The 144,179-nt window shown below is 38.0% G+C and overlaps 1 protein-coding gene across 9 annotated transcripts; it reads right to left on the reverse strand.

Moving 5' to 3' along the window:
- Positions 1–19,958: 19,958 nt before the first annotated feature.
- On the reverse strand, positions 19,959–97,494 carry MTX2 (metaxin 2). Of its 9 annotated transcripts, none has more exons than XM_042243689.2 (13): positions 97,256–97,494; positions 73,561–73,721; positions 71,563–71,714; positions 64,575–64,622; positions 63,319–63,365; positions 38,223–38,300; positions 35,429–35,501; positions 32,613–32,689; positions 30,886–30,978; positions 30,362–30,400; positions 29,866–29,991; positions 28,768–28,844; positions 19,959–20,420 (listed from the first exon to the last, which is right to left on the reverse strand). In XM_042243689.2, exons 7-13 carry the CDS (start codon positions 35,487–35,489, stop codon positions 20,246–20,248), a joined length of 648 nt encoding a protein of 215 aa, XP_042099623.1. In that variant the 5' UTR covers positions 35,490–35,501; positions 38,223–38,300; positions 63,319–63,365; positions 64,575–64,622; positions 71,563–71,714; positions 73,561–73,721; positions 97,256–97,494; the 3' UTR covers positions 19,959–20,245. The 9 variants fall into 9 exon arrangements, with proteins under 9 accessions (XP_042099623.1, XP_042099621.1, XP_060265721.1 ...); XM_042243687.2 differs by lacking the exon at positions 38,223–38,300 and adding an exon at positions 72,278–72,339; XM_060409738.1 differs by lacking the exon at positions 71,563–71,714.
- Between the last annotated feature and the right edge of the window lie 46,685 nt (positions 97,495–144,179).

A 144,179-nucleotide genomic window follows, 5' to 3' on the forward strand; every position in this document is an offset into this window, starting at 1 on the left:
ACTGGACAGTTTCATCGGATGTTCAGAGTAGCAGACCTAAACTGACCTCCAAACTGTCAACAACTCATGAGACTGCTTTTCTAGAAACTATAACTTTTCTGCTATTGAGATGAAAAACCTTTGATGCTTTTTTTTTTTCTCCACATCTGATTAGCTATCAGCCCTGTTAGCTTTTCCTTCTACATTTTTCTCAGATCTGCCCTCTATTTCCTTTTACTTGGCGACCTTCCTAATCCAGGTCTCATTACCTCACTTTAAATTAATGAAACAGCCTTTCATTTTTGTCTCCTAGCTGCAGGAAGCATCTGACACCTCACTTCCTGATCAAACTTGCTCAACAGCCAATTTAATCATATTTTATTCTTCTCTCCAATAAAAATAACACTTTAGATTTGTGGAGTGCTTCATAATCCACAAAGCATTTTCACATTAATTAATTTGTTTGATCTTCATACCAAGGCTGGAGGTTGGCAGAAAAGGTATTCACATTTCCATTTTGTAAACCAGGAAACTAAAACTTGAAGAGGGAGTGACTTGCCTGAAACCATGTGCATAGCTACTACCCAGGGCCAAGAATCTAGAAGTGTACTCAAGACCTTTTATAATCTAATCTAAATTTACATTTATTACTTCATTTTTCCTGACTATCCCATAGAAATCTTCTGATCCAACCACATTTATTTACCTATTGTCCAAGAACTTGCTGGGTACTTTTGACTAATACTGTGACCTTCTAATGAAAGTTTCCACTCATTCAAAGTTTAGCATAATTTAGTTGACTTTATCCATGAATATTTCTACAACCAATCCATTAAATGCCTATAACTTTTCACATTTAAACTATGTCATTTTAAAAATACTTAACTATATATAACCATGTCCCTTCTTAAATTGCTGCTTTTTTGTACTCTTATTTAACTTTTCACACATCTTTGAGTGATCTACCCATATAGATTACAATCTTCTTGACAGCAGAAGCTATGTCTACCTTTGCATCTCCTTAAGAACCTAATAAATGCAGTATTAAAATGTTCAACAAGTATGTCTAACTGAATTCATTTTGATTGAGTTTTGTTAGTAGATGGTTTTTAAATTTGGAATTTCCATTCTGGTATTAAAATAGGTCTCCATACTCAGATATCCTAACAACCCTCTCTTAAATGCTTTCTATTTGACATATTATTTTACATTTTATTTTAAATACTATATATATTATTAATCACCATTAAATGAGGAGTTTAAAATAAAGTAACTTATTTCTTGGTCTCTTTTAGAAACCAAATTTTCTTTTGATGTTATGTTCTAATTAGGTTTTACAGAGATGGTGTTCACTGACTCCTGTTAGAAAACCACTTGAAACAACTTCTATAGGGGAAATGTGTCACTAATCAATAGTAATTATTAAATATACTATAAAGTTTTGATGGTACACCAAATGTAGAGGACATAAGCCTACATTTTTATCTCTTTGTATATTTTTAATCATTTAACACTAGCATAAAGTTCAGCATTTCAATTTACTATTCAGGATAATATTCCTCTCCTATTGTTTGAAAATACAAATAACAAATTTTTCAAGGCTTTCTCTACTTATTAAAATGCATCTTCTGAAAAGTTAATCATATTTATCCTGCTTATTTGCACCGATTCAGTCCTTCGCACCTTTTCAAAGCTCTGCTATCAATTGTCAACCTAAAATAACATTTATTTTACATAACATTCTCTCATCTACCTTCTTGTATATAGGGAGTATAGGGATTATGTTTATAATAACTATAACATCCTTGTGCACTAATACTGACATCTGTGTCATTTCTGGGTCTATTTCTACTAATATTTCTCACGTTTCTTTGCATGCCTGCTAATTTTTTTTTCTTGCATGCCAGACATTGTGAATTTTACATTATTGGGTGGTGGAGATATTTATGTTCCTTTAATATTTTAAGGTTTTGTTCTGGGATGCAGTTATTTGAAATTCAGTTCTTTTGAGGCTTGAAGTTTTATTAGGCAGGTCCACACAGCTTGGTCTGACTTTTCCACCCTCATCTGGTGGGAACACAAACTCTTCCTAATCCTCCATGTGCTCCAAAGATTGCTCTGCTTGTTCTTTTCCATGTTTTTGTATTTTTTTTCCCCCTGAGTCTTGGTAGTTTCTTCATATACATGTGGTGATCAACACTCAATTGAACACGAGAAGTGGAACCATCTACAGCTCTCTAGAGTTCTCTTTCTGTGTGCAGTTGGTTTATCTCCAGCACTCTATTTTTGAATTCTAGCCACCTTGGCCTTCCTGAACTCTCAGCTCTTATCTTAGTTCTGCTTGGCTCTGTTTAGATTCCTCTTTCCTTCATTGCAGCATGGAGATGTTTTCTAGGCAGACACTGAGGCAACTGAGGGTCTCACCTGTGTTTCCCTTCATTCAAGGATCACCGTCCTAAACTATTGTTTCATGTCTGAAAGCCATTGTTTCATCTGTTTTGTCTGCTTTCTTTAGTTGTTTAAGGTGGGAGAATAAACCCAATCTCTCTTACTCCCATTATGACTAGAAGCAATAGCTCGTTGGTGGCATTAATGAAAGTTAAAGATTGCTCTAGAAGTCAGAGTCCAAGTGAGTTTTTCTTCGTTGGAATATATATTTTTTAAAAGAAACCTAACCAATAGAGATGAAAATTTACTGTTTCTAAAATAAGCCCTTCAGAAATGGTATTTAGTTCAAAGTAGAAAAACTAAAATATGTCTCGTCTTCTACATATAAATTAAAAACCTTTAATTTATACATGTATGAGGAGATAATTCAACATTTTAAATGGAATTTACCTAACCTCTTTCAAAGTCACTTTAATTTCTTAAAGGTCACAAAAAATACTGCTGCAATAGCCAGAAATATTTTCTGATGTGCTATTCAAATATAAAGTATTTGTCCATTTGTGTTATTTGGTAGCAAAAATAAACAAAAGATAATGTGATTGGCTACACAAGTCTGTTCATAGAAAAAAAAGAGAGAGAGAGAGAGAGAGAATGGGGAAAGAACAAGAAAGGAATGAAATAAACAGACAAACTGGCCTGAGCAAGCTGGTATATTTTTTTCTTACATGCCCCACTTTGTATTGGTAAGACCAGATAATGAGTAGTGCTTTTTCTTTGTAACAATTCATTAATCAGAGAAATGATCCTTGCTAGTGTTTAGATGTTTTACTTAATTTGGTACCTCTGGCCTGCTGCCCCACTAGTGCCAAAATTATTATTTCTCACCCAGCAGGTGATAAATAACAACTTCAGTCGTGATTAATACCATGAATCCTTCAACCTGACTAATGCAAAAAACTTGAGACCTACAGAACAAGTGGGTGATAATTGTTGTGAGAACTGTTGAAGCTCTGCTCAGCTTGTGAGGAAAGAAATCCATAGGAAATGATGCGTTTGCTAGCAGTCCAGCTGATCCTAAGAGGCTTCATTAAACCCATCTCAGCAACATTCGCCATTTGAATACCAGTGCTAGATTTTCTCCCACCCGACACTAAGTTTTAAGTATCTTCAGAGAAAAGAAGCGACTAACTCATTTTTGCATACATTTAAATATTTATTGAATAAATGGATAAATGAATAATAAATGAGAAAATAGAATTCTTGCCCGAGTACTCAACATAGTAATACAAGTCATTTGAGAGCTGCATATTGTTATCTCTTGTCATTTCTCTAATAATGCAATTGTGCCCAATGTAGTTTTGCTAAAACCCATAGCAAAATTAACATTCTCTGCTGGCAAAAGGAAAACTGTTAGTAATGGCCAGTAACTAAAGCCACATGGTGCCATCAACTTGATTATTATCATTTAGCACTGAATACCAAGGTAGTCTACTAGTCACCCTCAATTAAGCAGATAGTAAGGGGAATACGTATTGTTTGAAAAGCTTTCCAGGATATTCCTTGTCTCCAAATTGAGAAACTTCTTTAAATGAAACCATATATTTGGGCTTCCCTGGTGGCTCAGATGGTAAAGTGTCTGCCTGCAATGCAGGAGACATGGGTTCGATCCCCAGGTCGGGAAGATCCCCTGGAGAAGGAAATGGCAACCCACTCCAGTACTTTTGCCTGGAAAACTCCATGGATGGAGGAGCCTGGTAGGCTATAGTCCATGGGATCGCAAAGAGTCAGACACTACTGAGCAGCTTCACTGGTTCACTGATATATCTTAAGTCACAAGTCAATGGATTCATAATGGTTGAATGTGGTCTAAAAATATATTTGTTTGGCGGGCATGTTGTTTTAATTTTTTATGTTATTTAAAGGCCTTGTGTAGAAGGATGCATTCTCCAGTTTGGCACAGCCCCCACCATTCCCTATTGTCTTAATATCCTGTCTCTCTTCATTCTAACTTCTGAATTGAGTTTGTGATCCCTAGCTAAATGGAGAGATATAAATAATAAAAAGGAAAAAAAACTAAGAAAATGACTTGGATGAAAATATGTGGCTAAATATATCCATAGAGTTTTCAAGAATCACAAATTATCTAAGCATCAATTTCTTCAATTAAGAAATATTTTATCTCTGTCATATCTAAATAAGCAATGCCTGGCATGGTATCAAGATCTCTTGAAAACTGCACAGTATTACAAGTGATATGGAAACACAGAAGAAGGGAATGTAACCCACTCTAGATCTCAGGATAACTCTTAAGAACAGTTTTAGCCAAGATTTGAAATAAATGGAGAAAAACAGAATGAAACAAGAACCCTCGTCACTCAGTAACCAAATATCTCACAATTTTTAATAAAAAGTGAAGAAAAGTACCTGAAATTGAAATTCTAGACTATTGATTTACCACTGATTTGCTCTTTGAGAGAAAAATCTAAATAAATTAATGACAAAAAATATAAATTGAATTGGTAGTCAAAAATCTACTCCACTCCCAAGTCTAATAAACTTAAAGAATAACAATCACTATATCATGTAAGTTTCGGAGAACAGAGTGTTATCTAATCCACCGTTGTTGTTGTGTAGTCACTAAGTTGTGTCCAACTCTTGTGACCCCATGGACTGTAGCCCACCAGACTCTTCTGTCCATGGGACTTTCCCAGCAAGAATACTGGAGTAGGTTGTCATTTTCTTCTCCAGAGTATCCTCCTGACCCAGGGATCGAATCTGTGTCTCTTACATTGGCAGGCTGATTCTTTACCACTGAGCCACCAGGGAAGCCCCCATCTAATTCATTATTTTATATCAACTTTATCCAGGTATAATTTGCATAGGAAAAAAATACAGTTTGGTGAGGTTTGACAAATGCATACAATTTGTAAACAACATCACAATAAAGAATTTTTTCATCCTTCCCAGAAGTTCCCTTGTGCCCCTCTGTATTCAATAAAAAAGAAAAACAAATACCCCTCAAAACCAAATTATTTCACCCCAGGTAACCATTGATCTGTTGTCACTATAGGTTAACTTTTCGTGTTCTAGAATTTCATACATCCATACATAGAGTATGTATTTTCACTTCTGGCCTCTTACCTTCAGCATAGGTAACGATACTGAGATTCATCAAGAGTGCTGCAAGTCATAGTAGTTTGTCTGTTTTATTCTGAGTTGTATTCCATTGTTTGAATAAACCATAATTTTTATCTATTCATCTGTAGATGGAATTTTGAGATTTTTTTTTCAAATTCCATGCTATTATGAATTAAACTGCTGTGAACATTCACATACAAATCTTCAAATGGACATGGTTTCATTCCTCTAGGGCATACACTTAGAAGTGGATTTGCTTAGTCATGTAGTAAATGTATATTTAAGAAACTTAGTTTTCCAAAATGCTTGCACCAATTTATATTCCCATGGCAATGCACTCCAGTATTCTTGCCTGGAGAATCCCTATGGATATAGGAGCCTGGAGGGCTACAGCCCATGGGTTGCAAAGAGTTGGACACGACTGAGCAACTGAGCACAGCACATCAGTGTATGAGAATTCCAATTGTTCCACATCTATTTATTTCTTTATTTTTAGCCACACTGTGGAGCAAGTGGGACCCTAGTTCCTTGGCCAGGAATCAAACCCATGCCCTCCACACTGGGAGGGCAGAGTCCCAACCACTGGACCACCAGCAAAGTGCCCTATTCCACATCTTTGTCAACACTTGATAATATAAAACTTTCCAATTTTAGCCATTTTAATAGGTGTATAGTGGTATCTCATGGATTAATTTACTTTTACCTGATAACTAATGACATTAAGCTTGTTTATGTATTTATTAGCCATTTATATCCTCTCTTTTGTATAATGTCTGTATATGTATTTTGTTCACTTTTTAATCTGGGTTGTCTTTCTATTAAATTCTAAGAGTTCTTTATCTGTTTTGGATATAAGACTTTTAATAGATACATTATTACAAAATGTTTTCTCCATCTGTTGCAAGCCTTTTCATATTACAAAGTCTCTTTAGAAGAGCAGAATTTTAAATGAAGTTCAATTTTTCAATATTTTCTTTTTTCATAAGTGCTTTCTCTGTCTTATCTATAAAACTGTTGCCTACCCAAGGACACAAAGATCCCTTCCTTCTAGAAGTGTTTTCTTCCAGTTTTAAACTTTTACATTTAGATCTATAATACATTTTGGGTTAATTTTTATGAATGATCAAAGTAATACTGAGTTTTTTTTTCCATATGATATTGAGTTATTCCAGAATCATCTGTCTAAAACATTATCCATTCTCCCCTTTGGAAATGTCTAGGGTTTTACTGATTTTCTCCATTTCATCTGTTTTCTGGACTTACCTGGTAGCTCAGCTGGTAAAGAATCCACATGCAATATAGGAGATCCTGGTTTGATTCCTGGGTCAGGAAGATCCCCTGCAGAAGGCATAGGCTTAGATGGTAAAGAAACTGCCTTATATGTGGGAAAATTGGGTTTGACCCCTGTGTTGGGAAGATCTCCTGGAGGAGGGCATGAAAACCCATTCCAGTATTCGAACTGTCTATAGAGTTTTATGATTTTCTCCATTTTGCCTCTGCTTTCTATGTCATTTTGGGTTTATTTTCTCTATTGTTTGCCCACTTCCTATTTTATTGATTTTCATTGTTATTTCCTTCATTGTATTTATTGGGTGGGGGTTAAATGTTCTTCTTTTTTTCTAGATTCTAAAGGTGGAAGCTTAGATAACTGACTGAAAACTTTTTTCCTTTTCTAATATGAGAATGTAAGACTATAGTTTCCCTCTAGGCATTGCTTAAATTAAATGCCACAAGCTTGGGTATATTTGCATAATTCCTAAATTCAAAATATTTTCTAATATTCTTTGGATTTCTTCTTTGGCATTGATTACTTCTAAGTGCTCTGGTTAATTTCCAAGCATCAGGAGATCATCCATTACCTTAATTTACTCAGTTACCTATTTGCTGAGCACCTGCCATATATGCTCCACAAGTGAGTAAGTGTCTGGAGGCAACAGGACAGGAAAACAGCAGATCTCTATCTAGACTACTTAACCTTGCACAGTATCTGGCAAATTAAAGGTATTTACTGAATGAATGAATATAGCACTTTGGGGGATATGAAAATGAAATTTAATTAGACCTTAACTCTCAAGAGTTTTCAGTTCAGTTCAGCTCAGTTGCTCAGTCGTGTCCAACTCTTTGCAACCCCACGAATCACAGTACGCCAGGCCTCCCTGTCCATCAACAACTCCCGGAGTTCACCCAAACTCATGTCCATCGAGTCGGTGATGCCATCCAGCCATCTCATCCTCTGTCATCCCCTTCTCCTCCTGCCCTCAATCCCTCCCAGCATCAAGGTCTTTTCCAATGAGTCAGCTCTTCACATGAGGTGGCCAAAGTATTGGAGTTTCAGCTTCAGCATCAGTCCTTCCAATGAACCCCCAGGACTGATCTCCTTTAGGATGGACTGGCTGGATCTCCTTGCAGTCCAAGGGACTCTCAAGAGTCTTCTCCAACACTATAGTTCAAAAGCATCAATTCTTCGGCGCTCAGCTTTCTTCACAGTCCAACTCTCACATCCATACATGACCACCAGAAAAACCATAGCCTTGACTAGACGGACCTTTGCTGGCAAAGTATTATCTCTGCTTTTGAATATGCTAACTAGGTTGGTCATAATTTTCCTTCCACGGAGTAAGCGTCTTTTAATTACATGGCTGCAATCACCATCTGCAGTGATTTTGGAGCCCAAAAAGATAAAGTCTGACACTGTTTCCACTGTTTCCCCATCTATTTGCCATGAAGTGATGGGACCAGATGCCATGATCTTCGTTTTCTGAATGTTGAGCTTTAGGCCAACTTTTTCACTCTCCTCTTTCACTTTCATCAAGAGGCTTTTGAGTTCCTCTTCACTTTCTGCCTTAAGAGTGGTGTCATCTGCATATCTGAGGTTATTGATATTTCTCCCAGCAATCTTGATTCCAGCTTGTGCTTCTTTCAGCCCAGCATTTCTCATGATGTATTCTGCATATATGTTAAATAAGCAGGGTGACAATATACAGCCTTGACGTACTCCTTTTCCAATTTGGAACCAGTCTGTTGTTCCATGTCCAGTTCTAACTGTTGCTTCCTGACCTGCATATAGGCTTCTCAAGAGGCAGGTCAGGTGGTCTGGTATTCCCATCTCATGAAGAATTTTCCACAGTTTACTGTGATCCACACAGTCAAAGGCTTTGGCATAGTCAATAAAGCAGAAATAGATGTTTTTCTGGAACTCTCTTGCTTTTTTGATGATCCAGTGGATGTTGGCAATTTGATCTCTGGTTCCTCTGCCTTTTCTAAAACCAGCTTGAACATCTGGAAGTTCATGGTTCGTGTACTGCTGAAGCCTGGCTTGGAGAATTTTGAGCATTACTTTACTAGCATGTGAGATGAGTACAGTTGTGTGGTAGTTTGAGGATTCTTTAGTCTAGTGATAAACAATATGATTGATACCAAGGGATAAAGACTACTTGGGTATTTAAGAACTTGCCAAAATAATGCTTCCTGTGCTGAGAAATTCAGCACTTCTAAATTCTCCAAAAGAACAGATAAAAGACACCTAATCTGTTATTGTCACCCTGCTTATTTAACTTATATGCAGAGTACGTCATGAGAAATGCTGGGCTGGAAGAAGCACAAGCTGGAATCAAGATTGCCGGGAGAAATATCAATAACCTCAGATATGCAGATGACACCACCCTTATGGCAGAAAGTGAAGAACTAAAGAGCCTCTTGATGAAAGTGAAAGAGGAGAGTGAAAAAGTTGGTTTAAAGCTCAACATTCAGAAAACTAAGATCATGGCATCCAGCCGCATCACTTCATGACAAATAGGTGAGGAAACAGGGGAAACAGTGGCTGACTTTATTTGGGGGGGCTCCAAAATCACTGCAGATGGTGACTGCAACCATGAAATTAAAAGATGCTTACTCCTTGGAAGGAAAGTTATGACTAACCTAGACAGCATATTAGAAAGCAGAGACATTACTTTGCCAACAAAGGTCCATCTAGTCAAGGCTATGGTTTTCCAGTAGTCATGTATGGATGTTTAAGAGTTGGACTATAATGAAAGCTGAGCACAGGAGAATTGATGCTTCTGAACTGTGGTGTTGGAGAAGACTCTTGAGAGTCGGACTGCAAGGAGATCCAACCAGTCCACCCTAAAGGAGATCATTCCTGGGGGTTCATTGGAAGCACTGATGTTGAAGCTGAAACTCCAATACTTTGGCCACCTCATGTGAAGAGCTGACTCATTTGAAAAGACCCTGATGCTGGGAAAGATTGAGGGCAAGAGAAGGGGATGACAGAGGATGAGATGGTTGGATGGTATCACCGACTCAATGGATATGAGTTTGGGTAAACTCCAGGAGTTGGTGATGGACAGGGAGGCCTGGCATGCTGTGGTTCATGGGGTTGCAAAGAGTTGGACACGACTAACCAACTGAACTGAACTGAATCTGTTATTGTTTTTAGTTAGAAAAAGCTTGTAACATTACATAGTCAAATGACTGTCAATAAATAATACCGTGAATCTACCCAATATCACTAGTGGGTTAAATTACTGTTTACATAATTTTAGGTTTATATGCAAGAACATATCATAGATTGTTAACTAATTTTCCAGTCTATTTAAAAAATCAACTATCATAATATACAACTAGCTAAAGAATTATCTTTCCTACTTTTTAAATAGATCTTTTAAAAATTCATTAATTTACTTAACTTCATTCATTAGCTTTGTCTTTTCAAAAAGACAAAAGAGTGTCTTTTGAAACTCCATATATGGTCAGTAATGAGACTGTCATATGTTTTTCCTCATGGCACATTCTACTTCTCAGTTTCCCTGTTTGTGATAAAAATTCTCAATAATATCCTTAAGTACATATCTTATTTAGTCCAACAGAAAAAAGTAAATACAACTGGGAATTCAAACTAAATATGTACAACAAAAAGCTAAAAATAGCAATATCTTTATTGTTTTTTCATTTCTCTCTGATTTTATAGGAATGAAACATTACATTGATGAAGTATATTGTATTAAACTCAGTGACCCAATGTTTCTGATTTAAAGGAAAAAAAATCACCATAAAATTAGTCATTTTTCTGATCTAAGCTATACTATAGTCTTTCATATATTAGCTTTAAAATAACTTTAGTTTTAAAACCTAGGCAATGAAAAACAAGGAGCTAAACCTGAGAAACAACTTTGTACCTATGAATGGTATCTCTTTTAAATGTATGATTAAACCAAAATGAAATAATTACATGTTCAAAATGAACAAAATGCACATGTTATGTGGAGGCAGAGAGATTTAAGTATGCTCTCCCCTCCAGAGTACAATTTCAACCCAGTAGTTATTGAAAGTGCATACATTACATATTTGCATGTGAAACCCACATACTGAATAATATCTAACGCATCAAACTTAAGACATTGATCAGATAATCAGCATAGATTAACATCACCTAATATATTAGGTAATATGTTAATTTGACATACTTTGTAAAAATTTTCAAAAAACCTAGTAAATAAAAGGGTTTGTTTTTTAACGTAAAGCCTTTTCTATCACTTATTAATGGGGGAAATTAGGAATCAGGAAGGAGAAACACTGTTTTTCAAATGAGAATCAATGTTTTATCCTTATACAATCTCATCAAGTAGGCAGGTGAGGATAAAATGAATACTATATACCTTTTGAGTTTAAATAGAATGTGAGCAAATCAAATAAGCTGTGTTTCAGAACTTCATAAAGATTAGTAATTATGATATAAACAAATATATCTATCATTCAAGCAATAAATGTACCAATTGGCACTAAAATTCTTCATCCTAACTAATCTTAACAAAAACCACCTGAAGCATTACAATACCCTAAAATACTTTCTAATTCATTCTGAGTAATTAAAGTTATGCCTGATGCTATTTCACTATTAATTACAATCTACTGCATTTTAATTATTTGAAAGCTGAAAACATATCAGAATAATTTTAACTTTCTTCTGGAAAAAATGAAAGTGAAAGTCGCTCAGCCATGTCCAACTCTTTTCGAACCCATGGACTGTAACCTGTCAGGCTCCTCTGTCCATGGGAATTTCCAGGCAAGAATACTGGAGTGGGTAGCTTATCCCTCCTCCAGGGGGTCTTCCCAACTCAGGGATCGAACCTAGGTCTCTCACATTGCAGGAAAAATAAAGTCAAAAGTGAATGGCACGCTGAGGACAAAGATTCACAGTCCCTATGAATACAGTGGGTTAATTTATGCATGATACAAAGATCACATGTAAATCAATAAGGGAAAGAAACAATCCAATTGGCTACAAATAAAATCCAAGATTACAAATAACTAATAAAGATATGAAAATGTTTAATCTCACTTATATAAAGACACAAAGTCAAAAAGTAATGAAATGTTACTTTTCACTTAGATTGGCAAATATTTAAATGTTTCATGGTGAAACACAGTTTTGTGGGATGTAAACTGACTTAATTTAGCTATATAACCTTGAACAAATTTCTTAATTTCTCTGTAAGCCCTTAGTTTTCTCATCTCTAATATGGGGATAATATTACATCATAGAGTTATTGTGAAGAACATATTTTTAATATCTGTAAAGAGCTTAGAATAATGTCTCAGAACTGCAAGTACTGTAAGTCTTTACTCAATAAATACACTATTTAAAAATTAAAATAATTTTTTAGAGCAGTTTTAGGTTCACAGCAAAACTGAAGAGAAAGTACAAAGACTTCTCATATACTCCCTGCCCCCACATGTGCATAGCTTCTCCCCCATTATCAACATCCCTCAACACAGTGTGGTACAATTGTTACAACTAATGAACCCGCAATGACACCTCATAGTCACTCAAAGTCCACTGTTTGCACTTCATTCTTGGTATTATATATTCTATGGGTTTGGACAAGTATACATTTTTTAGGGGGATAATTTGACAATGTAAACTCTTAAAAGTTACCAAAAGCAAGAACAACAAATTTCCACCATTAAAAATTAACACTTAAGAAATATTTACATATTTAAAGATATATGTTCAAGAGTGTTTATTACACTATAACATATACACTGTAAACCATCTAAATCCCTTATTAATGAGGGTGATAAACATTTACTATACACCTTGATATAATGAACATGTAACTAATAACCATATGTCCATAATATTCTACCCAAAAGACCATAAACTATCAGAATATATATGTATTTTAAAAGAATATATCTATAGCAACAGTGGAAAACACACACACACAAAAGGGCTACTAAGGGGCACAAATTCTGAAGAACTTCTGATTTAAAAAATGATGCAGATGGCACAAAATTTATACAGAAATAAGTTTGGAGGAAACCAAAGCTCCAAGTAGAAGCAGAAAGTTATCTCAGAAAAATGGCAGGAGTCTAAGGAAACTCCACTGGTAGATGGCACCTTATACAAAGTGCAGGGAGGATTTTAGGTATTCAAGCGGTTAATTAGGAAAATGAATTCAGAGCAGTTGGGCTAGTGGGGCTCTCCTTCAACTCTGGCTAAGAAGCAAGTGCTCAACAGCAGTAGAGTATTTGCTCTCAGAATGATGTAGCGAGCACAGATCTGAGGTTAGAGAGACAGTGAGGCACACAGACAGCTAATCCCAAGGAGGAGAAACAACACACTCACAAACTGCCACCACACTCTATTGAGAAGCATATCGTGGAAATGAAAAGAACCAGATAAAGTAACGTTAACGAGCATCCACAAAGAAATGTATAGCAATACTCAAAGGCAGATGAGCAGACGACCAAGAGCTGGCAAACACACAGAGAAAACCAATTCCATGGGAGAAAGACTCCAAGATTTCAACAGAAAACTGCATCCCAGAACAGTGCTGACAACTATTCACAGAAATAAATAACCCAGACCCTCAAAAGACAAAATTAACATTATCCAACGTCAAAAAGTTACCAGATATGCAAAGAAGCAGGAAAATACAACCTGTAGTAAGGGGGAAAATCAGTTTATATGCAGCAAGATATAAAACTTTCAAGAAGTACTTAAAAGAAAATTATCAATGAATGGAGATATTTACCATGTTTTAAGAGCAGAAATAATATGTTTAAGCTTGTCAACTCCCATCTAATTAATTTACAAAAAAAGGATATTCCATTTTTATTTAACATTAATGTAAGGTGCAGGTTACCACAATCTGACAAATAAAAAACAAAAGTTTGAAAGAAGCACAACTCCCATTATCTAGGAATTATATTATCTACAGAAAACCAAAAAGGATCCTTAGAAAGACCATTAGAATAAAAACATTCAACAAGATGACTGGATAGATTACATGCAAAAATCATGAAGATTTTTTATATCAACAATTTGCATTTGTAATTATTTATAATGGCTAAAAATAGAAAGAGGGAGAACATAGAAACAAAATCAACAAAAGATTTTCAAAACCTCTATGAAGAAAAACCTTATTGAAGGACATTAAAGAGATATGTGGCAACATGACACATTCATGAATATAAAAATTGAATTTCGTGATTCTTCCCAAAATAATTCAGAGATTCAATGTAAATGCAATCAAAATTCCACTTTTTTTTACAGAATTTTAAAAATTGATTCTAAAACCTACACTGAAGTGCAAAGCTCCAATTTCAGTTTATGAAGGTGAAGAAGAAAATGGGGGATTTGCCTTATCACATATCAAAATTTGACATAAAATACAGTAACTGAGAGAATTTGATTTTGTTGCCAAATAGGATAGCCATCCATGGACTAGACCAATGTAACAGAACAACCAAGAAACAATCCTATGTGCAAACTGATAATACAATTGGGATTGTGGACCAGTAGGAAAAAGTCAAACCAGATAATAAAATCAGTAAGTGATGCTGAGAAAATTAGTTACCCATTTGAGACAAGAAAGAAATTAAACAGCCACCTCAAACAATTAAAAAAGAATATTCCAGATACATTAAGAAATTTAGTATGAGAGGCAAAACTTGTATAGGAATATGCTGGGGAGTAGTTTTATAAACTCAAGGGTAATGAATACAGTGTGGATTGGTGTTCAACATTCATGGTATCACCCTTTATACAGAAGCTAGAAAGTTAAAACCTACATCTTCCAGAAGCTTTACAAATAGGGTTTTGGATATTATTTAGAGTAAGGCAATCAGATGTATTTGTGAAAGATTTGAAAAGCAAAAGTGAGGTGAGAGGTACAGTTCTACTCTTTCTCTGGCAGCATTATCATCTAGGCTCTGTTTCTTTGGTAGTAGCATCAGCAGAGACTTCCCTTGTGGCTCAGCTGGTAAAGAATCCACCTGAAGTTCAGGAGACCTGGGTTCGATCCCTGGGTTGGGAAGATCCCCTGGAGATGGGAATGGCTACCTACTCGAGGATTCCGGCCTGGAGAATTCCATGGACTGTATAGCCCATGGGGTCGCAAAGAGTCAGACATGACCGAACATCAGTAGAGGCCCTGGTATCTAGCCACTAGCTTTGTGAAGTTAAGAGGAAGTGTGTTAAGAGGCATCTGTTTTTGCTAACGCTTTCTACAGCAAGCGTTATCTGATTCTTGCTCAGAATGCTGCAACAGTGACCAAAGCATTCTAATCATGGTAGCTTCTTGTTCACAACAGTGAGAAATGGCTGTGGAGCCCGTGGCTTCCTGATCATAGAAGAGGCAAGAGCTTCACTGATGACCCAGTTCTGTGGAGTCATTACTGCAAGTACAGCCTAGTGTACAGTAAATGCTCTCCTCCTTGAACACTCTAAAGTGAATTCTGTTGGGATTTTTGTTTTTTAATGTTTTAGATTTATTAACGGAGTCATCATAAATTATGCCAAAAAACTCTACAGAACACAGAAGCCAGGTAGGCAGAGTTTAGCTGGGCTTTTGTAGAACACTTCTTCAAGCTAACCAATCCTTGAGGAACTTAACTCTTTTTTTTCAAGTTGTATATAGGAGTGCTATGCAGTTGAGATATACTTTTCTCAACATGTCTGCTGTCAGTTTCACATTGTCTTTCTCTACAAATTTTTACAAAAACTAAACTGAATGTGCTTAGGAATTTCACAAAGTGTTCTTTTGGTGTTACTTTGACACATTGTTTTCTAAGGTCTCCCCCTCGGTTGATATAAGTAGGCAAGAACTTACAAGGGGAACACTAAAGTAAGTTCACAGAAATATTTTGCTTAACATCAGACAATGGGTGGGTATAGTTTTCAGTTACCTGCTCCATGACACTGAGATATACCATAACCACACTGGTTCCCAAGACTGCATCCACTGGATTGATTAAAATACAGAAAAAAAACCCAGCACAGGGACTTAGGAGTCACTCCCATGGAAAGGAAATAAGGCCGTATTTTGGAGTCCCATGAATGACAGGACTGTAACACTGAAGCCTGACTCATATATAATGATTGGGAAGGATGTTCTGCATAAACACAGGACAAAAATCTCAAATCATGAAGGTAAAGATTGATCATCACTGACTATATAAAAATTAAGAACTTCTGTACATTAAAATACATCATAAAGGGAGTGAAAAGACAACAAGCTAGGAGATATCTGTAACATTTATAGTCAAGTAGACATTAATATCAATGATACAAATAGAATTCTGATAAGTTGTAAGAGTAGCAAACAACCCAACAGAAAAAGTCTCCAAAACTTTGGCTCCCTGATGCAAAGAGCCAACTCACTGGAAAAGACCCTGATGCCGGGAAGGATGGAGAGCAGAAGAAGGGGATGACAGAGGATGAGCTGGTTGCATGGCACCACCGACTTGATGGGCATGAATTTGAGCAACCCTCAGAGAGATGGTGAAGGACAGGGAAGCCTGGCATGCTGCAGTCCATGGGGTCACAAAGAGTCAGACACGACTGGGTGACTGAACAGCAAGTAGTCACTTCAAAAAAAAAAAGAAGAAGAAGAAAATGGCCAATAAACATAAATGTAGGGGCTTCACTGCTGGCTCAGGGGCAAAGAATCCACCTGCCAATGCAGGAGACACGGGTTCGTTCCCTGTTCCAGGAAGATTCCACATGCCTCGTAACAACTAAGCCTGTGCACAACTACTGAGCCTGTGCTCTAAAGCCTGGGAGCGGCAACTACTGAGCCCATGTGCCAAAATGACCACCGTCCATGAGCCCTAGAGCCTGTGCTCCACGAAAGAGAAGCCACAGCAACAAGAAGCCCACACGCTGCAACTAGAGAGGAGCCCTCACGGCCAGGAAGACCCAGAACAGCTAAGAACAGATCAACAAACATAAACGTTTCAACTCATTGGCGTCACCTGGAAAATACTAATTAAAAACCAATGAGCAAAAAAAACTAATCATTCCAAATGTTTGCAAAGTAGCTAAGTGTAAGAGTGTAAACTGGCACAAATATTTAGGAAGACCATCTGGAATTACCTAGAGAAGTTAAACAGACACATACCTGACAACCCAGTGATTATACGCCGAAGTATATACCCTGGAAAACTTCATACATATTTATATCAGGACATACGTACAGAATTGTTTATAAGCAGCATTTTTTATATCAGCAAATTTCTGTAACAACCAAAATGTCTGACAAGAGTACAGAGAAAAGAAGTGCTATGTTTGCATATAAAAGAATACTATGTAAAAAAGTTGGCTTAAAGCTCAACATTCAGAAAACTAGGATCATGGCATCCAGCCCCATCAGTTCATGGCAAATAGGTGGGGAAACAGTGGAAACAGTGCCTGACTTTATTTTTGGAGGCTCCAAAATCACTGCAGATCGTGATTGCAGCCATGAAATTAAAAGACGCTTACTCCTTGGAAGGAAAGTTACGACTAACCTAGAAAGCATATTAGAAAGCAGAGACATTACTTTGCCAACAAAGGTTCGCCTAGTCAAGGCTATGGTTTTTCCAGTGGTCATGTATGGATGTGAGAGTAGGACTATAAAGAAAGCTGAGCGCAGAAGAATTGATGCTTTTGAACTGTGGTGTTGGAGAAGACTCTTGAGAGTCCTTTGGACAGCAAGGAGATCCAACCAGTCCACCCTAAAGGAGACCAGCCCCAGGTGTTCTTTGGAAGGAATGATGCTAAAGCTGAAACTCCAGTACTTTGGCCACCTCATGAGAAGAGCTGACTCATCTGAAAAGACCCTGATGCTGGGAAAGATTGAGGGCAGTAGGAGAAGGGGACAACAGAGGTTGAGATGGTTGGATGGCATCATCAACTCAATGGACATGGGTTTGGGTAGACTCTGGCAGTTGGTGATGGACAGGGAGGGCTGGCGTGCTGTGCTTCATGGGGTCGCAGAGTCAGACATGACTGAGCAACTGAACTGAACTGAACTGAACTGAACCATTGCTAGGTACAACAAAATGAATGAAATTCTTAAATGTAATATTGTGTGAAAGAAACAAAACAGAAGATGCATAGATTGTGATTCCATTTATATAAACATCAAAAGCAAAAAGGTAAATCATGGGAATGGTTAACACAAAATTCACTCTAATGGCAACTCCCAGTGGTAGAAAGGGACTGGGATTAGATGAAAATAGTGTGAAATAACAAGAAAACATTTTTAAGAATATGTTTCTATATTACATCTTCAAAAGCAGACTTATATGAACTTTTATGCAACATATATTATAAAGCATATTGAAAAAAGGGGGGGAGGGACAGACCTCCCTGAGTTGCTAACTGTTGAAATGAGGTAGGTTCATAGGTACATGGGAATTCTTTTTCTCTTCTTGTTTGAAATTTTTCATAAAGCCACTTTAAAAATTCAGCACTTTTAATTCTTAGTGAGCATTTCTTTACCTCAAGAATAAAAAGCAACCCAGATTCCCAGATTCCCCATTTCAGAATGTAAAGAAAAGCATTGCTCCCTATCTTGTAATAATGATAAACACCATACAAAATTCATTCTGGTTCTTGAACCCAGCTGAAAGCTGAGGTTGCAGGCCAAATCTAAGGAGAGAAGGGACATGAGCACCAGTTTACCTGAAAAAGATACTATTGGACAATAGTAAGAACTTAGCTAATACTTTAATGACTAAAGGTGGAGTGGGAGCTAACAAAAGACCATCAAAACCTTGGAGGCCACAAACCAAGAGGAATTCACATTTACTCACAGGATCTTCTCGAAGGACCTCACAGGAAGTTCACCAAAAAAAAGGAAAAAGAAAACAAAAAACAGGGGACATGGGAGGAAACTTAGAAACTGTCCCTTATGGTTTCTTGAAGAGAACAGCAGAATTTACAAGAATGTATTAATTTCCTTTAATAATGGTATTATTAAAAGAAAAGAATCTTATCCAGTATTAAAAAAAATACAAAAATACAGAGCCAAAAAAACCTGTCATAAAAATTATACAAAAGCATACATAAATTGGAATTTTAAAAAATAATACAAATTACAAAATTAGTTCAGGAAAGCTATAACAAATAATACTAAAGTCAAAAGGAAGAACCCAATGTTTATGTGGGACTTGGGTTAAGGAGAACCTAAAAAGTATAAATTCCTTAAAAAGTATAAATCTATCATCTTAAAAAAACTATAGTGTTCTTTAAAAAAGCCAAACAGATGCCAAGACCGCCTGGGTTTGAATTCCAATTCTACCACTTACTAACTCCATGACTTTATTATTCTTTTTGTGTCTCTATTTCCTCTTGTGTGAACTGGGAATAATAACCTTCATGGTTTTTGTAAGGATTAAATGAGTTAATATGTCTGGTACATAAATAAACATAAAAGTACTACTATTCTAGACTATTTTAAGAAATTATTTTTACATCTGATTCTTATAGCATCCCTGGTTTTCCATAAAATATTCAAAAAACTGAAAGACAGCATATAATCCTAGTGTCTAGGTATAAATAAATACTTCTGTGAAAACTATCCTCAGAAAATAAAAGTGTAAACAGTGTTAGTCTCTCAGTGTGTCCAATTCTTTCCAACCAGATGGACTGTAGCCACCAGGCCCCTCTGTTCATGGAATTCTCCAGACAAGAATACTTCAGTGGGTTGCCACTTCCCACTGCAGGGGATCTTCCCGACCCAGAGATCAAATCTGGGTCTCCTGCATTGCAGGCAGACTCTTTACCATCTAAGCCTACAGGGAAGCCTCAACTTCCCCACAAAAGGAATAAAACAGCAATATTCTATTCCAAAAGAAATTTTAAAAAAGTTAAGTTCTTAAAACTATCTTTTTATCAAATGTAAATTATAGCTGCTCTGATGAAATGTTTTTAAGTTCAATAAAGTTGAGATAAGAAAAATGCTCTTAAATCTGTTCCAGGTTTTAAATGCTTTGTAATTATTTGCATTTTCTAAGTACACTGTTAAGAACGTATTTCCCATGACCAGGTTCATTATGTATCTAGTAATCTTGGGAGTATGGAACACAAATTACTGCCTTAGAGAAAACACTGCCGATTACACGTATAAAGCTCAAAGAGCAGCTTTCAGAAAGATGGAAAGTATTAATAAATACACCAGCCATTTAGTTGTTTGAACTTTATTTTTATATGCATACATGTGCCAAAAAAAAAAAATTTTCAAAGATATGGGGTACAACATACCAAATGAAATCATTTAAAATTATTTTAACGTATACACAAGTAACAGTATAAAGTACATGTATATGATACATTATATAATTTGTTCTGAGGTTTTGAAAAGCAGTATTTTGAGCTTTGAATTCTGATACTATTATCTATTACATCATTCAAGTAACACATATTTCAAAAGTTTAAATTTTTTAATAATAACGAAATTAACACATAATTCTAAGACAATCTGATAGATGAGCTGCCTTTGCCAAAATAGTGTTGTTCAATTCTTCTGCAGAAAGCAAGGAGGTTGCTGTAGTTTTTCACCTTCTCAGAAAGTTCATCATTGGTCATTTGCGTAGTAAGAATGGTATACAGATGGCCAAATACCAGTGCATCTAGTTCAGTAGGCCTAAGACAAAAGCAGAAACGAGAGCAACATGAACAGCATTTAACTTACAAGGTAGACTATACACAATTAAAAAAAGAAAAACACTTTATTATTCTATTTAAAAGGAAAAACTAACTTAAGACATAAATCCTACCCCAATCTGATAGAATTTATTCTATTTTACTGGAGTTTCTGTTAAAAAATATGAAAACTTTTGAGCCATGATTTGCTAGTTATGTGACTTGCTTTCTTAAATAGTGTGTGTGTGTGTGTGTGTTAGTCGCTCAGTTGTGTCCAACTCTGCGATCCCATGGACTGTAGCCCACCAGACTCCTCTGTCCATGAAATTCTCCAGGCAAGAACACTGCAGTGGGTTGCCATTCCCTTCTCCAGGAGATCTTCCCAACCCAGTGATTGAACCCAGGTCTCCCATATTGTGGGAAGATTCTTTACCGTCTGAGCCACCAGGGAAGCCCAAAGTCACTCAGTCGTGTTCAACTCTTTACAACTTCATAGATTACACAATCCATGGAAATCTCTAGGCCAGAATACTGCAGTGGGTAGCCTTTTCCTTCTCCAGGGGATCTTCCCAACCGAGGGATCAAATCCAGGTCTCCCACACTGCAGGGGGTTCTTTACCAGCTGAGCCACAAGGGAAACCCAAGAATAATGGAGTGGGTAGCCTATCCCTTCTCCAGTGGATCTTCCTGACCCAGGAATCAAACTGGGGTCTCCCGTATTACAGGCAGATTCTTTACCAACTGAGCTATCAGGGAAGCCCTTCTTAAATAGTAGTATCATTTAAATGTGTTAAAATAATATTAGTGTAAATAATCACGTTCATTTTATTAAGTTATTCACTAAATATACAACAGGTCTCCAATGAGCCAGTAACTGTGCCAGATGCTAAAGATATAAAAGCAAGAAAGCAAGTTTACTTACCCTTTTTAAAGTAAACTTAGCTTTCTGAAGGATATACAAGAATGGCTTCAAGAAAAATTTTTCTAGAGTTTTTATTTTCCCCTTTAATTAAATATCACTAACAAAAAGATGAAATTTATCTACCTTGCTACCAATGGTCTATATATGGGATATCATGAATTTACATTATATTAAAATAATTACAATAGACCTGTGAACAACACTGGCTGGAACTGTTAAGGTCCACTTATATGCCAAGTTTTTTTTCAATAAACAGATACTACATTACTACACAATCCATGGTTGATTGAATCTGTTTGTGGATGTGGAGCCACAGACACAAAGGTCTGACTCTAAAGTTATACATGTATTTTCAACTGTAGCTGAGGGTCAGCACCCTGAACCCTCTCATTATACTGCATTAGCACAATACTTGGCTTCCCTGGTGGCTCAGATGGTAAAGAATCCGCCTGCAATGGGGAAGACATGGGTACAATCCCTGGATCAGGAAGATTTCCTGGAGGAGGGCATGGCAACCCACTCCAGTATTCTTGCCTGGAGAATCCCCATGGACAGAGGAGCCTGGAGGGCTACAGTCCATGGGGTTGCACAGAGTCGAACACAACTGAGTGACTAAGCACAGCACAATATTACTAAAAGGAGAAAATACATCATTATATGCCATCAGTAATTATTGCTGTCAATCCTACAGTGGTAGTCCTAAATTACAGAGAAAACATCTTAATCCACCTGAAATGTAAAAATATGTTGCAGTAACCTGGTTTGGCAAAATAGACCTTTTCAGTTCAGTTCAGTCGCTCAGTCATGTCCGACTCTTTGAGACCCAATGGACTGCAGCACACTGGCCCTCCCTGTCCATCACCAACTCCTAGAGTTTACTCAAATTCATGTCCATTGAGTTGGTGATCCCAACTCTGCCGTCACCTTCTATCTTTTCGATCTTTCCCAGCATTAGGGTCGTTTCAAATGAGTCAATTCTTCACATCAGGTGGCCAACGTATTGGAGTTTCAACTTCAGCATCAGTCTTCCCAGTCAATATTCAGGACTGATCTCCTTTAGGATGGATTAGTTGGATCTCCTTGCTGTCCAAGGGACTCTCAAGAGTCTTCTCCAACACCACAGCTCAAAAGCATCAATTCTTCAGTGCTCAGCTTTCTTTCTAGTCCAACTCTCACATCCATACATGACCACAGGAAAAACCATAGCCTTGACTAGACGGACCTTTGCTGGCAAAGTAACATCTCTGCTTTTTAATATGCTGTCTAGGTTGGTCATAACTTTTCTTCCAAGGAGCAAGCATCTTTTAATTTCATGGCTGCAGTCACCATCTGTAGTGATTTTGGAGTCCAAAAAAATAAAGTCTGTCACTGTCTCCACTGTTTCCCCATCTATTTCCCATGAAGTGATGGGACCGGATGCCATGATCTTCGTTTTCTGAATGTTGAGTTTTAAGCCAACTTCCTCACTCTCCTCTTTCACTTTCATCAAGAGGCTCTTTAGTTCTTCTTCGCTTTCTGCCATAAGGGTTATGTCATCTGCATATCTGAGGTTATTGATATTTCTCCTGGCAATGGGGTTCTGTCAAATCCTAATTCTGCCACTAACTTACTAGCTATGCAGTCTTGATCGCCACTCATGAATGACCTCTTGTGGTTGCATGGCCTTATATGTCTTCATGTCACTAATTCCTAAGTATTTATCTCCAGCCTGAGTCTCTCCCCTGAAGTCCAGAATAATACGTTCAAATATCTCCACATGAATGTTCAATAAGGATCTCAAATCAGCTTGTCTCCTCATCTTCTCAAAACAAAAGTCTATATGCACCTATATGCACCACCTGTTCAAGCCAAAAATGTGAGTTCCGCTTGAGTCTTCTCTTATCCTCTCACATCTATTAGAAAGCCGGGTGAGACACAACCACCAAAATGTCCTGAATACCAGCACTTACCTGTTATTACCTCCTCATCTGAGCCACCATCATCTCACCAAGACCGCTGTACTGCCTTCCTACTGTATCTCCCTGCTTCTACTTAACTGCTCTGCTACTTTTTAAAAAATATCACCAGCTCACACCACGCCAAGCATAAAACATTCCAGTGAATTTCCATTCTACTTACACTAACATGCAAACTCCTTACCCAAAGCATACAAGTCTCAGATGATCTGGCTCTGGCTTACCTCTTCAGCCGTACCTCCTACCATTTTCAACACACAACCATAGATGGCCTTGCTTCTTCCACCTGAACATAAACTAGCCAATCTTAGGGCCTTGACCCAACTATTCCTGCTACCTGGAACACTCTTCTCTTGATTTCACATTGCTGGCTCCTCCTTGTCTTTCAGAATACAGCTTAAACGTCACATCTGAAAGTCTCCCCTGACCATGCCAACTAAAGTGGGCATATAGTTACTTACTGTGATGTGATCCTATTTTAATTCTCTATATGGCACTTAAAACTTTCTCATATTTATTTTTAATCGTCTGTCTCCTTCCACCAGGTCACTGTCTACTTGTTTCCTGTTATGTCCCCATTATCTAGAACAACCCTGGCCCAAAGTAAGTTCTCAACAAGTATGTGTTTAAATGAATCAATAAAAAGGTGAAGTACTTTTCATACCACATTATAACTATTTACTTAATGTTTCCCTCTTATACTCTAAGTTCTTTAAAGGTAACAAAGCATATATCTTTATACCCCCAGTTCTTAGCAAGGAATCTAAGGAACTGAATGGTTATATGTTGAATCAATAATGCAACAAAAAAGAAAGCATCCTAAGCTGTATAGGATATTTAATTTTTCAACAGTAGTTATTCACATTCTTCCAAAGCCTTCCCTCTTTTGACACATTCATGAACTATTAATCAAAGTCAAATGTGCAATTTATGGTCATGTTTAAGAAGCTAGTCAACAGGATAGTTTAAAAAAAAAAATCACAAGTGTCCTGGGACTTAATAGCACTATGATCCTAGCATCACAGATTAAGAATTAATAACAAATGAACACCTGGAAAAAACCAAAGATGCAGAAGGTAGATAAACGTAGAGCTGAGGCACTCTATGAGAAGTAATACGAACATCAATCCTTCCAGATCCCTAAACATATTTCTTAAAACGTGTATCTTATCAATTTAGGATTTATTTTTCTAATCTTTACTTAGGATTAACCACCCTCTGTTTCTTGTACTAGAGCCTAAAAGAGGTAAATATATTCTGTGATGCAACTTCTAGTAGCAGGGCATCTTTTATCAATAAATGAAGGCTCTGAATGAGCTTGGGTATGAAGGCATGTTCAAACCAGAGTTGTGTAGTAGTACCCCTGAAGTGGTCAAAATGTTGTCTGCTGCAAATGTAATCTATATAACTCAAAAGGTGCTGAATTATATACAGGTAACAAGCATATAAAAATTGATCTGATGTTTCCTAAAGACAGCAACTTCATGACCAATTACTTTTAGAACATCTAACAAGAAGTAGGATACACTATACTAAATCAAAACACACAGATGACTTCCAATGCATATTTTCTGCAATCCTTCCGCAACTGCTTACATTAGCTGACTCTGACATATAAGTTATCAATTCCCACAATACTCTTTTTAAAAAGTACACTGTGTATGTGCTGTTACTCTTCTCTATTGTTTCTATTTCTCTCTCCTTTTATGACTGTATAATTGAAATATTGATATTGTTAAAAGATAGAATACACTGTGGTAGTGGGACACAACTATATACCACTGTTATAACTCACAAAACTGTATACACATAAAAGCGCCAATTTTACTTTTTGTAAATTATACCACAAACTTGACTTTTTTAAAAAAAGCAATATACTCAGAAAAATGTTTGCAACTCCTATAAGAGACCCAGTATTTCTATTGAATCATGTAATCAAGCCAAAATTTCATGTACCTCCAGCTTTAATTACCTTTTCTATATAATATGGAGAGAAAACCACCCTTCTGCCCACTAAGTAGTTTGTGGATTATAATTTGGATATAAATAGCAACTCCCCTCCTAAGATCTTTAACATCTTTCATAATGTTGCCTTCTCATCTTGCATTATCATTCTTTCTACTTTTCTGTTGGTTATCCATTATTCTTTTTTTCCAGTTTTATTGAAAAATAATTAACATACATCGCTGTATAAGTTTAAAGTTTACAGCATAATAGCTTGACTTACATATATTATAAAATTGCTATCAATAGGTTCAGCTAACATCCATCAGTTACCTACTAGTCTTTCATTTGCATATAAAAACAGTACCATAAAACATGAATGTTTTCCTAACCTTTCCCATTAAAAATTTTTGCACTCATCCTTTTCATCTTCTTCAATTGTTATGGTTCCACATTTCTTTCTTTCTGATACCTTTCATGGCCTAGTTTCAAAAACATTAATTTTGTCTGAGTGTTCTTTAATTTTTCTTTCCAAAAACATTAATTTTGTCTAAGTATTCCCTTATTTTTCTTTCCTGTTATACTATTAATTTGTCATTTCTTCATACTAACAGAAATAATTTACATATCCTTTCTTTATATCAATCACTGATCTTTAGGACTATCACTCAAATTTGTAAATCAAGCTTCTTGCCATTAACTTCGCTATATTTTGCCTTTGAGTATTTTGCCTGTGGGTATTTTTGAGCAATTTCTCCTTAATTTTCTTAATTGGTGATTTCTTAATTTAAAAAAGCTCAATGAAATCCTACTCCCCCCTGAAATTTTTCTTAAGGTTCCCAAGTATAATTTTTACATTTCCAATCTGTATATGAAGGTATAATTTTCAAATTTTACCATTTACTTAATGGTTAACAGCAGTATTTTTTCTTTTCCAAATCTAACTCTTTTTTAATTTATCATTCAATTTAATCTAGTTTTAACCAACATCTACTGAGCTTCCTCTAACAGATTTTATTTGGAAACACTTAGACCTGCAAGGAGCTCATAAATGCTTTAGAGTAGTATAACTCTTACTATCCTGATTACATTTCTAAGAACTACTTTTTTTCTACTTCTTCCTCTTTATTAAAAAGTAACAGGAAAATATCACTTTAAGAAAACGTTTAGGTTTTTATTTCAAATCCACTCACCAGGTGAAAGGGAACAAATGACTCAGTCTTTGTATAGGTGTCTTAACAAGTATCACATCAGCAAGGTTATGTGTACACAACAGATAGCACAGATTTTGACTTTCATTTTAGAAATATGAATTTCCCTGGTGGCTCAGATGGTAAAGAATCTGCCTGCAATGCAGGAGACCTGGGTTCGATCTCTGGGTTGGTAAGATCCCCTGGAGGAGGGCAAGGCAACCCATTCCAGTTTTCTTGCCTAGGGAATCGCCATGGACAAAGGGGCCTGCCGGGCTACAGTCCATGGGGTCCAAAGAGTCGGACACACCAACACTATGCATCATGAAGGATAAAAAGGCCAACAATCATTAGTATCTACTTTGTATTATTTCTCGTTTGTTTTCAAGTTCACTTTCCTTTTTCCTTTCCACCACTGAGCTTCTTTGTCTCCTTTTCCCAACTACTATTCTTGCTGCAGGGCTTCCCTGGTAGGTCCACGGTAAAGAATCCGTCTGCAATGCATGAGACGCAGGTTCAGTCCCTGGGTCAGGAGGATCCCCTGGAGAAGGAAATGGCAACCCAGTCCAGTATTCTTGCCTGGAGAATCCCATGAACCAGAGGAGCCTGATGGGCTACAGTCCATGGGGTCGCAAGAATCAGATACAACCTAGCACTAAACAGCAACAACAAATTCTCGCAAGAGCTCCCTCAACCCTCTTTCTCTTTCTTCTCAGGAGTGACTAAGTTTCTTTCATGAGGCCTCTCAACATGTCTAGTAAGTAAGCTAGAAGAAAAGCTGATTCTAAGTTTAGAGGGTAAGCAGAGGATTCACAGGGAAATAAATTTTAATATTATTAAACAATTGCATAAAATTAAATTAAACCTATTCTATACTTCAAAAACAAAAATGTTTAAGTCTCATATAACATAAAATTATTTCAAAAACCTACATCTTAATACCAGTTAAACAGTTTCTCAGTTACAAACCTTATTTTTACACCTATTCTAAACTTTGAATTTTCAATTACAAGTTTAAAAATAATTACACGCAAGTAACACTCAAAATTCTCCAAGCCAGGATTCAACATTACGTGAACTGTGAACTTCCAGATGTTCAAGCTGGATTAATTAAATATACCCTTTTTGAGCTTTTCCGCTCCTATGAATTCCTGTATCAGAAAGAAAAGGAACTACACAACAGAAACATTCTGATACATTTCTTCTGTATTAGAGACTAAACAACTAGCATCATATAGCAAACATGATATAGCAAACATCACTAAAAGTAAGAACATATAGCTATAGAAGCTTCACCTACCAGGATTTCATGGTTTGAACTCTATGACATTTTCTGCTTCAAAGATCAACAGACTCCAATTTTATTTGAATATCAACTGTATAGCACATACATTAATATAACTTACATATTTCTAAGCTATCATCATTGTCATTTTTGCTACAAATATTAATATCTCTACCAAAAGATGTTTGATATAGCTACAGATGAATGCCTATGAAGATATAATAAATAATAGCAAATAAATCTTTTTAAAAATTATCAATCTAAAAGTCAAGGGATTTTTATTAAAGCTAAAAAAAGATTCGATTCCAAGCAAACCACTGAGGCTAAAATGCTTATTTAAACCCATCTTAAACTAGATCACAGGATAATTGATTCTGATATAGTAAAATAGTAACTTCAAAAAAAAAAAAGGAAAAATTCATTCTTTGCCTACATTAGATATTATTTTCCAAATTACAAAAAATTCTATCTTAATGAAACATGAAATACTTAATTCACATATATACATACATATTTTGAATCTATATCCTTCACAATCATTTCTATGCTTTACAAATATTTTCATTAAATTTTAAAAAGAAAAGTTTCTAATAGTACTTGTCCATCCAACAATATTTTTTACTGTTTAGTTTTATTCACTTTTCTAGTCCTCAGGGAATTAGCCTATACAGACAATGGCTACACTTCATGTTTTAATAGTACTTTGCAAGCTCAGAATTTTAAGATGTCATAGTTCCATATAAAGCATCTTGACGTATTTCTAGTAGAACCTCTATATCATAGTATAATGATGGGTTTACATGTCTGCCTTCGGGAGAAAATTCTTAACGGCTAGCACCAAATTTTAGAAATCTTAGTCTCCCAGAAGCTACTGCTGTGCCTGATACCCAAGAAATTAAATGTTTAATGAATGCAAAAATAAATTTTAATGTAACTATTTTCATAAATACTTCTTGATAAAACAATTCCTCTATGACAAAATGATATTATATACATGATAAAATAACAATATAGAAAAGAAACTAATTCATTAAAATGAATAAAATCCTTACTGTTTATTGAAGAAATATGGTTGTGTTCCCAGTCTTTGAGAAAGAGCTTGACAGCACTGGTCTACATCTTCTAAGACCTAACACAAGCAACAGACCCCAAAGAAAAACATTTAAATTAGCAAGCAATACAATGTGTCTAAAACTTCATTTGTAACATAGCTTATAATAAATTTAGGTAACCTTTTAGGTTTGTAAATCAGACAAGAGACCACAGAGAGAGCATAAGTAATACTTTCTATATAAGAAATACGAAAATTTGAGAACAAATTTCCTTTAAATGCAAGTACATTTAAGTTACTCATAAGGATTATGATCAAGAAAGTTTTTATCTCAATACTCTACTCCCTATAAAAGTTTTCCTGAATCCAAATAATCAAATGATTTCACATATATTTAAAAATCTGCTTCATAAGGATGACACTACTGATCTACCATGAATAAGCAGCATTTGGATTGTTTTCCACTAGCGGAAACATTTTATTTACTCTGCTCCTTTCAATTACCCAATCCTCCTCATGGCCAGTGGTACAAATCAATGGTTGGCTTGCTAGGACTAGGGGTATCCTGCTTAATGATACTCAAACTCATATTTTTATAATTTTTCTACTTCAGTAATGTAAGACCAAAGAAAAGTAGGAATTTTAAGCACTGCATTTAACAGGGTTTTGTTTTTTTTTTAAAGCCCTGATGCTGCAGATCTATATTTACTGGCACAAAAAATGCCCACAATGTATTGCTGAATGGAAAAAATATTAGGTTAGAGAGTGGCGAGTATAATACGATTCCACTTTTTAAAAATGTTATTAAGAGATATCTAGAAGAATGTTCTTCACATAGTTAACAGTGGCAATTTCTAGGTGGCAGGATCCAAGGCAAGTTTTATTCCCTTTTTGAAGTTTTCTGTATTACATAATTTGTCTTACAATAAGCATGTGTGATTTTTATAAAACAGTAAACTACTTCATGTCAGAGAAAGTAAGAACAAATGTTTTGTTAATTTTATTATGTTGGGAATTTTTTTAAAGGACTATGAATTTAAAAATTCTTTTTCTTTATGCATTAAAGTTGAGGGTTTTATCAACTTCAACCTGAACTGACCTGGTCCAGAGTCTTGTTACCCCATCCAATAGCTTTCATCTTACGTTTGACTTCCCACTGTTTCTGATAGGCCAAAATATGATTCAGAGGCCAAGGGTAGGGAGATCCATACCTAGCATGAGTGATCTAAAGCAAAAAGATTATGTTAAAATTGAGATCCTAAAAATAAAGTATTTTCACAAATAGATTTCTAGAGGAAATATATTTTCAGAGAAACAAAAACATAGCATCTCAAAAACATAGCAATCTTAAAATTAAAATTTTAAATGATTCCCTTTATAAATATATAAACTTTTATGCACTTTGCAACCAGTTATATCAAACAACACATAGCTTCCCTAAAATGTATGTGCAAGCAAAATTAAAGTTAAGTGAAAAACTATATCACTAATGGTACAAACCACAATGTTTCATTTATGAGCAGGGACTTATGATTCTGAGCAAAAGTGTTTTTTCATTAAATTTTAATTAAGATAAATGCTGCAGAACCACTCACCTCTCCTACAGTAGCATCATCACACCACTGAAGATACAGCTAGGAAAAAAAAACAGTCACCAAAACTTCAGCATATCAAAGAGAAAATGGATAAAGTAAGTTATTTCTTGCCAGAGTAAGTTTTATAAACCAATATCATTGAAGTCACATATGTGAACATTTTTCCCCCCTTGGCTAATGTTCTACACGGAATTATTAAGCTTAATGATGGTACCTAAAAAAATACTTTTTATTCATAAAATATATCTCTAAATGCCATTAGAGTATTTTACGGATATTATTTAAGAAAACTTCACAAGACCAAAATAAAATGATCACTCCTGTTTACAAAAAGAAAAAACTAGACATGAAAAAACAGGTAACTTATTCAAATATAATGATTAAATAATCTGGGTAACCATACTAGCCCTAGAGTTTACTTGACTGTTTTCCTTTATTTCAGTAACTTTAAAATAAGCCATAAGAAAGATAATCTTTTATGAGAGAAAAAGCTTATTTTCAAGGACTATTATCTTCTGTTATACCTCTGCAGTCAACAGCATATTGTTGACTAATTCCATGTAGGCTTTCATTTCTGCTTTTTGGACTTCATCCAGCCCATCACTAAGAGAATGGCCCTAAAGGGAATTTAAAAAAATTTTAAAGAGCATCATATTAAACATACAAAAACTTTCAGTTATCTTACTACCAAGTAATACAACATCAATGTTTTACTGCAGATGTCCAAAGGATTAGTTTTCAAAATGTCCCTAAAACATAATTATTTTATGTGAAAATTATGAAAAAATAATACTCTGCTATGACTATAAAATATTATAAGAAGTATTTACTCATCATTATAAAAATGTATCATTCAAGAGATAAAATTTATTATTTCACCAAAGAAGAAAACAAGGATGGTCAGTAAACTGTGTTTTTTTAAGACACTAAACCTTAGTAATAAAATAAATTCCAAAAGATTGACATGTGTTACTTATAAAGTGGTCAAAGATTTTTTTGAAGTGTTATTAGTAAAGGATAGGGAAAAAGACACTAATTTTTAAATGCTAATACACTACAGTAATGAGTAGACTTATAAAATAGTATAAACTTTAGTTCAATCTGATGATCTGTTGTAAAATTTTTAAAATGTATACCCTATAACACTGTAATATCACTCTTAGGAATTTATGCTAAGGAGATAGTTTAACAAGTGTACAAAGGTGTACATAAAAGAATATTTATCTTAGCACTCAATAACAGCAAAAAGTTGCCAACAACTTATGTGTCCATCAATAAAGAATTAAGTAAAAAAATTCTAATACAAAAGATGCTTTTGAACTGCGGTGTTGGAGAAGACTCTTGAGAGTTCCTTGGACATCAAGGAGATCCAACCAGTCCATCCTAAAGGAAATCAGTCCTGAATATTCATTGGAAGGACTGATGGTGAAGCTGAAACTCCAATCCTTTGGCCACCTGATGGGAAGAAATGACTCACTGGAAAAGAACCTGAAGCTGGGAAAGATTGAAGGCAGAGAAAAAGGGGACAACAGATGGTGATATGGTTGCATGGCATCACCAACTCAATGGACATGGATTTGAGTAGATTCCGGGAGTTGGTGATGGACACGGAGGCCTGGTGTGCTGTGGTCTACGGGGTTGCAAAGAGTCAGACACGACTGAGGGACTGAACTGAACTGAAGACATAAGAATACTATACAACAATTTAAAAGGATAATACATATCTATAGTCATTAAAATGGAAGAATTTCTAAACATATTGATGATTTTAAAAGGCAGGTTTCAAAATAAGACTAATAGTATTACTTATATTTTTCTACATATGCAAAAAAAATTCTGGATGGATGTCCCCCAAAATGTTAACAGAGGTTGTTCTTTGATAACTATTAAAATCTAAACTGAATAATGGGTAAAGGAGTACATTCAACCTGTAAACATTCTATAACTTCCTTCTCAAAAGTTAACCTGATATTTTACAACAACCTAATAGTTTTCATTTGTGACCAAAATTCTCATAAACATGAATGAGAAAATTATCTCTCATATTGTAAAGATCAAATGGCCTCTTTTGCCATTGATTTACATTATAAAAGGAAAAAAAAAAACTCTTCAGAATATTTCTCCAATAGTTTATATCAGCATTTTATAAAACTAGGTTAAAATCAATGTAAATGCTACGACACACTAAAGATGATGAATGACCTATTTAAGAGTAACTGTGATCAAATCCATTTAATATCTTCTTTATTACCTTGGCTTTAACGAATTGGACTATTGGACCAAGTTCTGATACTACTTGATTTCCTACATGAATAAAAGGTACTTTACCTGTGGAAGGGGAAAAACAATGTGAGAACATGACCAGTAAATTAAAATTTGTGCTGAAAAGGAGATCAGCACAACACTTGGTTGTATCTTATTTATACAGAGTTTTGTAACATTATGACTTTTTAGAATTACAGTTAAGCATGTATATTAAATTCTAATAATTTTCTAACATCAATTGCTAATTTTAAAATAAAAGAAAGAGACAAGATTCATTTTGAGAGCTCTCACTCACATATAATAACGTAACGCTCCCTTTTCAGAGCTAACACTAACAAATCAGTATGCAGCAGTAAATACTAATTATTCGAATTATATGAACAAAGCCTGGACATTGTTTCATGACTGATAGATTTTTAAAACTTTAACTAGGCCTTCCCTTCAGATTACAATAAATCAATCCACATTTAAACAATATTTATAAAGACTTTTTTTTTTACATCTACTACTTTCGTATCTCAGACAACCATTGAGGTCAATTGTTTAGCACATAATGGTACATTAATAAATGTATCTGACTCAAAAATATCAGGAATTAAGTGAATAACAATCTTTGAAAGTATGCTAGCTTATGAATTATAATACAAAGTTTGCTCCCAACACATGTGGGGAAAAAAGAAGAAATAGTATGCTTATAAAAACTGGCTTCTCCACTGTTTATAATAGCCAGGACATGGAAGCAACCTAGATGTCCATTGGCAGACGAATGGATAAGAAAGCTGTGCTACATATACACAACGGAATATTATTCAGCCATTAAAAAGAATGCATTTGAATCAGTTCTAATGAGGTGGATGAAACTGGAGCCTATTATACAGAGTGAAGTAAGTCAAAAAGAAAAACACTAACATAGTACATTAACGCATATATATGGAATTTAGAAAGATGGTAGCAATGACCATATATGCAAGACAGCAAAAGAGACACAGATGTAAAGAACAGACTTTTGGACTCTGTGGGAGAAGGTGAGGGTGGGATGATTTGGGAGAAGAGCACTGAAACATGTATATTATCATATGTGAAACAGATCGCCAGTCCAGGTTCGATGCTTGAGACAGGGTGCTCAGGGCTGGTACGCTGGGATGACCCAGAGGGATGGGATGGGGAGGGAGGTGGGAGGGGGGTTCAGGATGGGGAACACATGTACACCCATGGCTGATTCATGTCAATGTATGGCAAAAACCACCACAATATTGTAAAGTAATTAGCCTCCAATTAAAATAATTAATTTAACTTAGAGAAAAATTGGCGTCTCTAAGTAAATATCACATTAAAAAGTAATATTTTAATTTTATAAATACTAATAACTGGTGAAATTATCAGAGATGACAATCTCCAAACAGTAATAAAGTCTACCTAAAATGCTAGAGGATGAAACTCTGTCAGACCTAGTTCAAACAGAGTTCGCACTAACAGCAGGCTTCTTCATGGTCCTTTTCAATAGATTCACTCCTCTCCGGCTCAGACAGACTGAGGGTCATGGATGAGGTGCACTGCACCAACAAAAGCTTCATCTGCATCCATAGGATAACAGTACAAAGGAAACGCAGGCCTTTTGGAATACAACTCAGCAAATGAATTTAGAAGACATTTCCATTTACCAATATAAAAACACTGAATTCTGCATTCTTTTTTTCTACTGCTTTATAAATCTTGCAAAAGAGAAGAAAAAAATCTAATCTGCACAAGCATTAGATCACATTCTTTTTTTAACTTGGGATAAAATCTTTGCAACTACTATACTGCTAGAAATAGTGCAGGTCCTCTGAGATAATATGATTACAGAATGAAAACTACCTGTGAATGAATGTGCAGACTGAAGAGTATTTTGGGGTGGCACATTTTGAGAGCAAAGTGTATTTCTCATTTCCGATATCCAGTTTGGAGTTCTTGGAACAAAGAGCTTATATATACCTCATCTTACTGCACTTTGCTTTATTGTGCTTTGCAAATATTGAGCATTGTTACAAACTGAAGGTTTGCGGCAACCCTGCATTGACTAAGTATATTGGTGCCATTTTTCCAACAGCATTTGCTTACTTTATGTCTCTGTATCATATTTTAGTAATTTTCACAATAATTCATTTTTACAATAACATTTTTATTATTATTCTGTTATAAAACCTTGAAGGATGAAGAGTTGCTGCTTATAGATGAGCAAAGAAAGTGGTTTCTTGAAATGGAATGTACTCTTAGTGAAGATGTTGTTTAGACTGTTGAAATGACAATAAAGGAGTGAGAATATTACATAAAGTTAGTTTATAAAAGAACACCAGGATTTGAGAAGACTGACTCCAGTTCTGAAAGAAGCTCTACTGTGGGGTAAAATGCTATCAAATAGCACTACATGCTACAGAGAAATCATTTGTGAAAGGAAGAGTCAATCAATGAGGCAAACTTCAGTGTTATCTTACTTTAAGATACACTTTAAGACAGCCACCCCAGCCTTCAGCAACCACCACCCTGATCAGTTAGCAGCCATCAACATGGAGGAAAGATCCTCCACCAGCAAAAAGGTTTTGACTCATGGAAGGCTCAGATAATGGTTAGCATTTTTTTCAGCAATAAAGTATTTCTAATTGAAATATGTATATTGTTTCTCTTAGCCACAATGCTATTATATGATTAACAGACTACAGTATAATGTAGGCATTTTTTAAAAATCTAGGTACAAACTGGACTATCACTGCAATTCTATCAATGCAGAGTATTAACAGAGGAGGGGAAAAAAAAAACACTTACCAGATGGAGACATATATTCTGCATTTGCCCTGCAGACCACTTTGATAGGCAGATTACACATTTGCAAAAAGGCCTGTCAATCAAAAGAAATCTATAGTAAGTCTAATGAAAGTATATGCATATTAGAACACAACATTTTATTTCTTTTCTAAACTTAAGTAAAGCTCAGGAAAAGGAAAAGAATAAATCAATTTAAAGTGAAAGATTTGTACTCTAAAACAAAAATAAAATGTCATTTCAATACTAACAGATCAATACATATGACTCAGACTCAAGTAAATGTATGAAGCTTAAAGCATTTATATACTTAAATGTAAGTTATCCACATTTTACTGCATTAGTTAAGTCAGCAATACTGTGTATTTCTTTAATTTTCTACAACAGATGACTGAAAGTCCAAACTTTGTATGTTATCACTTAATTCCACTACTCTCTTAGGATTCTTATCTTCGTCTTAGGTGGAAACTCTCAAACTGTTTTTTTTTTTTTTTACTACTTCAAAGTTCTCTCCAACAATACTCAACATCCTAACATGCAGCTTTTATGCTCACTAATTCACTTTTTAAAGACAGAGAATTGTTTATTTTTACTTTGTTTATAGCAACAAAAAATGTATAAGGGACTTTATTTTCTTGGGCTCCAAAATCACTGTGGAGAGTGACTGCCGCCATGAATGTAAAAAGTGCTTGCTCCTTGGAAGAAAAGTTATGACAAACCCAGACAGTGTATTAAAAAGCAGAGACATCACTTCGCAGACAAAGGTCCACAAAGCCAAAGCTATGGTTTTTCCAGTAGTCATGTACGGATGTGAGAGCTGGATCATAAAGAAGGCTGAGCGTCAAAGAATTGATGCCTTTGAACTGTGGTTCTGGAGAAGACTCTTGAGAGTCCCTTGGACTGCAAGGAGATCAAACCAGTCAATCCTAAGGGCAATCAAGCCTGAATACTCATTGCAAGGACTGATGCTGAAACTGACATCGACTCAGTGGACGTGAGTCTGAGCAAACTCCAGGAGACAGTGAAGGACAGGGAAGCCTGGCATGCTGCAGTCCATGGGATTGCAAGGAGCAGGAGATATGACCGAGCAACTGAACAACAAAACTAGCCACAAAACTTTATAAGCAACTTAACTGTCTAACAATAGGGAACGGGTAAATCATTTATGGTAAACACAAACCACATAATGCTATACAATTTTTTAAATCACTAATTATATTTTCACACAATGCTGCGTGAAGTAACAACTTTATTTCCAAAGCTTCCTTACAACTGGGTGTGACCAGTGTCTAAATTCTGGCTCATGGGACTTAAAGTTTGGGCAAGTGAAGTGAAGTGTCTTTAAAAAGAAGAGATATGACCGCTCCTCTTTTTCCTTCATGCTGACTAGAATGTGAAAGGGCTGATTATATAGCTACAGTAGCCAAACTGAATCATAGCAGAAGCTGAGTGTTGAAGGTGGTAGAGCAACAATTAGAGCAAAGAAGCTTAAGTCTTTGAAAATCATGCAGTCACCAAACCTGGATTAGTTGTATTAAAAAAGAGAGAGAGAAAGAGAAAGAAAGAATCCTCTTTTTTAAGCCATTGCTATTTTGGGTTTTCCAAAACTAACAGCCAAACCTAATCCTACCTAATTGACCAACAATAACTGTTTACAGGTTTAAAGAACAACTCATCCAACCATAGACTCTCTATGTCTGTGTAAGTATACATTAACAGTCCTCTAAAAACTATAACCTACGCTCCCAATTTATAACAACAATAGTGAGTTTCTTGGTTAATCCACAAGTATGGACTGCAGGCAGTGGTTCTCAAGCTTCAGTGTGTATCAGAATCATGCGGAAGGCTTGTTAAAACACAGACTGCTAAGGAAAGAATTAAAATAAGTATAAAGAGATCTTTCGAGAAGACAGAAGAAAAGGGAGAAAGGAATTAAGAAGGATCAACTCTCTTCATTGCATATGTATCTGTACCCAATGATAAGAAAAAAGTTGAGCTCATTAAACCATATATAGCGGGAAAAAACAGTGGAAATAGGCTGGAATGACAAGAACCAGGTAATAACTGATATACGAGTAACAGAAGATAAAAAGTAATGAACTAAGAGCATAGATGGAAGCATCGTTTTTTTCCCCCTAGGAAACAGGACACTTTTTCAGTGTACTTGCAAGGGGTGGTCAGAATCAGTGATGATGACTATAAGCTGATAAGTGAGGATGGGAAAATGAGGGAGTGCCACATTCTGTGAAATGGGAGGAGAAACTGAGAATGAAGGACGTGGAGGGGTTTTAGGCTTCAGAAGAACAAAAAGAATTGGAAAGAACCGCTTGAAATATCTTCTTGAAGATCATAATAAATATTCAGTTGTGACTTAAGTCATGAAAGGGAGACTTGCTCAGTCATGTCCGACTCCCTGCAACCCCATGGACTATACGGCCCATGGAGTTCTCCAGGCCAGAACACTGGAGTGGGTAGCCTTTCCCTTCTCCGGGGGATCTCCTCAACCCAGGCATCGAACCCAGGTCTCCCACACTGCAGGCAGATTCTTTACCAGCTGAGCCACAAGCCACAGTCATAATACTACATAAAATAGCAAATACAATATATTTTGCTAACCTCCATGTATTGGTAACTACACTAATCATTATTCCAAAAAGCTCTGTTTCACTAAAAAAGGTTAAGCAAAATTTTAATGCTCTACAATCAAAGCCATGTTTTCAGCCTTATGAAATTTTTACTTCTTTACTAAAAAAAAAAACTGACTTAATTTTGACCAATTTAACAATATTCAACTTACCACAGACCTCAACTGATGCCACAATTCTACTTAGCCAAAGATTAATGTTATAGCATTCAGTGCAATTATTCTTCATCCCTGATTCAAAAGAAATTTTCTGAATTAATCTGAATTAATCATAAAGACATCTGAGGTCACAAACACAGTATTTTCATCCAAACATTAAAAATGCAAAACAAAACATTACCATGACTGTCTTTAAGAATATAAAAACTCTAAATCCAAACCAGACTTTGATTCCACAGTATTTCTCCTTTCTCTTGTAGGCTAGGAGAAAAATCTCTGAGGTTTCAAAACAGTACTTTCACCTTTCACTTGCATTTTCAATCTCTTATCTGCCTCTCAAATACTCCAAATAAAACAAGCATGATACACCAACCTAAAACACATTTTATTTTCAACTCTGAAATAGCAATCTGGATATTTTTATTCTTATGTAAATCCAAAGAAAAATGTAGTTCCAATAATAATAAGAAAAGTCAGGATAACTCAGTCAACTCCTATTCCTCTGTTGGATACATTATTCCAAACTAATTCAAGTGACTGACAACATAAAATAACTTAAATCAAAAAGTTAGCACATCCTAGAAGAACAATGACTTATAACTGTGCTAATATGGAAGCCACTAGTCATCTGTGGCTATTTAACATAAATTTAAGTTGACAAAAGTTGAAAAGTCTATTTCAGCTCCTCAATTGTACTAGCCATTTCATGTGCTCAACAGCCACATGTGGCTAGTGGCTATCACATTTATTGAACAGTATAAATAACAGAACATTTCCATCATCACAGAAAGTTCTAGTGGACAGCATGGGTCTTTTGCAATGGCAATCAGTGCATAAAAGACATCTAAGCAAAAGAGGCTGACATCATCTGAAAGAGATTAGGCTAAATATTATAAAAACAGCCTGCATAGTATTACAGTGTCCACAAATCCTGCAAGTGATCAATCACCTTTTGATGACAGTGACACATTAAATACCATAATATTTTCAATTTCAGAAAGACCTAGGATAGGGTTTACTCATTTGCTGAGCAATCCGAATTGACAAAATGGTCAGGTAAGTTTATTAAAAAGTGAAAACTAAGACTTTAGAATTAATAAATTAAATAAAACCACAGCTATTAAATGTATTAATTCTTTGAATATAAATTCACTGACTGTCTAAATACATGACATGGTAGGAATTTTTTAACACACACACACACACACAGAACATAATACCCAGCACCTAACTGCTGAGACCCTGAAATTTAATAAACTTGATGTAGTTTCAACATATTGAATGAATTAATTAAATTCATAGCACACAAAAAAATTCATTGAAGGGGTAGAGTGTTGGTATATTTTTTTTATTTCTGAAAAAAAACTCACAGGAAAAAGTAACATTAGATCATCGACAACCAGTTAAATATGAAGGATTGAAGTTCTATATTTATCTCTGCAACCTTTCAAAAAAATCCAATGAAATAACAGTGAAGAAACAGAAAGCATATAAGCTCAGAAAAACACCAAGAATGGAAGAGGAGACACCAAAGCAGACCAGAGGTGTCAGCCCGTTTTTCTAAGAACAAAAGCAGACTTTGCAGGGCAGGGGAAGCTGAAACCCAAGAGCACAGCGAGGGGAAAAACAATCCATTTGCATCGCAGAAACTAGAAGACTCCAAAACTGGAGGCCAAGTACCACAGCAGGCAGAGGCGAGATAAAGCAGTGAAAACAGGAGAACTGCATGAAAGCCATCAGACAACCGGCCCATCCCCAACCTGGCAAAATTCACAGGTTCATCCTCCGGAAGAACCAAACCCGATGGCCCTCATGGAGAGTAACAATGAAAAGAAAGGGAAGGGAACGTATGCACGCTGAAGCGTCACTCTCTCAGCTCCCAAACACTGGCAGCCAAATTTAGTCCTTATAGACTCTCTTTCCATAGAAAACACCTGCCAATTCTGATGGGTAGGTGGCCATTTAAGGTAATGGCCAAAAAAATAGTAGCAAACTGTGCAGTCAGTCTATAGTGGAGCCCACATGTCAAAAATCCCCCATCAGCTTTTTAGTGCCTCAGTCTTAAATATAAATTGCTAGCAGAGATCAAGAGATATTTGAGAATAGCCTCAAACACACAGAGCCAAAACAAACCACAGAAAAAGGAGGGGAAAGGAAACAGAAAAGGCAGAAAGCAGAGAGCAACTTCAAAGAAAATTTATAATGGTTAATATTTATTGAGCACTTACTGTGTCCCAGGTACTTACATAAAAGCTCTACTCTATGGGGTAGATACCAAAAAAAAAAAAAAAAACAAAAAAAATTCCCTATTTTAAGATAAGAAAACAGGAGTACAGAGAGATGAATGAATCTACTCAAGGCATATAGGTAGAAAGGAAAGGAGGGAGTGAGGGAAGAAAGAAGAAAAAAAGGAAAAGGAAAAAAGGAAACAAAGAAAAGGGGGGGAAAGAAAAAAAGCAAAGCATACAAGGGACTGAGATGACACTGAATATCTTAATAGCAATTCCAAATGCTAGCAGATGACAAAAGGCCTTCCAAATTCTAAGGGAAAATCTTGCCAACCTAAAATTCTCCATGTGGCTAAGGTATCAATCGAGTGTGGATAGAATAAAAACAACACAATACAAGCAAGGTCATTAAAAAGCCAAAATAAAAATAATAAATCAAGAAAAAACGAGCACAGAATGCAGAAAATTAGGGGCTCCAACATTTAAAAAAAAGGAAAAGAGAATTCCCTGAATGATATTGAATAGCAGTCATAGGAAAACATTTCTGAAGCCTACCAAGAAAGGAACCATTTCATTTAAAGTACAAAGGTAATATTTCCAAGAAAGAAATAAATAAAAGACATGATGTGTTTGACTACTGTGAGGGAAAGTTTTACAGTTCAGAGTATAGAAGAGAAAATTACCCAAATGAATTAGATAAAGCAATTATTTACTCAAAGGGAAAAAAAATCATATAGAAAGAATATGTCCATTGCACACCAAGCCACTCAGCTAGGATCAATATTTACATTCTAATTATAATATAAACACTGAATATTAATTTAACCCCATAGTTAGAGAACTATGGGGAAGATGGGAAAGAGCTGTAAAGGGGAAATTAAATTTCACAGTGAAATTCAATAGATGAATTTAAATTAAAGAATGAAACAGGAACATGTCAGGGAATGTTTAACAGGAGGATTCCTATGTGCTGTTTCTCATAAATCCTCTGTTCCTTATCAGTTTCTATTGCCAGAAATGAGAGGAACAGCAAGCCGCTCCCAGGACTGAGGTCATAGGATGAGACAGGCTTGAATCTCCTTCAGTAAACATTCTCCTTATGACAAAGCTGCTGAGTCTCGATCCCCTTTCTTGAGATATGGACTGTCTCCTGACCTTGTGACCATTATTAATCCCTTGTTCCCTTGGTAACGACTGCTATACCTATTGTCGAAAGAAATTTCTTGTACAACAGCCTATATATACTCACAGAAACATCATTAAAGCACCTTTGCTCCATCAGAGCTTGGGTCCTCGTGTCTGTCTTTCTTTCTTTCTCTCTCTCTCTCTCCCTCTCTCTCTCTCTTTCACTTTCTTATCGTCGACTCCAGACCACCAGGTTCCAATCCATTAAAGGACCCCAAGAAGTGGAGCCCGAACAGGGACAGATAAAAACCATTTAAAAAGGGACTGCCTGAAGGCTAATAAAAAACCTACAAAAATCTGCCCTTGCTGCCATAGAGGAATGCACTGGGCCAAAGATTGTAAATTTAAATTTGATACTGAAAGAAAACCTATTCCAGGAAACTCCAAGCAGGGGGCCCCCCAAGTCTGCTTCAACAAAAACCAGGGGCAAATTCCATCTTTTCCTTCAAACCCTCAACATCCGGCAGTGCTGCTGTCAATACACCAGCCCTAAATGATTTCTTCCTTTACCCTCAAGCAGTCCCTTCTAAAATACCTACTGGACTTTTTGGTCCCCTGCCCCCACAAACCTCCAGTCTTTTACTTGGCCAATCTAGTTTGACTTCTAAAGGAATTACTCTTCACCCTGGAATAATTGATTCAAACTGTAAAGGAGAGATTCAAATTATGATGTCATCTCAGATTCTATAACAATTCAAAAAGGGGGACAAAATTGCTCAATTACTTCTTTTACTTCTTATTAACTCCTTTAATAATGTATGGACAGGCGGACTCAGCAGTACAGATCAAAAACAATTCTTATGGACATCACTGGTATCTGAATATGCCCAGTTCAGTTCAGTCGCTCAGTCGTGTCTGACTCTTTGCGACCCCAAGAATGGTAGCACGCCAGGCCTCCCTGTCCATCACCATCTCCAGGAGTTCACTCAGATTCACGTCCATCGAGTCAGTGATGCCATCCAGCCATCTCATCCTCGGTTGTCCACTTCTCCTCCTGCCCCCAATCCCTCCCAGCATCAGAGTCTTTTCCAATGAGTCAACTCTTCACATGAGGTGGCCAAAGTACTGGAGTTTCAGCTTTAGCATCATTCCTTCCAAAGAAATCCCAGCGTTGATCTCCTTCAGAATAGACTGGTTGGATCTCCTTGCAGTCCAAGGGACTCTCAAGAGTCTCCTCCAACACCACAGTTCAAAAGCATCAATTCTTCAGTGCTCAGCTTTCTTCACAGTCCAACTCTCACATCCATACATGACCACAGGAAAAACCATAGCTTTGACTAGACAGACCTTAGTCGGCAAAGTAATGTCTCTGCTTTTGAATATACTATCTAGATTCGTCATAACTTTTCTTCCAAGGAGTAAGCGTCTTTTAATTTCATGGCTGCAGTCACCATCTGCAGCGATTTTGGAGCCCCCCAAAATAAAGTCTGACACTGTTTCTACTGTTTCCCCATCTATTTCCCATGAAGTGACGGGACTGGATGCTATGATCTTCATTTTCTGAATGTTGAGCTTTAAGCCAACTTTTTCACTCTCCTCTTTCACTTTCATCAAGAGGCTTTTAGGTCCTCTTCACTTTCTGCCGTAAGGCTGGTGTCATCTGCATATCTGAGGTTATTGATATTTCTCCTGGCAATCTTGATTCCAGCTTGTGTTTCTTCCAGTCCAGCGTTTCTCATGATGTACTCTGCATAGAAGTTAAATAAGCAGGGTGACAATATACAGCCTTGATGTACTCCTTTTCCTATTTGGAACCAGTCTGTTGTTCCATGTCCAGTTCTAACTGGTGCTTCCTGGCCTGCATACAGATTTCTCAAGAGGCAGGTCAGGTGGTCTGGTATTCCCATCTCTTTCAGAATTTTCCACAGTTTATTGTGATCCATACAGTCAAAGGCTTTGGCATAGTCAATAAAGCAGAAATAGATGTTTTTCTGGAACTCTCTTGCTTTTTCCATGATCCAGCAGATGTTGGCAATTTGATCTCTGGTTCCTCTGCTTTTTCTAAAACCAGCTTGAACATCAAGGAGTTCATGGTTCACGTATTGCTGAAGCCTGGCTTGGAGAATTTTGAGCATTACTTTACTAGCATGTCAGATGAGTGCAACTGTTTGGTAGTTTGAGCATTCCTTGGCATTGCCTTTCTTTGGGATTGGAATGAAAACTGGCCTTTTCCAGTCCTGTGGCCACTGATGAGTTTTCCAAATTTGCTGGCATATTGAGTGCAGCACTTTCATAGCATCATCTTTCAGGATTTGAAACAACTCAACTGGAATTCCATCACCTCCAGTAGCTTTCTTTGTAGTGATGCTTTCTAAGGCCCACTTGACTTCACCTTCCAAGATGTCTGGCTCTAGATTAGTGATCAAATCATCATGATTATCTGGGTCATGAAGATCTTTTTGTACAGTTCTTCTGTGTATTCTTGCCACCTCTTCTTAAATATAAATATCAAAATTAATGGTAAAAGATTTGCTGGTCTCCTCAACACTGGATCTAGTCTTAATATTACTATTATTTCCAAACACTTATGGCCCAAATCCTGGCCTATACAAAAAAGTCTCTTGCCAAATTGCAGGAATTTCTCAAACCAAAGTACAAGAAATTAATCAAAATGTTCAAATCTACCCATGTGAAGGGACCAAAAGGCAAGCCTGCAACATTAAGACCTTATGTGATAGATGCACCCCTTAATCTAATAGGAAAGGACTTACTTATGCAATGGCAAACTCATATATACATTTCACATTTTTCCTAAGGGCCACTGCTCATTTAACAAACAAAGCAATTATTAAAATAACTTTGAAGAACGACGAGCCTATTTGGACAAAGCAATGCCCCTTACAAAAGAAAAATTACAGGCTACTAAAGAACTTACAAACACACAATTAGAATTAAAACATATTGAGGAAACTTGCTCTCCTTGAAACTCTATTTTTGTTATAAAAAAGAAATCTAACAAATGGCATCTCTTAACAGACCTTAGAAAAGTTAATGCAACTTTGAAACCTATGGGTGCATTACAACCAGGGATCCCATCACCTACTACTATTCCTCAAAATTGGTACATTATTACTACTTATTTACAAGATTGCTTTTTTTAATATACCTTTACACCCTTTAGACCGGGAGAGATTCACTTTCTCTCTCCCTTAGTCTAATCATATCAGGCCTCATAAAAGATTTCAATAGACTGTGTTACTCAAGGTATGCTTAACAGTCCTATTTGTCACAATTTTGTAGCCAAGGCTTTACATTTAATGTGACAGCAATTCCCGCATGCATATATCATTAATAATATACTGTAACTGCAAAAAAGAGAAATGATATTTTTGACACTGAATGGCCATGATATTCTTTAGACTCCAGAGAAAACTGATTAAAATAAAATATTTCTTGAAATTGCAAAACTAGATCTTCTTACACATGCAGTTAGGAAAAGGTTAACTTGTTAAAATACTTTTTTGGAGCTCCAATTCTGCCTGGGAAACAAAAACAGGCCTAAGAAAAAAACCTAAAGTTAACTCTTATCATGTGCTTGGGATACACAGCCCACTCTATCTGGGACTCCAGCCATACACAAATTGGTGGAACTCAGAAAAAAAAAAAATCTATGTGTGTGTGTATATATATATATATATATACACACACACACATATAAAAGATATTTTAAATTTCAAGCAGAAACCTGTATCTGTCTGTCTACCTAAAATTATCTATGTCTCAATGTATGTCTTTGTTTTTGGATAATATGAAGTCAATGAGCTCTATTGATAAATTCAAGTTCACATGCACTGAAAAATATACAATATTAAACATAATGTTTATTTAAATATGAATAGAATTTAAATATAATTGTTTGCTAATCTAATTAACTCATGTCTTAAATCATCAACATTATATAATACTTTTATTGTACCTCAGTTCAGTTCAGTTCAGTTGCTCAGTCGTGTCCGACTCTTTGCAACCCCATGAATCGCAGCACACCAGGACTCCCTGTCCATCACCAACTCCCAGAGTTCACTCAAACTCACGTCCATCGAGCTGGTGATGCCATCCAGCTGTCTCCTCCTCTGTCGTCCCCTTCTCCTCCTGCCCCGAGTCTCTCCCAGCATCAGAGTCTTTTCCAATGAGTCAACTCTTCGCATCAGGTGGCCAAAGTACTACAGTTTCAGCTTTAGCATCATTCCTTCCAAAGAAATCCCAGGGCTGATCTCCTTCAGAATAGACTGGTTGGATCTCCTTGCATTAGCCTAACTTGAATTTCTAGAATTGCACTAAACTAAATGATAAAAGTTTATTAAATAGCTAGGTCATTTCCAAATAAACTCAGATTTTAAAACATTAATTACTGAATACTAACTTCCTCTTACAAAAAGCTTTTCTTACAGAAAAACTAAAGAGATGTTAGACTATTAATAAATATATATATAATAAAACATACATAATATATAATGTAATATAATAAATATATTCACCAATCTATAAAATGCTAATATACAAGACACTTCATAGTTGCTAAAGAAAAGTAAAGATATATGTTTTCAATAAAAAGATATAAGAAATAGCAAATAAAATGATGAATGCTATGCTAAGTCGCTTCAGTCATGTACGACTCTGTACGACCCCATAGACGGCAGCCCACCAGGCTCCCCCATCCCTGGGATTCTCCAGGCAAGAACACTGGAGTGGGTTGCCATTTCCTTCTCCAATGCATGAAAGTAAATGATGAATACAAAAATATAAAAAAGGCTTATGACAAATGAAAGAGAATTTTATGGCAAATTGATGTAACTCATTGCCCTGAACTTTCTTCCTCTTCCTTCTTATATGTCTCGATAGATAAAAACTCTTCTTTTATATGGGCCACACCTCTCCGAGGTAAAACTACACAATGTGTTATAACCCACCTGTTAGCTTACTTTACAATAATGAGAACACCTAATTCTATAAAAACAGACAATGGCCCTGCCTATATTTCTAAGCACTTCAAACAATTTTTACATTCATTCTCTATCAAACAGATTAAAGACATTCCTTACAATCCACAGACACAAGACATAACTAAACAAACACATTACACAGTGAAACTACAAATAAAAAATTAAATAAGGGAGAATACACAGGAACACTTTTATCTTCCTTATCCAGAGCAGACTTTACTAGATTCCAACGCAATATATTCTTTAAGCCTATAACTATTGTCAATATAGCTTCATTTGTTTTAAATTTTTTAAACTTACCACAAGGAGATATTTTGACAAAAGCAGAAAAACATTTCGAGACATTGAAGGACACCTCCCTTCCTTTGCCTATTTGGTATCAAGACAGGTTAACTAATCAATGGAAATCTAGGAAACTAATCTTACAGGGAAAGGGGTATGCTTGTATTTCTCCAGATGGATCCAACGAACTCACACGGCTTCCTCTTCGGAAGATTCAACCTAAGGGGGCCCCCAGCATTCAAACTAGAGACGAAACAACAAAAACCCCAAGAGGAAGAAATTCCAATACAAGCCATTGCGGCTTTAAGAATTTCCAAAAAACGCCGCACTCGACGTCATAGACCTTATGATCTCCCTACTTGGGGACAGATAAAAACCCTTACTAATCAAGCTGAAAATCTGATTTCTCAACAGGGAATGCCTCAGAATCCTGAAAATATTTTTTCGCTATGCTTGCTTTGCTTGCTTTTGCTTCCCCCACTCAGGCTGACTTGACTGATCACACTTATTGGGCTTATATACCTCACCCCTACCCCCTTTTATTGTAGGTTATAGAATGGACAGATATAGGACCAATCATATCCACTAATGACTCAACACATATGCCCCCTCCTTGGAGCCTGGAGGGGCCCTCTCATTTTGAGGAAGAAAGAAGACTAATTAACATATCTCTAGGCTATGAAATCCTTCCTTTATGCATGGGCCCAACAAAATTATGTACTAATGTTAGTCGACAAACATGGGCTTTCATCCTGCCTCTAAAAAGGAACTTCCACACATTGCTTGGACTGTTTACTGCCCTGTCCTTTTATAAAAACCATGTCAATACTACCAAAACTCTAGGAAAAGGACAAAAGTTAAAATGTAAGAGGTTTACTTAAGAAAACTTTAAATATACTCCTGTTTATTGAGATAAATGTCAAGCTAAATCAAGGAAATTAATGTTTATGGCCAATTACAACATTGTTGATTGGGGACCCATGGTATGTGGGTATCTAACTGCTCAGATGATATTAACAACACTATGTGTGACTATGCTACTCAAGTAGCATCAGTTAAGTTCAGTCGCTCAGTCGTATCCAAGCCTTTGTGACCCCATGCATCACAGCATGCCAGGCCTCCTGTCCATCACCAACTCCCGGAGTTTACTCAAACTCATGTCCATAGAGTTGGTGATGCCATCCAGCCATCTCATCCTCTGTTGTCCCCTTCTCCTCCTGCCCCCATACCCTCCCAGCATCAGAGTCTTTTCCAATGAGTCAACTCTTCGCATGAGGTGGCCAAAGTACTGGAGCTTCAGCTTTAGTATCAGTCCTTCCAATGAACACCCAGGACCGATTTCCTTTAGAATGGACTGGTTGGATCTCCTTGCAGTCCAAGGGACTCTCAAGAGTCTCCTCCAACACCACAGTTCAAAAGCATCAACTCTTTGACGCTCAGCTTTCTTCACAGTCCAAGTCTCGCATCCATACATGGAAAAATCATAGCCTTGACTAGATGGACGTTTGTTGGCAAAGTAATGTCTCTGCTTTTCAGTATGCTCTCTAGGTTGGTCATAACTTTTCTTCTAAGGACTAAGCATCTTTTAATTTCATGGCTGCAGTCACCATCTGCAGTGATTCTGGAGCCCAAAAAGATAAAGTCTGACACTGTTTCACTGTTTCCCATCTATTTCCCATGAAGTGATGGGATCAGATGCCATGATCTTCGTTTTCTGAATGTTGAGCTTTAAGACAACTTTTCCACTCTCCTCTTTTACTTTCATCAAGAGGCTCTTTAGTTCCTCTTCACTTTCTGCCATAAGGCTGGTGTCATCTGCATATCTGAGGTTATTGATATTTCTCCCGGCAATCTTGATTCCAGCTTGTGCTTCCTCCAGCCCAGCGTTTCTCATGATGTACTCTGCATATCAGTTAAATAAGCACGGTGACAATATACAGCCTTGACGTACTCCTTTTCCTATTTGGAACCAGTCTGTTGTTCCATGTCCAGTTCTGTTGCTTCCTGACCTGTATATAGGTTTCTCAAGAGAAAGGTCAAGTAGCTTAGAAGGTTACTAACACTACAACAGACTGGTTCCAAAGAGGAAAAAGAGTACGTCAAGGCTATATATTGTCACCGTGCTTATTTAACTGATATGCAGAGTACATCATGAGAAACGCTGGACTGGAAGAAGCACAAGCTGGAATCAAGATTGCCGGGAGAAATATCAATAACCTCAGATATGCAGATGACACCACCCTTATGGCAGAAGGTGAAAGAGGAGAGTGAAAAAGTTGGCTTAAAGCTCAACATTCAGAAAAATGAAGATCATGGCATCTGGTCCCATCACTTCATGGCAAATACATGGGGAAACAGTGTCAGACTTTATCTTTTTGGGCTCCAAAATCACTGCAGATGGTGATTGCAGCCATTAAATTAAAAGACGCTTACTCCTTGGAAGAAAAGTTATGACCAACCTAGAGAGCATACTGAAAAGCAGAGACATTACTTTGCCAACAAAGGTCCGTCTAGTCAAGGCTATGGTTTTTCCTGTGGTCATGTATGGATGTGAGAGTTGGACTGTGAAGAAAGCTGAGCGCCGAAGAATTGATGCTTTTGAACTGTGGTGTTGAAGAAGACTCTTGAGAGTCCCTTGGACTGCAAGGAGATCCAACCAGTCCATTCTGAAGGAGATCAGCCCTGGGATTTCTTTGGAGGAAAAGATGCTAAAGCTGAAACTCCAGTACTTTGGCCACCGCATGCGAAGAGTTGACTCACTGGAAAAGACTCTGATGCTGGGAGGACTGGGGGCAGGAGGAGAAGGTGACGACAGAGGATGAGATGGCTGGATGGTATCACTGACTCGATGGACGTGAGTCTGAGTGAACTCTGGGAGTTGGTGATGGACAGGGAGGCCTGGAGTGCTGCGATTCATGGGGTTGCAAACAGTCAGACAGGACTGTGCGACTGAAGTGAACTGAACTGAACACTACAATAGAGCGTTACCATGACAAAGGGCTTCTTGGGTGGCTTGATGTTGGGTGGCTTCTTGGGTGGCCTTGTCCTGGAATCATCCTTGATAAAAAAGATTGGGCCTGAACAATGGGACATCTGGAAACTTGCTGCGAGCACCAAAGAACTTGGGACTTGGACTGGACATTTCACAGGGACCAATCATAGTCATAGAAACTATTTTTTTCATTATGGAAAGAAACTATTTCTTTCTTTTGTTATAATCAATCATATTTCATACAAGCTTGTGTTCCCCTTCCTTTTGTTCTAGCTATAGGAAGTTTACAATTCAATAAGACTTTACGTTCTGTAACTTGTATATATTGCAAATTATATACTTGTCTAAACTCTTCTGTTTCCTTAAGAAATGAATCCCTTTTGATTCTTTGATCTCGACATAGTCTGTGATTACCAATAAATCTCCAGCGGCCCTGGAAAGAAGGTCCCATGGCTGGACTTGCTTCCCAGTTACTTACTAAATTCCTCTGGCAATCTAAATGATTCATTGGATGGGTGATTTTGGGCATTCTGGGATTAATAGCTATTTGCACCACTGCTGCTGTCACTGGTGTTGCTTTACAAACCTCAATTCAAACAGAATTTTATCCAAAATTGGACTAAAGATGCTCTTACTATGTGGGCCACTCAGGCTCAGATAGATGAGGATATTCAAGATGAAATACAGGAACTAAAGACAGCCATCAAATGGGCTGGAGATCAATTAACAGATGTACAAAAACAGGTGATGTTAAAATGTGATTGGAATTCTACTCAATTTTGTTACTCCTGTTCAATTCAATAATAGCGCCTACAACTGGGAACAAATCAAATTTCATTTACAAAACATACATGATAATGACTCATTATTACAGAAAGAAATCTTTGAAACCTCTTCTAGAAATCTGTCCTCTTCCACGAATTCGAAAACTTTAGCTGAACAACTAGCTGATTAATCTTCTGGGCTAGACCCACGCGGATGGTTTCAAAGCATTACTCACAGCATCGGGTCTGGAACTCTAATTTTGGTGATTGTCTTGACAATTATATTTGTCGTTTACTGTTGCCTTCATGCAAAAATTGTTAAAAGTAAACAAACTCAAAAGGTGAGAACCCTTTTTACAAATCTTATAAATAAATAAGGGGGAATTGTCAGGGAATGTTTAACAGGAGGATTCCTACGTGCTGTTTCTCATAAATCCTCTGTTCCTTATCTGTTTCTGTTGCCAGAAACCAGTGGAACGGCAAGCCACTCCCAGGACTGAGGTCATAGGATGAGACAGGCTTGAATCTCCTTCAGTAAACATTCTCCTTACCACATAAGTGCTTAGTCTCTTTCTTGAGGTATGGATTGTCTCCTGACCTTGTGACCATTAATCCCTTGTTCCCTTGGTAACAGCTGCTGTACGTTTGGTTTTCTCATCTTTATCATTGTCAAAAGAAATTTCTTGTACAACAGCCTATATATACTCACAGAAACATCATTAAAACACCTATGCTCCATCACAGCTTGGGTCCCCGTGTCTTTCCTTCTTTCCCTCTCTCTCTCTCTCTCTCCCTCTGGCTCTTTTACTTTCTTATTGTCGACTCCAGACCACCAGGTTCTGGTCCATTAAAGGACCCCAACAGGAACACAAACATCTTACTTCGAAATTATAGCAGTAAATACCCAAGGGAAAAAATGCAGCCAAAAGAACTAAAAGATATTGTCTCTGGGTATCAGGATTTGGGGTAAGGTGGGACAGTATACATTTTTTGTGTGATAGGCCTCCCATACATTGCTGGTGGGAATATGAATGAGTCACTTTGATCTGTTTAGTAATACTGACTACTAAGCAGATGCCTACTCTGCTGCTGCTAAGTCACTTCAGTCATGTCCAACTCTGTGTGACCCCATAGACGGCAGCCCACCAGGATCCCCCATCCCTGGGATTCTCCAGGCAAGAGCACTGGAGTGGGTTACGCCTACTCTATCAGCCAACAATCCCCCTTTCCAGAAATACACCAAAAAGAAAGGAGGCATAGAGCCACTAACATACAAGGATGCTCCTAGCAACTTCATCCATGTAATCAAATGATAGGAACTCAAATACCCACTAACATGAGCAGCAACTCCAAAATTTCTAATTCCAAGCTAAAAAGGATATATGTCATCAACTGCTATTACAAAAAAGGGAAAAGTAAAGATAAAAAGGTTATACATTTTTCTTAACTCTAAAATTTTTTAGAAATAGCATTCATTGGGAACTTAAGTAAGAGAAATTCTTGAAACTGTTCCAGAAGATGACACCTATGATATTCGATGAAGATTTTAAACTCTATTTCTTCAATAATTACTTCTGAATCATACCTTTTGGGAACTAGAGCTCAGATACTCTATAAAAAAAATAACTCTGAGGAATAAAATATATTTCATTTACATACAATTAAAATTAAGGCCAAGAGTCTAAAGAAATAAGGACAATCTGTTACCAATCAATTTGACCCTTACAAGTATCTTAAATCCTATATTCAAAAGTTGCTATTGTAGATAACAATGCAACTGCTTTGATTAGATTATAAAACTAGCAGCTTACATGTTGGGGAAAAACCTAACACATGCTGTAGATAAAAGAATGGCAATAGAGGACAGATTGGAGAAGGCAATGGCACCCTACTCCAGTACTCTTGCCTGGAAAATCCCATGGACGGAGGACCCTGGTAGGCTGCAGTCCATGGGGTCTCAAAGAGTCGGACACAACTGAGCGACTTCATTTTCACTTTTCACTTTCATGCATTGGAGAAGGAAATACAACTCACTCCAGTGTTCCTGCCTGGAGAATCCCAGGGACAGGGGAGCCTGGTGGGCTGCCGTCTATGGGGTCGCACAGAGTCGGACACGACTGAAGCGACGCAGCAGCAGCAGCAGCAGAGGACAGATTTATGGTTGACAACGGGTTGGGGGCAAGGAGTGGGGTATTGATTAGGAGTTTGGGATTAACAGATGTAAACTATTATATACAGAATGGATAAACAATAAGGTCAAACAATAAGGTCCTACTGTGTAGCATAGGGAACTACATTCAATATCCTGTGATAAACCATAATGGAAAAAGAAAAAGAATATATACATATATACACATAACTGAATCACTCTGCTGTACAACAGAAGTGAACACATTGTAAATCAACTATGCCATGCCTTCATGCTTAGTTGTGTCTGATTCTCTGCAACCCTTTGGACTGTAGCCAGTCAGGGTCCTCTGGCTGTGGGGTTTTCCAGGCAAGAATACTGGAGCAGGCTGCCATTTCCTTCTCCAGGGGATCTTCCCGACCCAGGGATCGAACCTGTGTCTCCTGTGTCTCCTGTACCACAGGAAGACTCTTTACCCACTGAGCCACTGGGGAAGCCCATAAATCAACCACACTTCAATAAAATAAATTAATTTTATTTTATTTATTTTTTAATTTTTAATTTTAATTTTTACTTTATTTTACTTTTACAATACTGTATTGGTTTTGCCATACATTGACAAGCATCAGGAATACAGACGGATTCTATAACAGCAATCCTTCAGTAACATGGTGGCAAGGCATCTGGTAAGATAGTTAAAAATACTCAGTTTATGAAATGGTGAAAAGGGCTCAACCCTGGTCGAATGGAAACACAGCCAGCCAACAATAGGCCCACCCTTGTTGCTGCATCTGCACAGGGAAGATGCTCGCTCACTGAGATGCTATCCTTATCATCATTTAAAGTACTCTGACTTGCTGTTGCTGACTCATAAGCCATAGCACTCTTATAACCGGGCTACTATCAGCACACTCCCACTCCTCTGTCACTGGTTAAGTGCCCCAGCAGAACCTAATGGATCCTAACAGAGTAGAGATTTAAGAAGCAAGCTGTTTAAGTGGAAGACTAGAGTGTCTTAAAACAATGGAAACCTCTGCATTAGTCTTTTAAGAGTCTATACAGAACAATAAGAGGTAACAGAGCAGAAACCTCCCAGTGAGCCATCTCAGAGTAGAATCTGGACACCTGTGTTAGTCTGAGAAAGTTTCTTTACCTCATAAGCTTCCCCATTTCTAAAAGGAAGACAATTTATTAGGCAGATGAACTGAGGGGTTGGATGTGAAACACTTTACACACCAGCTGGCACACAGGATTTTAATAAATATATTATTATTAAAATTAGTAGTAATAACATTAGTAAAATAAATTCTCATAGATCTATCTGTGGGAAAAAAAGACTTTTCAACCTTGGTGATTTCAAAAGAAAACTTTACCTATTAACATCTCCTTAAGAGAAGAGGGTAAATAAATAATAATTATATACAGTAACTATTTATAATCAAAATAGAAAAACTGTATACTAAGATAAAAACCTCTAAGTAGATATAAACAGAATATAACCAAAAGCCTATACAATACACACTCGATTCAACAAAGCAAAAATAAGAATGAAGATATTTTAATACTGACATAAACTTCTACTTTGCAAATAACTTTTCAAAGTCACACATGCTGATGAAACCGATAAAAGGCCTCCCCCTCCAGAACATTAGCTCCATTAGTGCAAACTGACCATGCCTACCCTGTTCACTACTTTAACCTCAGCACACCATAGATTCTCAACAAACATTTGCTTACTAAACAAGACACAGATATCCATAAAAATAAACCCAAGTTCACAGAAAACTAGTAAGCTACAACACAGATTAGCATTTCATGATTTTATGGTACCAAAGCTCACTGCATTAAAAAGATCAATGGGATTCCTATTAAATTCAGAGGTATTTAAACAAGTAATGTTTTAGAAAAACAGTAACAGGAATTCAACTTTTTAAAAAATTAGCTATCCAGAAATCATCAGAAACTACAATTCAATACACACAAAAACTTTTAAACAGAGAAACTTTGTTACCAAAAAACAAGAAATGCTACTGGGAGCACATATGAGACAGATCACATAAAAGAGAACCTTCCTAATTAACACAACTCTCACCTGAATACTGCTCTTGGAGTATCTGACTCAAGTTTAGATACATCCATACCTGACAGCTGTAAAAAAAAAATCAAGTTCCAAAAGAAAGCAACAAAAAGACAACCATAACAGGAAAAGGTATAAACTTTCCCTGTCAGAACTGAATATAAGTAAACGTAAATTGTAGAGTCAAAATTTAAGTAAAAGAGTTATAAAGTAGTTAAAGACCCAGAAGCAAGTCCTGGAACCCAAGAACCTAATACAATACCTAGTCACATAACTGGCATTCAGCAAACAATCTGGGCCTAATGACAAGAAACTACTTTTTTCTAAGCTCCTATGAATGTTGTGAAGTTCCATGATTCACAAATAAAATAAATATTCCAACTGAGAGAAATAACAATAACAACAACAACAACAAACCCACCAAATTTAAAATTCTTAGGATAAACTAAGTGGTAGATGGCAGCAATATAAAATGTATTCATTTCATTTTTTAACCTAATGATAAATTCAATAATGAATCATTTACCAATGAACAACACAATTAATTTCCTTCCTCTTCTTTAGCCCAAAAACAGAAGGAATATTTGCCTTATAAATTAAATACAAAACAATATTCTTTATTTGCACTTAAGCAAAAAAATCAACATTGCTTGCCAATAAAAACATTAAAATAACTCAAAATTTTAAAGAACTGTCTTTAATAAGTTTTTAAAACTTATTACACTGCTTTACACTGATTAACACTGTGGAATTTAAGGGATTATAAACATAGTTTCTAAATGTACATAAATTTAAAATTTACAAAATTATCCAAATTCTAATAGAGAAAATCCATTTTCAGTTCAGCCGTTATCAGTTATCCACAGATAGCAAACCTCAGGTTTTCCTCTTTAGGACAAAGCTTCTATTCATTTCATAATTAAATTTGAAATATTTTAGGTAAGAACTCACTAAGGACTCTTCTAAATCATGCAATGCCATTTTCAGGGCACAAAATTAAAATGATTCCAAATTTTAATTCATATCTTGTTTCAGCAGGACATACAGGAAAATCTACGACAACAACTGAAGAATTATTTTCCACCTTACTAAGAGACATGTTTTAAAATTAAAACCCAAGAACAAATTTTAAAATAATTCATTTTTTACATCAAACAGCTGTAGACCCTATAATTGAAATAATGTATCTAAAGGTTACAAATGAAAAGTGTTAGGTATCATTCTTAAAGTGACAGATTAAGTTCCTAATCCAGTTAAAGCAATAGCCACATTTGTAGTTTAACATAAATTAAGACCTTAATTATATTTGTGACTATTTTAGACAAAATAACAAATTCCTTTGTACCTGGGAATGTAATTTATAGCAAAGCCAGGTTCATTTTCCAAACCAATCTATTTCACACTGCAGAAATACTCTGGTATAATGGTATAATGTAATTCTTGTTGTAGAATGTTGAAAGAGTAGATTCACTAAAAGCACAGAAGAGGTTTGAAGATAAATGAAGATGCTATTCATTCAAGGGTAATTTCATCTTAGAACTATATGAAAGATGTTTCACTCACATGGGGTAGTGTATGACCTCAAATTTAAGTGTATTTTCAGCTCAAATATAATGCTGCTAGATTGATTATGTTGATACTGTATATCTAATAATGAAGAATTCTAGCCTTTTTCTGTTTAAGAAAATAGACTGTCATTTTTTTCATCTTACTGCTATGTCTTTATTGTTCTGTTTAACAGCAACAAATTTTAAAATTTGCTTGCTGTTTACTTCTTAAACAGAAAAAGTCGATGGCTGATATTCTAATTTGTAATCTCTCAAAACTACAGGAATGTAAATTTTTTGCTAAGTTAGGTAGATACTGATATTTGCAAACTATTACTCTGTATAACCATTTTACATTATTTCACTAATTACTAATAATGACAACCCTAATACCCATCTAATTCTGTTTTGAATATACTTCATTTTCACAAACTTTGTAAGACCAATTTAAATGTTTTACATATACCACACCATTTATGTGTTGAGGGATTAATACTGAGAATTTTTTTAATCTGCTAAATTCTATGTGCAATTTAAGCTCACAGTTATCTTTTTTAAAGGTCACATTTTGTACATTTAAATCATTACAGGTGCTAAAAGCATATATCACCAAAATACTTTGTAATACTTCTGAGATTAAAAAGGTAACCTAATGTAACATTCAATCTGAAGAATTTAAATCAAGGAAACATCTGCAGCCTGCATTTTGCTCATTTTAGAGTACTGAAAAGGATGCACTGAATTCTCTCCACCCCTTAGCTTTCCTTCTCCTCATCCTGAAAGGGAACACAGGAGCCTCATGTTGCAGAAAATGATCAAAGTGGAAAGGATAAACATACCTTAGAAAACTAAAACTAATTTCCTTTATGAAATTTTAAGAAAGTTACATCAATTTTAAAATGTTTTACATAAAATAACATTCTATTACTTCTCTATTAAAATAATTGCACTGGTGAATTCCTACCTGTTATATTTATATCAGGTTTAAACTGACACTTAGAAACTGCATACAACCAGCAAACCAAAAAATGTATTAAACCAAACTGAAAATTCAAAATAATTTCCTCTAAAATTCTGCAGGTAAGTTGTCCACTGTGACCATCTGAATGATACAACAAGTTTACAGGGCTGTAAGTTCTTAACCACAGTTGTTTCCCCACACAACTGACCTGCAGTCTCAAAGAAAAGAGATACTCCTCTCTTCTGCTCTTCCCCAATCACAACATCAGGATATTACCATTTAACCTCAAATTAATACGTCCACCTAAAAGGCATCATTTGCAAAAAAGGAAAAAGCAAGTGTCCACTATTTATCAGCATATCTAACACATTAGTGTCTGTGGTCCAGTATTAATGCAGCCTATAAAAATGTTGACTTTTTAAATGACTAAAACACATTCAACAGAAAAAATACAGTGTTTTTCTGTTGTGTTCCCTTTCATTTTTAGAGATTAAGTATTTATTCACAAAGGATAGGAAAAAATAAGAATATTAAGTAAAATAGGGACATTTCCCTTAACCTGAGCTTAAATGTTATTCTTACTGGAAATAAGTAAAAACTAAACAAGTAAAAAGTAAGGCTACTTTTTCATGCAGCATTCTAATAATCAGTTTGAGACACTGTCTAAAAAATAAATTCAATAATTAAACTTTTACAGTATTCAGATTAAGCCATACAAAAAAGAGAAACAGTTTTCTTTTTAAATTGGCTTCATATATACTAAACAAAATCCTTTCTAGAATAGAATTTTGTAATCCTATTCTTTCTAATAAACTTACTAGAAATAAATTATACAGACATTCACAAAATATGCACAATCCTTGAAAAATAGGCACTAATTCAGCATTCAACATCATCTTGTAATTATACTGCTTTCATCTCTTTCAAAAGGATTTCCCATTTATTACCTAACTTGAACTTCATAATAACCCATAATATAGGTAAGACTACCTTCATCACATTTTAGAAATCCAAAAGCTGCAATATAGCTTTCACGTCTTAATGTAATCCATAAATTGTTATATATAATCTGCTAGGAAATGTCAGAAATGATTTTTGAATTAAGTTCAGTTCATCTACTTATTTCTAGATAAAACTCCAAAGATCTGTATCACACACTTAACTGGTATGCAGTGAAGTGTTAACAAGCATAGACTTGACCCAGACTCCCTGAGTTTGCACTCCAGCTCTGTTGAGTACTAATTATATAAGTTTGGGCCAACTGCTTAACTTTTCTGCCTCAACTTCCTAATCTGTAAAATGATAATAACAATGCTACTCACCTCATATGGTGGCTGCATATGAGGATTATCTATGATACCTAAAGTATATATAATAAGACCTGGCACATGGAGTAAGTACGGTGTAAATTTTAGCTACAGTTATTATTGTTCTATCAGTATTATCTGCAGAAGGGGGATTTTAACAGCACTGACTTCATACACTTATTATAAGGATTAAGTGAGTTCCTAAGAATTAAATGCTTAGCACAGTGATTAGCATGTAGCAGGCACTCAGCCAATTCTGCTGTGTCTTTTTACCTCCACAATTTATGGGTTCTATGACCTTAGCCAGACTTTTCCTGCACTTCGGTTTCCACATATTTAAAAATGAGCTTAATAACAAGTACCATACACTTGGGTCATGGTAATGATTGAATAAGATGTCTCTCAGAAAAGCTCTTTAAAAAGAGTGCCTTCAACAACAAAAGCATTCAATACTTAATTCTAAAACAGGCCTTATTTAGTAAATACTATTAAAATAATATTTTGTTTGAATTAAAGCAATCTACACTAACAAATTTTAGGCATACAATGAAAGAATGATTAGAAAATTATTAATGTTCATATAGATTTAAATACATCCAAAAATAATTCTTACACCTAACATTTGCTTTAATCACTTTAGGTATTACAAAGCCTCCAAGCTTCATTCCTGCTGCTGACACTGATAATGTGTACTTCTGTCAAAGAACCGGGAAAGAAAGAAAGAATCAATATTCACCACCATATGTTTGTAATATCCCAGGTGCTTTTCTAAGTGCTTTAATGTTTATACACATTTCATATATTTTTTTAACACATTCAACCTTCATGACATCCAGTAGGACAGCTTCTATTATATCTGCATTTTAAAGATGAGGAAACTTAAAATAAACAGTAATGTTTGAGATATCTGGAACAGAGATTATTTACTCATTTCACTTGTGGAATCTGCTAAAAAAGACGAGATACTGTATTCGTAAAGACATAAATTTCTTGAAGAAAAATCAAATAAAGTATTTTCTGCAGAAAACTTTGAAGTTCATATGTATTTGGTTATACAGTATTTCTAGACATGTGCTGTCCAATACAAGAGCTGTCAGCTACATATGGCTATCGAATACTTGAAATGTGGCTGGCACAAATTGAGATGTGTAAAATGCACAGCAGATTTTGACCTTAACATAAAAAAAAGGAAAAACATCCCGTTAATAAATTTTGTATTGATTATATTAAAATGATAATATTTGACAATATTAAATAAAATATATTTATTAAAATTGATTTCACATTTCTTTTTACTTTAGTGTGGCTACTAGAAAATTTTAAACTATTATACATATGTGAGTGGGCTTCCCTGGTGGCTTAGTGGTAAAGAATCCACTTGTAAAGCAGAAGACCACCTGCAACGCAGGAGAAGCTGGTTCAATCCCTGGGTCGGGAAGATCCCTTGGAGAGGGAAATAGCAACCCACTCCAATATTCTTGCCTGTCCATTCTTGCATGGACAGAGAAGACTAGCAGGCTACAGTCCATGGGGTCACAAGAGCCAGACATGACTTAGTGACTAAACAACGGCCACCACCTTACATGTAAGTGGGCAACATTATATACATTATGTATCGATCGGGCAGTTGGTTTAGGGGATAGAGGATAGTAACAGAGAATTGTATCAAAGTTCTTTTCCAATCAATACAAGCTTCAAAGTGGAAATAATACTATGAAATGGAAGATTTCTCTCCCTAATGTTTGTGTATGTATAACACTGTATGTCGGAGAAGGCAATGGCACCCCACTCCAATGCTCTTCCCTGGAAAATCCCATGGACGGAGAAGCCTGGTAGGCTGCAGTCCATGGGGTCGCTAAGAGTCGGACACGACTGAGCGAATTCACTCTCACTTTTCACTTTCATGGAGAAGGAAATGGTAACCCACTCCAGTGTTCTTGCCTGGAGAATCCCAGGGACGGGGGAGCCTGGTGGGCTGCCGTCTATGGGGTCACGCAGAGTCGGACACGACTGAAGCGACTTAGCAGCAGCAGCAACACTGTTTGTACGTACTGCCATATATATATGTGTGTACACACACACACACACACACAAACACACACACACACATAGTACTGCTTGTGAGAACCAGAGGGACACATTACTCTAATATTTCATAATATTCAACATACAAGATTATTTTATGACTAGGCAAACACTTCAGGTAACAACAATACTTCGTGGATGAAAGAAGGAAAGCAAATCTAAGACAAAAATAACAGCCATAGGGGAAATTTTTTTAAATTTTCTTTTAAACTGAAATCATAAAGAGGTTTCTTTAATCAAAAAAAAAAAAGTCTAACCATTTAGTTCCAGGAACATAATAAATGCAAAGCCTATGTGGTATGTAAAATTTAAATTTCCTGATGGCTTAGGTGGCTAACTACTAAAGTATCTAATGCTTAATATCTGGTATTTTCTAGGAAATATCCAGCTTATGGATACCTGTCACACTGTTAGATCAATTTTATACATTTAACTGATTCTTCCAAATGGATACTCATCCGCTATAGAGAAGAAAATTACTCCATAAAGTTTACATCAGATATCTGGAAAAGTCACATTTATAGTCATGGCTACTATCAGCTGTCAAGTCAAAGAATACTGAAGAAAACCAAGAATTTTTAATATATGCTGGTTAATTCATCATCTAAATGACATGTGTAGGATAACAAAAAATTAAAACAGTTATGCAAAATTCTGCATTTTAAAAGATTCTTATTTTCTGGTTTTAGCTTTAATTGCAACTATGATTTGAGATGAATGTTGAGAAAACAAATCGATAAGAACCATAAAAACAGAATTACTAAAGAAAGTACACACTAAGATTTCTTTTTTCTTTCCTTCTCCAGATTATTTAAAATGTTAAATTTTTTTAACGGTAATATACTGATATCTTGGTTTATGCCAAAAACTAGCTAAGCCATCTATTCTAGGGTTTCTTAACACATTCACATTTAGGGTGGGATAATTCTTTCTGGGGCGGGGCTGTCTCGTGCAGTTTCACAGAATCCCTGGCATCTACCCAACAGATGCCAAAAACAGCCTCCCCAACAGCTGTGACCATCAGAAATGTCCAAACGCTGTCAGATGTTCTCTGGGGGTCTGAAACCCTCCCTCAGCTAAGAACCACTGGTCTACTCTTACCCAAAATAACATTCCTACCGGTGAAAATTACTGCAGTACTTCCTAAACTAATATTCTTTAGTTTTAGTGGCTTTTCATACAGGATACCCAGAGAGCTTCAGCTGGGAGATCAATAAACCTCCTGATACCATATGCAGAATTGCCCAGGTATGTCTGTATCTATGTGTGTGTTGCAATGTTTTCTGGAAAAATATCCCATAGCTTCATGAGACTGAAAGAATTATCCCCAAAATGGCGACTAAAACAGGGTTAAGAATTAGTGCTTCAACTAAAATAGTCACTGTGCCCTGAAGCTATCTTTTCAAAAATATAAAGACTGAAGACACTATTTCATACATAACAAATAATTTACTTGTGTTATCAGTTATCAAGCAAGACTGCTTCTACCCCACTTGTAAACCATTCATTCAACAAATATTTACTGAGCATACTTTATATGCTAGGCACTATTATTAGTATTTGAAAACTAAACAAACTCCAACTTCCTTATGCCCCTGCCAAAAAGGAAGTATAAAATACTCATTTATTAAATATAACCAACCGAGAATTTCTGCTTCTCAAAGATTAACATAAGAAAATACACTAGTTATAGTACTAGTGCCTAAAGATAAACGTAAGTAAATAAAATTTATATTCTTCGTAAAAATATACAAATCTTCTAAAAGAAGTAAAAAAACTTGAAAGAAACTTAAAAATACTCATTCTCATACAAATATTGTTCAAACACATTGCCTTCTATGTTTTCCTTCTTTCTCCGACTTAAAAGTAAAATGTACTGAATGACATACTGATCAATCATTAAGTCCAGAAGATACCAAGTTGTGTTTAAAAAAAAGAAAACACAAGACGACCAAGTGCCTAGCATCATGCCTAGAATGCAGCAGAAGCAGTCCCTCTTTCTTTTCTTTCTGTCCTCAAGCTCAGTCTCATTTCCAACAAATGGCTTGGCTTAAATTTCTAAGTTATCGTTTAGGTGCTACACGTTAAAACACTCTTTGTGATTCAAACTATGCAAGCTAACCAAACAAAGAACAGCTAAATATGTAAAATGTTTGAATATTTGTAATTCCATAATCTACATAAACCTTTCTCTTTTCTTTAAAAGCAATCAATCCCCAAGTATCCTGTTCTTCCTATAGTGCAGTTTAAAGTTTACAGGGCCACAAATCTTGTGGATTACACAACTGTGATAAAAAACTCGAGGAGCTATTATATCCAATAAGTGGTCTGGGGATAATAGGCACTAATGTAATCAATAAATATATAAGGCGTCGCTGAAGAAAAATATGTCTGCTTCATAACCACCAAATGGATTAAGGCTAGAATGAGTACAATGAGAGAGTGACACTTAAATACATAGTGAATAAATCTTTACAAGTAAGCTAGAAAATAGGTTTGTGCCTATAAATGAAGAAATCACCCCAAATAATCAATACTAGCATATTTGGCCAAAACCAAAAAGTAAAAAAATACTGCATTATTTACATATTTACCTGCACAGCAAGAGAAGCTGCATTGTCAGAAAGCAAAATTTGCTCCCCTGTAGAAATACAACAAAAGGTCTGAGTCAAAAGCATAACCATTAAACAAGTAAAATACACTTATAAATGCTTTTTACTTTAAAAAACTATTCTCATTTCTAAAAAGAAAGCGTAATCATGAAGTTCTATATCAATGTTACAAGATTATAATTTGGATTAAAGTATCATGATATGTAAATAACAATGAAGACTATTTCCTCTAAATCTATTTGATCACATTATATTTTATCAGCAATATGTACGTAAAACTGCTCACTTAAAAACTAAAGCTTTCTTCAAGTTTTTAAGAAATAATCCCTTTCATTAAAATTAAGTAAAATAGTATCTCTGTCAAACCGCTCTAGTTAAAAGTAAAAGCATTCAAACTCATATAAAACCAGCTTACAGTTAATATTGCACAGTGTGTCTAGATCTGTCACACAAAAGAAAGATGACAAGTTCACTGCAATAAAAATTCCATGCTTAGAAGACGAGGGCTGCTGCCTATTAGTCTTCATTACTTTGCAGTCTTCTGACAACTGTAGCAGGCTGCTGAGCCCCAAATGGGGTCCATAATGTGATCTGATGACATATGAAGAGCTGCTAAAGGGAGCCTGAACCATCCTAGCCTATACATTTTAACAGTTCCTTTTTACTGAGAGCCCACTTTACCACAGGACTTCAAAAACCTGCTGTGTCAGCTCTTGGGCAGTAAGTCTGCCAACTGCTCCTGCAAGCACATCATAGTACACTGTCTACAGCAGCCAATATAATGAGTCAATAATAAACTAAGCACCTTACAGACCATGCATAGTTGGTTTGCACTGGCACATACAAGTTTAGGTAAAATCTAGACAAATTATACAAGGGAATTCCTTCTCTATGTTTCATGTTCTCTTTGCATTAAATTGCATTATCAATGGGTGTTTTTTGTAGTAAATATATTTTGATATATTTGATATGTACTTGATATATCTGGGCTTCCCAGGTGGTTCAGTGGTAAAGAATCCACCTGTCAATGCAGAAGTCACAGGAGATGCAGGTTTGATTCCTGAGTGGAGAAGATTCCCTGAAGGAGGAAATTAGCAACCCACTCCAGTATTCTTGCCTGTAGAATCCCATGGACAGAGGAGCCTTAGGCTATAGTCCATGGGGTCACAAAGAGTCAGACATGACTGAACACACATATTTTGATATGAAGCCATTTTTAATGGAGAATAAGCACCTACCTTTCAGTTGCTGATACAATGTAGCATTTTCAGGCCAAGGTTCTGCAGCTGTGGAAACAGGTACACAGGGCAAAAATATATCAATAACCAACCAAATTAATAAACACATACATTTGCCTAGAGCATTTAATGTCAAGCATAAATTGCCAAGGATTAAATTACCAAAGATACCTTAAATATGGCGACTAGTCACATTACTGTAGATTCTACGAGAACCTATACAAGCAAGTTAGATAATTTCATTTAAATGAATGTTTGGTGGCAGTTTAATTTTTTATGGGGAGGAAATGGAAGACATTTTGCCCAATCAAAAGTGAAAGTTAAAAAAATAAAACTGCCTACTCCTTTAGCCTCCTTCAAACACAGACATATCCAAAATTATATTCATACATATAGAAAGACACTGAATTTCAGCTCACTATCAAAAACAAAAATAGTGAAACAATATTTATATTTTACCGTAAACTTTTAACAAAGTAAATTTTCAGAAGACACTTTATGAAAGAATCAAATCTATGCATATCAGGCTGTGCATCTTTCCTTATAAGCTGGTAGTATTTAAACAGGGGAATCCTGTTGTCTACGTTTAATTGCCTTGAACCCAACAACATCATCTCACAAAAGCAGAGAATACAATGAAGCAGTAAGTACCTATCAAAACAATGTGAAATAAAGTTGGTGAAGCTCATTTTAGGCCTAAAGTCAGGCTTGATCTTGACTCTTAACCTCTCATCTAGCAATGACTCCAGCTACAAAGAGTATTAGCAACCTACCAGTACTTGGAAAAAGCCCAAGATTTGAATTTGTCTAATCAACTGCACATAAGAAGCAATGCCTCCACAGACAGAATATTCAGGATATTATTTGCTGAATTCTTTGTAAAATCCATAAAACATCAAAATCACCAATTCTAACACACTAACTATATTTGCTGTCAGCAAGAAAGTCAGTCAAATATATGAAATTTGATTAACTTTTCTTATGGTGTTTAAATTAATGCAGTCTCTGTGACATAGCAACAAATTATTTTTTAATATATACTTCTAGCTGGTTTTTTAAAAAAGAAATTTATACACATGAATCATTTTTTCTTTTAAGAATGATCATTTAAGATGTATTCACTTAAACAGTCTTAGGAGGGGATGGGAGGTGGACACCTTAATTTACTTTTACTTCCACTTTAGAATGAAAAGAAAAAGTTGTAGTAATTATTATAAACTGTAAAATTTGGTTTGGTCTGGGATATACAAAATCAAACTTATACTTAGGGACACCATGAAATCACCAAGCAAATAAATCATAGTTTTGTACAGTTATGCACAATATTACAGACCTTCCTCAACTTACCGTGGAGTTACAAACTGTAACTTGAAAATGCATTTAATATACCGCACCTACCAAACATTATTGCCTAGCCTCACCTACCTTAAATGTGCTCAGAACACTTACATTAGCTTACAGATGGGCGAAATCACCTAACACAAAGCCTGTTTTATAATAAAGTATTGATAATATCTCATGTCATTTATGGAATACTGTACTGAAAGTGAAAACAGAAAGATTTTATGGGTATAAAATTATTTTAAGTGCCCAGTTCTTCACCATTGCAATTTCTGGCTGACTGGAACTCCGGTTCCCTGCAGCTGCCCAGCATCAAGAGAGAGTATCTCACTACACATCACTAGCCCAGGCAAAGATCAAAATTCACAATTTGAAGTACAGTATCTACTGAATGCATATCACTTTTGCACTACTGTAAAGTCAGAAAATTCTAAGTCAAACCGTTGTTAAGTTGGAGACTATCTTACTACGTTACTGTAGACCTTTTAACAAAGTAAGATTTCAATAAGAATCCAATTAACCAGTGTTAACAGTTTTAAAAATAAAAGGCAGGGAAACAAAAACAAGAGGACATCTGCAAACTACTCAAAAATAACCTTTTAGGATAAACTGTATGGTCAGCATACCTATACCGTTTACATTCATATGCGAACAATACTGTGAGGTTCATTTGTTATAAGAAACTACATCATCAAACATTCAATTATATGCATTTATTAATCTTATTAAAGCAATAAAGCAAAAGAATAAAATTTACAAAAGTTCCAAAGACACTGAAATTAAGTTCCTTGAGGGAGGGCAAAAATGTGCCACATGCATTGTGTATGCCACACTGTGCCAAGTTTTACATACAGTGGTGTTCACTAATCGTGCATGGAAAGAAAACGGATATTAAGCTTATCACTCAAGTCCCTAAACATTCTGGCTAATCAAAGTTTTACTGATCAATATGTTAAAGTACTGCTGCTGCTGCTAAGTCACTTCAGTTGTGTCCGACTCTGCGCAACCCCGGAGACAGCAGCCCACCAGGCTCCCCCGTCCCTGGGATTCTCCAGCAAGAACACTGGAGTGGGTTGCCATTTCCCTCTCCAGTGCATGAAAGTGAAAAGTGAAAGGGAAGTCGCTCAGTCATGTCCAACCCTTAGCGACCCCATGGACTGCAGCCTATCAGGCTCCTCCGCCCATGGGATTTTCCAGGCAAGAGTACTGGAGTGGGTTGCCGTTGCCTTCTCCGGTTAAAGTACTGCTGCTGCTGCTGCTAAGTCGCTTCAGTCGTGTCCGACTCTGTGCGACCCATAGACAGCAGCCCACCAGGCTCCCTCGTCCCTGGGATTCTCCAGGCAAGAACACTGGAGTGGAATGCCATTTCCTTCTTCCAATGCATCAAAGTGAAAAGAGAAAGTGAAGTCACTCAGTCGTGTCCAACCCTTAGCGACCCCATGGACTGCAGCCTACCAGGCTCCTCTGTCCATGGGAGTTTCCAGGCAAGAGTACTGGATTGGGTTGCCATTGCCTTCTCCAGTTAAAGTACTAGGGTGCTCTAATTAAATATTCTGATAATTTTTAAGATTAGAGAGTAACATACATTTAGCATTAAATATATGCTGAATATAAATGTTCTTTAATAAATCAGAAGCTAAAGTCACTACTCTGCAATATCAGAGGTCTCATAAGAATAGGAACTTATATGTTTAGCAAGTTCAGTTAAAAAATCATTTATCATTCTCTGATCTAAGAAAAATCTTGAAAAAAAAAGACAAAAAAAAAAGAAAAGAAAAGAAATCTTGCAACATATTCAGTTCAGTTCAGTTCAGTTCAGTTGCTCAGTCGTGTCCGACTCTTTGCGACCCCATGAATTGCAGCACGCCAGGCCTCCCTGTCCATCACCAACTCCCAGAGTTCACCCAGACTCATGTGTGTCGAGCTGGTGATGCCATCCAGCCATCTCATCCTCTGTCATCCCCTTCTCTTCCTGCCCCCAATCCTTCCCAGCATCAGGGTCTTTTCCAATGAGTCAACTCTTCGCATGAGGTGGCCAAGGTATTTACTCAACCACAAATAAGAATAAAGGAGTTGAACTGGGCTTCCCTGGTAGCTCAGGGGGTAAAGAATCTGCCTGCCAATGCAGGAGACATGGGTTCAATCCCTGGTTCGGGAAGATTCCACATACCACAGAGCAACTAAGCTCATATGCCACATGCTCCTCAAAATGAGAAGCCACGCAGCAATGAAGACCCAGCAAATCTAAAGACGAAGTTGTTATTAAGAACCTAAAGCTGAAAATGGGGTTGGCAGAGTATATTTTCCTTTATCCAATTTCTGCTCTAACTCAGAAACTATTACTGAAAAGAAATTCGCAGAAAGTAACTCTGCCAAAACATTTAATGTTGTCTTCACAAACAGAAAAAAGAAAGAAGAGAAAGTGAAGTTGCTCAGTTGTGTCTGACTCTTTGCAACCCCGTGGACTGTAGCCTACCAGGCTCCTCCGTCCATGGGATTCTCCCGGCAAGAATACTGGAGTGGGTCACAAACAGAACATTTCATTTAAAAAGGGAAGGCAAGCTGATATAAACTATATAACCATGCTATTTCAACAGCTTGGAATTCCAGTACACCCACAGACCAGAAGGCAAGAAATGGCAGAGTATGCAGGGAATGATCGCACCCATGAGCAGTTCAGAAAATACAAACATCATCGATTTAAGTGCATCACCTATGTGAATCAGCTCACATTTTAAGCATGACATGGGAGAAGAAACGGCTGGTGTGTTATTCAATAGACAGACAAGAGCAAAAATCCTAAATTGTGTGGCATGGCATTGGATCTACAAACCAACCATGTAGCTATCTTTCTAGGAAATAAGCCTTCATAATAAGCAAGTCTAGGAATCATAAACATTATACACACATAACAAAGTACAAAGCCTATTTCTTGGTTTGAGTAACATTATATAAAGCCTTTTCATTGAGAATGCCTATTCTGGTGGCTCAGACGGTAAAGTGTCTATCCACAGTGCAGGAGACCCGGGTTCGATCCCTGGGTCAGGAAGATCCCCTGAAGAAGGAAATGGCAATCCACTCCAGTACTATTGCCTGGAAAATCCCATGGACAGAGGAGGCTGGTAGGGTACAGTCCATGGGGTCGCAAAGAGTCGGACACGACTGAGTGACTTCATTTCATTTCATTATGTGAAAGACAAAGTCCAAAAATACGATTATTCCCCACTTCTCTTTCCAAAGTCAGGCAGGTCAATATCCACCCTTGCCCTTGATCATGTATAAAAGAGAGGGAGATGAAGAATTCAAAATCATAGTGCTGATAAAAGCCTTAAATATCTCAGCATTTAAAAACAAAAATCTTTTTAAAACAATATTAAAACATTTTCATCTCTTACTAGTTTTACCTCAGTCAACCTAAAATGTTTTAGACCACACTAATCCAACAGTGAATAAAACTTCATGACTCATCCTACTTTCAAGTTCTACCACCAAAAGCCCTCCCTGATATGAAGAGCCTTTTCAGACTTGCCTTAAGGAAGGACCAGCCTTAGAATAAATATAGAAGGTTAGACTAAAAGTTTCTGAAAGGAGACTGATTAAAAAACAGGGACTGAGAGAGAACATTGTCCAAGGCTGTCAAGATACAAGATACTGGTATAATTAGCGTATCAAAAGTAGACTTTATGCTTAATACACCTCAGTAGTCCTGTGGCTTTGGGAATAAAGATCAGCTCGAGCTTACACATCGCTCACTCTATCTCTCTGGCCTCATCCTTCTTTTCCAACCACTCTGCACATCAGCCACACTGGCCTTCACCCAGTTTCTGAACACATCACGTTTTTTCCTGCACTGGAAATTCATTTAAGCTGTTTCCTTTGTTGTTGTTGTTGTGCAGCTGCTCAGTCGTGTCCAAATCTTTGCGGCCCCATGGACTGCAGCACGCTAGACCTCCCTGTCCTTCACCATCTCCTGGAGTTTGCCCAAGTTCATGTTCATTGCATTGGTGATGCTGTCCAGCCACCTCATCCTCCAAAGCCCTCTACTCTTTCTGCCCTCAATCTTTCCCAGCATCAGGGACTTTTCTAATGAGTCGTCTGTTCACATCAGATGACCAAAATACTGGAGCTTCAGCTTCAGCATCAGTCCTTCCAGTGAATATTCAAGGTTGATCTCCCTTAAGATTGACTGGTTTGATCTCCTTGCTGTCCACAGGACTTTCAGGAGTCTTCTCCAGCACCACAGTTCAAAAGCATCAATTCTTTGGCTTTCTGCTTTTTTTAATGGTCCAGCTCTCACAACCACACATGACCACTAGGAAGACCATAGCCTCGACTATGTGAACCTTTGTCGGCAGAGTAATGTCTCTGCTTTTCAACACTGTCTACGTTTGTGATGGCTTTCCTGCCAAGAAGCAATCATCTTCTCATTTCATGGCTGCAGTCACCATCCACAGTGATTTTGGAGCCCAAGAAGAGGAAATATGTCACTACTTCCACCTTTTCCCTGTCTATTTGCCATGCAGTAATGGGGCCAGGTGCCATAACCTTAGTTTTTTTTTAATATTTAGTCTTTAGCCAGCTCTTTCACTCTCCTCCTTCACCCTCATCAAGAGGCTCTTTCTGCCATTAGAGTGTTTCCTTTACCCTGGAGCAATCTTCCCCTCCCACCGTGTCCTTACATCTCAGCAAAAACATCACTTCCTTACGTTGGTCCAGCTTCATGGACATCCAACCTGAGCAGCTGCACAGGGCTGATACTTGAAGGGTTCTGTTCTCAGTTTAACAGTCTACTATGGCAGTCCGAGAATTCTTTTAAACAAGGGGGCTCCACATTTTCATCTTGCACTGGGCCCTACAAATTATGCAGCTGGTCCTATCCTCAGGGACGACTTCAGTGACCTCTAGAATAGTTCAAAGCCTCTCTTTCCAACCTTAAATAGCATGTACAAGCCTTTGTACCACTTACCAAAGTCAACATTTTCACAGGGATTTGAGGACTATTTGTTTATCTCCTCCACTTTATAATGTAAGCCCCATGAATTCAGCATTCAGTTCTGATTTTTGCTTACCACTTGGTTCCTAGAGGGCTTTCCTGGTGGCTCAGAGGGTAAAGCGTCTGCCTGCGATGTGGGAGACCAGGGTTCGATCCCTGGGTCGGGAAGATCCCCTGGAGAAGGAAATGGCAACCCACTCCAATATTCTTGCCTGGGAAATCCCACGGATGGAGGAGCCTGGTGGCCTACAGTCCACGGGGTAGCTAAGAGTTGGACACAACTGAGCGACTTCACTTTCACTTTCATTCCTAGAACCCAGTACCAAATAGGCAATCAGTAAATGTCAGTTGAATAAATGTTTGTTTTTACTATTACTGCTATCATTATTGTTAATGATTCTGTACTGTTTAGGCTAAAAATGCAGCAGAGAAGACAAGAAAACTATACAAAATGGCCAAAAAAGGTCAATTTTTATCCCTGATGGCTCAGATGGTAAAGAATCTGCCTACAACGCAAGAGATCCAGATTTGATCCTTGGGTCAGGAAGATCCTCTAGAGAAGGAGGTCGCAAAGAGTCAGATATGACTGAGAGACTAACACCCACATTGGGGTCCTCCGGATGAAGTGAAAGTGAAAGTGTAAGTCGCTCTTACCTGACTCTACGATTGTAGACTGTAGGCTGTAGTTCTACAGTCCCCCACAGACTGTAGTTCACCAGGCTTCTCTGTCCATGGAATTCTTCAGGTAAGAATACTGGAATGGGTTGCCATTTCCTTCTCTAGAAGATCTCCCTGACCTGGGTCTCCTGTATTGCAGGCAGATTCTTTACCAACTGAGCCCCCAAGGAAGCCCCAGAGAACTCCAACTCTACAGCCAATAACACAACTATAAAAATATTAAACAGCTCCCTAAAATAGCTGGCAGAATCTAATCCTGTAAACTTACCCTAAAACTGGAAATCTGTTTCTATTTTATATCAAATACATAACGTCCATTGGATATTCCTGTTGCAAGACTCCTAAGACCATCACCAATGCCCTCAACCATCTGACAAGTCATCTCACTATTCCCCTGTCCATATTCTTTACCTCTAATCTAGGGATTACCACTTTTTAAAATCTCTTGTCCCCATCAATAAACTATTTGAGTATGCAGACCCATACTCAAATCACACACATCATAAAACACACTAAAAAAGAAAACAGTTAAAAAGTTGAAACCTAAATTCCAATATTTCTTTTCCGTACTTGAAAGGATTATCTAGCACAAAACCCCTGTATATACACCTAACCCCACTTTAGAAAACATGGTTCAAATTAAATAACTACTTATTTGAAATTTCGTCGGGGAACTCAGCCATTCACATACCCTTGATCAAAGACAAGTCCTCTTCTATTCTAGTGAAATCATCTTTTTGACCACAAAAAAAGCTTGGAAAGAACACACACAAATTAATGTCGGGTGGGGGGAATACCTGACTACCCAACCATCTAAGAATAGGACCCTTGCATCCAACCAGAGTATTTAAAATTTCCCCCGTATACTTTATACTTTCTCACCTTAGTGACTTTGCTCAAACTGTTACCCTCTACCCAGAATATTTCTTCCCACTGCATGCCCAAATCCCACACCTTTTTCAAGACCAAGCTTAAATGCTACCTCCAGCAAGAAGGCTTCTGTAACTAGACAAATCTAATTTCTCCTTTATCTATACTTCTCATAGCAGTTTGCACTTGTCTTATATATTGCTTTCTACTCTATTCTATTATTATGTCAATATCTTATCTTCCTTTCTAGGCAGTAAGTTCCTAGAATGTGAAAATTCCCATGATCCTGAGAGTATTTATTAAAGACTCAGCTTCTCAACTGCCCCAAACTGAATATAATATTAATAACAAAATATACAATATATGGAAAAATATGAAATTCAAATTAAGCAATGTTTAAATTATTTTGGTCTAAGTATCATTTTAAAACTAATCTTTATCACAGGAGTTCCAAAGTAAAATTACCCACCTTTTACAATCAGAAACTACTATCTCATTTTCATATCAAAGAAATAACTTACACTAAGACATTCTTAGTGACCTATATTAATTCCTTTTTAAACATTACAATGACGTCCCATTCCCTAGCAAAAGATCCATGAAAATGTTTATTTTTATAAAGAAGAAATATACTATTTTATAGGTATAAATTTAAAATATCTAGAAATAAAGCAAATATTGGAGCACCACTTCTTATTCAAATAACACTATTATATGTCTTTTAACCCCTTTGTCCTTTACTGTTTTTCTAATTTTATCTAGGTAAAATTGTCTTGAGAATTTTACAGTAATGTCTATTTCACTAGGAGCAAAGGTGATTCCTCTTAAAGTTGCAACCTTTAGTGAGATAGAGGGCTTTTTTATGCAAATAAATTTCAGAGCTTTTCAAAGATAATTTCTATCTTCTATAAGTATTTAGCTTAATACATATTTGATTCTCATTTAATTCTCTTTAAGGTACCTACTACTTCTAAGTTTTATCAACCAATACAACAAAAACACCAACATTCTTTACTATTAATCCATTACAACTTTTAAAGAAATGACTACTGCCAACAAATTAACATATGTATATACCTAAGAGTCTTCAATACGCCATTTTACCTGCAGTAGTCTCTTAAGGATCAAGTTGGGTGATAAGCATTTCTGGTGCCAGAAGATCTGTCTATTCCACTCAATTTGGGGCACTCCACTCACTTCAGCATGAAAGTGCTATGACCTAATAAACAAGTCTAGTTCCAAAGTCCACCTCTTGATGATCTAATCTAGAAGGACAAGAGAAGGGCAGTGAAAAGAGATGCCCTCTGTTGTTGATTTTTTTTTTAAAGTTCTGCATTCTTAATGTACAACATAACTCCTCTGGCATATGAATATAGGTGAAGACATAATTTGCAGAATAATAGGCACTAATAATACATGCTGCTTCAGTACTGTCATATTTCCAATCCATCAAATTGATTAATGCTATAATAACTCTATACAAACCTATCATTTGTGCACTAATGAAGTCAAACCCAGTTTATCCTTAGGCAACTACACTCCAAAAGCTCATAGATGTCATCTCTTCAGTTTCCAAAGACTATTTAGACAGTGTAATACAAAAGGAGTAAGAAACACATGTAACCTGTCTCCAAATTTGGATGTCTTTCTGCCAAAGGTGTAAATGCAAACACTACTAACATAACAAAGTGCTCAAAGAACATTTAGCAGCTCTTAAACATGGACAATTTGCTGCAAGACACACAGAGAAAAGGAAATAAATTTACTAGTTTGACATAAATACTATACTGATGATCTCAGTGATATCAACATAGCCACTAAGTTCAAAACCTGGTAAGTTTTAGGAAGTTATGATATGAAGCCTTCATTTAAAACAGATTTGCAAGATATCTACACTTAAAATATAGTGACAAAACTAGAATTTTAAGAACTATTAAACCTGCAATTCAATTTTCAAATTATAGTACAATTCAAAGATAACACTGTATCCCAGATAATACTGATCATGAAATGATTAAATGACAATGTCCCTGAGGCACTGTCTCTTAGGGGATGTTTAATGATACTGCAGAGGATGTGTAAGCAGGAAGTGACTCTTCACGTTAATAGGAATTTAAAACCATTCTCCCATCACCTCAACAGTCAGAGATCAATGTTCAACATGTGGGAAAGTGGTCCATGTATTTTACAACTCCGGGAATAGAGCCAATACTTTATAATAATTATTAGTGGGGTACAACCTTTAAACACTGTGAATCACTATGTTGTACACCTGTAACTTATACAGTATTGTACATCAACTATGCTTCATTTTCAAGGAAATTTTGAAAAGAACGTGGCTCCTGTTAGCAAGTGGAGAGATGCAGTGTCATGCTGTCACTTCCGTAACCCTGAAGTACCGACAGGTAGTATCTGTAACACAGTGGGAAGGTTACTCTTAGTCCATGTGGGCTACTATAACAAAATACCACAGACTGAGTGGCTCACAGCAACAGAAATTTATTTCTCACAGTTCTGGAAGCTCAAAGTCCAAAATCAGGGTGCCGGCACGGCTCAGTTCAGGTAAGAGACTTCCTCCAGGTCACTGACTACTGACTTCCTGCCAGGTCCTCACATGGTGGAAGGGGCGAGGGAGCTCTCTGGGATCTCTTTTATAATGGCACTAATTCCTAATCACCTCCCAATGGCCCCCATATTCTAATAACATCACCTTGGGGATTAGGATTTCAACACATGAGTAGGGGGAAGGAGGACACATTCATAGGAGCCACTTGAAAAATAAACTGCAAGAAAGCACAGATAAAAGATTAAAGACTACCTTAGACTGAAATAAGGGCCCTGAAGTAAGCAGCAGACATTCTAAGACAGACTGGAGAAGTGTAAGATAAATACAGAGGTACCGCTGCTGCTGCTGCTGCTAAGTCACTTCAGTCATGTCCGACTCTGTGCAACCCCATAGACGGCAGCCCACCAGGCTCCCCCATCCCTGGGATTCTCCAGGCAAGAACACTGGAGTGGGTTGCCATTTCCAGCTCCAATGCATGAAAGTGAAAAGTGAAAGTGAAGTCGCCCAGTCGTGTCCGACTCTTAGCGACCCCATGGACTGCAGCCTACCAGGCTCCTCCGTCCATGGGACTTTTAAGGCAAGAGTACTGGAGTGGGTGCCATTGCCTTCTCCAATAAAGGGACTGCCAAACTCTAAAAGATCCACACTAGAACCATTTCCTTGGCTTGATCCATCAGTCCTCAAGGAGAAAAAACTTGTTGACTGACATCAAAATTCACTGAATATTCTTTATTGCTTGTCGTATATATGTAGTAAACTGTATGTAGCTTTTTAGCCACATTCTACAAATCTGTTTTATCAGTCATTCAACATATATTCACAGAACACACACATATATTTTATATATATACTTATATACATAAAAAATATACCCCCCCCCCAAATATAATGTACCAGGCACCAGTCTAAGCACTTAAGGATAAAATTACAAAGAAAACCAAGTACCTGCCTTTAAGGTACTTAGACTTTAGTGGTACCATATGGCCCATCTCCATATTTTTTATAATACTCGAGCCCATCTGAAGATAACAATAAGGATTACCTGATACGGCTCAGTGGTAAAGAATACACCTGCTAATACAGGAGTTGCAGGAGACACGGGTTCGATCCCTGGGTTGGAAAGATTCCAGCCTGAAGGAGGAAATGGCAACCCACTCCAGTATTCTTGCCAGGATAATCCCATGGACAGAGGAGCCTGGCAGGCTACAGTCCATGGGGTCACAGAGTCGAACACAACTGAGCAACCGAGCATGCATGCACACACGATATACTCGTAACAAGTCTTAATTCTATCAACATGTTACAGACAACTAAAAACTACATACAACAGTGCACAATCTCCAGAGTGCCAAAGGAATGCCACTTTACTGAGCCCTCAGCAGATAAATCATCAGTCTCACCAACCCATGTCAATATCTCCAACCACCTAACTCATTTGTAACAAAGTGGCAAACAAAAGACTAGAAACACTCAAAGTGAGGATACATGACGGAGTGATACATTAGATAAATGGGTTCTAATACCCTGCCATGCAGGAAGCAGAGGAAGAAAAGTAAAACTGATTAAAAATTCAGGGACACTAGTAAGGGGCAGAACTGCCTCCTTACAACCAAAGTGGGGGCCCAAATGAAACCATAGAATAAAAATCTCCTTCTGGTCAAAATCTACCCAGAAAGAGAATAAGACGGCAGAGGAGTAGATGGACGTGGAGCACATCTCTCTCCACAGATACACGAGGAAAATGCCTTCAGACACAGAAGTGCATGCAGAACACCGGCTGAGAGCGGACAGGAGTACCTGACCAATATAAAAGAATATATGGAACCACGCAAAACTCGGTAGGACTAAGGAACTAGGGGGAAAAACAGGAGAGTTAGTAGGACTGGACCTGCCCTCAGCCAGTGGGGGAACTGAAGCAGGGGTCCGATCCCCACATCGGGGCAATTGTCTAAGTCAGAAGAGAGACATGTGAGGCTGAAACAGCTGATCTGTGGCAGCCTAAACGGAATGAGAATCAGACAGTCCTTGCTGCTGCCATACATACCCTGGACAGGGACACAAGTCCTCTAGAAAGCATAGCAGCTGGGAGCTGGAGTTTAGGAACTGTGGAGCAATCCCAGGGTGAGGCCTGCTGTTGGCTGCGAAGAGACGTGATCGAGGGGATATGAGGGAGGAGATTATGGTGGGAAATGCCTGTGGAGGAAAGCCAGGCAGCCACAGAAGCAAGACAATACTGCTGAGTCACGTGTAGGGGTTAAGCCATCACCATAGCCTCTCACCCCACACACCAGCATCAGCACCTGAACAACAGAGAGGCTGGCCCATCAAATGCCTGACACACTGAACTACAGTAGGGGAGGACCCCGCCCAGGATGCCCCTTTAAGTGCCTGACACACCCATCTACAGAGTAGGACCCCAACCAGGGGGGCCCTTCTATGAGCCCAATGCACCAAACAACAGAGAAGGACCCCAGGCAAGGGAACCCTCTAAGTACCTGAACAGGAAGAGCTACAGAGAAAGACTGGCCAAAGAGGCCTTCTGATCGCCAGCTACAAGAGGCTCAAAAAAAGACTCTGATAGGGCCATTAACTGCTGCAGCAGAGGCAGTCCGTGTCCCTGCACACTTGGCACCGCCAGAGTCCCCGCCAGCCAAGAGCTGTGCCGCCTTCACACTCAACTCTCACTGGGGCAGAGCTGCCACAGGCAAAAAAAAGTCTTGCATCTATGCACACAGGGTCGCTTCGGTAGTATCCGACTCTGCAACCCTGTAGACTGTGGCCTGCCAGGCTTCTCTGTCAGGGATCGGGGTTCTCCAGCCAAGAACACTGGAACATGTGGGCCAATACTGGTTGCCATTCCCTTCTAGAGCACTGTATTTCCCTCTGCTCTAGCCACCAACTCCCCTGAGTACCTGGTGCTGTCAGAACCCCTGCAACCCAAGCAGTTGCACCACCTCAACTGGCCCTCACAGGGGCAAACCCAAGTCCTCCAGGGCAGCCCCAGTGGACAACCCAAATGCAGAGGTGGAAATAAAACCACAATTGAAACCCAGGGGCAGTGTGGCTAAGGAAGAAGAACCAAAACCTTCCCAGCAGCTGGACAAGCTGCAGATTAAATCCACACGATCTACTAGGCAGACTGTGTCTACGAAATATATAAAAGGTCATTGAGAGCTCCCACAAAAGAGAACACACTAGTTCTGATAGCTGTGGACATTGGAGGCAAGAACAAATTGGAGTAGGACCAGATAAGAATCTGAGCTGCCCCCACAGTAGGTCCGGAGATAAGCATCCTAGGAGGGCATCCTAGGGAGGTGAGGTGGACTGTGACTTCCAGCGAAGGAAAGGACTCTGACAGCAGTGACTCAAGAAAAACATTTATTGTTTTTATGTTTTGATTTGTTCTCTAGATTCTTTTGGATTTTTTTCCTGTTTTTCGCCCACTTTGTTGTAGTTGTCGATTTTATTGGCATTATGAAATCTAATTAAGCTTTTGCGCTTTTTTTTGGTCACATTTTTTTATAGTTGTTATAAACCTTTGCCTCTCTGTTGAGCTTTTGCAGTTCTGCAGAGTTTTCCTTTTTTTCTCTTTTCTCTTTTTTTAATTTTTAAAGCCTATTATGTTTTCTATATTTACTCCTTTGTTTGCTTTTCCTACTGTCCTTTTCCCCTTGCAGTTAATCTTTAATGTATATAAATCTTCTTTATCTATCTATATTTAACTTTGCATATCTATTCTTTCTTTCTTCAATATATTTGTTAGTTTTATTTTTATTGCTTTATTCCCCAATTGGCACCTTGCTTTAGTTTTGTTTTCCAGTCTGTGCTTTAGTTAGTTTTGTTCTGGTAGATATAATTTTGGGTTTCCTTTGTTCGCCAGGTCAATCTATTGCACTTTATTTTTGTTGGACTGTTTTCATTTTGCTTATGGGTGCATATGTATATGCGAATATTCAGTCACACCTTTTACTGTTGTTATAAACCTTTGCCTCTAAGCAGGCCTTTTGCAGTTCTGTGGAGTTTTCCTTTTTCTCCCTTTTTTCTTTCTTCTTCCATTTTCTTTTTATTTTCTCTTTTTTATAATTTTAATTATTAATTTTTAAACCTATTATATATTTTTTTACACTTATTCCCTTCTTTGCCTTTCCTACTGTTCTTTTCTCCTAGCAGTTAATCTTTAATGTATATAAACCTTTTTCATCTACCTCCATTTAACTTTGCATATCTATTCTTTCTTAGAAAACTTCTATCTTCCAAGACTGAACCAAGTTCAGTTCAGTTTAGTCGCTCAGTCGTATCTGACTCTTTGCGACCCCATGAACTGCAGCATGCCTCCCTGTCCATCACCAACATAGGCCTCCCTGTCCATCACCAACTCCCAGAATCCACCCAAACCCATGCCCACTGAGTCAGTGACACCATCCAACCATCTCATCCTCTTGTCATGCCCTTCTCCTCCTGCCCTCAATCTTTCCCAGCATCAGGGTATTTTCAAATGAGTCAGCTCTTTGCATCAGGTGGCCAAAGTATTGGAGTTTCAGCTTCAACATCAGTCCCTCCAATGAACACCCAGGACTGATCTCCTTTAGGATGGGGATCTCCTTACAGTCCAAGGGACTCTCAAGAGCATTCTCCAACACCACAGTTCAAAAGCTTCAATTCTTCTGTGCTCAGCTTTCCCAAGCAGAAATAGAAATTATGAACACTCCAATTACAAGCACTGAAATTGAAGCTGTGATCAAAAATCTCCCAGAAAACAAAAGCCCAGAACCAGATGGCTTCACAGGAAAATTCTATTAAACATTTAAAGAACTAATGCCTATCCTTCTAAAACTCTTTTTTAAAAATTACAGAGGAAGGAACACTTCCAAACTCATTCTATGAGGGCACTGTCACCCTGATACCAAAACCAGACAAAAACAACACAAAAAAAGAAAACTACAGGTCAATATCACTGATGAACATAGATACAAAAACCCTCAACGAAACTTTAGCAAACAGAGTTCAGCAACATATCAAAAAGCTCATACACCATGATCAAGTTGCGTGTATTCCAGGGATGCAAGGATTCTTCAACATATGCAAATCAATCAATGTGATACACCATATTAACAAACTGAAAGACAAAAACCATATGATAATCTCAACAGATGCAGAAAAAGCCTCTGACAAAATTCAGCACCCATTTACGATTAAAACCCTTTAAAAAATGGGCATAGAAGGAACCTCTCAACATAGTAAAGGCCATATATGATATAGAGAAGGCAATGGCACCCCACTCCAGTGTTCTTGCCTGGAAAATCCCATGGATGGAGGGGGCCTGGTAGGCTGCAGTCCATGGGGTCGCAAAGAGTCGGACATGACTGAGCGACTTCACTTTGACTTTTCACTTTCATGCACTGGAGAAGGAAACGGCAACCCACTCCAGTGTTCTTGCCTAGAGAATCCCAGGGACGGGGGAGCCTGGTGGGCTGCCGTCTATGGGGTTGCACAGAGTCGGACATGACTGAAGCGACTTAGCAGCTTAGCAGCATATATGATAAGCCTACAGCAAACATTATTCTCAATGGTGAAAAACTGAAAGCATTCCCCCTAAGGTCAGGAACAAGACAAGGGTGTCCGTTTTCACCACTATTATTCAACATAGTTCTGGAAGTCCTAGCTATAGCAATCAGAGAAGAAAAAGAAATAAAAAGGAATCCAGATCAGAAAAGAAGAAGTAAAGCTCTCACTGTTTGCAGGTGACATGATACTGTACATAGAAAACCCTAAAGATAGTATCAGAAAATTACTAGGGCTAATCAGTGAATTTAGCAAGGTTGGAGGATACAAAATCAACACACAGAAATCACTTGCATTTCTATACACTAACAATGAAAAATCAGAAAGAGAAATTAAGGAATCAATCCCATCTACCACTGCAACAAAAGGAATTAAATATCTAGGAATAAACTTATCTAAGGAGACAAAAGAACTGTACACAGAAAATTATAACATACTAATGGAAGAAATCAAAGACGACATAAACAGATGGAGAGATATTCCATGTTCCTGGGTAGGAAGAACCAATATTGTGAAAATGAGTATATTGCCAAACTCAATCAACAGATTCAATGTGATCCCTATCAAATTACCAATGGCATTTTTCACAGAACTAGAACAAAAGATTTCACAATTCATATGGAAACACAAAAGACCCCAAATAGCCAAAGAAGTCTTGAGAAAGAAGAACGGAGAAGGAGGAATCAACCTTCTGGACTTCAGATTATGCTACAAAGCTACAGTCATCACGACAGTACGGTACTAACACAGAAACAGAAATACAGACCATGGAACAAGACAGAAAACCCAGAAATAAACCCATGCACCTATGGACACCTTATTTTTGACAAAGGAGACAAGAATATGCAATGGGGCAAAGACAGCCTCTTCAATAAATGGTGCTGGGAAAACTGGACAGCTACATGTAAAAGAATGAAATTAGAATACTTCCTAACACCATACACAAAGATAAACTCAAAATGGATTAAAGACCTAAATATAAGACCAGAAACTATAAAACTCTTAGAGGAAAACATAGGCAGAACACTCGATGACATAAATTAAAGCAAGATCCTCTACAACTCACCTCCTAGAGTAATGGAAATAAAAACAAAAGTAAACAAGTGGGACCTGATTAAACTTAAAAGGTTTTGCACAGCAAAGGAAACTATAAGCAATGTGAAAAGACAACCCTCAGAATTGGAGAAAACAACAGCAAATTAAACAACTGACAAAGGATTAATTTCCAAAATATACAAGCAGCCATACAACTCAATACCAGAAAATCAAACAACCCAATCAAAAAGTGGGAAAAAGACCTAACAGACATTTCTCCAAAGAAGACATCCAGACGGCTAACAAACACATGAAAAGATACTCAAAATCACTCATTATTAGAGAAATGCAAATCAAAACTACAATGAGATATCACCTTACACCAGTCAGAATGGCCATCATCAAAAAGTCTACAAACAATAAATGCTGGGGAGGGTGTAGAGAAAAGGGAATGCTCTTACACTGCTGGTGGGAATGTAAATGGATACAGCCACTATGGAAGATGGTATGGAGATTCCCTAAAAAACTAGGAATAAAATCACTGTATGACCCAGCAATCTCACTCCTAGGCAAATACCCTAAGGAAACCAAAACTGAAAAACACATATATATCCCATTGTTCAGTGCAGCACTATTTACAATAGCTAGAACATGGAAGCAACCTACATGTCCATCAACAGATGAATGGATGAATAAGTTGTAGTACATACACACAGTGGAATATTAATCAGCCATAAAAAGGAATGCATTTGAGTCAGTTCTAATGAGGTGGATGAACCTAGAATCTATTATACAGAGTGAAATGAGTCAGAAAGAGAAAGATAAATATTGTATTCTAACACATATATACAGGATCTAGAATAGCTGGAGAAGGCAATGGCACCCCACTCCAGTACTCATGCCTAGAAAATCCCATGGACGGAGGAGCCTGGTAGGCTGCAGTCCATGGGGTCGCTAAGAGTTGGGCACGACTGAGCGACTTCACTTTCACTTTTCACGTTCAAAAACTGGAGAAGGAAATGGCAACCCACTCCAGTGTTCTTGCCTGGAGAATCCCAGGGACAGGAGAGCCTGGTGGGCTGCTGTCTCTGGGGTTGCACAGAGTTGGACACGACTGAAGTGACTTAGCAGCAGCAGCAGCAGCAGCAGCAGAATGGTACTGAACTTATTTATAAGGCAGCAATAGAGAAACAGACACAGAGACAGACTTAGGAACATGAGGACAGGAGAGGAGAGGGTGAGAGGTATGGAAAGAGTAACACGGAAACTTACATTACCGTATGTAAAATAGACAGCCAACAGGAACTTGCTCTATGGTTCAGGAAACTCAGACGGGGGCTCTGTTTCAACCTAGAGGGGTGGAATGGGAGGGAGATAGGAGGGAAATTCAAAGGAAGGGGATATATGTATACCTATGGCTAATTCATGTTGAGGTTTGACAGAAAACAACAAAATTCTGTAAAGCAATTATCCTTCAATAAAAAAATAAATTTAAAAAAAATTAGACTTCTACTTTCACAGATGATGATGGCAGTGGTGGTGGCAGTGATGATGACAGCAGTTAAGATTCCTCAAGAATTTTACCGCTAATATCTAGCACATAGTTTAAAATGCTTATAACTCAGTAATAAAGATGACAACTCAGTCTTTTCAATGAGCATAGGATATGAATAGATATTTCTCTATGAATGGCCAACAAGCACATGAAAAAATGTTCAATATCATGAGTCACTAGGGAGACACAATTCAAAACCACAAGGAGATGCCACTTCAGAGCCACTAAAATGACTATAATTAACAAGACAGACAGTAACAAATATTTAAAGGCTATGGAGCATTTGGAATTCTCACACACTGCTGGTGGGGATATAAAATGTTTAGTGGTTTCTGGAAATTACCATTATGACTCAGCAATTCCACTCTTAGGATTTCACCCATGTGAAATGGGAAAACATGTTCACACACAGATTTGTACAAGAAAGTTCACAGCAGCATTATTCATAATAATCAAATGGTGGAAACAACCCAAATGACCATCAGCTGATGAGTAAACAAAATGTGGTATATCCATTCCATAGAACATTATTTGGCAATAAAAAAGAATCAAGTAGAATATCTGATGCAACACAGATGAATTTCAAAAGCATTATTCCCAGTGAAAAAAGCCAACCACTAAAGAATACACACTGCATGATTCCATTTATACAAGATATTCAGAAAAGGCAAATCTACAGACAGAAAGTAGGTTAGTGGTAGACTAGGCAGGCCTGGGAATAGAAACGATTGTATATAGGCAAGAAATTTCTTTTGGGGGTGAAGAAAATGTTTGTCCTACAACTGGATTATGGTAATAATCACATCTCTATAAATATACTATTTTTTTTAACTTTACACTTAAAAAGGTATATAACTTATAGATCATAAATAGATCTTAAAATACTTCTTGCATTTATTGTGCACTTAAGTGCTTGACATAGTAACTGTTTCACAACAACTTTATGAGGTGCATGTGTGCTAAGTTGCTTCAGTCATGCCTTACTCTTCGCGACCCTATGGACTACAACCCACCAGGCTCCTCAATCCATGGGTTTCTCCAGGCAAGAATACTGGAGTGGGTTGCTGTGCTCTCCTCCAGGGGATCTTCCCAACCCAAGGATTGAACCCATGTCTCTTATGTTTCCTGCACTGGCAGGCAGGTTCTTCAGCACTGACGCCACCTGGGAGGCCCTTGATGAGGCAGACACTACTATTATTATCCCTATTTTACAGTAAGAAAACTAAGGCACATCCATAAATAATTTTCCAAAGTCACAGTGCTAATCAGTGACAAGGGCTAGGGTTTGTCAGGTTGTGACTCCAGCGTCCATGAACACACAACTGTGTTAGCTAACCTCTTACAGAACCCACAAATAAACATACTTGGGTAATAATTATTATAACTAATTATAATTAAAGCAATTATCATCATTCTACAACAATGGTTCTCAACCCTTAATATACAAGAATCCCCTAAAAAACTTCGTAAAACTGTGTATTTCCATCAAACCCTAAACTCAGAGATTCTGATACTGTAGAAATGAAGGCGAAGAATCCAAACTTGCCACAGGCATGCCCAGTAAATCTGATGAAGATGGTCAGTGACCACAAAAAAAAAAAAAAAAAAAAGACTGTCCAGCGGGCATGGAGTACACCTGAAGGAAGAATAAGTTCTTTTCACCCCTTTCATTCATTTGCCTCATTAAAGAATGTGGCAGTAAGGATCTGTGTAGATTAATTTTATTCAGGAAGATTTTTGCCCATCTTATTCTACTGAAGTATTTGTGGATATGGCTTAAAGCCATGTTTTAAAACATACTTTAGTTAACATGTTGCAATTTTACAGTGTTCCAGAATAAGCTTTTAAGATTAATGAACTGAGGCCGCACTTGTTCTGGAAACAGAAAGTGGTTAAATGATAGTTTTTCCATTAAATGTAATCAATAAGGAAAGTAAAATTAAGTTAGTAGTTATGAGATTTGAACGTGAGCCATTTGAACCTATCTATTTGAAACTAGAGATCAATTTCAAAAAGTTACTCAAGGATCAATTTCAGAAAACAGACAAATTTCTGGAGGTTAACAAGGGTGAAGAAAACAAATTCATAGCATCATCAAGCCAATAACCCAGACGACACTGAATACAAGCTAAAACTGAAAACGTTCCATTCTTATTCAGTAAGGATTCATATGTCATCCTCTCAAAGGGTTATGTTTAGACTCTGTCTCATTATAAAAATGATCCATCATTTTTCATTAATTTCCAATAAAAAGCTGGCCAACTCCAAGTGACTGTGAATGGATATGAACCTTGTAGCTAGGGCTCAAAATGCGAATTTTGTTTTTTAAAATGGTAATCTGGAATTCATAAAAAAGGAAACACTGACACCATGTCTGAGCTTTTCTCAGAAACAAAGATGAATATGTGATCAATAGCAGAGCTATACAAAAACAGCTGGTTTAGATTAAAAGTCCAATATCTGGCCAAAAAACTGAGAAAAGACAAACAGTCCCACACAAATATCAGACCTCAACACTGCTAACAATGTTAACCTTCAAGATTTAATGGTTTTCTAAATCTAATCCTGGTAAATGGAAAATAAATGTCCCTTCAGCTAAGAAACAATCCTCCCCACCACTCTAAGCTCATTACAGTCACTGTAATAATAGAATCTGTTATTTTAAATATCTACTATGTCCTAATACTAGACATAGAGTCACTTGCTCCTATCACGCTAGGTAACCAGAGAACTCTCTGTTCCTCCTGCCTCACTCCTCTCTGGTAGCCATGAGACAAATGATTCCCTACAGAGGATTTGATCTGTTGTTGTATCTCCAGAAATCCTGGCAGAATTGCAAGATTCCCCAAGAACAACAACAAAAACAAAAAGACAAAATAAACAGGAAACAAGATAATAGAGCCTAACCATCACAGAATCCCTTCATGAACAAGGAACACAGGGAAAGAAAATCCTCAGAGGCAGAAAAAAGTATATTAAAGCCTGTAACTGAACTACCACAGGTTATTAAACTTGCAAAATGTACCAAGGACGATGATAAATAGACAAAGATTAATATAAAACTGCCACTGCTCTCTAGGATCTAATTTTGTTGAGTAGGTGGGGGGCACAGAATAGGGGGAGTGAGAAGAGGTAACTGAGATACACATAACCATTTAGAATACAATAAACCAATACAGGTGGGGCAGGGGGAAGACACAGGTCTCGAAGTGAGACATGGCTGGGTTCCCCTCCCCATTCTACAACTTATTGCCTAAGTGACCTAGGCCAAGTTATGTAATCTTTCTTGCCTCATTTACTGCATCTGTAGAAAGCAGAAAATGACCCACCTTGTAAGGCTGTTGGAAGAATAAAACTAGATAAATTGTGTGAGTGCCATATACAATCTCTAAGCTCACAGAATGTATTCAATAACATCAATATAAGCATCAGACCGGAAGTCTGTATAAAGCAATAGAGGAATCTTCTTGAAGAAATAACAACCTGCTTGAGGAAGACAGGAAAGAATTCACAAGAGGAGATGAAATCTGAGCTGAGTAAAAACACAAATAATAATAATCACAAGCGCACCAGACAGAGGGTGAGCGTGCAGGGAGAGCAGTTCAGATGCTCACTAATTATCTAACACCCCTAATTCGGTTTGAGAGGAGAGAGGTAAAGGCTCAGTAAAGACTTCCTAAATTAGCATCTGTATTATAGGATATACCACTTTGTATTCAAATTATCTGTTTTGATGGATGTGTCCTATACAAGGATGTTAAGTTCATCAAAAGCAACGATTGTTACCCAGTTTTGTACCCCAGCACCTAGCAGAGCACCCAGCACAAATTAGATACTCACCCTAAAAATATATTCTATGGAAAATACAAGCAGCTCTTTTGCTCTCTAAAGCCTAAAAGATAACTGACAGCAAAAACCTGCTCTAAGTCTAGAAATAAAACCATCTAACCAAATTAACATCTCAGGTTAAGTCATGAAGTAACTTCTTTGGCTTATAAAATTTCTTAGAGATAAAAATATATAATCAGCACAACAACAGATCTAAGTGTATAAGCATAATGAAATGCTTTTTATGGTTTCTATTTTGCTAAAGCAGTTACAGTTAATGGGAATTGCCATGAAAAAATGATTGTTTTTATGAAAAGAACCTTCTTTATTACTAACCAATCAAATTTCATTTTTATTACTGATGTAGAAAAGTTCAAAACCATGATTCATTTATAAAGCGTACAAAAATAAGAGAAGTGTTCAAGAACAGAGTACAGGATCATTTACAAAGCAATAAAAAATTAAACATGCATTTCTCTTACTGCCAAGGCAGATACTTCTACACATAAATGTCTGTAGCTGGATTTGCTGAATATAACTTCTGTCTTTGAACAAAAAATGAGAAGCCTGAATTTAATATCTCATTTCCAGTTGACATCTTCAGTCCATCTGATAACTGCTTATCAAGAAATATCAAAAATGTTTGAAAAATGTTAAGAAGTTTGATGATGTTTTCTTTCAATTTTCACTCAACTATGAAAGGCTTGAGCTAACATTAATAACTCAGAAGTTCTCACAGAAGAGAGACTGACAAATTTTATCGGGCACCAAAATCTTTTAAGCTAAAAATGAAAAGTCAAGTAATTTAAGAGTATAGATTGTTAATAAAGCATACAAAATTCATGTTATGCTTAATATGCACTATTACAACATCAAAAACAAGTCTCTCAGGTGGTCTTCACATCATACCAAAGTTTTCTAAAATGAAACAAATTATTGGCTCTAAGAATCTGGTTTCCAATCTATTCATGAATACAAACATGATAAAAGAAAATAAATCACACTGATGTCAATAAATTGTGTTTTGCCTCTAATCTGAAGTATAACCTATTTTGTCTTTGTTTTTGTATCTGCCCCTTCAATATTTACTTCACAGGTGCCAAGGTGATAAGCACTACAGCATGAGACTATTCCTACAATGAACACAAATGAAAAAGATTCTCTGCAATGTGACGGCCAATTCAATAGCTTATTAATCCTTCAGTGCCTTCCTCAATACTGGAAAAGCCTCCGAATGCAGATTACAAATAACTAACAAACCTTTATTTTCAATAACAAAGAAATTTAATGTATTTTTTCAAATATCTGTCACAATGATTATTAGATATTCGATATACAGATATAAGAGCCCTGACTATCATTTCTTTATTCTCAATAAACCTGTGACCAACAGCATCACTTCTATTATACAAAGGACTTTTAACCCATAGTTTCCACTTCACTGAGCCTCTAGAATCCTCCTGAAATGCTCTAAGTCCAGATTTCCCAGTATTCATGTGAAAGAAAGATGGAATAAAAAAGTTTATTACTAATATAAAAACAAAATTTTTAAACATGTCTGTACTTATTACACTTAACTTCATGTTTACATAAGGATGCCACGGAACGCTGTAAAACTACTTTCCGAGATGATACCATAAAGTAATGCTACTGCTAGAAGGAAATTATTAATACATTTAAATAATTAAACACCTGCATACCCACAATGAGATAAATGAAATATCCCAAGTCTTCTTTTTCATCCTTTACGTAGTTTACGGAGCTTCTAAATAAAGAACAGAACAGACATTGCCCTGATTTCAAAAGATTATTAACTGTGCTATGATGAAATTGACTAATATGTTTAAAATATATCAACACATTAGTGAAGTAATATTCACTAACTCAGAAAAGATGGTATAGTTAATAAAAATAAAGACACTTCGGATATTTTGGTGTCCAAAATATTACGAGGATATTACAATGGTAACATCCTCAAAGGCACCAGGAAAACAAAGCATAACAGAAACCACCATGTACTAAACATACCACGTACCACCCTAAATGAGGTGCCTTCCATACTTTATAAAATATACTGTCCCCCTTTCACAAATAAGGAAACTGGCCTACTAAGGTCTGCCCAAGATTATTAACAAAAGGCAGAACTGAGCTTAGAATCAGTTCTATCTTACTCCAGTAGCCTTGTTTTTATACAAGTTTCAATTTCCTTATCCATAAAATAAAAACAACACCTAAAAGGATCAAATTGTTAAATATCAGCAGCTATGTTTTATCTAGCACAGTGGGTCAAAAATGGACACTTACTCTTATCATCAACCAGATACACAGCAACTAATTTTTTAAGGCTAAAACTTTTCAGCAAAACCTCATAAATAAACCACCACTGAAAAAGCCTCAGAGTATTTACATCTATTACCTATACTGAAGATTCAATTATATAATGAAGATAAATATGGCTGAAACTTATCAAAGGTATAATCTTGAAACAAATGGAATAATTTGTTATAGGAGTAACTTTAATAAATGTAATAACTGTTTACACATATTTTATATTATTGATATAAATTATGTATTCTATCTAAAAGCAATTTTACAAGTTTTACCAAACTTGTATTGTTACATAAGAGGACAGAGGCAAAGTCCAGTGAGAAAGAAAAAGTGATAGTTAAATGAGCCAAAAATAACATTAATGAACACTTATTGAGCACCTACTATGTGCCAGACACAATGCCAAACATTTTCTATCTTTTCTTATCTACTCCTTAAATAATCTACAATTATCTTTACCAATTTGCAAATAAGAAACCTGAATCTTAAAAAGGCAAGTGACTTGCCTAAGGTCACACATTTAGCAAGTAGCTGAGTAAGAACTCAGGTCTGACTCTCACTTCTAAGTCCACAGAAAAAAGCAAGGCGAAGGAAGTGATCAGCACTGTAGAAGATTCCTACAGTTTAAATTCAGCATTTCTCTAGCTTTTTGCATGTATCTGATGACAGTGTGGAACCCTAAAAGCTGGAGACACTCCTGGTACAGAGATACGCAAGTGAGTCACCCCTTTCCTGTCACAGTATTCCATCCCTTTGGCTACTACAGTGACCATGCCAAATGTGGTCACACAACCCAAATGCGAATACTGAATCATTCCCCAGGATATGTTCATACCCAACTATCTGTAAAAAATGATTTTTTAACCTGAAACTCAAGAAATGTATTGAAAATCTTGCCAGTTAAAAAAAAAGCAAGTGAAAATTTAAAATACACAGGCTGTTATAAAAGATTCTGAAAACCATTCAATATCCAGACTATTTATCCTCCTTTTACAGTTCTTAATCTAGCCATGTTGTTATATAGAGACCATTCCTTTCCACGTCACTTAGTTAAAAGAAAAATTCAAAATTCTCTCCTTAAAAAATTTATCCAAATAAACTATTCAGTTAGATACACAAATATGTATTTGCAAGTACCATTTGTATCAGCAAATTCATATACACCTGTGATGGCTCTGAAGTCCATTAAACTGGTGAGACTAAACTACCTTTGCCAGAATACCCTTTCTACTGTGTCTTATCAGGGTGGGCTACAAGGGACATCCTCCAGCAGTGTTGGGAACACAGAGGGAAGACAGCCACTTTGTAGCAAACACCTCCCAGTTATTCAAATACTACTCTAGGCAAGCTGGGAAGGAATTTTGCTGACATAATTAAAGCAAGCCCCAATGAACTGACTTTATGTTAATCAAAAGGGAGATTATCCTGGGTGGGCCTAACTTACTAACAAACAAAGCTCAGGCTCCGCAAGCAGCTGCACATGCTCTCTCCTCCTGGAGCCCTTTCATGGCTATCTACCTTGTAGCCTTAGCGTCTGGTTGGCCAACCTCCACAAGAACGTAAGTGTCTATGTGTGTCTGTGTCTGTCTGTGTGTGCGTGTGTGTGGGTCTCCCTATCCACAGTGATCGCTATCCATTATCAGGCCTCCCTGTCCATCACCAAATCCCAGAGTTCACCCAAACTCATGTCCATTGAGTCGGTGATGCCATCCAACCAAGTCATCCTCTGTTGTCCCCTTCTCTTCCTGTCTTCAATCTTTCCAAACATCAGGGTCCCTGCAAATGAGTCAGTTCTTCACATCAGGTGGCCAAAGGATTGGAGTTTCAGCTTCAGCATCAGTCCTTCCAATGAATATTCAGGACTGATTTCCTTTAGGATGGACTGATTGGATCTCTTTGCTGTCCAAGGGACTCTCAAGAGTCTTCTCCAACACCACAGTTCAAAAGCATCAATTCTTCGGTGCTCAGCTTCCTTTATAGTCCAACTCTCACATCCATACATGACCACTGGAAAAACTGTAGCCATGACTAGACGGACCTTTGTTGGCAAAGTAATGTCTCCACTTTTTAATATACTGTCTAGGTTGGTCATAACTTTCCTTCCAAGGAGTGAGTGTCTTTTAATTTCATGACGGCAGTCACCACGTGCAGTGATTTGGGAGCCCCGAAAAATAAAGTCTGACACTGTTTCCCCATCTATTTGCCATGGAATGATGGGACCGGATGCCATGATCTTAGTTTTCTGAATCTTGAGCTTTAAGCCAACTTTTTCACTCTCCTCTTTCACTTTCATCAAGAGGCTCTTTAGTTCCTCTTCACTTTCTGCCATAAGGCTGGTGTCATCTGCATATCTGACGTTATTGATATTTCTCCCGGCAATCTTGATTCCAGCTTGTGCTTCTTCCAGTCCAGCGTTTCTCATGAGGTACTCTGCATATCAGTTAAATAAGCAGGGTGACAATATACAGCCTTTACATACTCCTTTTCCTATTTGGAACCAGTCTGTTGTTCCATGTCCAGTTCTAACCGTTGCTTCTTGACCTACATACAGATTTCTCAAGAGGCCGGTCAGGTGGTCTGGTATTCCCATCTCTTGAAGAATTTTCCACAGTTTATTGTGATCCACACAGTCAAAGACTTTGGCATAGTCAATAAAGCAGAAATATATGTTTTTCTGGAACTCTTGCTTTTTTGATGATCCAGCAGATGTTGGCAATTTGACCTCTGGTTCCTCTGCCTTTTCTAAAACCAGCTTGAACATCTGGAAGTTCACAGTTCACATGAACTATTGTTGAAGCCTGGCTTGGAGAATTTTGAGCATTACTTTACTAGCGTGTGAGATGAGTGCAATTGTATGGTAGTTTGAGCATTCTTTGGCATTGCCTTTCCTTGGGATTGGAATGAAAACTGACCTTTTCCAGTCCCATAGCCACTGCTGAGTTTTCCAAATTTGCTGGCATATTGAGTGCAGCACTTTCACAGCATCATCTTTTAGGACTTGAAATAGCTCAACTAGAATTCCATCACCTCCACTAGCTTTTTCGTAGTGATGCTTCCTAAGTGCCACTTGACTTCGCATTCCAGGATGACTGGCTCTAGGTGAATGATCAAACCATCATGATTATCTGGGTCGTGAAGATCTTTTTTGTATAGTTCTTCTGTGTATTCTTGCCATCTCTTCTTAATATCTTCTGCTTCCGTTAGGTCCATACCATTTCTGTCCTTTATTGACCCCATCTTTGCATGACATGTTCCCTTGGTATCTCTAATTTTCTTGAAAAGATCTCTAGTCTTTCCCATTCTGTTGTTTTCCTCTATTTCTTTGTACTGATCACTGAGGAAGGCTTTCTTATCTCTCCTTGCTATTCTTTGAAACTCTGCATTCAAATGGGTATATCTTTCCTTTTCTCCTTTGGTTTTCACTTCTCTTTTCACAGCTATTAGTGAAAATTTGGCCTTGGAGTACAGAATGAATGAAGCAGGGCAAAGGCTAATAGAGTTCTGCCAAGAGAACGCACTGGTCATAGCAAACACCGTCTTACAACAACACAAAAGAAGACTCTACATATGGACATCACCAGATGGCCAACACCGAAATCAGACTTCTTACATTCTTTGCAGCCAAAGATGGAGAAGCTCTATAAAGTCAGCAAAAACAAGACCGGGAGCTGACTATGGCTCAGATCATGAACTCCTTATTGCCAAATTCAGACTTAAATTGAAGAAAGCAGGGAAAACCACTACACCATTCAGGTATGATCTAAATCAATCCCTTATGATTATACAGTGTGAGAAACAGATTTAAGGGACTAGATCTGATAGACAAGAGTGCCTGATGAACTATGGACGAAGGTTCGTGACACTGTACAGGAGACAGGGATCAAGACCACCCCCAAGAAAAAGAAATGCAAAAAAAGCAAAATGGCTGCCTGAGGAGGCCTTACAAATAGCTGTGACAAGAAGCAGAATACTGTGAAATAGTTGCTGAATTTGAGTCACACTTACTAGTCAAATACAAGGTTATATAAATTATGTTAGCCATCATTTTTTTTGCTGTTGCCAAAATATAATCTTCCAAATTTTTATAATTATAAGCATTTACATTTAAAAGTAAAATATTCTCACTCCACCAACACACTATCCTTATTACTCTGAAATTACCAGTTAAAACTGAATATTCTCCTACATTTTTTTTGCTTACATATACCTGTTTACACAGGATTCATTTATTTAAATAGTTCATACTATATATATATATGTTATTCTATAACTTGTTTTTATTAATATTTAAGATAATCAGAGTCTTCAAGCCAATATGCTTAGCAGCTATGTTGCTATTGTTGTTTAGTCACTAAGTCGTGTCTGACTGCAGCCCATCAGGTTCCTCTGTCCATGGGATTTCCCAGTCACGGATACTGGAGTGGGTTGCCATTTCCTTCTCCAGGGGATTTTCCTAACCCAGGGATTGAATCCATGTCCCCAGCATTGGCAGGTAGATTCTTTACCAATGAGCCACCAGGAAAGCTTAACGGCTATACCTCTACATTTTTAGTATCTGTAATAATGTGGGCATGCCATAACCATACCCTCCCAGGTGGTGCAGTGATAAAGACTCTGCCTGCCAATTAGGGGACACAAGAGATCCAGGTTAGATCCCTGGATGAGGGAATTCCCCTGGAGTAGGAAATGGCAACCCACTCCAGTATTCCTGCCTGGAAAAGCTCATGAACAGACGAGTCTGGCAGGCTACAATCCATGAGGTCACAAAGAGTCAGACACAACTGACCACGCATGCTGTAACAATATATATTTAGGATGTCTCCGGGTTTTTGCTATTACAGATAATACTACAATTACTACAGTTGTATAAATACTGGCCCTTATATTTCTATCAGATAAATCCCATGAAGAATTTCTGAGTCAGTTCAGTTCAGTTCAGTCGCTCAGTCGTGTCCAACTCTTTGCGACCCCATGAATCACAGCACGCCAGGCCTCCCTGTCCATCACCAAACTCACGTCCATAGTCAGTGATGCCATCCAGCCATCTTATCCTGTCGTCCCCTTCTCCTCCTGCCCCCAATCCCTCCCAGCATCAGGGTCTTTTCCAACGAGTCAACTCTGCATGAGGTGGCCAGAGTACTGGAGTTTCAGCTTTAGCATCAGTCCTTTCGATGAACACCCAGGACTGATCTCCTTTAGAATGGACTGGTTGGATTTCCTTGCAGTCCAAGGGACTCTCAAAAGTCTTCTCTAACACCACAGTTCAAAAGCATCAATTCTTCAGCGTTCAGCTTTCTTCACAGTCCAAGTCTCACATCCATACATGACCACTGGAAAAACCATAGCCTTGACTAGACGGACCTTTGTTGGCAAAGTAATGTCTCTGCTTTTTAATATGGTATCTAGGTTGGTCATAACTTTCCTTCCAAGGAGTAAGCGTCTTTTAATTTCACGGCTGCAATCACCATCTGCAGTAGCATTTAAATAAATATTGCTATGTTAAGTTCCCCAAAACCAGCTGTTTCTTACAGACTCCCCAATACTTTGAGGACAACTGTTTTCCCCATGCCAGAGTCAGTACTAAAATTTATCATATTCATTTCTGCCCATCTGACTGGGTGGAAATTAGTGATGGAGGGCATCTTTTCGTATGTTCACTGCTGATTTGCATTTCCCCTTTAGTAAACTGCCTGTTCTTATCCTTTATCTTTGATTCTGTTGGTCTGCCTTTTTCTTATTAATTTGTAGAAACTTATGTGCCTCATCGTACGAAGCTTTTAAAATGTATCTGCAAAAATTCTGTTAATTTTTTCTTCCATGCACTCTGAACTCTGGGTCTTGCTTAGGCATTCTACACTGCTGCTGCTGCTGCTGCTAAGTTGCTTCAGTCGTGTCTGACTCTGTGCGACCCCATAGATGGCAGCCCACCAGGCTCCCCTGTCCCTGGGATTCTCCAGGCAAGAACACTGGAGTGGGTTGCCATTTCCTTCTCCAATGCATGAAAGTGAAAAGTGAAAGTGAAGTCGCTCAGTCATGTCTGACTCTTTGCGACCCCATGGACTGCAGCCTACCAGGCTCCTCCATCCATGGGATTTTCCAGGCAAGATTACTGGAGTGGGTTGCCATTGCCTTCTCCGCATCCTACACTATATCACCTATATTTTTCCTAATTATTTTATTACAATTTGGTTTTTGTTCTTATTTTACACTTAAATTTTTAATCCATCTAGAATTTATTCTTGCAGTGTCATAACTTAGGAGCTGTCCCAACACCACTTATTGAATTATCCATCTATAAATGCCTCCTCCTAGAGTGATCACCCCAAATAGCTAAGATGGCTGCTGCTGCTGCTGCTGCTAAGTTACTTCAGTCGTGTCTGACTCTGTGCGACCCCATCGACGGCAGCCCACCAGGCTCCCCCGTCCCTGGGATTCTCCAGGCAAGAACACTGGAGTGGCGTGCCATTTCCTTCTCCAATGCATGAAAGTGAAAAATGAAAGTGAAGTCACTCAGTCATGTCTGACTCTTCGCGATCCCATGGACTACAGCCAACCAGGCTCCTCCATCCATGGGATTTTCCAGGCTAAGATGGCAGACTGATCAAATTCATAGAAACTCCTAAATTTCAGTAATTGAAGTAAAATTTCAGATTGATTAAAAGATATTCATTTCTTCCTTAAGAAATCACACATTAGGGAACATGCATACTGTATACCAGTATCAGCATACATTATGAAATATTTTAATATGGTATTAATATATTAAATATTATATATTTAATATATTAAATATTAAATATATGAAATATTTTAATATAGTCATCTACATTCATGATCTAACTTTTTAAAAAACATGAACAGTAAAAACAAATAATCATTGCTTGAAATCTCAAGATTGATTATTCATTGATTCAGGTCACTTCTTGAGCACCGACAGGTCCTCAAGATACTAGAAACAATGTAAGTATCATTTCTGCCTTCAAGAAGCTTGCAATCTAGTGGGAGCTTCCCTCACTTTTAGAAGACAATGTTTTTGAGTGAGAAAAAGAAAAAGGAAATGAATTTTAACAAAGATGTAATGAAAAACATTTTGGCAAATTCCATGACATTCAATACTTTCCATTTCAAAAATACTACCTTATTGCAAAGGTACCTAAGTATCCTGGGTAACTAAATATTTACTGTACTCAATGAAAATACTTCTAGGACGTTTAAGACTAACTCCATTTAAAGATTAACCCATCAACCTATACCTACAATAATCTCTCACTTTCTCAACAATATTTACTATCTTTCACTACAGTAAATAAGAACCTCGATAACAGAAATATATTCAATAACAGAAATTTTCAAAATATACTGTAACTCTATTTACAACAGTCATATTCAGTCCATCATGTCAAAGGTGTTTCAAAAAATTCATGCAGTCTTTAAAATGTGTCAGTGAATGCTGAAGACCTAGCAAATGGCAATACTGTGCTGCTCTGAGATGAAACTTCATTGGCCTCTCAAATGACAATGGCGACTCATTAGTGACATGCACCTTGAACTTCAGGTCCCACACCGAGGCTGCCCCCATACTTAACTCTGAAGCTCTCGGATATGGCCACGCCCCTCACCTTAATTCCAGCCCACAGCGTTCTCCACTTATCCCAACACCTCCAGACCCAATGGGTAGCTGGACAAAGCACTGCCCAGGAAAAACGCATGGGATTTCCACTCCTCCAGGCTGACCTTAGCCACGTTTCTCCCCGTTTTCTCATCCAGGAGATGGTAGTCAGTGCCCGCCTCTATCCCGAAGCTTGGGTTCAGCGTCTAATGCTGCAAGGCTGGAGGAAAGCTGCAGTGCTTAAAGCCGCACTGCTCCCTACGACTACCCCACGCCGGCCCCCGCCTCCGTCCGGGTCCGCGGCCACACACGCTACCTGCGATCTGGGAGACTAAGGCTTCCGCAACTAGAGACATGTCGGCTGGGCGGCCCTGCGCCCGCAGTTCCTGCTCCCCGAGATCCTCAGCGAACTCCCGCGCAACCCCGGAGGCTCCGGGCACCTAACAGGCCTGACTCCGGCTGACGCTCGGATTCCCAAAGCCCACCCCCGCGGCGACTGCGGCGGCAGCACCACCGGCTGAGACTCCAAGGTTACCGCCAGGCCTGGCCAGGAACTTCCGGCGCAGCTGACAGCGGCGCGCGAGCGCTTCCGCCGGCCCCGCCTCCGCCTTCTTTGGCATTTCCTGTCCCCGGGCTCCCGGCCGCTGGGGGCCACCCCGGGAAGGGTGAGGGAGAAGGGAAGAGTATCTGATTCCCGACTCTGGCGTACAGCGTGGGCGGGTGTACCCCAGAAGTTTTCAGTTTCCTTTCCAAGCGAAATTTTTGTAAGCAAATAAGTTTTGGTTTTTTTTTAAGTGATTTCAAACAAGAGGCAGCTCATGATTCTATGTGCTCAATCACTTAGTCGTATCCGACTCTTTGCAACCCCATTAGCTGTAGCCCGCCAGGCTCCTTTGTCCATGGGATTTTCCAGACAAGAATACTGGAGTGGGTTGCCATTTCCTTTAAATTTTATGTTTGTACAATTTTTAAAGGTTAAACTCCATTTGCATTACAAAATATTACCTATATCCCTGTGTCCTGCTTATCCCCTGTAGCTTATCTTGCATCCAGTAGTTTGTACCTCCCACACTCCCACTCGTGTATTGCCCCTTCCTCCTCCTCACTTGTAACCATTAATTTGTTTTCTCTATTTGTCTTTTTGTTGTTGTTGTTGTTATATTCACTACTTTGTTGTATTTTTTAGATTCCACGTATTACTGTAGCATTCCTAAGCGTCCACTGAATACCAGACTTAAAATATATATACAGTATTCTATTTCATTTCATCCTCTAAACAACCGGGTGAGATCTTATTGCCCTTTTACAGGTAAAGAAACAGGCTTAGGAAGGTTAAACTGCCTTCCCAGGGAGTCCACTCAAGCCCAGATTTCAAATCCACATTAATTTCCTTTATTCAGCTACTGTTGATTGGTCCATGGACAGACATTGTTTAATTATTTCTTTACTCAACCATGCTTGCCAGAGAGAAAGTAGCTGAAGCAAATAAGAAAGTGAAAGTCACTCAGTCTTGTTGGACTCTTTGCAACCGGGTGGACTATACAGTCCATGGAATTCTCCAGCCCAGAATGCTGGAGAATGGCTCCAGCCATTCTCTTCTCCAAGGGATCTTCCCAACCCAGGGATCGAACCCAGGCCTCCAGCGTTGCAGGCGGATTCTTTACCAGCTGAGCCACCAGGGAAGCCTGAGGCTTAAAAACATAAGTGGTTTGCCCAAGGTCACAATATATAGGTACACTGTATATACATCCATACAAAGAGATATTATTCAGCCCTAGAAAATAATGAAATACTGCCATTGCAACAACATAGATGGACCTTGAGGGCATTATCCTAACAAATAGGTCAGAGAAAGACAAATACCATGTGATCTCACTTATACATGAAAAAAAAAAAAACAGAAGAAATGAAAGCTTATAGTTACAAAGAACAGATTGGTGGGTGACAGAGGCAGGGTGTAAGAAATAAAAAGGTACAAACTTCTCTAGTTATAAAATAAGTCAAGAGTATATAATGTACAGCACAGCAATACATGATACAGTAATAATGTGCTGCATATTTAAAAGTTGCTAAGAGAATAAATCCTACAAGTTTACATCACAAGAAATACTTCTGTAACTATGTGAAGTGAAGTCGCTCAGTCGTGTCCAACTCTTTGGAGACCCCATGGACTGTAGCCTACAAGGCTTCTCTGTCCATGGAATTTTCCAGGCAAGAGTACTGGAGTAGGTTGCCATTTCCTTCTTCAGGGGATCTTCCCCCCGACCCCGGCCCGCCCCGGGGATCGAACCCAGGTCTCCCACATTGCAGGCAGATGCTTTACCGTCTGAGCCACCAGGGAAACCCACTGTAACTACGCAGAATAACAAATGTTAACTAGATGCATTGTGGTGATCATTTCACAATACATACAAATTTTGAATCTCTATGCTGTACATCTGAAACTAGTATAATGTTGCATGTCAATCATAGAGCTTGCTACGTAGCTAGGACGGTAAAGAATCTGCCTTCAATTCAGGAGACCAGGGTTTGCCCCTTGGGTTGGGAAGATGCTGTGGAGAAAGGAATGGCAACCCACTTCAGTATTCTTACCTGGAGAATCCCATGGACAGAGAAGCCTGGTGGGCTATAGTCCACGAGGTTGCAAAGAGTCAGACACAACTGATCAACTAACACTACTACTACGTCAATCATACCTCAATAAAAATAATCACGGTAAATTTAAAAGTCAGATAGCTTACTAAGTTTCTGCAAAGAAACATGATGTTCTGAGAATTACTGTCCATGACATTTAGAAAGCAATGTCTTCTTTCTTTATGCTTCTATAGCTCTATTACAGTTTTTGGTCCATAGTTCTACTTCTTTAACTAGTATATTAGTTTCATAACATGTAACCATAAATTGAGTGGCTAAAAACAATAGAAATTTATTCTCTCAAATATGTGGAGGCTAGAAGTCTGAAATCAGGGTGTCATCAGAACCATGCTTTCTCTCCAAGCTGCCGAGAAGAATTCTTCCCTGCTTCTTTGTAGCTTTTGGGGGTTGTCAGCTATCCTTGGCCTACTCTGGCTTGTAGACATATCACTCAAATCTCTGCCCCACATCATCATATGCATTTTTGCTGCGTGTCTCAGTTCAGTTCGGTAACACAGTCGTGTCCGACTCTGCGACCCCATGGACTGCAGCACACCAGGCTTCCCCGTCCATTACCACCTCCCAAAGCTTGCTCAAACTCATGTCCAACAAGTCAGTGATGCCATGCAACCACCTCATCCTCTGTCATCCCCTTCTCCTTCTGCCTTCAATATTTCCCAGCATCAGGGTCTTTTCAAATGAGTCAGTTCTTTGCATCAGGTGGCCAAAGGATTGGAGTTTCAGCTTCAGCATCAGTCCTTCCAATGAATATTTAGGACTAATTTCCTTTAGGATGGACTGGTTGGATCTCCTTGCAGTCCACGGGACTCTCAAGAGTCTTCTCCAACACCACAGTTCAAAAGCATCAATTCTTCTGCACTAAGCTTTCTTTATAGTCCAACTCTCACATCCATACATGACTACTGGAAAAACCATAGCTTTGACTAGACGGAATTTCTTGGCAAAGTAATGTCTCTGGTTTTTAATAGGCTGTCTAGGTTTGTCATAGCTTTTCTTCCAAGGAGAAAGCATCTTAATTTTATGGCTGCAGTCACCATCTGCAATGATTTTGGAGCCCAAGAAAATAAAGTGTGTCACTGTTTCCATTGTTCCCCCATCTATTTGTCATGAAGTGGTGGGACTGGATACCATGATCTTAGTTTTCTGAATGTTGAGTTTTAAGCCAGCTTTTTCACTCTCCTCTTTTACTTTTGTCAATAGACAAGAGGCTGTGTGTCTATGTGGGCATATTTCCCTCTTCTTATAAGGGCACCAGTCATTGGGTTAGGGCCCACCTCATTTAAGATGACCTCATCTTAAGTTGATTTCATCTGCAAAGACCATATTTCCAAATAAGATCACAGGTACCAGGGATCAGAAATTTGTACCTATCTTACTGTGGGAGAGAAGAGACATAATAGGGCCCACCTCATTTAAGATGGCCTCATCTTAATTTGATTTCATCTGCAAAGACCGTATTTCCAAATAAGATCACCAGTACCAGGGATCAGAAATTTGTACCTATCTTATTGTGGGAGAGAAGAGACACAATTCTACTCACTACAGTAGATGATTTTCTTAAGGATAAAGCAACATTTGTGGGCTTTCCCCATGGCTCAGTGGTAAAGAATCCACCTGCAATGTAGGAGATGTAGGAGATGTGGGTTCAGTCCCTGGGTCAGGAAGATCCCCTGGAGGAAGGCATGAGAACCTCTCAAGTATTCTTGCCTGAAGAATCCCATGGACAGAGGAGCCTGGTGGCCTACAGTCCATAGCATCACAAAGAATCGAACATGACTGAAACAACTGAGCGCACACATACACACACATCAGTATCACCCTCTGCAACCAGGAAACTTGCTAAACTGAATTTCAACTTACCAAAAACTCACGTGGACATAAACATAGCAGAGTTTAAGAAGCAACAGCATCTTGCTGGCTGAGATTCAGAATTGCCAAGAAGTAGAGATAATAGGTTTATCTCTTGGGCTTCCTGCATAGCTCAGTCGCTAAAGCATCTGCCCGCAGTGCGCAAGACCTGGGTTCAATTCCTGGGTTGGGAAGATCCCTTGGAAAAGGAAATGGCAACCCACTCCAGTATTCTTGCCTGGAGAATCCTGTGGACAGAGGAGCCTGGCGGGCTACAGTTTGTGGGATCGTAAGAGTCGGACAGGACTTAGCACTATCTTTTTCTTTCTTTCTTTCTTTCTCTTGTGCTGAGGGTGTTAACACTGATAATAAAGTGTATGCTATGCCCAGTTTCCTCCTCCTCATCCCATGAGTGACACTGACCAAGAGAAATGAACTGTTCCAGGTACTTAAGTGTCAACCGAAAGAAAATCTTTCAGTTCCTGTCTGTTCTCTGTACAGCAGAGAATTATATATAACTTTTAAAAGTGAAGAATATCCATCATCTATTCAAGTTCTATTACCAGGTTTAGTTTGTCACTTTAAAGCTGAAGATAAAATGTTTTGACTGCTTTTTGACACAATGATTTTTTTTTTTTTTAAGATTTCTCCATATTATAGACCTTGTTTAGGAACCTGAAACAAAGCCCTGAGAAAGCACTAAGAATTTGGACAGGCAAAAATAAGTCCACAAGGCAGAAGTGAGCCCCGAAATGAAAGAGCATGGTGAGAGCCAGGGGCTGGGCATGCGTATAAGAGAAACAGAAATATTAGAGGAAGGATAACTCGCCCTTCAAATTTCAGTTAGGTGCAGGGCTAGCTAAAAGGCTTTGGATAGGGACTGACACCAATCTTGTTTTAGCAAGCCTTTGAGAAAAAAAAAAAAAAAAAGATCTGCTGGGGGAAACTGTCTATACTCAACTCTTTCTTCGCTGTAGCCAGAGAAACTGAATCATTGGCGCCATATGGATTCACTTTTTCTCCCTGACTGATGGTTCCTTGCTTCCCACACAGGCTAATTTGGGCTGGAAAGAATCTATAATGTGGGAGGTCTTTATTACTGAAAATTAAATCCAATAAAATGCAGATGTCCTGACAGTGCCCACAAACAAGTTGTCTTTGTAATAAATAGCCAACTGGATAAAATATATTTATGCATCTGTATTAGAACAACTAGCAGATTTAAAACTGAAGATCTGTTTAAGATCACCATGATTAAGAAAAATACAAGAAAACAAGCCACTGGAATTTTTAAGAATGAGGTTTAAAAAAAGTGCTAAGGAATTCATATGTTACTAAAAGGTTAATCACATAATTATTTAAAATAAAATATTAATGCATGACACTAACAGCCTTATTGTTTGCTCTAATAAAATCACTTTTCTTACAAAACTGTTCTGTCATGTAATTTTCATGTCTCTAATCTGAATTTTATATTACCATGTTAAATAAAAAATATATGGTAATTGTAGTGAATACATGCTTTATTAAGATTAAAGTACTAAAGCATTTATCCTCATTTTTATGAAATAGAATGTTAATATTTTAAATGTAAACATTTTCTTTTATCAAAAATGCCTGCAAGAGAAAATTTGGGGCTGAGATTTCTTCAGAATTATACTATTTACAATGATTTCATAAATTCAGGCCTTTTTCATCAAGTTAGTTCCCCCCAATCCCATCAACAGAATTAACTATGATTAATCAATCAACTAACCTTAATACAGTTAAAAAAAAACACTAAGGTAACCATGTTACACCCCAGAGCTTTTCTATTCATCTGTTAACAAATTCATTCTTTAAAAACAATGGAACTGTAGACCACTATAAGCAATCTGATATATTACAGAGACATTTTTTAAAGGGTACAGAAATGTGACAGCCGTTGTTTTTTATCGTTCTCAACTCCTCTTTCCCCCACTTTGTTTAATTCGTAAGAAATCCAGTACTGTTAAATTCTTAACTGTTTCTCACTTTCTGATCCCACCCTTTTACATTTTAAGTTAGCACACTCTCATATGAACTGCAAGTGTGTCAAACTACACTTCGGGAAATAACTACATTATTAACTCTAATGGGCCTGGATTCTACAAACATTAACTGATTATCAAAAGAAATTAAAATGTTTAATTTCCAAAATATTCTGCAGAATATGTATGTTTCCTCACTTTCACGTGATCAGTCTTGTTGGACCCTTTTGGACCCAACAGACTGTAGCCCGCCAGGCTCCTCTGTCCATGGGACTTCACAGTCATGAATACTGGAGTTGGTTGCCATTTCCTCTTCCACAGGAACTTCCCAACCCAGGAATCGAACTCTTGTCTCGCTTCCTGCATTGGCAGGCAGATTCTTTACCACTGAGCCACCTGGGAAGCTCCTACCTCACTTTCATAGCTTTTCGTTATTATTGGGAGCTGAGTCTTTTAATCATATCTACTGAAGGTACTCTTATGGTGGATAAATGTCTTACCTATGGTTACAGAAACTGAGTTAGGACTTTTCTGGTTCTGAGTTATATAAACACAATTAAACCTAACATAAGAAAGATAAAACGTTTTGCTTCATAGTGGCAAAAAAGACACAAGGGTAATTCCCATAACTGGATGAAGAGCTATAGGAGCCAGGAACTTAGTGTTTCAGCTTTCTGTCTCACCACCCTTCATCTATGTTCAACTTAATTTTTTTAATTGAAGACACACCTCACAGATGGCAGGAAAAATAGCTGCCAGCAGCACTAACATGACATCTTCCTGGCTTGGCAGCTCCAACCTCCATATGTTAATCCCAGGAAAGAATGATAATTGTGTGTATGTTCTCTGATAGCTCAGTTGGTAAAGAATCTGCCTGGAATGCCAGAAACCCCGGTTCGATTCCTGGGTTGGCAAGGTCTGCTGAAGAAGGGATAGGCTACCCACTGCAGTGTTCGTGGGCTTCCCTGGTGGCTCGGCTGGTAAAGAATTTGCCTGCAGTGTGGGAGACCTGGGTTTGATCCCTGGGTTGAGAAGATCCCCTGGAAAAGGGAAAGGCTACTCACTCCAGCATTCTGGCCTGGAGAATTTCATGGACTCTATAGTCCACGGGGTCGCAGAGTCAGACACGACTGAACGACTTGCACCAGCACTTTCTTCCTCATCTCTGGATTAAATGTTTGGTCCAGGTGAATGGGTTCAGTGGCCAACCAGGCCAGGGAGAAATGGGACCTGTTACAAGAAGGAAAAATGGAACAGAAGATGCCAGGAGCCAAAATCATAGCACCACAGGCTACAGTAGGACCCAAGAGTCCTGTGCTGCGGCTGCACTGCTAGTGTTAAAACTAGAAAAGTCATTTAAGCTCTTTGGTAATTTTTATTTCCGCAAAGGGGATAATAAAATGTAATGATGCCTTGACTACAGCCTCTGAGGTGAGGGAAGGGGAGAGAAATTCAGATGATTGTGTTAACTAAAGGGAAGAGCTGAGGAAACTGTCAACAATTTATGTTTATTATTTATATAATTTATCATGACATTATTATATTTATGTGAAAGTAGTGACTGCTTTCACATAAATGTAATAAGCTGACTCAGTCCTAAATCACTGTAACTGTAAACTTCACTCACTTGCTCACCAAGTCGCCTCAGTCCTGTCCAACTCTGTGTGCTTCTATGGAATGTAGCCCGCCAGGCTCCTCTGTCCACGGGATTCTCCAGGCAAGAATACTCGAGTGGGTTGCGTTTCCTTCTCTAGGGGATTTTCCCCACCCAGGGATAGAACCCAGTTCTCCCACATTGCAGGCAGGTTTACACTCTGAGCCACCAGGGAAGCCGCTTTTTGTGAATACCGCTATGTGAGAGAGGAGAGTGAAAAAGCTGGCTTAAAGCTCAACATTCAGAAAACGAAGATCATGGCAACTGGTCCCATCACTTCATGGCAAATAGATGGGGAAACAGTGGAAACAGTGTCAGACTTTATTTTGGGGGGCTCCAAAATCACTGCAAATGGTGACTGCAGCCATGAAATTAAAAGACGCTTACTCCTTGGAAGGAAAGTTATGACCAACCTAGACAGCATATTGAAAAGCAGAGACATTCCTTTGCCGACAAAGGTCCATCTAGTCAAGGCTGTGGTTTTTCCAGTGGTCATGTATGCGTGTGAGAGTTGGAGTGTGAAGAAAGCTGAGTGCCGAAGAATTGATGCTTTTGAACTGTGGTGTTGGAGAAGACTTTTGAGAGTCCCTTGGACTGCAAGGAGATCCAACCAGTCCATTCTAAAGGAGATCAGTCCCAGATGTTCTTTGGAAGGACTGATGCTAAAGCTGAAACTCCAGTACTTTGGCCACCTGATGCGAAGAGTTGACTCACTGGAAAAGACTCTGATGCTGGGAGGGATTGAGGGCAGGAGGAGAAGGGGACGACAGAGGATGAGATGGCTGGATGGCATCACCAACTTGATGGACGTGAGTCTGAGTGAACTCCGGGAGTTGGTGATGGACAGGGAGGCCTGGTGTGCTGCAATTCATGGGGTCGCAAAGAGTTGGACGCAACTGAGGAACTGAACTGAACTATGTAAAAATATGTACAGAAAAAAAAAAACAAAACTGGCTGGGATTTCTTAAATGTAATAAAACTGTCATAACAAAAGGACGGATTTTTTTTTTCTATACTTTTATGCCACTTTTACCACTTAGAAAAATAAGTACTTTATCACACTGAGTAGAACTTTTTTAAAGGTGGCTAATATGGCAAGCCCTCTGACTTGTCTACATCCAGGCCTCGCATGGCATAGGTCTCCACAGCCTTAATTATACTGTTGAGAACCTGCCTTGAACCAGCTCCTTTTTCCATAGCAGAGACTCACTCCTGTGGTAATGAGAGAAGAACACATGCAGACAGAATAATGTCCAAAATACATTATTGTTTGATTGTATGTCCTTAGTCAATGCTGTATACACCTGGGCAAGACATATCTCAATGTGTGACTCCTGTTGTCAAATACTGATTTATGTGTTGAACAGAGAAAAACTAGCAAACTTTGTAGACCAATTATAGACACTCTTGCTTTTGATGATGGTTTGACATTGATTTTAAACTTTATCTGAGTTATCATATTTTACCTTACAATCCTTAAACAAAGCTGAAGAGTTGATGATGGTGATTAAGGAGACTGAAGCCAGTGTGTCTACAACACGTGTGTCACCAACAACTGCTAAAGAGAGGGGCCTAAGACAGCAGACGGTTAAAAGGACCCCTGAACAGTTGGAGACACTTTGGAAAAAAGGTTTCCAAGGTGGAAAAATAGGTCACTTCTGATACATATTCGGCATCTATAAGATTATGTCAATCAACACAGCCACCACTCTTCTCCTTTGCCTTTTGGTCAAATCAGAATCTCTGTTACAGAGTGAGACTTAGTCACTCATTCATGAGATTTAGTCACTCATCAGGTAATTATTGGACCTTATTTTGTAATGTTGGGCCCCATGGAGATACCATGGTGAATAAGATTCAGAGTCTGCTCTGAATTACAGCCTAATTGAGATGGACCCAGCTGAGACAATGAACAAAGAAACAAGCCATTTCAACACAGTGTAATAAGCATTATGAATGTCCAAACCCATTCAAAGTCTTAGGCAAGAAATGTTATCTAAGAAATGTTTTAACTCGCTGTGTTGCCATAGCTACCGCAACTCTTCAGGGTAAGTGAAATGATGCCCTTACCAGGATACTGAATGTCTTTCTGAAATTAGATGTCTAAAAAAAAATAACTGCCCAGGCTGGTATAAAGTGCACCTTCAGTAATCTTAAAGCTTATCAAATAGCTTTTGCAGGGGTAATGAACAATCTTTATTTTGGCATATGCTTGAACTTCACAGTCTTAGGGGCACAACATGCTTCTCTTCATGGAAATTCATTATATTTTTCCTTTCTAGATAAAGTGAAAACATTTCAAAATTAAAAGCAACCATGTTAAGCTGTTGGTTAGTTCAAATTTCAGCACAAAATATTTGGCATCTTACCAGCTTCCCCTTTTTAAAAACAGTATTCCAGAAATAAAACACAGGAACTCAAAAGGAATAAAAGCAACTGATATTGGAAAGCAGCACTTCTCACCAATCACGGCAGTGCTTCCCATTTTCTCTCTGCAAAGTTTTTTTGAATATTTCTCTCTTTGCCACTGATCCCAGTTGTTCACATGAACCCACATGAACTTTGCTGAAATCTTCTATTTAGTTTTGTCTGTACTTTTTGCACTGCCTTCCTCCAGGGGATCTTCTTGACCCAGGGACTGAACCCGCACCTCTTATGTCTCCTGCAGGCAGGTTCAGGCGGGTTCGTTACCACTAGCACCATCTGGGATTTTATTCATTTCTATTATTAATTTAGTTCTAATGTTAATATCTTATGGTAAAAGATAATTTTGTATTTTATGTATATGCAAAATTATATTTGCAAATGTTATATATTTGCAAAATGTATGTGCATTTGTAAATGTAAAATAAAACATCATAAAATTACTGAAACCAAGAAATTAACACAGTGATGTGATACCATTAGTTAATCTACAGAGCTATACTAATTTCTCCAATTTTCCTACTAAACTCCTTTTTCTGGTCCAGGAACTCACGCTCATTTAGTTGTCATATCTCTAGCCTCCTCCAGTATGTGACCTCTTCTCTGGTTTCTTTGTCTCCCATGCCATTGACACTTTCGAAAAATACTCATCAGTTATCTTGCAGAATGTCTCTCAATTTGAGTTTCTCTGATATTTCCATGATAAACTGAGGTTATGTGTTTTTGGCAAGAGTCGCCCAGAACTGATGCTGTGTCTTTTTCAGTACATCATATCAGGGGTACGTCTTATTACTGGTCATTTTCAGTTTGATCACTTGGTTAAGATGCCATCTGTGAGTTTTCTCCACTATACAGTTACATTTTTTGTAATTAATAAGTACATTGTGGAAGATACTTTGAGACTCTACAAAATTCTGTCTCAAATTTTGATATCTATTGATTGTTCTTGCCTGCAACAATTATTACTTTGATCTTTGCCTAGTAATGATTTGCTACTTTTATTTTTCCTCCCACATTTATAAATAGAATCCTACTTCAAGGAAGAGCTGTGGTAAGTCAGAAAGAGAAAGATAAATATTGTATTCTAACGCATATATAAGGGCTTCCCTTTTAGCTCACTCGGTAAAGAATCTGCCTGCAGTGCAGGAGACCTGGGTTCGATCCCTGGGTTGGGAAGATCCCCTGGAGAAGGAAATGGCAACCCACTCCAGTATCATTGCCTGGAAAATCTCATGGACAGAGGAGCCTGGTGAGCTGCAGTCCATGGGGTCGCAAAGAGTCAGGCATGACTGAGCGACTAACACTAACACTTATGCATATATACGGGATCTAGAAAAATGGTATTGAAGAATTTACTTACAAGGCAGGAATGGAGAAACAGACATAGACTTGTGGACATGGGGAGCGGGGAGAAGAGGGTGAGATGTATGGAGAGAGTAACAAGAAACTTACATTACTAAATATAAAATAGATAGTCAACGGGAACTTGCTGTATGGCTAAGAAACTCAAACAGGGACTCTGTATCAACCAAAAGGGGTGCGATGGAGAGGGTGATGGGAGGGAGGTTCAAAAGGGAGGGAATATATGTATACCGGCAATGGCAACCCACTCCAGTACTCTTGCCTGGAAAATCCCATGGATGGAGGAGCCTGGAAGGCTGCAGTCCATGGGGTCGCTAGGAGTCAGACACGACTGAGCGACTTCACTTTCACTTTTCACTTTCATGTATTGGAGAAGGAAATGGCAATATTCTTACCTGGAGAATCCCAGGGATAGGGGAGCCTGGCAGGCTGCTGTCTATGGGGTTGCACAGAGTGGAACACAACTGAAGCGACTTAGCAGCAGCAGCAGCAGCATGGTTGATTCAGGTTGAGGTTTGACAGAAAACAACAGAATTCTCTAAAGCAATTATCTTTCAATTAAAAAAAAATTTTTTAAGGAAAGTGAATAAACATTTTCATTTTCTAGGAAAAAAAGAAGAAAGCTGTGCTTTCTCTCCTTTTACTTATTCAGTTTTTCATCTTTATCAGTATAGATTTGTGATATTAATTTTATTCTAAAATTAAAGCTATCATTGTTTTTTGTTGCTCAAATTTCCCCAGATTTGGCTGTTGGTAGATCTTTCAAGTTGATTCCTGTGTCTTTTTTCAAAATGTCTCTATCAATTCTTTCCCTTGTGACTTAGCTGGTAAAAAATCGACCTACAGTGTGGGAGATCTAGGTTCTATCCCTGGGTTGGGAAGATCTCCTGGAGAAGGGAAAGGCTACCCATTCCAGTATTCTGACCTGGAGAATTCCCTGACTGTATACTCCATGGGGTTGCATAGAGTTGGACACAACTGAGTGACTTTCACTTTCACTTACTATCAATGTTTGAACATTGCTTTATTTTCAAGAGCTAGAAGATGTTCCAGGCTCATTTTGCATTTTTCCTGCTCCAGTCATAGAATCAATAATTTCCTCAAGAAAACCTGACATCTGGTTGCTACGTATGCCCAATACTACTGAGCCATTATTGCTTTCAGACCCATTAGGTGAACAGAGACAGGAAATAATTATGTGTATAGTAATACACACACCTATATTTGTTTCTAAAACTATTCATTCATATATATATATAGACTATACTTAGTCACTCAGTCATGTCTGACTCTTTGCTACCCCATGGACTGTAGCCTACCAGGCTCCTCTGTCCATGGGACTCTCCAGATAAGAATACTGGGCATGGAGTGGTTTCCATGCCCTCCTCCAGCGGATCTTCCCAACCCAGGGATAGAGCCCAGGTCTCCTGCATTGCAGGTGGACTCTACCGTCTGAGCCACCAGGGAAGCCCATATGTAGTCTATCTATATATATCTAGTCAAAGCTATGGTTTTTCCAGTGGTCATGTATGGAAGTGAAAGTTGGACCATAAAGAAGGCTGAGCGCTGAAGAATTGATGCTTTCGAACTGTGGTGTTGGAGAAGACTCTCGAGAGTCCCTTGGACTGCAAGGAGATCCAACCAGTCCATCCTAAAGGAGATCAGTCCTGTTTGTTCATTGGAAGGACTGATGCTGAAGCTGAAGCTGCAATACTTTCACCTGACTGGAAGAACTGACTCATTAGAAAACACTCTGATTCTGAGAAAGATTGAAGGCAGGAAGAGAAGGGGATGACAAAGGAAGAGACAGTTGGATGGCATCACCAACTCAATGAACATGAGTTTGAGCATGGAGATGGTGAAGGACAGGGAAGCCCAGCATGCTGCAGTCCATAGGGTCGCAAAGAGTAGGACATGGCTGAGCGACAGAATAACAAAAGCAAATATATATATATTTTACCCTTAAAACAAAAGGGTTAGTGATTTAGCCAGCAAAGTCAAGTTTATCAAGGAACAGCAGAGGAACTGCATTCAGAACATGCAAACCATGGAGAACCATAGGCGAGTCTAGAGAACACAGTAGGAGCCATCTTCTTTTACAGTGAAAAGGGGGAGGTTAGGAGGGGTTGTCTGTCACACAGGTTTATTGGAGGAGAGCGGAAGTTCAGGGCGGTGGTAGCTTCTTCTTGGCTGGGGAAGAGAAAACTCTTTCCACCTTCTGCTGAGGTGTAAAGCAAGCTTCTTCTTGCTGGCATCTTTCAAGGAATGGCAAATGGTAGTGTGTGAGAGCTCCCTCACACCATTTAAAATAAGGTTTCCTTTATTTTCACAATGCATATGTATATATATTATATATATATAAAACCATGAGTTCATACAGATGTGTTCAAGTTTAATCCAAATTTCATTTTAGCCTGTCACTCTTTCCTTATTTATTTATTTGGCCAAGCTCCACAATATGTGGGCTCTTAGGTCTCCAACCAGGGATCAAATCCACACTCTCTGCGCTGGAAGTGCAGAGTCTTAACCGCCAAGAGCACCAGGAAGGTTCCCCCAACCCCCACCCCATTCCCCGCTTTCCTTATTTGTAACATCCTTATCTGATATCGAAAAGTCTGGCTCTCATTATCTACAATATATTTTCTTGTTTGTTCAATCATAGTGTATATATCCCTGGAGATGAGACTGGCAACCCACTCCAGTATTCTTGCCTGGAGAATTCCATGGACAGAAGAGCCTGGCTGGCTACAGTCCATGGGGTCTCAAACAGTCGGACACAACTAGTAACTAACATACACACATACACAGTGTACATATAAAGTACTTTCAGAATTGCAAACCCATATCCCCATGGGAAATAAATTTACTAAGTTGAGTACAACATTGCTGTGCAGGACTTTTGGCTTAAGCATTATAGTTTATAGCCAAAAACTATTTTTCCAAGATTAGTTAGGTTAGTTCTTTACTTCTCCACACATTTCAGTGTGACTATGTTATTCATTAATACACTTAGTTTCATTTATTGCTCTTAGTGTTCTATTTGAGGTTATCCCCAAGTCTTGGCTTATTTCAGTTATTTGTTTTGGGAAGGGATGAGCTTGTGAAACATTACCATGGTTATAAGAATCCAAGAAATATAAAAGGAAGTCACGGAGAAAGGTCAGCTCCGCTCATTCATAGTGAGCGTGGTTTCCACTCACTTTCATCCTCTCCTCGTATCTCATTATTTCTGATTTATCCTTCCTATGTTTCTTTTCTACAAGTTAGCAGATAAATGTTTATTTTCTTAAAATCGCCTTCCTTTTTTACACAAAGTAGTTCATCTTCATCAATGTCTTTCTTTTCTCATAAATTTGGAATCTTACCCTGCACATTCTTTCATGCTTATTTTTCCACATGAACTTTAATATCAACTTATATTGCTTCATTAAAAAAAGCTTGTTGGTATTTTTATTGGAATTGCATTAAATCTATAAATTGATTTAAGGAGAGCTGACATCTTTATAATGTTGAGTCATTCTCTGTCCAGGAACAGAGAATGTCTTTCCATTTGTTCAAGTCTACATTTTTGGCTTTCAGGTGTGTTTAAAATTTTTCACATCTAGGTTTTGCATATTTCTGATTATGTTTATTCTTGAGTATTTAATCTTATTTATTGCTATTAAAAATGGGATTTTTCTCTAAATTTATAGTCTGTAACTGGTTATTATTTGTGTATATACACAGAAAGGGACTTGTATTATAGGAAGAGAAGTGGAGAAACATGTTGAATTTCAGGTGGTAGAACAATATTCAAGGGAAATATTCTGGAGGCATTTTGAGGTACAGGACTCAGGCTAAGAGAAATAATTAGGGACTGATTTTTATATCTATATGTGGGTGATGATTGTAATATAAGGAAATGTTTATAATGTAATATAAGTGTAATATGTTTAAATATAAATATAAAATGTAAATATAAATATATAATGTAATAATAATTACATAATAAATATAAATTATTACCTAATAAATAGAAAATGTAAATATAAATAAATATAAAATAAGTACACAATAAATATAAATATAAAATGTATATGTAATGTTTATAATGCAATATAAGGAAATTACAGAGGAAATGTAATAAAAGAGGAAGAGAGTTATTTAAAAGGAAAGGGTTGGGGAGAAGAAGAAAAAGAACTGAGAGCTGAAGCCTGAACCATGAAGAATATCCAGGCTTAGGACACAGAGTGGAGGTAGAAGGAACATCAGAATAATGGTAGTCGCAGAGGCCAAGAAAGAACAGTCCAGAGTAAAAGTGGGCCTCTCTGCAAAAGCTGTAAAGTTAATGAGACCTAAGCAAATGCCATTAGATGCAGGTAATTCTAATGTTTTCCAAAGCTGGGTTCCCAGCATTCTAGTTCCTTCAGGATAGGTATTATTCAAAAAACGTTATGGAGATCAAAACGTTTTGAAAAACATTGGATTAATGAAAATCAAATAGGACTTCTCAGAGCTGTTAGCATGCTGCCACGATTATGAATTCCCATAAGAGACAGCAGTATGCAGATTTCTACACTTTTTTTTCTAGCCAACTAAAGGTTAACGAAGTTATAGCCACAGTGGAAGCCAGATAACAAAGAGCTGGATGGGTTTACCATAAATCTATTCATTGAGAAGTAGCATTCATTTCAACAGAACTTATACTATGTGCAAAAAGAAATATTTTACATAGTTTTATAGCAAATTAACCTAATCATGCCTTAACACATTTTTTTCCAAAGAAGATTCTCAGGACAATATATATCTTGGAATACACTTAGGAAATTTTAGACCATGCCATAAATCAGTTCTCTTCAGCCTGCTGTCTGCCTTCAAAGTCAAAAACAGAATGTAGGAATTTTATTTTTATTTTACAGGAAACAGAACTTTCCTACCCTGGAAGATTGCCACAGAGTACTGCCAGTATTGACACACCACAGCCCCAGCTAAACAGCATGCTGAGAATTACTCTGAAGCAGGCACCTGAGAGCTGGGGGGAACAGGAGGGTGCTTTGAGGAAGAGAGGGGCTCTGTGAGAGCAGAAAGAACACCAAATCAATGGAATCAAAAGGCCCAGGAGTATTTGGAAACTCACATGCAATCTGGTAGCACAGTTCCCAAGAGGTTTGATGCCAGAGAGCCAGAAAGACTTTGGTTCTCAGAAGCAGATCCTCAGTGCTGGGAGTCTGGCAGGTCCAGGCTTTCTCCAGAAGGGAGCAGTTCCTGACACAGCCTGTCCAGGTGGAGCCTGTGGATGGGCACCAACATGGGAGGCAGTTAGGGTGGGGACAGGGCTGACTGGAATTTCCCCTTGCAAATAAAATATTCTAAACTCACTCATTTAAAATGTTATTTTAAATTTTCTAAAACAAAAAATCACTCCTGAAAAGACACTTTATCATCAAAGGAAAAAACATTTCTCTAGTAAACACCAAAAGAGAAGTTCTAGAAACAGTGGAAGCCAGATAACAAAGAGTTGGATGAATTTATGATAAATCTGTTCATCAAGATGTTCCTTGCTGCTTAGTCACTAAGCCGTATCCAACTCCTTTGCGACTCCATGGACCGTAGCCCTCTAACCCCAGGATTTCCTGTAGCCTATAGCCAGGCTCTGTCCATGGACTTTCTCAGGCAAGAATACTAGAATTCTTTAAACAGAGACTATATTGTGTGCAAAAGGAATATTTGTATATTTTTAGAAAATTAAAGAGGAAGACAATTGCTTTATTACCCAATGCTAATGTAAGAATCTTCATTTTTTTAAATCCTAAGGACATTGGATAAGTGGGTATGGGATAAGGGCAAGAAATAAGAGAGTATATAAATACAATCAGACGGATTCGTGCCTGTCTCATGGAATTTCATTCAGTTTTAGGTCCTAAATTTGCTTAAGTTCTCAAGTCTTAACCAAGCCTGGCAGCATATTGGAAACCTCATTCCCATCAGTGTGTGGGGTCTGGAATCAGTCTTGCTGATCGAAGTCTGGTAGCCTGGGCACCAGTAGCCCAAATCCTGAATGTGTCGTGTCTCCCCTACCCCCTGTCTAGTTTGTGCACATCTACCCTGCATGATAGGACTTCTTTTCCAATTTGTTTCGTAACTCATTCCTCTCCTAGCATACACATCTACCCTAAACTCAAGCCCTCTTGACTAGCGTCTTGACAGTCACCCTCGTGTCCGCAGGTTGACACGCTCAGTCCTCTACCGCTCACTCTAATCCCTTAACCGCCACCATCACCACCACCACTATTCCTGTGCTCTGCCTGATGACTGGGGTCTGGCTCCCAGCTGGATAGAAATCCCACAACCACTATTCATTATTCGACTAAAATTAGCACTGCTTCATGGAGATCCCTACCACTAAGCCTCAGCCAAAATGTCTCACATGTTAAATATCAATGTTAAATAAATAGGATGGAACCTCACACCAGGACTTATGAAACAGACTCTTAACTGATTTTACCATTACCAGTCTCCCTCAATTGCAAATCATGACACAGATAATCACCAGATTAATCCTCCTAAAAAGCTGCTCTTGTAGAGACATGCTTCTTACTTATCTCTCATACTTCCTTACACAACTTAGATATTTACTCACTAACCACTCTGTACTCCTTGTTAATTCTTGCTTTTGTTCATAATTTTATTCTCATCTAGAATGTCCTTCTGCCTTCTCCATTCCTTTTTAACCCCTGCCCATTTTTAAAGTTTCTGTTTAAACCTTTCATCTTGAAAAGTTCTCTCATCTACCCTGTGGAAATATCTTGCCCTTTTGAGCATTCCATTAATGTTTAGCAGCTGAAATACTCACTCATCATTTGTCACATATAATACAGAGAATCTCCAATTTACAAATAAGTTTGGAAAAGGTATAAGTGGTTGCTTAACAGTATTTTTTGAGTAGGTCTACTTTGTTGGTCATTGTTGAATAAAATTGAACATTTAGGTAACTTTTGGTAATGGGAAGGCAAAAATTAGATACTCTATTACTGCATGTTATTATGCAACTTAAAAAATGCTCAGTAATATTTGGTTGATTTTTGCATTATTGTGATTTAATTAAATACTAAAAAATAATAAAATGACTCTGAATACAATCTCCCTCAGAAGTCAGATTATAAATGATAGTTAGATTGCTTTTTACGTTCTATTTTACTGTGGAGTATAGTTGATGAACAATATTCTGTTAGTTTCAGATGTATAGCAAAGTGATTCAGTTATACATATATATGTATCTATTGTTTTTCAAATTCTATTCCCATTTAGGTTGTTGCATAATATTGAGCAGAGTTACCCGTGCTTTGCCAAGGACCTTGTTACTTATGCATTTTAGATATAGCAGTGTATACATGTCCATCCCAAACTCCCTAGCTATTCCTCCCCTCCTCAACCCATCTTCCGCCTCCCCCAGTAACCATGTTTGTCCACTAAGTCTGTGAATCTGTTTCTGTTTTGTAAATAAGTTCATTTGTATCTGGTTAGATTCTGAAGCTAGCTCACAGAAATCTAAGGCCTTTAAGGAAACTGAACTCAAGTGGTCAGTACCAGTTCAGGAATCTGTGGGTCAAAATGTTATGCTGTCCAGAAAAAGCAAAAGTATAAATATTACAACTCCTTCCATTTGACAAAGCAATAATTTCTGCTCTTGGGCAACTTTCTACTTAATTTAACAAATATTTATGAGACAGTTACTAAGTGACAAGTACTGTAGAAACACAGTGATTAAGACAAACATATCCTTTGGCCTCATAATGGATACTTTCCCTACCCCCTTTCTGTATGCCGTGCTCCTTCATCTCATCAACCATTCTTCCACAGGCCAAAATTTCAGACCTAGTGACTGTGTAATTGGAAGCAGTGCCATTCACCAAGGTGGGACTTGCCAGAGAAAAGATGAGTTTGGATGTATTTGGTTTGGAGTTTTTTGTTGGTTGTTTTTTTTATGATAGCATCAAACCTTGCTTCTATCACCAGTCCCAACCACAACTGGGTGTTGTTTTTCTTTTGTGTTTTACTTAGAAGAAATGGAGTAGCCATCATAGCCAACAAAAGAATCCGATATGCAGTACTTGGAGGCACTCTCAAAAACGACAGAATGATCTCTGTTTGTTTCCAAGGCAAACCATTCAACATCTGAACATCCAATCCCAAACCATTCAAACACCTGAATTAACAGGCAAATTTGGCCTTGGAGTACAGAATGAAGCAGGGCAAAGGCTAATAGAGTTCTGCCAAGAGAATGCACTAGTCATAGCAAACACCCTCTTTCAACAACACAAGAGAAGACTCTACACATGGACATCACCAGATGGTCAACACCAAAAGCAGACTGATTATATTTTTTGCAGCCAAAGATGGAGAAGCTCTATAAAGTCAGCAAAAACAAGACTGGGAGCTGACTGTGGCTCAGATCATCAACTCTTTATTGCCAGATTCAGACTGAAACTGAAGAAAGTGGGGAAAACCACTAAACGATTCAGGTATGACCTAAATCAAATCCCTTATGAATATACAGTGGAAGTGAGAAATACTTAAGGGACTAGATCTGATAGACAGGGTGCCTGATGAACTGTGGACAAAGGTTTGTAACATTGTACAGGAGACAGGAATCAGGACCATCCCCAGGAAAAAGAAATGCAAAAAAGCAAAATGGCTGTCTGAGGAGGCCTTACAAATAGCTGTGAAAAGAAAAGAAGTGAAAAGCAAAGGAGAAAAGGAAAGATGTACACATTTGAATGCAGAGTTTCAAAGAATAGCAAGGAGAGATAAGAAAGCCTTCCTCAGTGATCAATGCAAAGAAATAGAGGAAAAGAAAAGAATGGGAAAGACTAGAGATCTCTTCAAGAAAACTAGAGATACAAAGGGAACATTTCATTCAAAGATGGGCTCGATAAAGGACAGAAATGGTATGTACCTAACAGAAGCAGAAGATATTAAGAAGAGGTGGCAAGAATACACAGAAGAACTGTACAAAAAAGATCTTCAAGACCCAGATAATCACAATGGTGTGATCACTCACCTAGAGTCAGACATCCTGGAATGTGAAGTCAAGTGGCCCTTAGGAAGCATCACTACAAACAAAGCTAGTAGAGGTGATAGAATTCCAGTTGAGCTATTTTAAATCCTAAAAGATGATGCTGTGAACATGCTGTACTCAATATGCCAGCAAATTTGGAAAACTCAGCAGTGGCCATGGGACTGGAAAAGGTCGGTTTTCATTCCAATCCCAAAGAAAGGCAATGCCAAAGAATCCTCAAACTACCACACAATTGCACTCATCTGACATGCTAGTAAAGTAATGCTCAAAATTCTCCAAGCCAGGATTCAGCAATATGTGAACCATGAACTTCCAGATGTTCAAGCTGGTTTTAGAACAGGCAGACCAGAGATCAAATTGTCGACATCCGCTGGACCATGGAGAAAGCAAGAGAGTTCCAGAAAAACATCGATTTCTGCTTTATTGACTATGCCAAAGTCTTTGACTGTGTGGATCACAATAAACTGTGGAAAATTCTGAAAGAGATGGGAATACCAGACCACCTGACCTCCCTCCTGTGCAACCTGTATACAGGTCAGGAAGCAACAGTTAGAACTGGACATGGAACAACAGACTGGTTCCAAATAGGAAAAGGAGTACGTCAAGGCTGTATATTGTTGCCCTGCTTATTTAACCTATACGCAGAGTACCTCATGAGAAACGCTGGACTGGAAGAAGCGCAAGCTGGAATCAAGATTGCCGGGAGAAATATCAATAACCTCAGATAAGCAGATGACACCACCCTTATGGCAGAAAGTGAAGAGGAACTCAAAAGCCTCTTGATGAAAGTGAAAGAGAAGAGTGAAAAAGTTGGCTTAAAGCTCAAGATTCAGAAAACTAAGATCATGGCATCCGGTCCCATCACTTCATGGCAAATCGATGGGGAAACAGTGGAAACAGTGGCTGACTTTATTTTTGGGGGCTCCAAAATCACTGCAGATGGTGATTGCAGCCATGAAATTGAAAGACACTTACTCCCTGGAGGGAAAGTTATGACCAACCTAGACAGCATGGAAATCCAACCAGTCCATCCTAAAGGAGATCATTCCTGGGTGTTCATTGGAAGGTCTGATGTTGAAGCTGAAACTCCAATACTTTGGCCACCTGATGCGAAGAGCTGACTCATTTGAAAAGACCCTGATGCTGGGAAAGATTGAGGGCAGGAGGAGAAGGGGACAACAGAGGTGAGATGGTTGGATGGCATCACAGACTCAATGGACATGGGTTTGGGTAGACTCCAGGAGTTGGAGATGGACAGGGAGGCCTGGCGTGCTGCGGTTCATGGGGTCACAGAGTCGGACACGACTGAGCGACTGAACTGAACTGAACTTTTTATGATAGCAGAGGCCATGGAATTGGTTTCTGTTTTTGTTATATGTTGTTTAGAAGAGAGATTATACGCTGGGGAAAGAGGATTATGTATTCTATAGGAGCTTAAAATTTGGCATGCTTGCAAGATATCACTTAAAGATCTGCAAAGTGAAAAAAAAAAAAAAAAAGGACATGCTGTTTCAGAGCTTATGAGGATAAGAAATGACTTGGAATTTCCTAGCAGTCCAGCGGTTAGGGCTCTGCTCTTGCACTTTCACTGCTAATGGCCCACGGTTCAATCCCTGGTCATGGAACTAAGACAAGCCACAAAATGAGGCCAAAAAAAAACAAAGTGACTTGGGCCACAGCTAGAGGTTTAGTCTGATCAGTGTAGTAAGATAATCATTCTCAACATGGACATGCGTAAGATCATTTTTCTAAGTACAGTTGGCTTGAAGGTTTATTTTTTAAAAGTGTTAAATGGGCTGTATGGTCTTGGATTTTATTTTGCTTTTTCCTTGAGGGCATTTTATAACAGCAACTAGTCTTCTTCATTAGGGCCAGAAACTGTCCAATCCAGCTTTACACCCCATAAAGACTAGCACACTCTATGGATTCAATAAGTATTTGTCAGTTGTTCCACTGTGTCCATGTTAGATTCTGAGACACATCAGTAATTTCCCTAGGGTTAATAAAAGTAATTGTGAACAGTTGGATAGTCTGATGCACCACAGACTGGCTAAATATAGCAATAATAGCTACCACATTTGCTAAAATAACAGCTAAGCTGCTATACACAATTTGGGATTAAAGACTCATTAAATAATAACACAATTCTTTCCAGTAAAACTGGCCTACACATTATTCCAAGACAGGCATTAAATATCCCTGCTCCCATGTTCCCAATTATTCTGTTTATCCCACCTAGAAAGACCTTATCACTACTTTCCGCAGCTCCACCCTCTTCTGCCTTGTTAACCTCTCTCCAGTCCCATCTGTGAAGGCCTTCCTTGACACCCTGGCCCTAGATCATCATTCCCAACCAGGACACATTATTCTATTCCCCTAATTCTATGCATGGAACCTCTCTTCCCAACCAGACTGAAGAGGAATCTTTCAAAAGTTTTAGGATCCTCCTTGCCTTGCCCAATATGGTAAAATAATAGGCACCCCATAACACATTGTTGTTGAAGATGATTGAAGGATAAGCCCCAAATAAGTCATAGGCCCATGGACTGCTCGAGTTGGAAGGAAACTGAAAACCCCATGATCCTAGCCTAACGTATAACAAACATTGTGCCTTAGTCCTCAGATTGACTGCATAAGTGAATTAGAGGTCCCAACTAGGACTCCTCTGACAACTGCTGAAATGAGATACTCCGATGATGAGGCGGGGCAGAAAAACTAGTCTAACTTAACTTTCTTATTTTTAAAATAGAGGCACATAGTTCCAAAGAGCTGACATTATTTTTCCCAGGTCGCACAACTAGCTAGTGTTAGAATTTAGAAACCTCATTTCCTGATCTGTACCTTGAAAGTTTTTGCCTAATGCCAAAGTACTTAGAGAATGGTACATTAGCTGTGTGATTTTTATAAAGAATATACCCCACAACTTTCCCCTTCTGCTTTCTATAATGATATTTTGAGTTCAAAATCTATTGAATAATTGAACGAGATAGTGACTGGATAAAAATTGTCCTTCGGGTTAACCAAAATAATTTTGCACTTTAAAAAAATGCTGTTTATGGTTATTATCACTGAGTTTCAACTCCAAATGGAGTTAAGTAGGAGAAAGCTTTCAGAATGAAACTGCTGCTACTATTTTATCCTTGCTACCAACTCCAACAAGGACAAGGGCCCTTACAAATTACTAAACCCTCCAAAATACTTCTATAATATAGGTATGACTTTTTGATGTTGTAAAATTACCATGCTTTATTTTGTTTTGAACATCTTAGATAAAATTTGCCTTAAAATACAGGAAGCTTTAAAAATAGAGAATACTATAATATGGTCAGTACCTCAGCAAGAGAACTTATTAAGTAAATGAACATATTTGGTTTCCACTGCTTCCTTTCAAAGCAGTGTAATAGGAATAATTGATGCCAAAATAAAACTATTCATTTCATATCAATAATATTAAGAATTTGCTTATAACTTTGATAAGAAAAAATATCATTTAATAGAGAAATTTGTTTTCTTATTTTTTCCCTTCCCCCACCTTTTAAACTACCAATAAAAAAAGAAATATGAATTTTACTTTTCAGACAATTTATTCAGTCTTGCTCTTGTTATATCTCTGGGGACTAGATTTACATTTTGAAAAAACACCACAATGCGCAAATGTGCATATCCTACTCAGCCAACATATCATAGATACTGTATAATAACATCTGGGAATATTAAACTTTGCCTTTACTGGCAACCCAATTGGCATTTTTAATTTACAGTGCAGATGTTTTATACTGATGTGTTTTGGAAATATTTGAAGTATTCTCAAGACAGTATTCTGAGGTTTCTTCAGTGGTCCACTTCAGTCTTTTGAAGTTCTCTATACAATAGGATACATACATAGCTTTTCCAAAACATGCTTTGGTGGGAAAAAGAAAAAAAATGTTCAAGTTTGCATTACACAAGGCTTCCCTGAGTGGTCTGTACCTAATTCCTTTTGGGCACTGTTGTTTTGGCAGTTCATGAGCTTTATGACACCCGTCTGATAAAACTATTCCTGTTCCAGACTGCTTTGTGGAATCCAAATCACTTTAATGCCTTGTATTTATGAAACACTCATATTTCTAAAGTACAGATATAAAATTTTAATTTTACCTCTGAGCACATCATGTTTTGGCTGTGCATTATCTGGGGCTGGGGGCCGGGGTGGGGGATTGCCCAGTGAGAGCAATTACTGCCTCTGTGTGCAAAGAGAGCTGAGAAATCCCATGTATGAGTGTGAGTCTGTCCACAGCCCTCCCACTGAGCAGTGTTCTTTCATTCAAGGCCTCAGTCACTTCTCCTGGAACTTGCTCTGGTTCAGAGAAGTGGCTTCTCAACTTAAGCGCAGTCTGGCTTCTGTCTAAAAGAAGTTGCCTTAACTGTCTATTGCTAGACAGTTAAGAACCCCCTCCCAGGGGTCCACTATTGTGTCATGTGCTTAAAACATGGACTTCAGAGCATTTTAAAAGCAGAATTGACATCTCCCCTGTTGCAGTGTGATGGGGCTAACAGGCAGGAAGCACATACGCTTTGGAGACACATTTGCTTAGATATAATCCCCAGCTCCATCGCTTACTAGCTACATGACTGGATGAGAATACTACTCTGGCCAGCAACAAGGACCTACAACATAGCACAGAGAAGAACTATATTCAATATCTTGTGATAACCTATAATGGGAAAGAATCTGAAAAAGAATATACATTCCTCTCAAAAAGAATGTATAAACAAAACCAAAGGCTTCCCTGGTGACTCAGATGATAAAGAATAGCCTGCATTGCAGGAGTTTTGGGTTCAATCCCTAGGTCCCAAGGTCCCCTGGAGACAGGAATGGCTACCTACTCCAGTGTTCTTCCTAGCATAATTCCATGGAAAGGAAAGCCTGGAGGGCTATAGTCCTGGGGGTCGCAAAGAGTCAGACATGACTGAGCAACCAAGCACACATATATAACCGAATCACTTTGCTGTACACGTGAAGCTAACACAACGTTATGAACCAACCAAAAAAAAAAAAGAGCTAAAGAAACACTCTTTTTCAGTTTTCCTTCTTTGATAATGGAAATAGCTATACTTCCCTGATGAGGTTGAGTGAAGATTAATTAAGAAAAACTGAATAGAACCCTTTCTACAGCATCAGATCCCTAATTAGGCTATGCCATTGGCATTGTGAACTCACTTGAAATAGCAAGTGTTAAAAAGCACACGGCTCCAATTTTGTATTGTGGTAAAAAAATACAATGTACCATTTTAACCATTTTAAAGTGTTCAATTCAGTGGTGTGAAGTACATTTATATTGTTGTTCAACCACCATCACCACCATCAATCTCCAGAATTTTTTCATCTTCCCCAACCAAAACTCTCTACCCATGAAACTCTAACTCCCCTCCCTCATCTCCTCCTTCAGCCCTTGGCAATCATCATTCTTTCTGTCCGAGTGACTTTGGCTACCCTAGGTATCTCATATAAGTGGAATCATACAGCATTTGTCGTTTTTCTTCAATTCTTACAGCTTAGCTACAATTTCAGTTCAGTTCAGTCGCTCAGTCGTGTCCGACTCTTTGTGACCCCATGAATCGCAGCACACCAGGCCTCCCTGTCCATCACCAATTCCCAGAGTATACTCAGACACACGTCCATCGAGTCAGTGATGCCATCCAGCCATCTCATTCTCTGTCGTCCCCTTCTCCTCTTGCCCCCAATCCCTCCCAGCATCAGAGTCTATTCCAATGAGTCAACTCTTCGCATGAGGTGGCCAAAGTACTGGAGTTTCAGCTTTAGCATCATTCCTTCCAAAGAAATCCCAGGGCTGATTTCCTTCAGAATGGACTTGTTGGATCTCCTTGCAGTCCAAGGGACTCTCAAGAGTCTTCTCCCAACACCACAGTTCAAAAGCATCAATTCTTCAGTGCTCAGCTTTCTTCACAGTCCAACTCTCACATCCATACATGACCACTGGAAAAACCATAGCCTTGACTAGACGGACCTTAGGACTTCATTATTGATTTCTTGGTCTTGGCATTAAATTATTAAGTTACCATGGCCACATGTATATTGTATTTAAGGTGTTAGGATCCAACCCAATGTACCTATATGTATATGTACCCCTACTATTCTTCTGATAGGATATTAGAGTACTTAATGATGATGGTTGGAGTAAGAAATGGCAACCTAGTCCAGTTTCTTTCCTGGAGAATCCCACGGACAGAGGAGTCTGGCGGCTCCTCCTAGGTCTCAGAGTTGGACATGACTGAGAGACTAACTCAATGATGATGGTGATGGTGATGACATAATCTCCCAGTTGTCTCCCATATCTTCTCTTTTCACCTTCTGGAACAGTAATTCTGCCATCAGCAAATTCCTCTCACCCTCAGGCTCCTCACAAAACCTGACTCATCTCTTGCCTGGGGAGAATCTCAGAACTTGCTGTGCCCCAGCAACCATCTGCAACCTCTGAAGTGGGGGCTGCTAATTTTCCATCCCCATAGTCAATGGGCACAGAGGCTTTGCATTCTCCTGTATTTCTGTTTTGAAAAGTTATACTCCTTCAGTATCATGTTTGTGACTGGCTTTAATGCTCAAAATGTTCTATCTGACATTCATTGTATTTGCGTTGCTTACCTAACTCAAAGTAGTCACACTGATCTATGAGGTTAAGTCGCCTTTTGATAGTTCAGTTCAGTTCAGTTCAGTCGCTCAGCTGTGTCCAACTCTTTGCAACCCCATGAATCGCAGCACGCCAGGCCTCCCTGTCCATCACCAACTCCCGGAGTTCACTCAGACTCGCATCCATCAAGTCAGTGATGCCATCCAGCCATCTCATCCTCTGTCATCCCCTTCTCCTCCTGCCCCCAATCCCTTCCAGCATCACAGTCTTTTCCAATGAGTCAACTCTTCGCATCAGGTGGCCAAAGTACTGGAGTTTCAGCTTTAGCATCAGTCCTTCCAAAGAAATCCCGGCTCTGATATTCTTCAGAATGGACTGGTTGGATCTCCTTGCAGTCCAAGGGACTCTCAAGAGTCTTCTCCAACACCACAGTTCAAAAGCATCAATTCTTCGGTGCTCAGCCTTCTTCACAATCCAACTCTCACATCCATACATGACCACAGGAAAAACCATAGCCTTGACTAGATGGACATTAGTCGGCAAAGTAATGTCTCTGCTTTCAATATGATACTCATAAATAGTTGTAGATGTTTTACTATAAAGAAAACCTAAGGAAAATTGTTTTTTTTAAGTGAACCAGAACAAATCACTCTATTAAAAATAATCCATAAGAACAGCTGTAGCAAGATCAGACTGCTATCAAGAGTGTTTATAACTATTGATTTGTTGGCTAAAAATGTTCCAGGAAATCATAGTAAGCTCAAAACATATAAGTAGGAGCATTTTTTAAATTTCCAAGTAATTATATATCAGACAGTAATGATCAAATTATGGGTGGCTTTGGGAAAATTACATGAAGCTCAAATGTTAGAACTGTTTGGAAAATAAATTTGGTTTTCATCAAAAAAAAGTATTACTTTTCAATCTTTTTGCAAAAACTCTTCACATTTGGATAAACTGAGATAATTAACAAGACTCCCTGAGGCATTAGATATAATGTGTGAGAAAAAGAGAAATGCCAATGGTGATACCAAAGTTTTAGCTTTGGACAAATGGAGCTGCTATTAATTAAGATAGAGAGGACTAAACAAGCATGTGGTGGCAGAAGGAAATATCTGGAGCCATGTTTGAACATTTTAAGTTTGGGATGCTCGGATGCTCACTAGACACCCAATGAGAGATGATAAATAGGTGAACTGGAGCCCAGGGGAGAGGTTCCTGCAACCTAAGATTCGTCAGCCTATAGATGGTATTTAAAATCATGAAGTTGAATAATATCATGTAAAGAATAAGTAGAGACAGGAAAAAGGAGAAGTCCAAAGATTGGGTATTCAAACACTACCAAAGGAAACTGAAATGGAAAGGCCAGAAAGTCAGAGGGAACATAAGCTAGAATGATTTCCTGGAAGACTGTAGAAAGTGTTCCAAGGAACAGAATCATCAGCTGTCAAATGATGCTGATTGGTCAAGGAAGGTGAGGACTGAGAAATGACTTCTGGTTTGGAAATATGAATGCCATTGGTGATGTTAAAAAAAGGAGCAGTTTTCACACAGCGCTGGGGTGAAAATCTGCCTAAAGTGGGTCCAAGAGAGAATTAGGGGAAAAAATTGGAGAGGGTTGATATAAACATCTAATTCAAGGAATTTTGCAAGAAAGGGACAGAGAGGTAAGTGTGTAGCTGGACAGGAAGGGAGAGCCAAGGGAGGTTTTCTAAATGGGAGCAATAATACTGTGATTGTATGCTGAAGGGAATGATGTATAGAGAGAGGGAGGCGCAACCATGATGCAGAAGAGAGGGAGAGAGTCCCCAGAGCAACATCCTTGAGTGAGAAAGCATGGCTTCAGGTATGGGTGAAAAGATTGGCCTTTCCGAGCAACAGGGCAGCTCATCCTCGGTAACATGAGAAAGCACAGTGCATACGGACACAGATACAGGTAGATAACCAGATGTGATGGTGAGTTTGGAAATTCCCTTCTGATTCCTTCAAGTGTGCTAGTGAATAAAAGTCATCAGTTGAGAGTTTAAACAGGCAAGGAGGTGCAGGCTGTTTGAGGAGAGAAGATACAAAATAATCTAGACATTTACAGTGAAAGTGAAAGTGAAGTCGCTCAGTCATGTCTGACTCTTTGCAAACCCATGGACTGTAGCCTGTCAGGCTGCTCCGTCCATGGGATTTTCCAGGCAAGAGTACTAGAGTAGATTGCCATAGTAGCGCTACTCAAAGTGTAGTAAGAGACCAGTGCTTTCTTGCAAATTCTCTGCTACCTGTCCATGAAAGGATATGTACAGAAATTAATAGTGAGCATTTAGAATATTTTCTAACAATTTGAGAGTAATTTTTAGATTTAAATTTAATAATAAAAATTTGGGACATGCATTTTGCATGTTTTTGTTTTAATTTTTCTTGCAACTCATTTTAGTTATACTTTAAAAAGTCATGTCCAACTCTTTGTGACCCCATGGACTGTAGCCTGCCAGGCTCTTCTGTCCATGAAATTCTCCAGGCCAGAATACTGGAGTAGGTATCCATTCCCTTCTCCAGGGAATCATCTCAACCCAGGTCTCCCCCATTGCAAGGGGGTTCTTTACCATCTAAGCCACCAGGGAAGCCTATATTTTATAAAAGTAACATTCTAAGATAAATTTTAAATTATATGAAACTGGCCCTTCACCACAGTTTGAATAACCCTTGTTTAAAATATGGGAGAGACTAAGTAAACAGTATAACTACTAGGAAGCATGAAGCATCCACTTGATGTTAGTAATCATGAATTTAAAATACACACAGTCAAAATAGGTTTTTCTATCCCATCTCATTCAACAGTAGAGATAAGCTTTTATTGGCTGGAGAGTTGGATTTAAGCAGAGTTTTCTCCAGCTGAGTACAATAAAGACAGAAGGGAAAAGAGAATTGGGATATAGCAAGGGATCAATTATAGAGTGACTATTTAGTCTGTCAAAACTCAACAAATGTAAACTTGAGATTTGGGCATTCCCTTATATGTAGATTTCACATCAAAAGAAGAAAACTGCAAACAAATGTTGAACTCAACTTAATGATATGCAAGCAGAAGAGCTTAGAAAGTAGGGATGTCTAATTTACTTTGAAATGCACGTATAAAAGGATAAACTGAGAGACGAACAGAGGAATGACTAAGTGGATAAATATGGATAAAATTTAATGGTAGAATTCAAGTGAAAGAGATATGACTGGTCACTGTAAAATTCTCCCCTTTTCACTATTTGTTTTACACTTTTCACTATAAATGTTGGGAAAATATGCCTTGAATTTTTTGTGATCATTTTCTCTTTCTACCCAGATTAGTTTAGTGGGCCCATGCTTTTTTTTCCCACAAATTGAGAAGCTGAGTGCTAAAGATGCTAATGATTTCATCAAAATCAGATGGCAAGTTAGAAGTATATTTGACTTCTACTTAGTGATTTCCAGTACACTAGAAGCAACTGAAATCCATAACTCATCCCAAGAGGACCCATGAAAGGGCTTCTGGAAAGCCCACGTTCTTGTTGTTGTTCAGTCGCTAAGTCGTGTCCAACTGTTTGTGACCCCAGCTCTCTGCGAACTGCAGCATGCCAGCCTTCTCTGTCCATCACTGTCTCCCTGAGTTTGTTCAAACTCGTGTCCATTGAGTCAGTGATGCCATCCAACCATCTCATCCTCTGTTCCCCTTCATCCTCTGTCACCCCCTTCTCCTCTTGCTGTCAATTTTTCCAGCATCAGGGTCTCTTCCAGTGAGTCAGCTCTTCACATCAGGTGGCCAAAGTACTGGAGCTTCAGCTTCAGCATCAGTTCTTCCAATGAATATTCAAGGTTGATTTCCTTTAGGATTGACTGGTTGGATCTTCTTGCAGTCCAAGGGTCTCTCAAGAGTCTTCTCCAGCACCACAGTTCGAAAGCGCCAGTTCTTCAGCCCTCAGCTTTCTTTACAGTCTAACTGACACATCTGTTCATAACTACTGGAAAAACTAGAGCTTTGACTAGATGGGCCTTTGTTGGCAAAGTGATGTCTCTGCTTTTTAATACACTGTCTAGGTTTGTTATAGCTGTTCTTCCAAGGAGCAAGCGTCTTTTAATTCCATGGCTGCAGTCACCATCTGCACTGATTTAGGAGCCCAAGAAAATGAAATCTGACACTGTTTCCACACTTTCCCCGTCTATTTGCCGTGAAGTGACAGGACTGGATGCCATGATCTTTGTTTTCTGAATGTTGAGTTTTAAGCCAGCTTTTTCACTCTCCTTTTTCATCTTCATCAAGAGGCTCCTTAGTTCCTCTTTACTTTCTGGAAAGCCCATAAAGCCCTCCAAAACAATGTAAAATTTGAAGTGTATATTCAGATGTGCAATTTCCTGAGGAGAAAATTCATAGCTTTCAAATGATCCTTAAGAGAGAGTACTGTCTCTTTAAAAAGTTACGAGGGCAAATTTCATCTCCCTTCCTCAGAAAAACTGAACACAGTGTTAAGTCATTCAAGAAATATTTTTAAACCAATAGTGTTTTATTGATGATCAGTGTTAAACTGATACTATTTTAAACTGATTGGTGATAATGATATTCAAGAAGGCTTTTTGTAGTTCCCAGATTGCAAGTATGCTTATAATGTAAGACACTCAAGCTTTTTATTGTTTTAAATTAGTGTTGAGCTTGTCTCTTAGAGACCCACATGAGGCTGACTAAGCTCTGAAAAAAGAATTGCTTTTCTTTTTCTTTTCTACTTATCTGGCATTCACAGATTACTGCGTTGTTTAGCAAAATCCATCCAAAGATTTCAGCTCTTAATTTCCAACAAAATACTTGATTATGAAACATCCTTCAAGTTCTGGCTGTAAGTTATCTTGTCTCTGTATATGGGGTGAGTATGGGATTGCCTGTCAACGTGCAATGGATTTGTGTGCTCTCATCTCTCCCATGAATTAGAGGAAAGCCATCTTCCTGAGCTTTAGGATTTTTTTTTTTTTTTTGCCTATGAATTAATACTTCCTGAAGCAGGATACAATGTCTTGTCACTATTAAGTGAATTATTACTTTTAAAATAGTTTGAAGAACATGAAACAACAAATAAGATATTATATTTGGTCAAACCACTGGAGGAAAAGATATAGATATAAATACAGAGATAGAGATAGTTTGTATACTTTAAGAAACCCAAGAAATTGTAAATTATTGAAGAAATGAATGATTTGGCAGAGCTGCTTCTATTTTGTGGGGGAGCGGGGATGAGGGGAAATATTCCTCATCTCATATAAGTGACTATCGTCTACCTGTGCCTGTTTGCCCTTCCACTATTTTTCTTATTTGTCAACTCAGTCTATGCCTATGTTGATCTCCTAAAGGCCACACTTGTTAAGTAAATATCACAAAAGCTTATAAATGCTAACTATAACAGATTTCTCCTGAGTCTCCTGAGGATAAACTGAACAGATAGGCCAGCATAGCTAAAACTGTAAATCTGCTTGGGCTGTCAAAAGAAAGAGAAGAATTGTGCGGGAAGTGAAAGAGTCAATGAGACAAATTAAAGGAAATAAAGAATTCTAGTGTGGCATGAACTGACAAGCTCAAGAATAAAATGATAAAGACCTTTAATCATGTTGGAAAGTCTATAAAACTATGTAAGTACAAGAACTAGAAAACATTAATAATAAACCTTATCCTGTTACATAAAAGACAAAATGAAACTGCCAAAACTTGAGAAAGGTCAACTCTATCAGAGAGTATATCTGTACTGAATGCTCATATTGAAAACTAATTGGAAGCCTGATGAAGAATTTGCTAAGAAAGACTGATCTTTTTAGTGTCAGATGGTATCAAACACAGGAAGCTCTTGGACCATCCCACTGGGCTTACATTGTCCCACTGGAGGCCATCCTATGTCAGACAGCTGGTTGACCAACTGGTTCGAGAACCCTAGATGAGCCCAGAAAAATCAGCCAGCCAAAGCCCAGCTGCAATCAGTAGAATCGCCCAGCCAACCCCTGACTCAGTCCCCCTGGAAAATACCCTTTGTCGGGTGGGAGCAAGGGCAGAGTGCGGAGACCTACTGCAGTGCACTTTGCTGACAGCACCTCAACTGCCAGTCAAGGCTAACCTCACACAGAGACAACCGGGCATTGTACACCTTCTGAGGGGATGCAGTCAGTACACAACGTACTTATGAAGTAGTCTTCCCCAACAGTGGGAGCTGCTCTGACCAAGCATCCAGACCTACCTACCAATGTATAAGACATGCAGGGGACAGAAAAGATGCTAAACAATAATAGGGGCATGCAATCAGCAACATTCAGACTTTGAAAAACTCTATGGGACAAAGTACCTGGTTTCTTCCACAAATAAAGGGTGAGAAAAAACTAGAGATACAAGTCAACTGGAAAAAAAAATACATTCATGAGACAAACAGGGAAACTTCAAGAATAATTGGATATTTTACAATAATAGGGAATTCCTGAGAATTTTTTAGATAATACATTGTGGTTACTTTTTTTTAAAAGTCCTTGTAGGACTACATACTGAAATATTGATGGATGAAAAGATAGTATATTTGGCTTTGCTCCAAAATAATTCAGCTGGGAGAGGGGGTTATAAACAAAACAACGTTCTACATAAGTTGACCATTGCTGAAGTTGGGTGATGGATACATGGGGCCTCATTTCTCTCTACCTTTGTATATATCTGAATTTTTCTTTTTAAAAAAATGTTTTACTAGTACAAGAGCGTATCATTTACATATAACATATGACAAGAAAAGTTCATGGATACTGCCCTTCCTTAAAAGAAGCCTTTCTATTGTAAAAAGTTCCTCTCATTTGCAGATGCTTGTTCTTCTGGGGACCCCAATGACATTATTAATACAAAGAATCCCCCCAGGCTAGAGACTGACTGGAGCCAACCTAAAGGCATGAAGGCATACATGTAGAAACTTGTGCATTCCTTGTATGCCTGTCGACCGTATTTTAGTGTATACACACGGAAGGAATACTTCTGTTAATTAACCAGCTTTTAAATTATTAAAATAAAATCAAGTTTATGACAAAAACTCAAATAGCATAGAAGCTGGGGTAAAGGTAAAAAGTAAAATTCTTTCTCTCAACATCCAATCTCACTCCCAGAGGTGTGGAACCACAGAATTACATATTCTTGAATGTCCTTCCAGAAATATTCAATCCATAGTCAAGTGTGTGTGTGTGTTTAGAAAAGTTATTTTTAAGGGATATTTGATGAAGCAAAGAATAATCTGACTTTTGGTTAATTTTATTATAAAAATTATTAGTGAGTATATAATACATCTTTATTTTGCAGCAACACTTTAATATTCATAAAGCTCTATATCATACAACTTAATCGTTGCCTTCTTGTCACAAATGATTTCCGATATCATTCTAATATAGTTATTTATATTTTATAGATCATTTGAAAATAAAGCTGAGTTCTTCATCCTAATATAAAATGATACATTAAAGTGAAAACAAATTAATGGCTTATTTATCATTGTTTTTTTAAATCCTTCAAGTTGAAAATGTTAGATAGATTTTCCTTTGGGACTATTATGGTGTGGACTCTCATCAATAAAGTTACACAAAATTTTAATGCATGAAAAGAACAAGATTGCTTATTCTTAAATCACCTTGCTGAATTAGAAGTAAAAATGATTGTTATAGAGCCATGCAATGAATTTTTCAAAATATATTAAAATTGTGAGAGTACCTCATTAATACTGCTACCTTACAATTTAAAACATTAGTTCCTAAAAGTTGTAAGATTTGCAGCAATAAACAACATTGTTTCAGACTTTAAACTTTTTTAATCCACTAATTTGCCACATAACTATGTAACTATTGCACTTCAGAGTCTCAACTGAACTTTGCTTTCATGTGCTCATTTTGCTTTGTGCCCTGGTGGATCAAATGGAAAAGAATTTGCCTGCAATACAGGAGACCCAGGTTCGACCCCTGGGTCAGGAAGATCCCCTGGAGAAGAGAATGGCTTTCCCGGCGAGCTACAGTCCAGACCCAACTGAGTGACTAACCCTTATGATTACTCATTTTTCAAATTACTGAAAAAGGGTAGTCACTTCTACTTTGGTTACACGCAGAGCTGGCTTCGTGGCTGTGTACCTGGGCAATCACACAAGGCCCCACATTCAGAAGGGCCCCACACTTAGTTTAATGCTCTACTGTCATTATGCTGATATTCATATTAATTTTATCTTTGAACATGTGTTTTGTAAGTCAAGTCCAAAGGCACATCATAGCACAGCATGAGTAGATATGCACAATATGTGTACATCCATGGTTCCTGGCCAGCCTGTTTGCACATAGTACTCCTGGTGCTGCAGAGACAGAGTTCCAGTGGACCAAGCATGGAGGTTGAGCAGGACTCAGCAAATACAAGGTAAGCATTTTACAGAAGCCATTGGCTTCTGCGGAATGTTGATAGAATGTGCATGTATGGAGAAGTGAAATAAAACACAGTTCAAGTTGTTTTTTCCAGCATTTCCAGTGTTCTAGCAAGAACAAAATACATATGCATGTAATAGCTACAAAATACAAATTGTGTAATTTCGGTGATTCCACATGCAAGTTAAATGTTCTCATATTTATGTTTAAAACTAGAGTTCTGCAATAAAAAGATGGATGATAAAAACCATGCCAGTAATTTAAAATGTCAAATTCATTTTTACTTAGAATAAAATTAAGTGACAATAAAAAGCAATATAACAAGTCAAGAGAGGTGGTAGAAGAAAGGAAAAGGTTTTATATTTTAGTACTTTTAATGCCACTTTTTTCCTGACTTTTGGACAAAGTCTCCCCCACATTTTCCTTCTGTACTCGGCCTCACAAACTCTGCAGCCAGTTCTGGTTACATGTTCTTTGTCTACCCCAGGAATCCTCCTGCAGGAAGCATCTGTCTTCCATTCTGAAGTCATTAGTTCACTCTCACAGCTGAGGTTTGACTGGAAAAAGGACATCTTTATTTTGGCAAATGGGCAGAACTGGCAAACAGAAGTAGCAAAAGGAATGATCATGTGTCCTGAAATCTAGTATGGTAAAATGCTTAAGCTCTTATAGGTTAGGTTTTCTTTGCTTCATTGTAGTTTACAGCTGTGGATTTTTCACACTGAAGAGCAGTTGTCAAACAAATATTTTTCCTTCATCACTTCTTTACAAAAGCTCAAGACTTCCCAGGGCTGACTTGCTGTGAATTTTCTTTTATCTTGGAAGTACTAAAAATGACCGAAGACTAATCAAGAGTTGTGTTGTTAAATTTTATTGTGTGCTTTTCTGTCAGTATCTCTGATGAACCATCTTCAGACGATTTCAACAAATGTTTACAGAGAGCTAGGCTTGTGAGAGCCACTGTGCTAGGCACTTGGTATAGCAAGAAAAAGATTCCCCAGCCGCGAGAAAGTGTGATCTAAAAGTTCTCCAGAGGGAACAAGTGAGGCCAGGTGTGATGGTGAGTGATCTGCTGATTCATAGGGAAAGTTCTTTTGGGTTTCCTACACACACACACACAAACTAGTGAACTCAATTTTGGGGGGTACAGAAATCATTCCCTCATAACAGATTAAGTACATAAAGTTAATTTGAAGTACCCGGGATAAAGGGCTTCCCAGGTTGCGCTAGTGGTAAAGAACCCACCTGTCAATGCAGGAGACATAAGAGATTCGGGTTCAGTCCCTGGGTCAGGAAGATCCCCTGGAGGAGGGCATGGCAACCCACGCCTGTATTCTTGCCTGGAGAATCCCCATGGACAGAGGAGCCTGGTGGGCTACAGTCCATAGCATCTCAATTCCATTAGGTCTCAAAGAGACAGACATGACTGAAGCAACTTAGCACACCCGAACCCTGGATAAATATATTATTGCTTAGGAAAATAACAAGAAAGGACTGAAATTGACTCATTTGAGAGGAAAAGTGCTCCTTTGGGGTAGGGGGAGAAAACTGGTATCCTTTGGAGTTGAGATTTTAGTTTCTCTGATTTGAAAATCCAAGCACTAAATTGCTGCCTGGGAAAATCTGACCCAAGTAAAACTCCAAGTCCCAAATCTGACTTAGAGGTACTCCTATGATGATGATCAAAATCATTCCTCACATTGTGACAGGCTGCTGTTAAACTGCGGGGGTCTCTTCCTCCAGTAGTCTCTGAGGTCTTTGTTTTCAACAGTGACTCACTCTTCTCCATACCTACATTAAGAGCTATAACTTGTGATGTGCTTCTACAAACGCTCCTGAGAGTTGTACTGTAGCTCCATGTTAAAGTGTTCCTGAAAATGGTTTAACGTCTATTTTAAATTATTTGCTTAATGTTGATAGCATCACTGGCACAGTGGACATGAGTCTGAGAAGTCTCTAGGAGATAGAGAAGGGCAGGGAAGCCTGGTGTGCTGCAGTTCATGGAGTCACAGAGTTTGACATGACCTAGTGACTGAACGACAATGCTGGAAGGCAAGTATTCGTTGGGAGATTTTTCATAAAATGCTCATGGATCCTTTTACCCCCAACAGTCCTCAGGTGTGTTGTTTTTATCTATTCCTCAACATCTTTCCTTCTTCCTTGCAATAGTACTGATTTTTAGCTGAGCATGTGGCCACCTGGTAAAAATCATTTCCCAGCTTCCCTAGCAGCTAAGTATGGCCATATGACTAAGTTATATCTAATGTGATAGAAATAAGATATATGTATGTAATAGCTTTATTTCCTGTTGGCTGAAATGTGACAGCTGGAACTTTAGCAGCCACTTTGGGCCAGAAATGGAGTACTAAAGACAGGAAAGCCAAAATACAGGCGGGGGTGGGGGCTGAATCCCTGATGATTTCAAGGACTGCCTACAGAAGTAGACATTTAGAAATATTTCTACATGGAGAGAAATAAAGTTCCACAATGGTAAAGCTGTTATTATTTTGGGTTTCTGTTACTTGCTACAAGGTCTAATTGTCACGTATATTTTCTTATAGTGCACACGTGCATGCTAAGTCACTTTAGTTGTCTGACTCTTTGTAACACCTGGACTGTAGCTCGCCAGGATCCTCTGTCTATGGGATTCTCCAGGCAACACTGGAGTGGGTTGCTAGGTCCTACTCATTTTCTGGTTTATTTCATCTTATGTTTATTTCATTTCGTCTGGTTTATTTCATCTTTATTTCATCTTCAGTCTTAATACTTAAACTTTTATCTTCACTTTGGAAATCATTGCTCCTTCTGTTAGAGACTTCTTAAGGAAAGTTATGTTTTTCACAGATCTAGTTAATTCATCCTAATTATAAAAAGGATTTAAACAGTGGAATAGCTACAAAGATTAAATAGTTGAAAATATCAGTTATCAGCTTTCTGTCATATTCTAATTCTGCTAAAGCATGCTATATTCTGTGTGTGTGTGTGTGTGTGTGTGTGTTAGTCACTCAGTCGTGTCCAACTCTTTGCAACCCCATGGACTGTGGCTCACCAGCCTCCTCTGTCCATAGGATTCTCCAGGCAAGCATACTGGAGTGGGTAGCCATTTCCTTTTCCAGGGGGTTCTTCCCAGCCCAGGGATTGAACCCATGTCTCCCACACTGTGGACAAATTCTTTACCATCTGAGCCATCAGGGAACCCCCAAATGCTATATTCTAATTCTATCTAAAGCATTCAGCTCTAATCCCAACTTTAAGCAGGTTTCTGATCCTATCCATCCTACCAGCTTCCACAATACAACATTTAATTAACATAATAATTTTTTTTAAAGAACAGAGCATCTGGCTTCAACCTCAAGCCTGGGAGAAGTCTGAAGGAAACATTATTTCCCTTGGGATGTGGGGGTTGGGAGAGCATTTTCTGTGGTAGCCACTGAAGTTATTGCTGGAATGGGGAAGTTAGGAAATACATAAGCTGTAAGCCAGAAGACAATGGAACACTTCCAATCCCAAGGTCAAGGTGAGAACTCGATAGATAAATGATCTATAAGGGGTAAATGAGCTATAGTCACCTGTGGAGAAAATCTCAGTGGGGTGGGGAAGCATCAGATTGGGTGTAGGAGAGTAGTTGAGGATTTAGCCTAGCAGCAGAGTAAAGCCCTGTAGACACTGAGAGAAGTTCCAATGGCCTCAAAATTTAATATAAAGCCTAATCTAGAAGACCTGAATAGGCATTCTTCCAAAGAAGACACACAGATGGCTAGCAGGCATATGAAAAAATGCTCAGCATCACTGTTTATCAGAGAAACGCAAATCAAAGCTATGAGACATCACCTCACACCAGAATAGAATAGCTATCATCAAACAGACCACAAATGACAAATGCTGGCCAGGATGTAGGGGGAAAGGGAACTCTCTTACATTGTTGATGGGAATGTAAATTGGTGCAGCCACTATGAAAAACAGTATGGAGGTTCCTCAAAAACCTAAAAATAGGACAATTATATGATACAGCAATTCTATTCTTGGGTATACATCTGGAGAAAATGAAAACACTAATGCAAAAAGATATATGCACTTCAATGTTTGTAGCAGCATTATTTACAATAGCCAAGATATGGAGGAAACCTAAATGCCTATCAACAAATGAATGGATAAAGAAAATATGGCGTGTGTGTGTGTATATATATATTCATATATATATGAATGTTATTCAGTCATAAAAAAGAATGAAATTTTGCCATATCCAGAAGCATGGATGGATCTTGAAGGCATTTTGCTAAGTGAAATAAGTCAGACAGAGAAAGACAAACACCATGTTATCTCACATGTGAAATCTAAGAAAAGAAAAAGCCAAGCTCATAGAAAAGAGATCAGATTTGTGAGAGGAAACCAAAGGAAACTGGTCAAAAGATAAAAGCTTCCAGTTATAAGTACTAGGGAGGTAATGTACACTATAGCAAACCCTGCTGTGTGATATGTAAGCAAGTTAATCTTAAGAGTTCCATCTCAAGAAGAAAAAAATTTTTCCTTCTTGCTCTTCATTTTGTTTATATGAAAAGATGGATGTTAGCTGAACCTATTCACAATATATGAAAATCAAACTGGTTGCTGTATGCCTTAAACTTATACAGTGATATATGTCAATTATTTCTCAATAAAACTGGAAATACATACATACACACATACATAATAAAGCCCAAGGTCATGAACAAATTACTATAAATATAAGATACATATGTTTCCAGGTTAAATCACAGTCTTAAATAAAAATCACAACTGGTTAAGATGAATGAAAATTAAGGTATGTGAGTAATAACTTCATAAAAATAAAATTTTGTAGAATGTTATGAATGTAATTGTTACCATAACTGATTTAACTCTTTAATTTGAATTTTATTTGTCTTTAATTTGATCTAGATGGAAGGGGTATTATTAATACCAAATGATACTGACCAATATCTGCTGCTGCTAAGTCACTTCAGTTGTATCTGACTCTGTGTGACCTCATAGATGGCAGCCCACCAGGCTCCCCCGTCCCTGGGATTCTCTAGGCAAGAACACTGGAGTGGGTTGCCATTTCCTTCTCCAATCCACGAAAGCGAAAAGTGAAAGGGAAGTCACTCAGTCATGTCCGACTTTTAGTGACCCCATGGACTGCAGCCTACCAGGCTCCTCCCCCCATGGGATTTTCAAGACAAGAGTACTGGAGTGGGGTGCCATTGCCTTCTCTGGACCAATATCTACTGTCCATTTTAAACCACTCAGTTTGGAAAGAACCTTGCTTGCAAAGAACCATTTCCATCACGCAAATCCTGATGCATTTAACAAATTCATTTTAATTAAAAGTTTAAAATATCAAGAATGTTGGTTAGAAAATAAAGAATGTTGGAAATCAAATTAATAGTTGAAACAAACCATTCCCAAACAATCTTAGAATATGTTACTCAGAATAATTAGGCTTTAGTTCCTAAAAGAGCAACAGCAAAATATATCAAGCAGTGGCAATAAATATCCAGAATTAAAAATATATATATATATATCCAGAATTTAGCCAGAAACCAAAGTAAAAGATAGTGGCTGCACTCCAGTTAGCCTCACATAGAGCCTTTCCTTTCCCCTTTCTTACAGTGAAGTCATTTGGAGAACAGCTTCTTATCCCTGACAGCTGCAACTGGTTTAGCTACAGAGTTTGTTGTCCTTTCCTCGTTCTTCTTTTCCTTACTGGAAAACAGTTCTTCCCACTGGGATAGGGAGGCTCATAAGTAAGGGAATTACCTGTGCCTCCAGGAAGAAGGCCTACAATGGGAGTTGGCCAAGTCCAGCAGATACCCAGAGTGGGCTAATCTCATTTGACACCTTTCCCAGAGTGTTCAGGGAGGGATGAGGAAGCATCAGTTCCAGGAAGTCTCAGTCTGATTTCCTTCTTTGCCTGGAGGCCAGCTCTGATGCCTTTAGCAACAAAGCATACAGAATAACAAACTTTGAACTATTAGCAGGAAATATATTATATAAAGCAAAGTATTTACTGAATGTTACTATATACCTGATACTTGATGGATACAAAACAGTAGGTATATAAGTTTAAGCTTACAATAAATTTGTAAAACAAGGAACAAATGTGTTATTATCTATTCGTGTATCTGTGTCCTCCACTAGACTATGAATTCTAGGACAGTAGAGATGATATTCATTGTGTTCACAGCTGCCCATGATGGCCCAGTCTCTACCCACCCAATAAATATTGAATAAATAAATGAGCATATATCATCAAAATAACAACAAAAGGTAGCCTCTACACAGTTGGGTACCAAAGTGAAGGCTAGCAAGTAAAGTTTGAAGCAGTTAGAGAAGGGAAGTTAGCTAAATAATAGTCAATGGGTTTGGAGATAAGGTTAGAAATGGGTCTTCCCATTTCATGCAGAGTAAAAGAAGCTCTCCTAGCTAGAGCCTAGCAGCTTTGGGGACCCTGTCCTATTCAAAGTGAAAGTGAAAGTTGCTCAGTCATGCCTGACTCTTTTCAACCACATGGACTATACACTCCATGGAATTCTCCAGGCCAGAATACTGGAGTGGGTAGCATTTCTCCAAGAGATTCTCCCAACCAAGGGATCGAACCCAGGTCTCCTGCATTGCGGGTGAATTCTTTACCAGCTAAGTCGCCAGAGAAGCCCAAGAATACTGGAGTGGATAGCCTATCCCTTCTTCAGGGGATCTTCCCAACCCAGGAATTGAACTGAGGTCTCCTGCATTGCAGGTGGATTCTTTACCAACTGAGCTATGAGGGAAGCCCATTGAGATATTCCTAAAAGAAGGCATAAGGGAGAAACTCCCATGTAAAACTGCCATCCCCATATGGGACAACAGTGGTGTTACGGTAGGAGTTCCCAGGACTGTCTCTTCTCTTGGGTCTAGAGACCACCAAACAAATGACTGTCTTTGGTCACTAGACTAGACTGTTCCTTAAAGTATCCAAAGCCTGAAAGTCTTAGATATAAAGCTTGATTATGATATTTTAATTTAGGTGTCAGTGATATGTCTGAAATGTAAGGATTCGGTTGCCTCTTAGCTTCATGACTTTTAAGAATAAGTAGATGCCTAGGCAACCCAGCCCCTGATTGCCAGGCCATTCTAGACAAGGCTGTCTCCAGAGGTGGGACCTCCTGGCCATCTCTCCATGACAGCCCAGAGCAACAGGACACCTCCTGATCCCAGGCCTCTCTTCTTGATCTGGTGAGACTCCACTGATGGAAATGTCATCTCACCTTTGACTGGAAGAGCAAGGATCCATAGCTATTGGAATAACTCTCCTCCCCTCCCTTTACCCTCTGCATGTACCAATCCCAGTCTGGAGTGGTAAGAAACTAGATCCCTCTTAGGCTAGGTCACCTCCTCTTTCCTCCCCAAAAGTTCTGGTTGGTAGCAATAAAACTCATGTATCAGTTGGAATCTCAGCCGAAAACTGATAATATGGAATAGTTGGAGGAAATTTTGGTAAAAGGACTATTTAAAAGGGTATGATCAGAGTATAAGGAATCAGCAAGAACTAGTACGATAGTGCCCCTGGGCTGTTTTCACCCTGCAGAAACAAGGTATAGAGGTTATTGAAACCTGAAGATTGAGAGGTTGTGCCCAGAGGGATGCCGAACAGGAGCCAGGACACAGCCAGCCTGATGAAAGCCCTCAGGGAGGAAACTGGAAGGATAATACTCTCATCCTCCAGTCTCTTTGGTCAAAGCCAACAGGAAGTTGGAGACCAAGAGAGAGCCCTTTAATGTAACCTCTGCCCGCCACTTCTGATGCAGGGAGCAAGATGGAGAAGGGCAGGCAGGGATCTCAGGGGACAAATGGCAGCTCTCTGGCTCAGCTGTGCTCTCTGTGAGTCTCCGTTCTCCATGAGTCTGTGCCTGTGTAAAGATTCACTTATTTCAAGTAAAAAGGACCTCTTCTTAAAATCAGTCCTTAGTCAGTGAGCCAGAGGCAAATGGAATCATGGGATTGAGGGCCTAAATTCTAATCAGCCAATAAATGGCTGTGTGATATTGGAAAAAGTAAGTTTTTCTGTATTTGGCTTAATCACCCTTCACTGTCTCATGAGTGTACTGTGAAGATATTTGTAGGACTCAGTTGCTCAGTTGTGTCCAACCCTTTGCAACCCCATGGACTCTACCCCACCAGGCTCCTCTGTCCATGGGATTTTCCAGGTGAAAATACTGGACTGAGTTGCCGTTTCTTTCTCCAGGGGATCTTCCCAATCCAGGGATCAAACCCAGGTCTCCCCACATTGCAGGCGGATTCTTTACCAACTAAGCCACCAGGGAAATGTGATTATTTTCTGATCCCTTCTTTTTCTACAATTGCTTTCCTTAATGACTTAATAACAAAGAACTTCCCTGGTTTTCTTTCTACTTATCTCTTCGAAATCAATCTGTTTCTCTCTCTGTAGCTCTCTCTATCTCTGTCTCCATCTTTATCTCTATCTCAGTCTTTTCCATTGCACTTCATCTGATATTGAAAGTTGCCTTGTGATATGGGCTTCCCTTGTGGCTCAGCTGGTAAAGAATCCACCTGCAATGCAAGAAATCCTGGTTCAATTCCTGGGTTGGGAAGATCCCCTGGAGAAGGGATAGGCTTCCCACTCCAGTATTCTTGGGCTTCCCTGGTGGCTCAGCTGGTAAAGAATACACCTGCAATGCAGGAGACCTAGGTTTGATCCCTGGGTTGGGAAGATCCCCTGGAGAAGGGAAAGGCTACCCATTTCAGTACTCTGGCCTGGAGAATTCCATGGACTGTATAGTCCGTGGGGTTGCAAAGAGTCCCACACGACTGAGCACCTTTCACTTTATGCTGTGAATACTGTTGTGGTTTAAGGTGATCCTTCAAGTTCAACAAGAATCACCCTACTGGCACCTTATGTAATCCTGATACTATCACAGTGGAAATATTGTTTAAAATCTCCTTACAATATGGCATATGACCGAAGTGGTAAAATGCCAGAAGCCACAATATTCAAAGAACAATTGATTCCATGCAATTATGAATATAATAATTTTAATGATAAATAACAGGCTTACATACTGCATGTTTACATATTATTAAATAAATAATGGATGTTTACTATGTGCCAGGCACCATACTAAGTATTTTATACCGATTATTACTAGGTATTATTAGGTGCCATTGTTATTGCCACTTTGGAGAAGAGGAACAAGAGATTTAATGAAATTAGATAACTTCCCCAATGTTGCAAAATATTACTCAGATATGAGATTCAAATCTATGTACTTGACACTACACTATTATTGAATTTCAAAACAGGCATGTGATTCAAACCCTCTAACCCAGAGGTCCCCAGCCTTTTTGGCACCAGGGACTGGTTTCGCAGAAGACAATTTTCCCATGGGCTGGGAGTGAAAGTGATGGTTTCAGGATGATTGAAGCACATTACATTTATTGTGCACTTTATTTCTAATCTGATGCCACCACTGATCTGACAGGAGGTACCAGTCCACGACCCAGTGGTTGGGGACCCCTGCTCTAACCCCATAGTCACACCTACAGTAAATTCCTAATCCAGAAGAAAGATAATACCAATCTGGAGATAGATGGTAGTGATTGTTCCACAGCAATTTAAATGTACTTAATGCCTCAGAACTGTACACTTAAAAATTGTTAAAATAGTAATTTTGTGTTGTGTGTATTTGATCACAAAAAACAAAATCAAATAATTCAATAAGAATGACGAAAGCAGTATATCAAACCAAAAAAAAAGTGATTTTTGTAATACGCTGCTTTAAATGCTTGTGTTACAAAATTAATGATAAAATTAAATATTATAAACACACATTACCTATTTTGTTTTCATGTATAAAATTGTATATTCAATTTAGGTGAAAAATTTTTAAACCATCTTCTTAATGGAGAGATGAAATTTTTCTTGTTTGATATTACCATATATTTGTACATGGCAATTTTCAAACAAAAATCAATAGCCATCTAAATTAATATTTAATGAAGAGAAAAACAAAGATAGCTTTGGACATGAAGTGACAGAGAAATTTTGTCATTACCAACCACTAAGGATTATCAAAGGATTTACTACCACAAATTGAGAACTGTACTAAGGAAGGCAATGGCATGGGGAAAATTTAAGTGGTGAAAAAAGAGAGGCAGTGCCACAGATACAAGATAATTGCTATGTTATTTTCAACTGCAAATAAAATAGGAAGTAATCAACATGCTCCCCATAATGAGGAAATCAGCTAAGTTATTGCACTTCCACTTAAGAGAATATCATGCAGCCATTAAAAATTGTGAGTACCAAGATTTTTTACAGCTATATAGAAATACTTATGTTTTTATGTTTAATAAAAGTAAAATGCAGAATTTTATTCAAATTATGCTTATCAGGGCTTCCCTGGTAGCTCACACAGTAAAGTGTCTGCCTGCAATGCGAGAGACCTGGGTTCAGTCCCCGGGTCAGGAAGATCCCCTGGAGAAGGAAATGGCAACCCACTCCAGTACTCTTGCCTGGAAAATTCCATGGATGGAGGAGCCTTGTAGGCTATAGCCCATGGGATCGCAAAGAGTCGGACATGACTGAGCAACTTCACTGGTTCACTGGGTGCTTATCAGCATTATAAATATATGTGTACATATGTATGCAGATTTAAATAAAACATGCAAAAATTAAAGGGATGGTTGTGATTGGGTGGTAGAATTATGGGTGATTATTTTCCTCCTTTATTGTCCAAACTGTAATGCCATGTCATTATTGCACTAGTTATCAACTGTTTTAGAACAAGCTGCCCTAATATCTAGAGACTTAAGACATCAAGCACTTATTTTCCCAAAGTTTTTGTGGGTCATGGATTCAGGTTTGCTAGATGCTTCAGCCTCAAGGACAACAGTTGGCTCAAAGCTTGACCAAGAAAAGAGCCACTTCCAAGAGGATTCAGGTGGTCGCCGTGAGATTCAGTTCCTCTATCAGTGAAACTGTGACATTTGAAGCAGGCTTGGGCCTGGGACCCGCTACTGGAGTATTTGCACTTGTGCCTGGACAAATGTCTCCTCAGACAATGGGCACACATGCACGGCTGGGGCAAATTACGAACCAAAGCTACAAGATGGCCACAGACCAACTGCCATTTCTGAGGAGACGGGGGCAAAAGCAGAACACTGTGCACACATCCCCC

Source organism: Ovis aries, chromosome 2 (assembly GCF_016772045.2).
Source record: "Ovis aries strain OAR_USU_Benz2616 breed Rambouillet chromosome 2, ARS-UI_Ramb_v3.0, whole genome shotgun sequence".
Lineage (NCBI taxonomy): Eukaryota > Metazoa > Chordata > Mammalia > Artiodactyla > Bovidae > Ovis > Ovis aries.

Coding starts and splice junctions, on each gene's coding strand:
- MTX2 (XM_004004561.5), bottom strand. CDS start 97,295: ATGTCTCTAGTTGCGGAAGCCTTAGTCTCCCAGATCGCAG. Junction 32,690..35,428: donor AGAATATATGTCTCCATCTG/GTAAGTGTTTTT, acceptor CCCCTTCCACAG/GTAAAGTACCTTTTATTCAT. Junction 30,401..30,885: donor ATATGCTGTTGACTGCAGAG/GTATAACAGAAG, acceptor TTTTTTTCCTAG/CTGTATCTTCAGTGGTGTGA.